This window comes from Mesoplodon bidens (genome assembly GCF_964165515.1).
Source record: "Mesoplodon bidens genome assembly, chromosome: 3".
Taxonomy (NCBI): Eukaryota; Metazoa; Chordata; class Mammalia; order Artiodactyla; family Ziphiidae; genus Mesoplodon; species Mesoplodon bidens.
The window spans coordinates 56,302,899-56,446,642 of record NC_138178.1 but is presented as its reverse complement, the minus strand read 5'-3'; the positions used below and the strand labels follow the sequence as shown (position 1 = coordinate 56,446,642).

The window sequence follows — 143,744 nt, the reverse complement described above, 5'->3', positions numbered from 1 at the left end:
CTCGGATTACTTAGAAATGGAAAGTGAGGGTTAATCGATGTCATTTGGGAGTAACACCCACCTGTCTCTGTGAGCCTCTGCTTTGGACCCTTCATGCACATCTCAGAGCCCCCTGAGGTAAGGCTCAGTATTTCTACTGGGCAGATGAGTATCTGAGGCTGGAGGTATTAAATTATTGGCCCAGGGACATCCCTGGCGATCCAATGGTTAAGACGCCATGCTTCCACTGCAGGGGGCGTGGGTTTGACCCCTGGTTGGGGAATTAAGATCCCTGCGTGCCGCGCAGCCAGAAAGAAAAGAAAAAAAATTATTGGCCCAAAGTTACCCCAACCAGGCAGTGGTAGAAGCTGGGGTATCTTAACTGGCAGTGACTTTGGAATCATTTCCCACTCATTTGTGTAAACTTAGTTGCTTGGTCTGCCCTGGACGAGGGGGAGGGGGAGGGGGAGGGGGAGGTCATTCTCTTTCAAAGGAATTTTTCTTCCTCAACAATTTGTCTGGCAAACATAAAGGCTTTCAAAATATGCGATTGGGGTGGGGGAGATAGAATGATTCCTTGGTGCACGTCCAGCTCTCATTCAGGGTTCAAGTCTCCCCTCTAAGGGGCCCTGGCCTTTGCTCCATCCTCTGGTATCAGGGAGCCCACCACCTCCAAGGTCACATCAGGGTGGCCTGGCCAAGCGCACTGGACTTGCCCTCCCCGGGGCTCCCAGACACCGTCCTAAGTGTCCTCCGGAGCCAGCGACCTCCAGCTCGTCTCTCATTTTCTGAGGCTGGTTGCCTCTCTTCTCCCAGGGAGATCACATGTGCTCACGTAATGGAGCTGTGGTTTCCACTCCAGGCTCTGAAGCCAAACTCCACGGAGTTTCAAATATCCTCAAGGCTTTGGAGGAGGAAGGCCGCCGAGCATGGCCCAGGAAGGGGCTGCATCTGATCTGCGTTACCCAGTAGCTGCCACTGCCTCGAGCTCTGTCGGGGACCAGGGCTGGATGGAGAGGGGGGCCCCACAAGAAACGGCTCAGCTCCCTGCCAGCCTCCCCTCCAGCCATCCCAGCCCTTCCCTTAGGACCACAGAGCTGAGCAGGCCCTTCCCGACGCTGAGGCCAGACGTCCCATTTCGGAGGGTGGCAGCTGAGGTCTGAGGTGGCACAGGCAGCTTCATGGTGGGACCGAGAGGGATTAAATCTGATTAAATCAAGAGTTCTTGCCACTGCCCCACGCTAGATGCTTAACAGCTGGCAAGTCCAGGGCAAGGCCTTCTCCCGGGATGGAGACATTGCCTTGCAGCCTCCGCGACTGACCCTCACGCGGCCTCAAGACAGCAAAGACAGGCAGCTACTGGCGGCCAGCCAGCGGGAAGCAGAAAGGGGCGCTAAGGATTCATGTGACTTTGATGCGAGATGAGGAAAACACCAGTGCCGCAAGATGAAGTGATTCACAGGGGCATGAGATCCCCAAGTGGAGAACAGAACAAGGGGTTCTCAAAACACATGCTTTTTGACTTGCAAAAACTCCCTCCACCCAGGCCATCTTCACAGACTGGGTTCCCGCCCACACTGCCTGAGCTCCCGGCCCAGCCTGGTCCTCCCTCCCACCGGGCGCCTGTTTCATCCCACTGGGTTTTCACAACAGTCGCATCTCATAGAGGCGGGAACTGGGGCCTCCCCTCTCTGAGCACTGACCCTCTGCTGGGATGGGGGGCCTGGCTGCTCATTCCAACTGCTTATCTCCACTTCTGAGGCTGAGCAGGGCACGCGGGGCCTCCCTCCTGGGGTGCACTGGCTCTGCTTCCTGGTGCCCCCCAGAACTTTGTCCTGGGGTTCCACCCAGGGTCCAGCTGGGTCCAGCTGGGCAAGGGGCAGAGAGCAGAATGGTGATGACCTGATTTTGTTTGTGTGCTTGTTCTTTGGCCCCTGAGAAGCCTTCAGAACAAAGTTTCATATAAATAAGAAAGAAAAGAGATGAGTTTTCTCCTACCTCCCCATCCACAGGCCAACAACCTAATGATTTAACCTTTTCTAAGTGCAAAAAATTTAAGTTGTGCTAGAAAAATGTCAATGCTTATTCTTTTTTTTTAATATAAACTTATTTATTTTATTTATTTTTGGCTGTGTTGGGTCTTCGTTGCTGCACGCAGGCTTTCTCTAGTTGTGGCGCACGGGCTTAGTTGCTCCGCGGCATGTGGGACCTTCCAGGACCAGGGCTTGAGCCCGTGTCCCCTGCATTGGCAGGTGGGTTCTTAACCACTGCACCACCAGGGAAGCCCAGTGTTTATTCTTTATCCTCACTTTCTGGCCAAAAAAAAGAAGAAAAGAAAAGAAAGAAAAGAAAGAGGAAGAGGAAGGAAGGAAGAAAGAGGAAGGAAGGAGGGAAGAAAAAACAAATGAAAACGTCCCCAGATTCATAAGTGCACAGATTAGAGAATAGGGGATCAAGAAATCTTGACATTACATGGTTCAGATAGCATCTGGGGAACACAGAATGATGTGGGTTTCCTGTTCCACCACAGAATCTTTAAGAAAATGAAGTCCTCAGGGCACATAGCCCAACCTAACATTAATTCCCTAAACCTTTGGCTGTATATTTAAAAATTTTCCCCATTACGCTTCTGAAACAAAATTAGAAATATTGAGAAAATTGGAAAAGTCAATTGCCAATATTCCTACTGTCATAAGGCAATTAAACACACATTATACACACACACGCTCCCATACACAATCATATATGTACAATTCAATATATATCTTTTTTCACTTTGCTGAAGACCAACAGACTCGCATTTAAATCCCAGCTCTGGGCATGTCACTTTAGCCTTCTGCGCCTCGGTTTCCTCATCTATAAAACAAGAAGACTGGGGGCTTCCCTGGTGGCACAGTGGTTGAGAGTCCGCCTGCCGATGCAGGGGACATGGGTTCGTGCCCTGGTCAGGGAGGATCCCACATGCCGCAGAGTGGCTGGGCCCATGAGCCATGGCCGCTGGGCCTGCGCGTACGGAGCATGTGCTCCACAACGGGAGAGGCCACAGCAGTGAGAGGCCCGTGTACCACAAAAAAACAAAACAAAACAAAAAAAAGAAGACTGGTGATCTCGTGGAGAGCACAGGAGACCCATTGGCTCACTGATGATGGCTGTTACTATTGCTGGTGTCCTGGGCTCTTCCTCCCCAGTCTCCCTCGGGAGCTCCAGTGGACCCAGAGAGCTCCCACACCTTTATTTATTCCGTATCCCCTTAGAGGGTGTGTGTGCTGTACTGGGTGACAAGGGCACAGAAATGAATGTGACCAGGGTCTGCCCTTGGTCCAGAGCTCAGTCCAGGAAAGGGGGAAGATATATAAACTCACAGGGGAGAACTTGGGTGACGAGAGTGATGGTGGCCACACAGACCGGTGCTGTGGGGCTGCACAGAAGGTGACAGAGCCACTGGTTCAGCAGAGGAGAGGGTGTGTGTGCCCGACACATGGTAGGGCACCTCCAGCAGAGGAAACAGCAAAGGCAAAGACCTGGAGGCCCCGGAGAACATGGCCCATCCTGGGATTAGCCAGTCTTCGACTCTGGCTAGAACAGCAGATGCTGATGAGAAACAAAGCTGCCAGGATTCTGAGTCTTGAATGACATTTGAAGAGGTTTGGGGTTCATCCCTGCACCAAGAAAAATGCTTTCAGCTGCAAGGAGAAGAAAACACTGATGCAACCAGCTTAGCAAATAAGAGATGTAAGCGCTCATGTGTCAAGGAGATGAGAGGTAGGGCATCCTGGCTTAGTTAACTCAGCAGCTCATCCACCTCTTCAAGAATCCCATTAATACCTGCCTCTACCCTGCCATCTTCAGTGTGTCAGATTATTCTCAGACTTGTCCCCTTATGGACCTAATGTGGCTGCCATAGTTCCAACATCACATGTAGACACCACAATGTCCAGAGATGGAAGAGAGGCCATTATATGTTCCATGGGTCTCTCTCTCTCCCTTTTACAATCAAGAATCTCCTTCCAGGGCTTCCCTGGTGGCGCAGTGGTTGAGAGTACGCCTGCCGATGCAGGGGACACGGGTTTGTGCCCCGGTCTGGGAAGATCCCACATGCCGCGGAGCGGCTAGGCCCGTGGGCCATGGCCGCTGAGCCTGCACGTCCGGAGCCTGTGCTTTGCAATGGGAGAGGCCACAACAGTGAGAGGCCCACGTACTGCAAAAAAAAAAAAAAAAATCTCCTTCCAGAATTCCCCTAACTTCCCTCCACTTCTAACAGGACAGAATGCATCCCATGCCTGTCCCTGAGGAAGCATTAGTAACCTCTCTGTGCCTCAGTTTCCTCAACTATAAAATGGAAATAATAGTTCCTACCTCATAGGGTTACTTGTGAGGATAAAATCACATATCCCCTATAAAGCCCTTACAGCAGTGCCTGACACATATTCACCAGTCAATAAATATCAGTCCCTCATCATTGCTAAATTACCATTCTTTCTAACCAAAATTTGCATTCTCCAAGTTCAGTGAGGTCCCAGGATGGAAGCAAATCTAGTAGTGTGACAACTGGGAGGACTCTTCTTCCCTCTCTGGGCCTCAGTTTCCTCATCTCCAAGGCAAGATGACTGGGCCAAGTGACCTCTGCACCCTGACCATCTCTGGGGTCCATGATCCACTCCAGCCTGTTCATCAGGCCTGGAACGCACTGTGCTTTAGCCACCCTCCAAGCCTTGGTCAGGCTGTGTCCTCAGTTTGGAACGGACTCTGATCTTTGAGACCTTCCTCAAATGCTCCATCTCAGGAACCCTTCCCACCCTGTGCCTCTGAATTCAGTTGGGCTAAGCCCGCCTCACATTGTACTCCCCCCTGCCAGGAGCTGGTGGCACCTGCTCCCTGAGGGTGGTAAGGTGACGTACCTCCAGGACTAACGGGGAGCCCAAGTTTGAGGTCTGAGTCTCCCATGACCAGCAGGGGGTGGTGCACAGATTGTGCACAGGGGCTCAGACTGTGTTCCTTCTCCCTTACTAACACCATGAGTGAGCAGGGAAAGTTTATTGAGGTCTTACCTTGAGCCAGGGAGGGTTTAAATCACTTTTCATGGGGTGTCTTATTTCATGCTTGTAACATCTACCCATGAAGTAGTTACTATTATTGTCCTCACTCTACAGATAAAGAGATTAAATGACTGGCCCAAGGTCACACAGCAGGTAAGTGATGGACCTAGGATTGTTCCCCACGTTTGTCAGGCTTCAGAGGCCCTGTTCCCTAAACAAACTTGGTCTCTTGGGAAACAGAACCAAATGCCCATCCCCCAGATATCATTCTTTTCAATTTGTTAAGGGGGGTTATGTGGCCCAGTATGTGATCTGTCTTGGTGAATGTTCCATGTGAACTTGAGAAGATTGTGTAGTCTGCTGTTGTCCGATGATGTATTCTATAAATTAGATCCGGTTGGTGCTGTTTAGTTCAACTACATCCTTACTGATTTTCTGCCTACTGGATCTGTCCATGATAGAGGGGTGTTGAAGTCTCCAAATATAATAATGGTTTTGTCTGTTGCTCCTTGCAGTTCTATCAGTTTTTGGCCTCATGTACTTTGATGTTCTCTTGTTAGGTGCATATACATTAAGGATTGTTACACTTTCTTGGAGAATTCATCCTTTTATCATTATGTGATGCTCCCTGATCACTTTTCTTGTTTTGAAGTCCGCTTTGCCTGAAATTACAGCTTTCTCTGTAATTTCAGTGTAGTGTTAGCTGTAGTGTTAACTAACTCTGTAGTGTTAGCATGGTCTATCTTTCCCTATCCCTTTACTTTTTTTATCCCTTTACTTTTCATCTGTTTATTTTTAAAGTGGGCTTCTTGTAGACAAAAGATAATTGAGTCCTGTTCTGTTATGCCTCTGATAGTCTCTGTTTTTTAACTGGTATATTTATACCATTCATATTTAAGGTAATTACTAATATAGTTGGATTAATATTTACCATGTTTATAATTGTTTTCTACTTGTTGCATTTGTTTCTTTTTTTTAATCTTCCCTTCTTCCCCTGCCTTATCTTGTTTTATATGATTCCATTTTCTCCCTGCTTTTAGCACATCAATTAAATTTCTTTAAAAATTTGTTTAGTTGTTGCCCTAGAGTTTACAATAAACATTTACAACTAATCTAAGTCCACTTTCAATAACTATATTGCTTCATGGTACCTTATAGCGGAGTATTCCCAATTTTTCTTCCCATCCCTTATAACATAGCTGGTATTCATTTCACCTATCCATATACTATAATCACCCAATACTTATGTTGCTGGTTTTTTGCTATTATTTTTGCTATTTTTACTTTGAACAGTTGTCTATTAGATCAATTAAGAATAAGAAAAATAAAAGATTTTATTTTATCTTCATTACTCCTTCTCTGATATTCTTCCTTTGCTTATGTAGATCTCAGTTTCTGACCTACATAATTTTCCTTCTCTCTGAAGAACTTCTTTTAATATACCTTGGAGGGCAGGCCGACTGGTAACAAATTCCCTCAGTTTTTGTTTGAGAAATTTTTACTTCTCTTTCACTTTTGAAGTATAATTTTCCTGGATACAGAATTCTAGGTTGATGGGGTTTTATTTTCTTTCAATACTTTAAAATCTTCACTTCATTCTCCTCTTGTTTGCATGGCTTCTGAAGAGAAGCCCGATGTATCCCTCTGTGGGTAAAGTGTATTTTTCCTCTGGCTTCTTTCAGGATTTTCTCTTTGTCTTTGGTTTTCTGCAGTTTGAACAGGATATGCTTAGGTGTAGATATTTTTATATTTTTGCCTACTTGGTATTCCCTAAGCTTCCTAGACCTATAGTTTGGTGTCTGTCATTAATTTTGGAAAATTACCAACCATTATTACTTCAAATATTTCTTCTGCTTCTTCTCTTTCTTCTCCTTCTGGTATTCCCATTATGCATATGTTACACCTTTTGTAATTGTCCCACAGTTCTTTTTGTTTTTTTCCATTCTTTTTTCTCTTTGCATTTCAGTTTGGGAAGTTTCTAATGACATATCTTCATGTTCAGTGATTCTTGCCTGGCCATGTCCAGTCTACTGATGAGCCCATTAAAGACATTCTTCATTTCAGTACAATGTTTTTGATTTCTCACATTTCCTTTCGATCTTTTCTTAGAGTTTCCATCACTTTATTTACATTCCCCATGTATTCCTGCATGTTATTTACTTTTTCCACTGGAATACTAACCAAAGTTATTTTAAATCCTCTATCTGTTTAATTCCATAAATCTTTGTGATAGCTGAGTCTGGTTCTAACACTTGCTTTGTCTCTTCAGACAGTTTTTTCTTGTCTTTTAGCATGCCATTTAATTTTTTGTTGAAAGCCAGACATGATATATCAGGTTATGGGTACTGAGGTAATGAGACTTTTAGTGTGAGGTTTTATGTTAATCTGGCTAGGAGTTGATCTGTGTTTAAGGTTTGCTGTAGCTGTAGGTATCAGAGGCTTCAGTTCCCTAGAATTGCCTTGTTTGTTTGTTTTTTCCTCCCCTGTTATCTTTGGGTTTCCCTAAGAACTCTTTCTTAGAAACAGCCTGTGTCCTGCAGCTCTTTCTGCTGTAATCCACTGTTATTATACTGAAGACCTGCTGTATTAGCAGTAAGATGTTGGGGAGGGAAAACATTCTATATTATTATTATTAAATCTCAGATTTTTAGTTGGTCTGAGTCCCTGGCCTGTGACCTTTAGAAGCATATCTTAGTCCTTATTTTTTTCTCCCCTTAAATGAGACAGTATGGCTAAAGAGGGCTGCAGTTGTTTAACTACCCTTCCTCCAGGTCAGACAAGGCTCTGGTAAAGTAGTTTCTCGGAGGGATAAGCCTTTGTTATGGAAAAAGCTCTGGGCATATTTCAAAGGTCTATTTCTCCTGCCCAAAAGAGAGGGGAGTTTTCTCTGATGTTTACCATGTGAACCTGGTAGGGTTCCTGGGGGTAAAACTCCTGAATGTATGGTAGGCCTAAGACTGGGCCTCTATTTGTTTTTTTGTTTGTTTGTTTTTGTTTTGTCTTTAATATTTATTTATTTTTATTTTTGGCTGCGTTGGGTCTTAGTTGTGGTACACGGGCCCTTCATTGCGGTGCACGGGCTTCTCTCTAGTTGTGGTGCACAGGCTAAGTAGTTGCAGCATATGGGCTCCAGAGCAAGTGGGCTCCGTAGTTGTGGCTCGCATGCTCAGTAGTTGTCGTGTGCGGGCTTAGTTGCCCCCGCAGCATATGGGATCTTAGTTCCCCAACCAGGGATCATACCCACGTCCCCTGCATTGGAAGACGGATTCTTAACCACTGGACCACCAGGGAGGTCCCCCCTATTAGGTTTTTTTTTTTTTTTTTTTTTTTTGCGTTACGCGGGCCTCTCACTGTTGTGGCCTCTCCTATTGTGGAGCACAGGCTCCGGATGTGCAGGCCCAGCGGCCATGGCTCACGGGCCTAGCCGCTCCGCGGCACGTGGGATCCTCCCGGACCGGGGCACGAACCCGCGTCCCCTGCATCGGCAGGCAGACTCTCAACCACTGCGCCACCAGGGAAGCCCCCCTCCCTATTAGTTTTTAACTTTGAAGCTAGTCCACACTCAGCTTCCAGCAGTTCATCAAAATTACTGTTTAATAATAATTAAAAAATAAAGAAAAATAAAAAAATAAAGATAATAATAATAAAATTTAAAAATAATAAAAAAATAAAGAGGGAGGGAGGAAACGTTGGGAGGTGATGGATATGTTTACGGCATAGATTGTGGTGATGTTTTCATGGATGTATATGTATATACAAACTCATCAAGTTGTATACATTAAATATGGACAGCTTTTTGTATGTCAATCATACCTCAAAAGAGCAGTTTTAAAAATTACCATTTAATGTAACCGACAAGGACTTAATCTCCAAAATATACAAACAACTGATACAACTCAACAACAAAAAACCAAACAACTCAATCAAAAAATTGGCAGAAGATCTAAATAGACATTTCTCCAGAGAAGACATACAGATGGCCAACAAACACATGAAAAGATGCTTGACATCACTAATTATTAGAGAAATGCAAATCAAAACTACAAAGAGGTATCACCTCACACCAGTCAGAATGGCCATCATCAAAAAATCTACAAACAATAAATGCTGGAGAGGGTATGGAGAAAAGGGAACCCTCCTACACTGTTGGTGGGAATGTAAGTTGGTACAGCCACTGTGGAGAACAGTATGGATGTTCCTTAAAAAACTAAAAATAGAACCACCATATGACTCAGCAATTCCACTCCTAGGGATATATCTGGAGAAAACCATAATTTGAATGGGGGCATGCATGTTGATGTTCACTGCAGCACTATTTACAATAGCCAGGACATGGAAGTAACCTAAATGTCCATCGGCAAAGGAATAGATAAAGAAGATGTGGTACATATATACAGTGGAATATTACTCAGCCATAAAAAGAATGAAATAGTGCCATTTGCAGAGACACGGATGGACCTAGAGATTGTCATGCAGAGTGAAGTAAGTCAGAAAGAGAAAAACAAATATCGTCTAATATCGCTTATATGTGGAATCTATAAGAATGGTACAGATGAACTTATTGGCAAAGCAGAAACAGAGTCACAGATGTAGAGAACAAACTTATGGTTACCAAAAGGGGAAGGGGGGTGGGATGAACTGGGAGATTGGAATTGACATATATACATTACTATGTATAAAATAGATAACTAATGAGAACCTACTGTTTAGCACAGGGAACCCTACTTAATGATCTGTGGTGACCTAAATGGGAAGGAAATCTAAAAAAGAGTGGATATATGTATACCTATAACTGATTCACTTTGCTGTAGAGCAGAAACTAATACAACATTGTAAAGCAACTATACTCCAATAAAAATTAATTTTAAAAAAAGAAAGAAAAATGGGCAGATGATCTAAATAGACATTTTCCAAAGAAGACATAGAGATGGCCAAAAAATCATGAAAAGATGCTCAATATCACTGATTATTAGAGAAATGCAAATCAAAACTACAGTGAGATACTACCTCACACCAGTCAGAAAGAGCATTATTAAAAAGTCTACAAACAATAAATGCTGGAGAGGGTGTGGAGAAAAGGGAACCCTCCTACACTGTTGGTGGGAATGTAAATTGGTACAGCCACTATGGAGAACAGTATGGAGGTTCCTTAAAAAGCTAAAAATAGAACTACCATATGATCCAGCAATCGTGCTCATGGGCATATATCTGGAGAAAACCATAATTCGAAAATATACATGCACCCCAGTGTTCACTGCAGCACTATTTACAATAACCAGGACATGGAAGCAACCTAAATGTCCATTGACAAAGGAAGGGATAAAGAAGATGTGGTACATATGTATAATGGAATATTACTCAGCCATAAAAAAGAATGAAATAGGGACTTCCCTGGTGGTGCAGTGGTTAAGAGTCTGCCTGACAATGCAGGGGACACGGGTTCGAGCCCTGGTCCGGGAAGATCCCACATGCTGCAGAGCAACTAAGCCCGTGCGCCACAACTACTGAGCCTGCGCTCCAGAGCCTGCGAGCCACAACTACTGAGCCCACGTGCCACAACTACTGAAGCCTGCGCGCCTAGAGCCCGTGCTCCACAACAAGAGAAGCCACTGCAATGAGAAGCCCACGCACCGCAACAAAGAGTAGCCCCCACTCGCCACAACTAGAGAAAAGCCCGTGCGCAGCAACGAAGACCCAAGGCAGCCATAAATAAATAAATAAATTTTTTTTAAAAAGAATGAAATAATGCCATCTGCAGCAGCATGGATGGACCTAGAGATTACCACACTAAGTAAGTCAAAGAAAAACAAATAGCAGATAATATCACTTAATGTGGAATCTAAAATATAACACAAATGAACTTATCTACAAAACAGAAACAGACTCACAGACATAGGGAACAGATTTGTGGTTGCCAAGGGGGAGGGGTTTGGGAGAGGAGTGGAGCAGAATGTTGGGGCTAGCAGATGCACACTATCCATATAGAATGGATAAACAACAAGGTCCTACTGTGTAGCACAGGAAACTACAATATATTCAATATCCTGTGATAAACCATTAAAGAAAAGAATATTAAAAAAAGCATATGTATAACTGAATCACTTTGCTGTACAGCAGAACTTAACATTGTAAATCAACTGTATTTCAATAAAATTTTAAAAATTAAAAAAACTAAAAAAAAGAATATGAAAAGGAATATATATACATATATATGTATGGATATAACTGAATCACTTTGCTATATACCAGCAACTAACACAACACTGTAAATCAACTATACTTCAATTAAAAATTTTTTTAAATTAAAAAACTTACAATTTAAGTGTTCCTAACAGTTACTAGCTTTGGTAGCTTTTGCTTTCGGAAGGCTGATCTTAGCTGTGATTCTCTGTATTCACCTGCTTCTCCAGATTTCAGAGTGGCAGTCTGCCCTGGGACCTTAATTCTCTGATGGATCTAAAAGTTGTTGACTTCCAGTTTGTTCAGCTTTTTCTTGTTGTGAGGATGGGAGGGACAACTTCCAAGCGCTTTATACGTGGGCGCTGAAACCAGAAGTCTCCCCTCCTGGGGTCTGAACAGATTTGCCAAAAGCCTGCCTTCTAGTCATGGAACAGAAGGAAGGGCAAACTGTTTTGGGGGCAGTGTGGGGGGCAAAGCCTGGAGCAGCTAACCTCACTACAGGTCCACTCAGAAGACCCTCCCTGCTCCTTGCAAGAGTGAGGTAACACCAGAGGAAACTGAGGTTCTGGGGAAAGAGTCATGAACCACATCCCCAGGACCCATCTGCCTCCTCATCCCTCTGCCAGCTCTGACCTGCTGGATCCCCCTATCTCCTTGAGGGACCAGCTTGAGCTGTAGTGGAGGTGGAAGCATGGGGTCATGTGAAGTGGGTATGGGACTGAGGTCAGGCTGGCCAGGCAAACCCATCAGGCACTAGCTCTATCCTTCACTAACTGTGACCTTGGGTTGGTCACTGCACTTCTGGGGCCTCAATCCTTTCTGTAAGCTAATAACCATACTTCCCTGGTACAACTGTGGAGAGGAGGGAAATGCCTGGCACTGAGCCTGGCATATCACAGGTATCATACAAACACATTTCCTTCTTCCCCCCCACAGGAGCCCCTGTCACCTTCAGAAGCCAATCCAGCAGCCCTGCCTTGGCACTGACACCTCACAGGTCAGCCCCACCTTTCCTCCATCCCACTCCAGCCCAAGGGCCAACCAGAGGAGGGAAAGAAGGCAGGCTGAAAGCAAGTAGCTACTGTTCATGGAGTTATTTATGTACCAGGCACTGTTCCTAGTACTTTATGTGTATTCACAGATTTAATCTGCACACACAAAATTTTATGATCTAGGAAATATTGTTACCCTATTTTACAGAAAAGAAAAATCAAGGCACTGAGAAGTTTACAACAATAATCCCAGTAAGTGGCGGAGCCTGGGTTTGAACCCAGAGTGCACATTCTAGGAAGAGAGGGGAAAGGAGTGAAGATCCTGGAACTTGAGAAGAGGGTTCATCAGAGGGAGAGTCCCTTCCAATGTATTATTGATACTTTGGCTGTGGGTTTTAAGGGCTGGAGGCTCCCTCCAGGGTCCTCAGGGGATGCCTGTGTTAACACGGGAGCCGGAGCCCCATAGGAGCTGGGCTGAGGCTGGTGCAGATCCCAGATCCTGTTATCCTGTCCCTCTATGTGGCAGGAAGAGGCTGGGGCACATGTCTGTGTGCCCCACCCCGTGCTTCTTCAACCTGAATGTGCACACAAAGCCAGAGGGATCTTGTTAAAAATGCAGATTTGGATTCAACAGGTCTGGGGCAGGATCCTAGATTCTGAATTTCTAACAGTCTCCTGGGGAAGTCTGATACTGCTGTTCCAGGGACCACATCTGAAGAAACGAGATTCTACAGGACCCTGCATCTCAGGCCCATCTTCTTTCATCATTCTTATTTCTCACACTCCACCTGCCTGATTCCCCCTGTACTCCCAGTTCTGGAGTGAGAGTTCTCCCCACCGCCACCTCTTACGAGGCAGGGCAGCCTCTGAAGGGCATTTATGAAAAAGCTACCCAGGGAAAGGTCAGCCTCGTAAACTAGTTAATCAACATGGGCCAAATGTGAGTTGGGCCCAGCATCTCCCATCACCTCTGAGGTCCCAGAACACTGGCTTCTGGCTGAAAAGCAGCACTTATGTCACCTGTAAGATGGAGAAATGATGACAACCTGACCTCACAGGGTTGATGTGGGGATTAAATGAGTTAGCACGTGGAAAGCGGTTAGCCTGGAATCTGGCACACAAGAGACACTCCTTAAGCATTACCTCTGAATTTTGTCAATAAATAACCAGCAAATGTGGGTTTGAAGTTGACTTACCGATAATGAAGTGCAGCGGTCCTCAAACTTGAGTGTGCATCAGAATCACCTGGAGGGCTTGTTAAACCACAGATCTCTGGACTCCACCCCTCAGAGTTTCTGATTTAGTAGGGCTGGGGGGCCTGAGAACCTGCATTTCTGACCAGTTCCCAGGTGATGCTGATCCAGGCGCCAATTTTGAGACCCTCTGATCTAGGGGAACTCCTGCCCCTGCCCCATGACGGGAAGCCTAAAGGCCAGGCCAGAGCTGGCAGTGCCAGGGCAGGTCACGCCGAGAGGTAGGAGCCCTCCCGGCAGCCTGAGCTCCAAGGACACCAGAGAGGGGCTCATCTGAGGCCCAAGGCCCCTCTGCAGGCCTCTCCTCCAGGCCCATTCCCTCCTGCCTGGCCCAGCGCCCCAGCCCTCAGAAGGCCCCTCCACCCGGCTTTGTTTGCATTCCTGGAGCCTGCGTCAGACAGGGCAGCGGGCATGTCTATGCGGGCAGGCCTGGCACAGTCCTGATGGCTGGCCCTGCGCTCCAGGCCTCCTGGGCAGGCGCTGCAGTGGCCACGCAGGGCTCACTTAGCAGTCCCAGTGACTCACACTTCCTCCCAGATTCCGGGAAATGCTTTCCTCCTGTTGCTGCTGCTGCTTTTTTCTTGCTTAATGAGAAGTTCTCTGCAGACTTCCATGGCAACCTCAGGATGGGGAGGCAGGGGGAGAAGGTGGATAAATCCATTCCCAAGAGGGGCCCCAAGAATTCCCATCTCTCTCTCACACTCACACTCACACACACACACACACACACACACACACACACACACTCTTGCCGGCCCTGGCCTGATCCCCCAACCCACCATGGAGCTTTGGTCCAGGAGGGCCAGCCCCAGAAATGCTTGCTTTTATTAAAAAGGAATGGCCTCACAAAGGCACGACTGTAGGAAAGGTTGTAATTTGCCCAAATAAAACTTAATTTGATCCATGAAATAGCTGTGGTTTATTGTGTAATAGATGTGCTATGTGTTTCAATTTAATAGAAGCCAATATAATAAGGGGCCAGCTGGGGCCTCCAGAGGCCAGCCTCTTTCCCACCACGCACAGTAGGGCCACACAGCCCGCCCTGATGGCGGGACCTTCCGCCGGGAGAGGATGAAGAAGGGCTGGCCACAGACTCCTGGCCCAGACCACAGAGGCCTGTGGGAGAGACAGCCCAGGGACAGACGAGTAAGAGTGCTTGAAGACAAAAAAAAAAAAAAAGGGAAAGAAATAAAAACCACCCTTTTCCCAAAGCAAGGCTGCGAGTGTGTGAGTCTGAGGAGGGGTTGTGAAGGCTGAGTTACTTTCCTGTCCCCTGCTGCAGTGGCAGGGCCCCACCAGGAGCTGTGGGAGAAAGAAGGATGGGTCTGTCACCAGGCACGTGTAGGTGACATGTCTGTCACCTGGCACGTGCATCACTCTCTGGAGATGCCTTCAGGGATGGTCCCTGGGGAGTGGGTAGCTGGCTCGGCCCCCAGAGCCTTCGTGTGCAGGGTCGGGTGAAGGGGAGGGAGAGCCGGGGGGTAACGGGCTTACCTGGGTACGATGGGGGCCCCAGAGATGATCCAGTCGGCACCCCCTGCCCCCAGCCCACCCTTGCAGCCCAGAGAGGATAACTGAGCTGCATAAGCTCAAATAGCCAGGGAGTAGCTCAGCTGGCTCTCGTTCCATAAACCCTTATGACACACTGGTGCTGGGTCCGGGATGGGGACGGGTAGGGTGGGATGCCGGGCCGGTCTTACAGATGCCAGGAATGCTGACCAACTGACAGAAACCAGTAGAGAAGGGAAAGTGGGTAGAAGTAGTGGGATCTCATATTTGTCAGCTTGGCATTGCTCTGAGCATGTCATGTGCATTATCTCATTTAATCCTCTTGACAACCCTGTACAGTAAGGTATTGGTGGCCCCATTTTTCAAATAAGGAAATTGAGGTTGGGGTGGCTTGTCCAAAATCACAGTTACCCCTGGACCCTCTGCTGCCTTCTGCAGGTGGAGACAGCATTCAGTTAGCTGCACCCCCACCACCCTAATTCCCTACTCCTTTCTGGCTCCTGGGCTCTGATCCTGGGTCCAGGTTGCTCCTGATTCATTCTCCCCGGGACTGCTTCCCTATAAAGACCTTTATCTGGCTCAGTGTGACCTTGGACAAACATCTGAACCTCAGTTTTCTCATTTGTAAAATGGGAATAATTACACATACCCCACAAACGCCGTTCTGGAGATTAAAGGAGATACCATATAAAAAGCACCTAAGCCAGGGCTTGGCGTTCAGCAGATACTCCTTAAATCCTTCTATTTCAAACAATTCTCACTGAGAATACCATATGCCAGGTAAGTTTTGGAAATTAGTTTAGGAGGGAGAACCACCTAGCTTTGAATTCCAGCTCTGCCATTTACTTGCTGAGTATCTGGACAGGTTATTTCACCTCCCCGGGTCTCAGTTTCACCATCTGTAAATTGGACACAACATTACCTGTTTCACAGGATGATGGGATAATTAAATGAGATAATAGATGGTACATAATAGATGGTGCTCAATAAATGATAGTTATTTCATCATCATCATCATTATTCTCTTCCTAGACTCTCTTCTATGGCATGGCCTCCAGCGTGTAGGAACAACAAGTATAGTGCAATGCTGTTCCATAATCTTGCTTGAGCTGTGTCCCCTTTCCCCCAAAGACTTCTTAGTCTATCTGTGAACTATTTCTGCACTGAGGCTCTGAGAACCCTCTGTATCCTGAACACACCAGAAACAAATCACACATGAATCCAATGACTGAAAGAACGGAAAGCAGTTACCCTGGAAGCATCTCCAGGACATGGTCTTCTGTTCTTCCAAGGAAATATCCTCTCTTTGCCAAACCCACTGTTGGGCTGAGAAGGGTGGGTCTGTGGGGCATCCGGAGGGATAGGAGCCTTGTTCGTCAGGGTGGGGTCTCCCAGGAACAGTAGCCAGGAGGTCTTCTCTGAAAGTCAAGTGAAAGGGGAGATGCACCCCATCACCCCTCTGGGAACTGTGGGCATGCTCCTCTCTTCCCCTCCTGCCCTGCCAGCTCCCACCTGTGCCTGCCAGATGGCAGTGAGTCCAGGAAGCCCAGTTAGAAAGCCATGCTGTGGCCTGGTCATCTAAAGCCACAGTGTGAGGCTTATATGAGACTGGAGCCCTTGAGACTGTGACTCACCCAAGGTCACAGAAGATTGTGTGCATGTGTGTGTATGTGTGTCCACATTTCCCATTATGTCTTGTCGAGTTCCCTTAATCTCAGGACCTTCCAGAGGTGCTACAGGGGTCAAGGGAGCCAGTTGAAACAGTGGAAGTACACTATACAAATGTAAGGGTCATTTATTGTCATTTAATACAGTCAAACTTCAACTAAGCAGAATACTGGCAGATAGAAATGTTTAATTAAGACTTAACACCAGGGCTTCCCTGATGGCACAGTGGTTGAGAGTCCGCCTGCCGATGCAGGGGACACGGGTTTGTGCCCCGGTCCGGGAAGATCCCACATGCCGCGGAGCGGCTGGGCCTGTGAGCCATGGCCGCTGAGCCTGCGCTTCCAGAGCCTGTGCTCCGCAACGGAAGAGGCCACAACAGTGAGAGGCCCGCGTACCGCAAAAAGAAAAAAAAAAAAGACTTAACACCAAACCCCTTTGGTTCAACATTTATAGTGGAGAGTCTTTTTTATAATTATAATTTATAATAAAGTTTAATATAATAAAGATAATGCATGCTTATTGTAGAAAATTTTAAAAATGTGAGAAAGTATTAAAAAAAAAAAGAATGCAGAAATCACCCCTAAGTCCACAACCCAGAAATATTCACTGGTTACATTTTATATACATGTATATGCATTAATATCACAATATTGATATGTATGTATATAGTCAGCACTTTATATGTGCCAGGGACCGAATTCAGTGCTTACTGTATTACTTATGTGTGTATATATGTAAATGAAGTATTTTACATATATGTAGATGTGTCACCTGCTTTTTTCCATTTGGCATTATATCATAACTTTTCCAAATAATTGAAAATATTCTAAAACATGATAATTTTTCTTTATAAAAATAACATATGGGGCTTCCCTGGCGGCGCAGTGGTTGAGAGTCCGCCTGCCGATGCAGGGGACGCGGGTTCGTGCCCCGGTCCGGGAGGATCCCACATGCCGTGGAGCGGCTGGGCCCGTGAGCCATGGCTGCTGAGCCTGCACGTCTGGAGCCTGTGCTCCGCAACGGGAGAGGCCACAACAGTGAGAGGCCCGCGTACCGCAAAAAAACAAAACAAAACAAAGAAAACATATGCTTATGGTAGGGTAAATAATTCAGAAAAATAGAAAGTGGAAAGAAAAAACTCTCCAAATGCACTTTGATCTCCCCTCCCATTTTCTCAGGCACAAGTGTCATCAACAATTAAACATGATTTTTAAAGGCTGCATAGCATTTTGTCACACAGATGTGCCATCATTTCTGTCATTCCTTATTTTTGGACAGTTAGACTGTTTTAGAAATTTTGCTGCCATAAAAAATGAGTATTTCTCAGGAAAGATCCCCAGAGGCAGAACTGCTGGAACAGAGGGCATAAACATCTTTAAGCCTTTTGATCCATATTGAGAAACTGATTTCCTGAAAACTGCCCCTGTTTGCAGGCCCTTCAGCATAGAAAGAGAACATTCATCTCACTTCATCTCACTTCATCTCAGCCCCATTGAGCACTATTTGTTTTTTATAGTCCTGCCAAGGTGATAAGTGAAAAAGAACATCTCGCAGTTTTAATTGAGGTTTTGTTTTCTAACGAGTTTAAACATATTCTTAGTCACTTACTTTTAAACATAAACATAAACTTAGTCACTGTTTTTCCTTTTGTTAATTTTCTTTTTGTGTCTGCTGCCCTTTTTTTTTCTATTGAGGTTCTTAAATTTTTTTCTTTTTGATTTGCAAGTGCTCTTTACATATGTGTTGTTATTTTAATTATATTTATGGGATTTTTGATGTACAGAAGTTTCCAATTTTAAGCACACAAATATATACATCTTTTTCTTTATTATTTCTTCCATTACTGCTGTGCTTAAAGAGACCCTTCCCATCCAGAGATCAAAATCATAAACATTTTATTCTAGCTATTTCATGGTTTCATTGTTTTCACATTTTGCAGTCTCATCCACCTGGAATTTATTCTGCTCTATAGGGTGAGGTGAAAATGGAGCTATTCACTCTCTTCCCCTCCCCCCTCCTCTATCTCCTTGTTTTCCCCAGCACCACTCGGGAAGCAAACCTTCCTTTCTAGGGGACTCTGTGAAGTGTAGCAGCCCTAGGCACTGGGCCGTCACCACCTGAAGACACCCCCAGTCCTCTAGCAATACCTTTAACGTATATACACCAGGCACCAGGGCTCTCTGTCCCCCACTGGGGACGCAGAAACCACCATAGCACCGTTACCACCCTCAAGCAGCTCACAAGTAGAGAGAAAACAGGCCAATCAACAGACAAGGACGGACATCTGGGTGCTGTGTGAGTCTCAGCAGGCAGGGTTTACCTGGGCCAGGTGAAGGGATGGCTGTTAAGGGATGGGTCCCAGAGGAACCGACAGTGAGCTGGAGCATTGAGAAGTGAACATATTAAAGGACATAAAATCACCCAACAAACAGGTGACCCAAGGGGGCCTGGGTGGGAGAAGATGATTCCCACCATCCATTTGTAACACATGTGTGTATCTCCTAATACATACATTAAACACTCATAAGGTTACTACTCTAAATGATAGGAAAGGAGTTTGACAATTAAGCACTGGAGCGGGTGAAGGGTATCTAGGAAGAGGGAACAGCATAAGCAAAGGCTTGGAGTCACAAATCAGTTTGGCCTATTTAGGGACAATTGTTGGTTCAGCCTTGGGAGCGTGAGGGGACCAAAAAGGGCCTGATACATCCCATAAGGGGCTTGGACTTTGATGGGCAGCCAATGGATGGCTTTAGGCGGAGGAATGACTTGCCAAGCTGCATTTTAGGAAGATCCATCTGGCCGCAGTGTAGAGAGGGGAACAAAAGGAGCTCCTGGAGGCCTGTGGAGGGACCCATTTTGAGGTGGCTGTGGCAATGTCACAGAAAGATTACAATGTGCCAGAGCCATGGTGGTCTGGGGCTGCCCCCTCCAGCCTGGAAGTCTGTCCTTGAACAAGTTCAGCCTGTGCACACCAGGCCTTCAATCACTATGAGATCCCACCCATGAGGGAGGATTCTGGGCCCCCTTGGCCCAGGCCCCAGACTCAGCGTGCTTGGCTTCTCTGGGGGTGAAGGTCAAGGATATAAAACCACGGAGCCCAAAGGCAACCAGAGTCTGAAGCAAGAGCAATCTCAGTCGAACCCCAGCTCTACCCCTTACCTCCCGTGAGACCTTAGGCAAAATACTGAGCTCTTCCTAGCCTCATTCTTCCATGTATGTAAAATGGGACAGCCATACCTATAAAAAGTGGTAGTGTGAGAGTCCAGTGTGAGTATTCCATTAGACTGTGTATGTAAGGTCCTTGCCTGTGGGAGAGGCTCAGTTTATGTCAGTACAACACCACTGCCCCAAAGAAGACAAGTGTTTTAAAATGAGAGCTTAGAAAAGGCCCTGCTTAACCCAAAGGAATGTCCAGGATTTCAGGCACAGGAAGGCAGGTGGCATCGCAGCCGACAAACTACAGCTTATAAAAGAACACTGGCCCAGTTTCTGTGTCTGACTAGCCCTTTCCACTCTGCGTTCTCTCCATCCCAGCCCTCTATCAAGCCCTTATTCTCTCCTAAGTCACGTCTCAGACCACATCAATGCTCCCATCAGTACCTCTAGTTTTCCAAAGCACTTTCCTGCTCGTGAGTTCATTGGTTCCTTGCAACCACACTGTCAAAGCAGGCCTTAGACCCATTTCACAGATGAAGAAACTGAGACCATCCCCATATGGGGAGGAAGTGTTAGTGAGCCCCTTGACTACCCCATGCTCCCCTAGTCTTCTTAGCCTCCCAAGCATGGTGTCCAGAGCCAGGGCACAGGCTGAGAGGCATGAAATGCTATGATCCAGGGTCTGTGAGGCACATGAAAGAATCCCAGTGCCTTGGATGAGGGAAAGCTAGTGAGCACTGGAACAAGAATCAGATAGACCCAGTAACAACCCAGCACCACCAGTTGGCTGTGTGACCTTTAGGTGATCGCTTGACCTCTCAGAGCTTTTGGTTCTCATCTATAAAGCAGGCATCATCCCACAGATGCTGAAGCACTGTCGTGGGCATGAAATGAGAGAACTGGTGGTGTATTAGTTATTTACTGCTGTGTAACAAATTGCCTTGTTTTTAGAGAGACTATCTCCCCGAACTAGTCAGTCCAACCTGTCCCGTTTGTCAAGACCACCAGTTAGATGGCATTTATCAGCCTGACCAGATGCCTGACTGATGGGAGCAGACATTCAGAGGTGCTGACAGGTGTTCTGCATGGGAGGTGCAGGAGTTGGGGCTATCTCATGCTGTTTCTTATAACTTCTTGGTTTGGGAAGGTTAAGGGAAATGGCGATCAAATTATGGTCAGAGCTATCTGGCGGCAGATGGCTAACCAAGCAGTAAATTTAAGGCATGCACATCTGTGTGGGAGGGTTGTACGGGGTGCTGTCCGTCGTGAAGAAGATCCTGATGTCCAAGGTGTTCCCTTCCCAGGTGCTGAGTTGCTGCTCTTCCTCCACTGCCAGGAAAGCTGCGTGTTCTCTCCCAGTGTCTCTACTTTCATCTTTTCCCCACTCTTCTCCTACTTGTACCCAGACCTTTCTCCCATAAGGGCCAGGTACGCGAGTGACAGGGCATTTTAATAAAATTTTACCAGAATTCCATTTGAATCCCCTTTGGTCAGACTACCAAGCATAGGTTGCATTAACTAGGCTGGCCTTTCAGGGAAAGTAAGAAGTAGCCGGCCCAGGAATGGTTAGGGCAGAATCTCGATATAACCTCCCACCCTTTTCATCCTGGTTATCACCCAGGAGGTGGCCCAGAGTGGATGATCCCTTTCTGGGGGCAGCCACAATCAAAGACCAAACTGCCTTACTCAGGTGTATGGACCAAGTGAAGGGGAGGGACATAAAGTTGGGAATGTTGACTCGACAAGACCGTCCCTATGGATGGCAGGGAGCAGGGACAGTCATGAACCCCTTGACCATCAGCCCACTGTCAAGTGCCTTCTGCAATATAGTTGCACCATTATTAAACTGTAAATGGTCCCGAAAGCTGAAAACATGACCCAGATCAGTTTCAGGTGCCACGACGTTGTGACCGGAATTGGCTGATCAGACTGGAACAGCAACACCATAACCTGAAAATGTGTCAGCAGCAGGGAGGCACCCACCCACAGCCCCAAGACAGGGTCAAAGGTCCAGGGCAGTCAATCTCCCAAAGGCAGTCAGGACCCGTGCCCACTGTGAGACAGCCAGGTCAACTTTGGGCAGCAGTCACAGGTCGGTGTGCAGTGTAGGAACATGGCATCCTTTACTTGCTCAGGCCTCTGTGGGTAGTCGTGTCTACTAGGATGATAGGTCCAGGCAGCAGTGGGGGCAGGCTGGGTAGGGCAGGCATGCCAGTCGGTCTCATCAGAGAACAGACCTTTCCCATAGGCGTCTGCAGGAGTGACCCACAAAGTTCAATCAATAGCCTCAATTTGTCGTGACAGTTTGTGACCCTATAGAGAAGTGTCTTTAATCTGCCAGCTTGTAGTATTCCAAGCAGTCGATGAAACAGCTAGGTCATTGGCTAAATCTAAGAGACAGTAAAACTACAGCAAGCTCCATCAAGAGCAGTGCTGGCTGCAGCTGTGAGAACAGTCTTGAGATCTGCCCACTGAGGCAGAGGAGCTGCAGCCGCCCAGTAGACACCATTGGGACAAACCCAACCTGCAGCGGTAAGAGCCCAGATACCAGTCCATCCTCCACCTATGGTTTCCTCTGGGAGTTTGTCTGTCTCAGGGGAATTTCCCCAAGAAGGTCAAAACTTCCTTAGAGCAGCTAGGACTCACAGACCTTTGACTGTGATCTCTGCCTGGATCTAAAGTTGGTATGACAGACTGCATGAGGGGCTGAGTCATCATTCTTCCCTAGTGAGTGTGACCTGTCCCACCCTCTTGTCTCCAAGTGAACGAGCCAAAGTTCTAAGAATCCCACTGGTTTCTCCCCATAGCAGTGGTGAATTTCCCTCCTTTCTTGGCATAAGTGCCCATCTCCCTAACTGCTGTCTGAAAGGCAAGAGTGACCTCAGCCCACACAGGAGAAATCCTAGTGGTGGTTGTTTTCAGTGGGGAGGAATGGAGGCTGAGCACTAGATTGACAAGGAAGTCCCACCACCCGGAGAGTTAGCCACGACCAGGGCAGTGTTGGTAGCTGTCTTTGAACCTCCTTCCTAGTACTCAGCCTGCAACTACCTCCGCAATTCCTCCTCATTAAAAGGCCATAAAATAGAGGGCCATCTATTGCCCACTTGGCCGTACAACTTGGTCAACCTATTTGCTAGTGATTTCCATGGACTTCCTTCAAAATCCCATTAATTGGCTTGCAAGCCCCTCCTTTTTCCTCTTTCAGAGAGCCATGTCTCTCTCAGCATCCTATTCTCATCACTGTCAAGATCTATGAAGGATCTGAGATTTTAGCCTATTTGTAAGACAATAAGTTAGCTTGCCCTGTTTCCTGGATGCTGGTGGAAGACACGAGACTCCTAGGTCAGAGACAACAGACTTTTATTACTCACAGCACCACTGGCAATGTGAGCAGTACTGGCTTTCTTGTGGTGCAAAGAGAGACAAGTGACACCTTCACACTCAGTGGGGTGCTTTATAGGAGAGGAATCCTGAGCTTAGGGAACCCAAATCTTTTATAATGGGCAGTAAAATGGTTGTGCTTTGCACAAGAGGGAGACACGATCTCTATCTTCTAAGTCTGTTGGCTATCATATATCCTTGAAGAGAGTCTAGAAGGCAGTCGGTGCCTTTGCTTGCAAGATTCTCAGAGAGACCCATGGAGAGTTGTCGCCCAACACTACAAACTTTCTCATCTGGTCCCTATGTGGTAGAGGATATCACCTGCATTTTACGTATGACAAAATCACAGCCCAGAGGAAACACATGAAAAGACCAGGTTCACAGAGACTGGAAAATGGTGGAGCCAAGATTCAAACATCCACATGCTTTCACATTTCTCCAAAGCTGGCCCTGCATCCTCAGCAGCAGCAGCTCAGGCATAAGGCTTGATGGAGAAGGTGGCAAAATCTCTTGTTCAAAGGTGATTTTCAGTGGCTCTGTGTCCCCTCTCTCCCCAGCCATGGCACATTCCAGAAGAGACTCACCTCAAAGGCCTTTGGCTTCTCCCGGTCACTTGGGAGCCCACCCCTGAAGCCTAGAAACTGTCACAGAAGGTGTTAGATGACATTGCCTGCTCCCTAGCAGGGCACCCCTGTAATCTCCAGGCTCAGAATCAGACAGAATGGGATCCCAAGTATACAAACTGACAATTCCTCAATTTAAAACCTTGTGTGGCTCAAGCTGGTTCTTCTTCCCTGTGAGTCGTGGCAGGGACACCCCTCAGCAAAGCCAGGGCCTGGCAGAGATCCTGGCTGTGGGCCCGGATGGGGCCAAGTGGCCCCAAGGGTCAGACCTCAACCCCCTGCAGCCCCAGAGTGAAGAGAGCCTAGGAGCCAGCCAAGGCCTGTCACCAAGGCGCCACTCAGCTTTCTGGGGATCTGATGTGGTTTTTTTTTTTTTTCTTTTTGCGGTATGCGGGCCTCTCACTGCTGTGGCCTCTCCCGCCGCGGAGCACAGGCTCCGGACGCGCAGGCCCAGCGGCCATGGCCCACGGGCCCAGCCGCTCCGCGGCATATGGGATCCTCCCAGACCGGGGCACGAACCCGCATCCCCTGCATCGGCAGGCGGACTCCCAACCACTGCGCCACCAGGGAGGCCCTGATGTGGTTTTTGACATGTATTGACATTATATGTTGAGCAACACAAAGCATGGGATTCTTAAAGAGTCAAAATAGTTTTCGTCAGGTCCAGGAACAGCAACCATCCTCCCTCCATGGGTGGACGAGGAAAGGGAAGAGGGAGCAGGGGTGGGAGTGGGGTCACCATTGCCAAAGGGTCTGCTTCCAATACACACACTTAGAAAGCACCGATATGCTGCCCATTTTAGACATTTAAGGAACTTGGCCAACATTCTATGGCCTATGGAGAAGATTTTTTCCCCCTTCTCTACAAAAACTTATGAATAGATGTGTTTCAGTTGAAATGTTAAGGAAAGCACATCTTAGACTGCATGCATGTACACAGTGTTGTTTATGTGTGTGTTTTTCTAGGCATTCCTAAAGCTCCATTTTGTTCACTGCTCAAAGATGAGAAATAGAAAGTGAAACTATTACAAATAAACATTTCCAATTAATTTGCTGGTTCAAACAAAACGGACCTCAAAAAGCTGGCAATAAACACGGTATTTTAAAAATTCAACAAATGCTAAATGTGACTATAAGCAGGCCCTATTCTAACTGCTTTACAAATATAAACCCATTTAATTTCATCTTCTAAACTATCCTAGGAGGTGTCCATTCTAACAAATAAGGAAACTGAGGCTCAGAGACCTTAGGTAACTTACCCAAGGTCACTTAGCTGGAGGTAGAGCTGGGCCTGGAGCCCTGGGCATTGCCTCCAAAGCTTGTGTGCTCAGCAGCCATGGAAAGTCAAGTTCAGAACTGCTGCCATTCATTAGCAGGATTGGGGGTGAGGGTGGGTAGGAACACCAGCTCTGGAACCAGAGAGATCTGGGTGGGAATCCTCCATCTGATACTTCCTAGCTCTGTGACCTTGGGCAACTTACTTAACTCCACTGAGCCTCACCTATAAAACAGAAATAAGGATTAAATGAGATGATACAAAGTGCCTAGTACATAACAAGTCCCTCAGTAAATGATAACTGTTATGATTATTGCTAAACAAAGTAAGGGTTCTGTTACTAGCAATTGTCTCAGCTCCTCTCAGCAGATCTAATAGGAAAGCCCACTCTAAATTTTGGAGTGAGCATCAGGGGCTCTCTAGAGCCCCTAGGCTCCCCCAAAAGCACTATCAAGCCATCTGGTTTAGACCTTTCATTTTTGAAGGGAAGTTAAAGCCCAGTAAGAGGGGTCTCTCCCAGCATCACTCAGCCAGGTCTCCCACGGTGCCCCTAGGGAGTCCAAGGAGGTCACATTAAAAACCACCTGTGTTCTCTACTCATCACATGAGCTCCCAGTCTCACCCGCAGAAATTCTAGGCATTTCATTTATACTGCACTAGCCTCGCTGTGACCTGCGTTGAAAACAGCAAGCCTGAGAGGTTGTTCTAGCCTTTATCCCGGGTGACAGTCAGCCTAGACTGGACACCCCCTTCCCCAGCATTCTCCACCAAACCCCCGACCAGGCCAAGGTGACACACAACTTCCCCTGGGTTATCCAGGTTGCCAGAAGTCAGCAAAGGCCTCACGATCCCGGGGTGAAGAATTGTAAAACTTTGCCTCCATATGCTTTTTATTAAAAAGCATACACAACAATGAGAATTCACTTAATGCCACAGACCTGCACACTGAAAAATGGTTAAAATGACAAATTTTATGTTATGTGTATTTTACCACAATAGCACCACCACCAACAAAAGCATAGGGAAGATGAAAAAGGTCTAGGGATGGATGGTGGTGACAGCTGTACAACAATGCAAATGTACTTAATGCCACTGAGTTGTACCCTTAAAAATGATTAAACTGGTCAATTTTATGCCATATATATATATATATATATAATTTTTTTTTACCACAATTGAAAACAAACAAAACCAAAAAATGATCTGTGCCCCTACACTTCTTGCCTCTTGACTGCTTTGCTCAGGCTGATCCTGTCTTCACAGAAGCCTTTGCAGCATCTCTGAGAAATCAGCTCTGGAAGGAGCCCCAAGTCAAGGGTTTGACCCCCATTGGCCACTGCCTTGGTGTGTGACCCTGGTCACCACCCTGACCTCTCTGAGCCTCAGTTCTACGACAGTGATGGAACTAGGTGTCCTCTAAGGGCCCTCCCAGCTTAGTGGTTCTCTGAGTCTGTGTTCTAAATCATCAAAGGAACACGCGCCCTCCCAAATCAGGAATTCTTGCTACCACATCCCCAGGAGGGTAGAATAAGACTATAGGACCTGGGGCCTGAGGCTAGGGGAGGAGATGAGGGTTCTTAGGGTCCTGTAAGGAGAAGCCAGCTGGGGTTGTCATGGAGACACATGATACTAATAAACACCCCCCCCCCGGATGACTGCTCGTTCCTTTAGAGTTTATAAAACACACCCACATCTATTACCTCCATGACCCTTTCATTCCACAAACATCCAGGGAGCCTATCCTCTGTGCCCGGCACTGGGCTGGACCAGGGCCAGGGGGGCCAAAGGGACATAAGACATCTCTGGCTCCTAGGAGACTCCCAGGGAGGAGAGAGGGGACAGCGGCGTGGGCAGATCTTGGATTGGGCAGGAGGGAGCATGGGCAGGCTCTCTGTATCCTGAGAGCACAGGCAGTCACCAGAGAGGTCACTGTCACTCGGAGGACTGACAGATTTGACAGTGACACCCACACTGTTAGATCTGGGTGCAGACCATGACTCTGGGTGAACAGTGGATTGGAGGGGGTGGGAGAGGGATGGAAGCCCACTAAGAGGCCACAGCAGCTGTCAGGGGGAGGCCCTGGCATCCCCAACGAGGGATGTCCCAGTGGGTCACTGACTCTATTCCTGCTGGGGAAACTGAGGTTCACACAGGTCAGCTGATGGCCCAAGGCAACAGTGACTTAGGAGATCTGGATTTGAGTCCTCATACCTGCTGAGACCCCAACCCAAGCTTTCTTCACCAACCTGAGCTACCTTCCAGACCCCAAGATAATACTACGGGGCACTTGCTGACAGCTTAATACTTGCCAGTTGTGAGTGCTTAACGCATTAATTCAGTTAATCCTCCTGACAATCTTAGGATGTAAACACTCTTACTGTGTTTTGTTTTTTTTTTAAGATTTTTTTTTGATGTGGACCATTTTTAAAGTCTTTATCGACTTTGTTACAATATTGCTTCTGTTTTTTATGTTTTGGTTTTTTGGCCGCAAGGCTTGTGGGTTCTTAGCTCCCTGACCAGGGATCGAACCGTACTCCCTGCTTTGCAAGGCGAAGTCTTAACCACTGGATTGCCAGGGAAGTCCCAAATACTCTTCACTGTTATTCCAATGAGGCAACTCAGGCCCAGAGAGGTTAAGTATATAACTTGCCTCAGATCACCTATCTGGTAAGTAGCAGAGTCTAGATTAGAACAGGCAGCTGCAGCCAGAGCCAGCCGGAACAATGAAGTTCCCTGAAATGAGTGTGTGGGACGGGAGCTTCCAGGACAGGTGGTGGGGGATGGGGGGAGTTCACAGAGGTGAACAGGGGTGTGTGCATGCCCTCCAGAGCACTGGGGGAATCTATGCCCAGACACAGAGGAAGCAGCCAGACCAGGAGTCTCGAGACATGGGTGTCAGGCTCAGCTCTGCCCTGTACTTGCTGTGTGACCTTGGGCTCCTCATGGTCCTCTCTGAGCCTTGGGTTTTCTCACCTGAAGCATGAACACAAGATCTCCAGGCACTCCCTCTCCCAGCTGTGCTTCCCTCACTCGTAGATCCATCCCTCCACAGCCCCTACCCCCAGACATTCCCAGAAACTAAGCAGGGAAGGGACTGGACATGGGGGTGGGCTGTGAAGCTGAGAGGAAGGAGCAATGGAGGCACTAAGGCCTCTCAAAGAACCTAGTCAATAGAAGGAAATCCATTCCCTCTCCGCCCTCACCCCAGGCCTGGGCTTGGGTTTGGGAGCAGTAAGCCCCACCCACCTCGCTTCCCAGGGCCTGCAGGGACCAGGCTCCCACGATGCTCTCCAGAGACGGGGCCTTGTTTAGAAAGTATCTTCTTTGGAGCCTGAGTCACTGGATCCCTGGGTGGTCTGGGGGAACCACAGAGTTCCTGCCAGCACCACAACCGGGAAAGGGAGAGGACAGCAGGTCCTAGCGCCACTTGTGCCCTCAGCAACTCAGCCTGTTCTGTCTGCGACTTGGGTTTCCCTGTGTGAACTGAGGGGCTAGAAGTGGAGTCTCAGACCCCCACAAAGAAAGGCAGCCACCAGGCCTTCTCCCTAACACTCGAGGCCACCCAAGGACCTTAGGGAGGTCCTCAGCCTCAGGACAGGGCAGACCTTGGAGCAAGATTGCTGCAAGGTTGAGGCCCCTGGGCCCCCAGAGTTTAGCCCTTCAGGCTCACAGACCATCCCCAAGCGGTAGGCCCACTCCAGCAAAGCCGATCATAACCAGCACATAAGAGGACACCCAGCCAACATCTGAGACAGAGGTTTGTTCCTTTCCCCCCCAGGGAGCTTGGGCAAATGACAGTATTTGTGTAAGCATCCATTCCTCCATCTGGAAAAGGAGAATGGTAGAGAACACCCCCACAGAGGTTCTTGTGAAGACAGGATGCATCAAAGTCACTTCACGAGTAGGACGGACTCCCAGTGAGTTAGTGTCAGTTGTCACTGACTTGATAACAAGACAGATACAGTGACTCCTAGCCCATCCTCACACAGCACAGCCTAGCTCTGCTCACTGCGCCCCAGGAGGACCAAGGCCTGGATAGTGGGGACAGCAGAAAGAGTAGGGCCTCCCGGGAAGCTCGGGTCTGAGGGTGGCAGAGTGGAGTGAAAGGGTCTGGGCTGGCTGGCCTGGGTATGGGGACAGAATTAGCAGGGGTGGGGAAAGAGTCCACTGGCATATAACTTTGGGAAACCAAGTGAAAGAGTATAGTCCTTGGAGAATGTGGTGGCCATGATTCCCACCTCCTGGCAGTCACACTCTTGTGTGATCCCCCCACCCCTGCCCCCCACACACTGTAGCAAGAATGGTTTGTGTGATCAACAGAATATGGCAGAAGTGATGGCAGGACGCTTTTGAGATAAGGTTGGGAAAGACAGCAGCTTCACACTTGGTCTCTCTCTTTTGGATCGGTTGCCACGTCATGAGTGGTCCAATGGAGAGGCCTACGTGGCAAGGAACTGAGGCCTCCAGCCAACAGCCACGTGAGCGAGCTTGGAAGTGGGTCCTCCAGCCCCAGTTAAGCCTCAGATGACTACAGCCCTGGCAGACAGCTTGATTGCAGCCTCACGAGACCCTGAACCAGATCCACCCAGCTAAGCTGCTCCTGCATTCCTGAACACAGAAACTGTGTGATAATAAATGTGAGTTGTTTCAAGCTGCCAAGTTTTAGGATCATTTATTATGCAGCAATAGATAACACACAGGACTTCTCAGAGCATTTAATAGGCTAATGTAAATCTCCAAGAAAGAAGATATACAATGTAACATTCCCCTTAGTTATTTGGCCAAGGCCTTCTTTTTTGAGTTTTCTCAAGAGAGGAAACTGATTTAATTGATACGGCTCTGGTTAACTTCTAACCTTGATCTGTCTCATGAGCTTGTCATTTACCCTTCCAGAACCTTAACTTTTCCCTTTTGTAGAGTAGAAAGAAACCACCTGCCTTTGTGTCAATCATGACTACAGTTCCAGATGGGCAGGTTCTGAGCTACTTGGTGGGGGGATGGGAGGGTAGCTTATCTAGGTCCTAAAAGGAGTTTCACCCTGGGGCTCAGGTGGCTTCTGTGAGGTGGTAGGTGGGTTCAAGACCCACCATCTCAGTCTTTCTTCCACAGGCCATTTCCCCAAAGTGGTGAGAATTAATGTTTTCTAGCTTGCAGACAGCTCAGATATGAGAGGCATGGACCCAAGTCTTCCCCATCCGGCTGAGAGTTCCTCTAGGCCAGAGCATGAGCCTCCCCCATCAGACTGGAAGAGCTTACCTAGGATGGATGGCCCATGTACTCTCCCTCCTCCCCCTGAATCCTGTGGACACACTACAGTCATGGGTGGGAAGGAACAACAGAACCTTCTCTGGCCTTAAGAGCAAACATATGTCCTTCCTCCCTTTTCAATGTAATTCCCTTTTTTTTTTTTTTTTTGCGGTACGTGGGCCTCTCACTGCCATGGCCTCTCCCGTTGCGGAGCACAGGCTCCGGACGCGCAGGCTCAGAGGCCATGGCTCACAGGCCCAGCCGCTCTGAGGCATGTGGGATCTCCCCGGACCGGGGCACGAACCCGCGTCCCCTGCATCGGCAGGTGGACTCCCAACCACTGTGCCACCAGGGAAGCCCCCCTCTACTCTTTAACCGGTAAAAGACTGAAATCAAGTTTCGGGATGCCTGATGGGTCAGAAACCCACAGAAGCCCTGCATGCTCCTCTTTGTTAAAAAGAAGACAGTTAAAAAAAAAAAAAAACTATAATGCGAATACTTTATTATCAATGAGTGACTGGTATTAGCTTTTTGTCTGGGCATTAATATTTCAAAAACCATACACCAAACCCAGGCTCTTCCACCTAGCTCTGCTGTATCATTTTCTTTAAAAAAACAAACAACAACAACAAAAAAAACCATAAAGAAGAGGAAGGAGGAGAAGAAAGAAAATATATCTGTATTATAAGCCAAAGTGCGTCTTTCTTGTTTTGTCCATATACACACATTGCACCATACATAAATAATTACATTGTAAAAATGACTCCATAATTACAAGTATAATATATATTTCCATATAATATATAAAACTTTATATTAAATCTAGGTAGATGATATCTGGGGGGGGTCGTCCGTGGGGGCTGTGTCTCTGGGCACGGGGCCCCCGTTGGTGGGGCGGGTGGCGGGCCGCTATCTGTGGTTGTTGAGGAGGATCTCAAGCCAGCAGGGGCAGGAGGTGATGAACTGCCGGGAGTAGCAGGGACCCCAGCCCTTGGCGAAGCTGATGCGGACGCTGTTGGGGTCGTAGGGGCCGTCGGCGGCATCGGGCTCGGGCCCGTGCTGGAGCAGGCCGGAGCGCTCGAAGTCAAACACCTTGATGGAGTAGCCAGGGGGCACCTTGCGGACCACCAGGGCGCGGCCACCGGGCGCGTCCAGCGTGGGGGAGTTGACGAAGATGGGGTGCTCGCCGCGGTTGTAGGCCCACACGCCGTCCGGCTCCTTGCTGAGCAGGATGCCGAAGCCGATCTTGCTGCGCGTGCGCCGCACCGACTCGCTGCGCTGCTCCAAGTTGAGCTGGCCCAGGCAGAAGCCGCTGCCCTGAGGTAGGTCGTAGAAGATGCTGACGGCCTGGTCATACACCGCGTAGAGGCGGCCCACCCGTGTCCGGTGCTCCCAGTAGGCCACGCTGCACCAGTGGCTCGGCTTGGTGGCATCCGGAGACATGCTGGCGTCTGCGGGGCAAGCACAGGGCACGCGGGTGTTATTCCAGGGCAGCGGAAGTGGCGCTGCCGCCTGGCCGGTGGGGTTTGAGGGGGGCCTCTGGCGCCCAACAGACATGGGGAGCACTACTGCGGGCCAGGCCGTCCTCAGATTTAACCCACAGCAGGACCTCACCTCCCACCCCACCCCCAGACACACACGAAGGCAAGCAAGGCACCTACTGTGCCAAGTGCCCGTGGGTACCCAAACACGAACCACACCCGGCTCCTGCCTGTAGAACTTTACAAGCCAGCAGGAGAGGGACACACACCCACACACCCAAGGGAGGGACTGACTGGTGAGCACCTACATTGTTCCGGGTGCTGTGCTCTGCACTCCTCACTCCGTACGTGACTCCCTGGGTCCTCCCATAACTGTGCGGAGGCCACCTTCTCACTTTACAGATGAGCGTCCAAGACTTGGCAGCCACCAGCAGCCTGCCCAAGGCCACTCAGCCGGCGAGTGGCACCACCGGGATTTGAACCCGGTCAGTCCAAGCCTCAACCTGAACAGAGCGGGGTGAAGCTATCAGAGGGCATAAACCGCCCCCCAGAGGGGACGGGACTCAGGCATAGGAAGGCGCAGTGCGGTGGGGAATGTGGCCCCCAGGATCTCTTCTGGCCCAGAATGGGAATCGCAGCTGCCCGACAGCGCCCAGCCTCAGCCTGGAGCATTACGCAGGGTCTCCCAGTAACCCCCACCCCCGGCCCCTCAAGTTGACTCTCTGGGCAGGAAGTGCAGCTTTTCACCAGAACTGTAGCCACCTCTGTGAGACAGAGAAGCACAGGGTCTCTAAGTGCAAAAGGAAATTGCTCCTCAAGGGCTCCAGTTTGCCAGCGGCTCCTCTCCGGGCCTCAGTTTCTCCATAGACGGCAAAGGGGTGGCCTGGATGATGACTGGGATCCCTCCGCACTCCAGCTTGGGGCATCTCTACATGTCTGCATGAATTTAACAATCTTCTGAGACCAGGCGTAATACCAGGTATAGGCAAGGGACCCATCTTGCAGGGCAGCCCCCTCCTCACTGCTCTCGGGTGTGGCCGGCTTCTCAGATTCTGGAGCGTTTTGACATCTGGTCTCTCCTTTGAGCTCAGGGCTCTGACAAGCAGGTGGGCACCCATGACTGCCCGGTGGGGTTATGTGTTCCCATACAGGCCCCTGGCTGGGGCTTTTGCAGAGGGAGAAGGTCTGCTGGAGGCCTGATGAGGACACACTGAGGCCCTTTATGGCTCGGCTTCTCCAAAAGAAACAGATCAAAGTCCAATCAAACCTGAGGGAGAAAGCACTGCCAACAACTTCAGTCAGGAGCCTGGGTGAGGTCAGCTCTGTCTGCCTTCAGCCCAGCCCCGCCTAGAAGCCCCAGAGCAGCCAGGTGACAGGGCTCCTGACATTCTCTTATGTGCTGGGAAGCCCACCTAGCAGGAAAACGTCCACCTGAGGGGCCTCCTGTGGGCTGCCTGCTCTGCTGTGGCCTGGGGCTGGGCACAGTCCCAAAGGGCATGCCCCTTACCCTCTGCCTGGCATTAAGATCCCAGCCATAGGTCCCCAGGCCAGCCCCTGAGGACATATCATTTTGTCTCACAGTCCCCATCCAGGCCCCTCGTGGTTCTAGCTGATGGTCGGGATGGGGGAAAGAGGCCCTGCTCCCTGCCCTCAGCTGACTTGCCCCTTAGCCAGTGGGCAGAGAGGCAGCTCTAGCCCGTGGTAGGTGACACAACTGCGGGCACTAGGCCAGCCCCAGCAGGTGGACAGCTAGGAACACCCCAAGCCATTGCCCCTTTCTCCATCAATCGATCCATCCATCCATCCAGCACTGGTCTGAGAGTTTCCAAGAGCCAGGAGAGCAGCACCATCCCAGCCTGGCCATGAAACTCCAACACCAACCTTCTCACCAAGCAACAAGAACTCCATTAGTGCACTAGGCACAGAGAGGCGGGGAAGCAAAGAAGCTATGCCTGGAGAACGTCGGGTGACAAGACAGACAACAGGCATCCCTGAGTGCCTAGCACGAGCCAGGCGCCTTCTGCACAACGGCCTTGGTTGCACCTGTTATCACCCCAGTTCACAGGTGTGGTAACTGAGGCCCAGGGAGGTGCCATAACCAGTCAAGGGCACACACTAGTGAGTGGTGGAGCCAGCATCAGTGCCAGGCCACACTCCCGAGGGGAGCTCTTCTCCATACTCCGGGCAGACACCCCCCAAAACCCATGCACCAAGCAAATGCCCCCCTTCTCGAAACCTCACCCCGTTTGTAACCATGACTGCTCTCGTGGTCTGTGAGTCCTAGAGGTGCTCACCCACAAGCCAGTGAGTCACTGCCCGCCCTAGAAACGAAAGGTCTTCATTCCCTGAAGACTCACCCAGTCCCACTGAGTGAGGGAGTACTGCCATCCCCTCTACAGATAAGCTCAGAGAGGGCCACCCTAGTCATAAAGTGGCAGCTCTATCCCAGGAGGGAGCCACTCTGCTGTAAAAGGCAAAGAAGCAGTTTAACAGTCAGGGAGTGGGGGTAATGGGATTGAGGGGGTGGGGTAACTCCTCCCTCCCAGCTCCTAAAAGGCTTTCAATTCAAGGCCAAGTGGGCCTTCCTGTCCCCCTCCTCTCAGTACCTCCCACCCCAGCCGAGCCAAATGCACCCTCAACCCTCTACCCCCATCTCATCAACACCTGTGTCCCTGGCCTTGCCCCAGTCAGCGCTCCTCGCAGGGGGATGGGACCCTGTGAGTGGGGATGAACCCCAGCCCCTCACCCCCCTGCCCCGGAGCTGCACTAGGGCCCAGCCTGCCCCATCCGTGGCGCTCAGGGACACTGTCCGGGCCAGGTCTCACTTTCCGCGGCCTCTTTTGTTGAGCAGACTGGGTAACAACTCATCAGGCCTGGGCTCCAGGCCAGGTCTTCCAAATTCCAGGGGATGGACTGCCGCCTCTGAGAAGCCCTCTCTGACCTCTCCCTCCTGTGCGCCTAGAGCCTTAAATGTGGTCCCTCCCTTGGCCTGAGCAGGTGTCTGTGCCCCTGGCTGGCCTCAACTCTCAAGGAGGAAGGGGTGGGTCTTAGTCCTTTCTGCATCTGTCCCAAGTCTGCATGTATCCCCAGGGTGCTCTTGGAACACCTGCAAGGGAAGAAGGAAGGAAATAAAATAGATCCCAAGTGTTGGCACACTGCCCTCACCCCTACCTACCCCCCACAGGAATCCTGCCCAGCAGGTGGGGCCGATGCCCTCAGGCCCAAGGGGGTGCTGGGCAAGGACTAGGGTCTCAGGTCTGATCCTGAGAGAGCAGCCTGGCAGGTGAGCCCATCACCATGCTTGGGGCCTCCCCGTCCCCACCTAGCTCTTAGGGTCTCTGGGCTCCAGAGCTGGGGGGTCCCCCAGCATCATCTCATCCAGGGAGCCCCGATGCTTTGGGCTTTCACAAACCAATACACTGTTTAATGGAGGGGTTGGGAATGTCATAAGGTTACCACGGTTTTATTTTGTCACATACAGACTTATTAAAAACCCCAAGACCATCTACTACCACTAGCACAAAAGAAAGTAATTTGATACTCACAAAACAGGTAGGACCTAAATCAGAAATTTTTAAATTAATACATTTAGATTATAAGAAATTTTCTTATTTCTTTCACCATGGGCCAATGAAAACTTAGTCCTGAGGCTGGCCTGTGGGAACCATCAATTGAGTCCAATGTCCTTGTGCCTCCAAGATGGCACCCCCGGGGGTACCGGGTGACTTGCCCAAGGACACACAGCAGTGGGTGGCAGAAGTGGGACCAGAACTAGAGACCCCAGATTCTAACCTAATGCTTGTCACATGATCCAAAAGGTTTCCTAGTGAGACAGACCTAAGCTCTCACCACTGACTGGATATGTGGCCATGAACAAGCCACTGAATGTCCCCAACCCTCAGTCTCCCCATTTGTAAAACGGACTTATTCATAACTGAGCACCTCATTTGCACAGTCCATCTTTGGATTTTCTGGCAACTCTGGCAGCAGACCAATTGGGAGCAGAAAGAAGCAGCTGTCTGTTTATCTGTCCCAGCGCTGGCCTAACCCTTCCAAGGCCAGGGCTCCTTAGGGGTGTCGCGGGTCACGACCCAGGGTCACCAGCACGGGAAGTTACAATAGGACAATGGACGGCAATGCCCTTTGCAAACAGTAAAGCACTTTACAAATGTTAAGGTTTAGCTCCCAGCCCGGTACCTGAGATGCAAAGAGATGCTCAGTAAGCGAAGGAATGAAGGGTGAAGCAATGAATAACTGAATGTGGGGGACACAGGTGAGTGCTCCTGGGGTTCTATTTACATACACACACGCGCACACACGCGCGCACGCGCACACACGCGCGCACGCGCACACACGCGCGCACGCGCACACACGCGCGCACGCGCACACACACACGTGTATTCAGATCTCATGCCGTGTGTTCAGAACAAGCTGACCCGCCCTCTGTGAGAAGGCAGGCACCCCCAAACCCAGGGTCACCTCTCCACTCCTCACAAACGCAGAGCCCCACCCGACCCACCACACCTCCGTCTGAGGCCTGGGCTGCCACTCAGGCCGCGAGGGGACACTCTCTTGCAGAAGATCTTTTGCTTCTCCTGGCTCCAGGGCTGTGGTCCTGCCATCAGCCTAATTAGGAACCAGCTCCTTAATTGCAAATAAATACCGCGGAGTCAGACCCGAGTGAACAACATCAAAGATGACCGCGCTCTGACCGAAACTCCTGCTCGCTACCCCCTGCTCAAGGCCTGGCCTAGTTCCCAGCCAGACTCTGGGTCCCAGCTGGAAGGGTTCCAGGGGGAGGGGGAGAGGAGAGGCGCGGTCTGGCGCGATGTCTGGGGCAGATCTGGTGGAGCGGCACCAGGCTGGGGGTCAGGAGGCCTGCAGCCCGGTGTCCAGCCTCCTGGCCCTCATCAGGCAGGCCATCTCCCTTCTCCTGGCCTCAGTCTTCCTTTCTGAATAATAAGCTCTACATTTCTGTGATTTCATGCATGTTCACAGCAGCTCTACTCGTAATCACCCAAACTTGGAAAGCAGCTCAGATGTCCATCAACAGGAGGATGGATGTTATGGACTAATTGTTTGTGTGTGTCCCCCTGCCCCAAATTCATGTTGGAAATCTTAACCCCCAATGTGACAGCATTAGAAGGTAGGGTCTTTGGGAAGTGATTAGGTCATGAATGGGATTAGTGCCCTTTAAAAGAGACCCCAGGGCTTCCCTGGTGGCGGCAGTGGTTGAGAGTCCGCCTGCCGATGCAGGGGACGTGGGTTCGTGCCCCGGTCCGGGAAGATCCCACATGCCGTGGAGCAGCTGGGCCCGTGAGCCATGGCCGCTGAGACTGCGCGTCCGGAGCCTGTGCTCCGCAACGGGAGAGGCCACGACAGTGAGAGGCCCGCGTACCGCAAAAAAAAAAGAGACCCCAGAGAACTCCCTCATTCCACCGTGTGAGGACATAGCAAGAATACAGCCATTTATGAACCAGGAAATGGCTCTCACTAGACACCAGATCTACTGGCCCCTTGATCTTGGACTTCCCAGACTCCAAAACTGTGAGAAATAAATATGCATTATTTAAGCCACCAATTTATGGTATCGTTATTATAGCAGCCCAAACAGACTACGATAATGGATAGACAAAAATAAGGCTCATCCATACAGTGGAATACGACTCACCAATAAAAACGAACAAACTACTGAAACACACCACAATGTGCGTGAATCTCAGATGCATCTGGCTGAGTGAAAGAAGCCAGACACAGAAGACGTGCTGTTTGTTTCCATTGATACAAAATTCTTGAGTAGATAAAACTAACCTACAATGACAGAAATCAGAACAGGGATTACTTCTGGGGAGAGGGGATGAGGGAACTTTCTTGGGTGCTGGAAATGTTTGATATCTTGATTGGTACAGTGGGAACTCAGGTGCAGACATTGTCAAAAATCATAACCTATGCACTAGAGAGCTGTGCATTTCATTGTACGTATGGTGCCTTGAAAGAATTACAACGAAGATAGTGGAAATGTGCTGCTAGGCCAGCCCTCTGTGGCCAGCCTGGAGTGGTCCCAGCAGGGCTCCCAGGTGGTCCAAGGGACAAGCCCTGTGTTTCCCGGCCGGTGGCACCCACATTCCTGCCACCAGAGGGTGGTGATGCCTGCGGCGGGCAGGAGGAGACTGGCCTGACAGTAGGTCCCCTGCACTGAAGCCGGCCCCTCCGACGGCTGGCGTTCCTTCCTCTTGGCCTCTCTGCCCAGCAAGGGTGCTTCGAGCCCAATGTGTAATTCTGTTGGGGTGCTGGGGCACCAAGGGGGCCAACTGCGTCTGGGGGAGGCGGGGAGAGCTGAAATCCCAAGCAAGCCTTTAGCTTCTTCGAATCAGCAGTTTTCTGTCAAAACAAAGGGCAGGAACGTTCCTGTGTGCTCCCCCGTGGGCCGCATGCTCCAAAAGCCTGAGCATACGCAATGCAGCTTGTTTTCCTTGTGATTCCCCCCTTTCCACTGGGCCAGACCGCCTTGGACTCACCCATCCTGGGAGGCAAACCAGAGACATGCCCAGATTAAAGTCTCCGATCCCTTAGACTCTAAGGAAGCTGGATGTGGAGGCTCAGAGCATTTGCAGGAAGCTGGACCCTGAGTCCCCCAGTCTCCAGGGCCTGGCTGGGCCGCTCATGCTCCTCCACGTTCAAAGCTTTTGCTGCTGCTTCACACCCCCTTGGGCCTTAGCAGCCTCCCTGCCTCTCCTGGGGCTGGCCCAGCCACACCTCAATGAGCGATGAAACATGGGCAGACCCCATCGAGAGCTGGGAAGGGAGACTCAGAGACTCAGAGAAGTTAAGTGACTTGCCCAGGGTCACCGAGCAAGTTGGTGGCAGAGCCGGAGAGGAGCCTAGGGCTGGCTTTTCCAATCCCCTTTGCACAGGGCCCCACTGGGGCCTCCTACCCTCCTGGAAAACTCCTTTCTTCTGTCCCATGTCATGCCTGTGGCTTTAAGTTCCCATCCAACCAGCAGCTTTTTCATCTGAGGCTCCCAGGCCTGGGAGTAATTACGTGGCCCTGCATCTGGTTAACCTAACACCCCTTTAAAAGCCTTGTTTGCCCATTAGATAAGTAGTTTTTGTTATCAAACTAAAGAGGGAAAAAGAAGTTTCCACTTAACCTTCCTTTGTCATTTTAAGCTACAGAAATGGCTTCAGGTTTTGAAACAAGTCCAGAGATACAGCATTAATTAGAAGCTCTTTTTTTTTTTCTTTGTTAAGGGAGGGGGAGACCAGTCCTTTATCCACTGGGATCCGGCAGTAAAAGCAGAGAAGGAATGTGCACAGGGCCATGTTAATGGTCAACAGCTTAGAACAAGCCTCTCCGCTGAACGCTTTCCAAAAGCAGGGCCCAGCTGACAGGAGTTTCCTCTTATTCGCTCCCACCCGCCCCTCCCCACCCCCACCTCAGCTCCAGCACCTTTGGCCCCCGGAGGAAGCCAGGCTTCCAAGAGGAAGTTCCTAATCGGTCATTACATCACGGGCGGTCTAGCCACCGCCACTGCCTGCACGGGGTCCACCTTGGGGGCTCTTTCAGCCACTGGTCTCTGGGGCCAAGGACTGTGCTTTGCCACCACTTTCCAGACAGTTGACCAGCCTCTCTGCTCTGTGTGTGTGTGCACGCGTGTTGTGTGTGGTGCAAAAGGAGAATGACAGCAAGGGGAGGAGGGAGGCCAGGAAATGCGTGATCCATGTGGCCAAAATTCATGATTCTGCAGATGCAAAAACTGAGGCCCGAAGAGGGAAGGGAACTTGCCAAGGTTACAGGGAAAATTCGCAATACAGGGGCTTCCCTGGTGGCGCAGTGGTTGAGAATCTGCCTGCTAATGCAGGGGACACGGGTTTGAGCCCTGGTCTGGGAAGATCCCACATGCCACGGAGCAACTAGACCCGTGAGCCACAACTACTGAGCCTGCGCGTCTGGAGCCTGTGCTCCACAACAAGAGAGGCCGCGATAGTGAGAGGCCCGCGCACTGCGATGAAGAGTGGCCCCCGCTTGCCACAACTAGAGAAAGCCCTCGCACAGAAACGAAGATCCAACACAGCCAAAAATAAATTAATTAATTAATTAATTAATTAAAGTACCTTTAATTTAAAAAAAAAAAGAAAAGAAAATTCGCAATACAGTGGCTAGGACCAGTTGTGTGTCTCCTGCACAGGGCCCGGAAGCAAAGCTGCCTGCATGTGAATCTCAGCTCTGCCACTCACTAGTGGTGAAATCTTGGGTAAGTGACTTCACCCCCTGGGCCTCAGTTTCCTAATCTGTAAAATGGGGATACAATCAGAGTTTACTGCCTCAGGCTGCTGGGATTAATTTCAAGTGCATTGAATAATCCCTGGTTCAAAATAAGCACTCCATAAGTAACAGCTATTATTTTTTACTAGTATTATTACCACTATCTTATCTCTATATGTTATTTGCATAAATTATTTAATAGGTTGACTCAGCCTGTACAGTTCATAAGGGTATTCATATTAGGTAATAATAATACCTGCAATGTGCCAGTGGAATTGAGAACCAAGGGGAAATAAGAGGAGGAGTACTAGTAGTAGTAGTAATAAAAACAATAAAATAAGCCAGCCAGTAGTAGTAGTAGTAGTAGTAGTAGTAGTAGTAGTAGTAGTAGTAATGATGATGATTTACCAGCCAACATTTAATGAACCTTTACCAAGTGCCAAGCAGAGCATGAAGCACTTTAAATGCAGTATCTCAACATACTGTCAATCCTCTCAGTAATTCCCATTTTAAGATGCAGCTGAGGCCTGAATGTCAGGTAGTGTGTCCACAGTCCTCAGCTAGGAAGTTGCAAAGCTGGGATTCAAGCTCACATCTACCTAGAGACAGGGGGCTTTGCATTACTCTCTCATGGTTGCAACCTATGGGCTCCAAACCTCCAGAGGCCTGCTGGGTAATGGCACAGGAACTGTGCCATAATAACCCACCCGTGTCCACTCCAAGCTGGCACGTGGAGACTCTATAAAGACTGGATGTTAAAAGTGGCCCTTGGGGGCTTCCCTGGTGGCGCAGTGGTTGGGAGTCCGCCTGCCGATGCAGGGGACACGGGTTCGTGCCCCTATCCCGGAAGATCCCACGTGCCGCGCAGCGGCTGGGCCCGCGAGCCATGCCGCGGAGCCTGTGTGTCCGGAGCCTGTGCTCCGCAACGGGAGGGGCCACAGCAATGAGAGGCCCGCGTACAGCAAAAAAAAAAAAAAAAAAAAAAAAAAAGTGGCCCTTGGATGTGGCAATGTGGGGACCCCACCACACGGTGCCCACCTTCTAGGAAGACGGGGGGTTTTCAGAAACCATGCCATATAACAGCTACCTATGGTCCCCTATGCAGCCCTGCAAACACATACACTTTTTTGGTTTTTAAGTACAGTTTCTCCCATGCACTCCCACCACCCCTCCTCAACACAACGAGCATTTTCTAAATGCACTGCAATAACGAAGGGTGACCTTGGGAAAGGGCTGCTGACCGTGGCTGAGTAACTGGAGTGTGGGAGCTGCCGGGTGCTCTGTGCTCTGCACCAAGTCCAAGAAGCAGAATCACCTCCATTCTCAGAGGACAGACCCCAGGGACAGAGGCCACACAGCAATGCAGCTCGGGAACCCTGACCGACGGCCTCGGAGCCCAGCTCCCCTCTGCCGTGCCCTTTGTGCTGCCTCAGCTGCTCCCTCTGCTCTTTTGGGGAGTCCATGGAACCCCCGCCCTGAGGGGTTTAGAGGGATGTGAGTATGAGGATAGTCAGTGGCCGCCCAGCTGAGTCGTAACTGGCCTTCTCTAGAGAGAGGCCTGTGGGGCCCAGCAGGAAGGCCTTTCTTCTGGCCTTGGCGCCCTGACCCCAGCCTGCTCGGCCCCAGGTCTCTGGTTGAACAAAGTGGCGGCCTGGGCTGAGGTGGGGAAGGTTTCCATTCATCTATCTTGTGCAGTAGTCAAAACAGATCCTGAAAAGACCAACTCCTCTTGCAGCCCTGACATAAAACAAGCTTTCACCTGGGCCCTAATACATACAGGCCTGCTCAGTCTCCTCCACAGGTAGTTTCCCTGGCACCTACCAGGACCTATGACTTCTATCAGCATCCTTCTCGCCCTGTCTCCCTGGCAAGATTGTTCCAGATTCCCTGGGCTTTTCTCCCCAGACCTCGGTGCTCTGTGGTCCAAGCTCCCTTCTTAAAAACACTCTGCAGGCAGCTCCAGCTTCTGAGAGCCACACTGAGGCCGCCATTAGATCACTCTCAATCAGAGCTGAGCATTCAGACACTACCCCAGAAACACTGGTGTGCCTGCCTGGCCTGGCCCGATACTCCTAAAGGAAAGCCCAACACCCTAAGCCAGAAAAGACAAGACCCCAAGGAGGCAGGGCAGGGGAACCACTCAGACTTCTAACAGGGAACCAAGTCCGGGTGGGAGAATTCTGGTTTCCTGTGCCCTGGAGGGAAGGACGGTGAAAAGCATCTGTCTTCGAGGGGAGGGGAGAGCCGGCGATAAGCGGCTTATAAAATCAGCCCCACATTTTCCAGAAGGAACCAGTTTCTGCAGCAAAAGTCTCTGAACTTTGCTCCCATTCCAGGTCTTCTTTTGTTTTATCACAAAGTCAGACTCTGAGTGTGTTTGTTTGTTTTCTTAGCCAGAGACCCCCTGGGATGGGAAAGCCTGGCTTTTCATATTGCCCCTGGAAAGATTCTAAAAACACACTATGCATGATAATGAAGCTGGGTACCTCAGTCCCCAGGAAAGAGAAGGTGGTTGTGAGAAGGGAAGGGGCCCCCCAATCTTCCCTGGCTGCGGGTCTGCCCTGCCGATGGCCAAACTCCTGAATTCACACAAGAACCAGGCCCCTGGCTGCTCTTCTGGGTTCCTGTCTTGGCGGAGTGTGGGTTTTCACACCTTAGGCTTCAAGTGCCAAAGTTCACTGACTCAGCCCAACCTTGACTTCCCTGTTGAAGAAAATCGGCCCTTTGGGGGTTCAGATGGGGACAGCCTGGGCATGTGTCAGAGGTGCGCTGGAGGGCGCGATCTGTGGCAGTTGGCGGTGTGCTTCAAGGAAGACCATTTGGGGGTTCTTTCCTGCCCTGCAGGCTACCAGAGCTGGGGGAATTCAGGACACCTCCATCTCTCTTTTATTTCCCAAATACAATTTGAGTTTTATTGGCTAAACTCCTGCCTTAAACTTCTACTTGGACCCAATGTAAAGCCATAAATGTAAAGTACCTTAAAACTGCCCTCAATCAGCCTGTCTCAGCAGCTCTGTGGGGCAGGAACCTGCCCTGGTGCAGAAACATCCCAGGGGGTAATCAGGGGAGGCACCCCTGCTACAGGGATCCCTTAGTTTCCTGTGCTTTGAACACCCCATTCTGTGTGTACTTTGTCCATCCCACTCTCTCTTGATCTGGAAGATTCCCTGAGACCACAGGCAGCAGAGAGGTGAACTAGTGCAGATCTTAACAGCTGGGTTACTGTGGGCAGGCGACTATGTCTCTGAGGGCCGGGACCAGCTACAGAATTTGGGGGGCCCAGTGCAAAGTGAAAATGCAGGGATCCTTGTTCAAAAAGTATTCAGAATTTCAGTGGTGAAAGCATAGCCTTAAATTGAGCTGAGGCCCCTTCTGAGCACGGGCCCTGAGTAGGGCACACACTGGACACCCATGAAGCCAGCATAATAACTCACTCAAAGGGGTCAAGGGCGGGGGGCAGGTTCATGACGGGCCTAACAACGGTAACTGGCACTTGATGAACATGAGTTTCCTCCTCCCTTCCCCAAAGTTTGTCAGACTCTTATTCAACCATCAAGACCCCGATGTCACCTCCTTTGAAAAGCCTTCCTCGGTCCCTGCATCTGAACTGCACGGCCCCTCCTCCGTGACACTCTTTGATGCCATCATCAGGAGGGTGTGTGTCTCCACCGCACCCACCTGCAAGCTGGCTGGCCTGGCATGAGGCGTCACTCATCTCTGCCCCTCCTCCCCCTGAGACGTGGCACCCTGCCACTGGACCAGGGCACTGTCAACAATGGGTGCTGAATAGAATTTCACATCCAAGAGCTGGGAGGGCACTTGGGAAATCATCGGGTTTTCCCCAGGTCTGAAAAAGATGCAGCAGCTGTACCATTCCCATTGAACAGATGACACCACTGAGGCTCAGAAGGCAGGACACTGAGCGGGGGAGGGAGAAGCAGCATCCCTACTTGCTGATCCTCATGATGCAGCCCCACCAATGGAATGCCAGATGAGCTCGCTATGTGCCACACTTGTTTCAGTGGCTCAAAAAAAAAAAAAAAAAATTGCCTAAAGCCTACAGTTGTCTGGCAATGGGGGTGGATTTAATTTCTCAGACTTGCTATGTCTATGACGGTGAATGGAACAGGGGGCATGGCTGTCAATGGAAGAGCCAAAGAATAGGATGGGGAGCTGGTTTTCTTATTTGCAAAGTTCTCAAAAATAAGCCTCATCTAACACCAGCCTGGTGTTGTTTACCAACGAGCCAGTATCATGTGACCTTTGCAAGTTAAATACACCTGCCTTATTTACATTAAAGATGCACTTTGGGATAAACACCCCCAAATTAAAGTCCCGGGGTGGGGGCATTCAAATTAAATCCTTGCATTAAATCCTTCCCTTAAAAACATCCTTTTGTAACACAAAGGTACATGATCCACACCTCTTTCGTGAACACAGGGTCCTACATACTGGATTTCCTTAAAGTGAGGGTTGCCTGGATCACATACATTTCTGGAACAAACGAGAGTGCTTTATAATAAGCAAAAAGCTAATACTGACTGGAGAGACCATTAAGCCCTAATTAAATACTAATATCTGCTGTAAAGAGCACAGTAACATGAGCTTTAAAGGTTCCCTGTAAAAATGTTGCAAGATGACCTAGGGCTTGGCAGAAGCTCACCCTTGCAAGCTGACCAGGATCCTGTCTGTGGTTGTGCTACTGCGTAAAACTGAAGCAGCTGAAGCTGCTCGGCAGCAGCCGTACCCAAGCTCCAAGCTGCCTGGAAAGGGATGGCTTGTTTGATATGGGGCTAGAGGTGCAGAGAAGGGAGCGCGCCAGGCGGTCCGTCCATCACATCAGGCCAGCGGGTGGACACAGCCCCACAGACTTGCACCCCATGCCTCAGCCCCAAGTCCAGGACCCATTTCCAAAGCAGAAGGAGGCCAAGCTTGGTTCTCACAGCCCCTGTAGCCCAAGCCAAGAAGGTGGATCTACCCCCATTGATAGTGATGGTGGAATACTGTTTCTAACTGTGGAGGGTCTTCCAATTCTCCAAGCCCATTTTAGGCTATGGAATATAAAGCTCAGACAGGTTGGGTGACTGCCCACAGGGGGTTAACGAGGAAGGAGGACCAGAGCTCATCCAGGTCTTCGGAGGCCAAAGGTGCTCCTTCCACTGTCTGCGCGGTGCCCCACCCCGGCTCATCCCCCGCCAAGCATCTTGGGAAAATGAGTCATCAGTTCAGTAACAGTTTCTCAGAGTAATTCTTTAGTCTGTGTCCAGGTAGGGCACACACTGCACGACTCAAGTCAATGCAGCAATAATGTGAGCGCAATTGTCACAACTGTCAACTGGGCTTCTGTTTGGTCTCCTATTCCCAAGGCTAACTTTTCAGCCAAGAGGGGCACAAGGCTTGTTTGCCATGATCCAATTCATAATCCTCAATTGTCTTCAAGGAAAGACAAGGGGACCAGGGAGACCTATGGGCAGAACCCAACCAATGGCAATGCCCAAGTGCCTTCTAGAACTGCCTCCCCCTCCTGAGGGCTGTTTGCAGCCACAGGGACCTGTGTGATTAGGAAGGAGTGCCTTTCCTGAATCATGGGGAAGCCTGAAGGGGCTCTTGGGGAAGGGAACTGAATAATCGTGTCTACCTTAGCAAGCAGCACACACCTGGCATGCATGGGCTCAGCAAACATTAGCAGAGCTTTGCTAAGTAATGATCCTGCCATCGCTGGGTCGCTACTAAGGCCTCGTCTCCCGTCAGCCTATGGGAATCCAACTGCTATTGGCCACTGTCTGTCCACATACCCCGTCTCATTTAACCCTGAGAACAATCCTAGGAGGTGGGTAGAATCTTACAGAGGAGGAAATGGAGGTTAAGTCCCCTGCCCAAGGTCACAAAGCCAATTAGCCAGAATTTGAACCCAGGGGAGCCAGACTCCACACCCACTCTTCCTTCCATCCCTCCTTGCAGAGTGTGACCCAAGGGGCACTTAATTTCTAGCCTATACTGGTTCCACCAGATAGTGCAGTCTCTCTCCCGGCCATCTCCTCCACTTGAGACCTGTACCTCCTCCACCACCGCGCCCCGCTCCCAGCCCCCCTGCACCTCTACTGCCTCCCTTCCCCGTGGGCACAAATGGCCCTGCAGGCCACCAGCGTCTGCTTTCCTGGAGCACATGCCCAAGTTGGGCCCACTAAGGAGGACCTGAAGTAATTCAGCTCATAAATCATGGCCATTGTGAATTTCCCTTTTAGCCACAGGCCAAGTCAAACTCTTCCTTCCCCCACTGTAGTTAACCACTCTTGGTTCACTGTATCTCTCGCGGCTGGCTCTGCCTGGCCGGGGGCCAGCGCTCAATTATTAATTAATCTGGGAGGCGCAGGTTGCATTCTTGGCCACCTAACCACTTCCTCCTCGGTCAGGAACTCACAGGCCAGGCCCTTTTAGTTACATCAAGCACCTCACAACATCCCAGCCCTATCTTGTGGCCATAGCTGCCTAAGAAAGGACGCTTAAAACCAGAGTTAAAAATAACAGGAGAGGGCCTCCCTGGTGGCGCAGTGGTTGAGAGTCCGCCTGCCGATGCAGGGGATACGGGTTCGTGCCCCGGTCTGGGAGGATCCCATATGCCGCGGAGCGGCTGGGCCCGTGAGCCATGGCCGCTGGGCCTGCGCATCCGGAGCCTGTGCTCCGCAACAGGAGAGGCCACAACAGTGAGAGGCCCGCATACCGCAAAAAGAAAAAAAAAGAAAAAAAAAAAAAATAACAGGAGAAAACCCAAACACCCAGAAGTCCCCTTTCCCAACTCCATCCCACAGTGCCAGCCCTACCTGTGTGCAAAAGCAAAGCGTGCCTCAGTTGCTCAGGTGTGAAATGGGACCACATCTCCTCCCATAACATGCAAGCCGCTGCGTGCATGTGCGCGCATGTGTGTGTGTGTAGGAAGGGGGTAGCTGGGGAGCCCTTCCCTCTGAGAATTCTCACTAGCCAGAAAGAGAGACACCAAGACTTAAAACAAGCTAAGAGGCAATCCAGAGGCTGGGCAGGGGAAGGTGCTGCTGCTGACTTCACCTGCTCGCTTTATCCTCACTGGATGAAGAAAACTGATAGGCAGCTGGGTGAGCAGAGGGCAGGAGAGGCTACAGCCGAGTTCAGGTTTGTTCAAGTGGTTCAGGCGACTTTGGGCGTGAGGAAGAGGATGGAAGTGTGAGCCTCTCTTTGTCTGGGTCAAGTCTTTGGGAGGTCTCTGCATGGACAAACACCCCAAGAAATGTGGGGATCAAACAGAGCAAGGTGACCAACCTTGGTGTGAAAGGTAGCCCCCTGTGACAGTGAGCTCCAATTATGAAATCAGATCACTTGAGATCAGTGCCGAAGCCTTGGGCCAAGTGGGACCATTAATTCCTGATTAGAAGTAATGCTGAAGGGTTGACGCCAATGCTACTAGGATGAATGTCAAAGGTAAGCTGTAAGACCGGTGAAAGACAAAAATGATAGAGGGAACATATCAGGTCATAAAAAGGGATAAACATCTGTTGTTGCTGGAAATTGCTGTCAAGTATCCTTTGGTCACCTCCTCTCCTCCATCCCCGACTGGCCCCATACACACCCCACAGTATGTCAACCTCACCCGCAGTGTCCCAGTGTGTCCTGGTCAAGCTCCGGGGACTTAATCCCTTAGGGTGTAGTCTAGGAAAGCTCTTGGAGATCTCATGCTTTCTACTCCATGACATGTCTGCTTCCGATCAGATAAAACAAATGATTTGTCCCCCAAGCCTTCCTATAACATTGACATTCTGGGGAGGAAGGGACACTTTTGGCTTCCCTTACCCTGAGCACTGAGGCTCTTGGTTAAAGCATGCAAGATAAATGATCATGCACATACATAAAGTACCATTCATTAGGACCCATAAATCCAGAGTTTGTAATAATTCCGAAAGCAGCTGGGTTGAAGTTAAAAAAAAAAAGTTTTGATAAACAAATGCAAAATATAAATAAGGTTCAGGAGAACTGTTTATCCTACTAGCACTGTATAAACAACTGGCATACCAATTACAAGTCGCTCTTATCTGTGCACTAAAGCAGATCTCTGAATGACCTCTAACGGGAAACATTATCCGGTTCGCATCACCGTCTATGGTATTCGAACATCACACAATTTGGTTTCTAGACAGTAACCTTTCCAATCAGCCACCATCCAATCTCCTGAATTGGTGAGTCCCTGAGTTGTCAGTGTTCCCTTTCTGTGCAACTGGAAAGGAGGCCACTTGGGCGACTGTACCTCCAGCACCCCCAGGTCCCTCAGCGGCCGTCCAGGAAGGAGAGGTAGCCCTTGGCTCCCGCAGGCCAACATGCCAGTTATTTCCGTGCCCATCTGAAAGAAGCAGCGTTTCCTAGGGCGTATGGCCAGGGGACCCAGCCAACTGGGGCGTTTCCACGTGAGAGAGGGTGGGGAGGGGCCCCACCCCGGGAGGGGCCCCACCCCCCACCCCATGTGGAAACCCCTCAAGCGTCAACTGCAGTAGGGGAACTCGGGATGTTTACGGCCTCCTTGGTGATGTCTAATGAGCCAGGCCCCATGTTTTCTCCCTGGGAGGAAGCGCATTTCACCTCCGGGGGCCGGCTGTGGTGGTCACTGATGTTTTCTGAGAAGCAGGCAAGGTGAGGGGACCGCAGATTCAGTGCAGGGAGTCTGGGGTGGCAGGAAGAGGCCCGGGCAAGGCCGGGAAGCCATCAAGCTGAGAGGGTGTGTTGGTCCTGGCCCGGGAGGACAGACTGTGAGGCCCCAGAGAGGCGGGCAGAGGGCCAAGCTGGAAACACCGGGGGCTGCTCCAGCTCGAGGAGATGGCCCTGCCAAGTTGGGGAGGCGGCACTGACAGGCGAAAGGCAGATTCCGGCCAGGCGGGTCCGCAAGGCCACCGAGTCAGGAGCAGCCGCCTGTGTCTCTGGGCACGTGGGGGCTGGAGCTGTGCCAAGGAGACCCAGAGCCGCCAGCCTCCCTGGGTGCCCCTGTCCCGGCGCTACCCCGGAGACCGCCTGCCTGTGGAGCCCAGAGGAAGGCAGAGCCCCTCCGAGTGGCACTGACCTCAGGTTCAGCTTCGAGGTCGGAAGATGGTCCTTCTCCCTGCACCCTCCATCTCCTAGTTCCAGAGCTGCCCAGCAGAGCCCCACTCCCACCCCGAGACCACCGCTCTGCGGCTCCTGCCCTCTGCGCATTCCAGACATCTTCTGGATCACCAAGACCCTGTGGGACCCACTGGGTGATGGAGCCCGCCTCAGAGGTGCTCCCTAGGCTAGCAGGGGCCTCTCTGCTATGCCTCTCTGCTATGCTATGACACAAGATGAGTGGGGAAGCCTCATCTTGTGTCTTGTGGGGCAGGGAAGCCAGGTGTGCTGGCGGACGCTTTTTCTCCTCTCCCTACCAATTCCTTTGCACCCGCCTCCTTGGGCTTCACATACTGCTATCAGGTAAGACCAACAAAAATATGAAGGCTGGGACCTGCCATACGCATGCATCTGCCCCCAGATGGACGGCCTGCCACAGACACCATGGGTTCTGTAGTTGACCTGCAGGTTGACCAGAAGGATCTTCACCCATATGTTTGGAATCTGGGCATCCACTTGGTTTAACCCTCTCCCTCCTCATGGCCTTTACCGTAAAACAGGCAGACCGACTCACTTACTTATAAAGACCCACTAAAGAACCACATCCTAGTAGGTCACTCACGCCCGTCTGACCATCTCTAGCTTCCCAAGGTGCCCCTCCTGACCGCTCCCACCCAGCCACGAGAGCTGCCCTGCCCAGGCCTGGAACATGGAGGGCCCCACCCTGAAACCCTGAAAGCAAATTCCCTGAGGGGAAAGAGTGGGAAGGATGTTTTCAAGAACCACTCATTGTGGGTTTGGGGTCCAGCCAAGAGAAGTGCCACGGAGAGGCATGAGCAGCATTTGCTTACGAGGTAGGGCTCCTCTCTCACGCTCACTAAATGCCTACTGTGTGTGAGGGTGCACCAACCCGGACTCCCTGGAAGAAGGAATAATCAATTCTGCAGCAAGGGGCGTGCTGGAGGCTGGAGGGAGGAGAGAATAATGGCGATGTCAAAGGAAATCAGAGAGGCTCTTGTTTCTGTAAACATCGCTCGTTCTGGTCAGTTCCAAGCTATTTAGTGGGCTACACACACGTTTTTTCCCTCAAACCAAAAGAGCCCTCCCTAAGACTCCAGTCTGAGGGGAATAAAAGAAACAGCATAAACATTCTTTGCAGCTGGCCCACAGGAGGTGCGCACTAGCCCGGGCGTGTAACTAACTGCAAGCCTGCAGAAAAAGTCCCACTCCCTGTGAGTTCTGAGGGGCATTTCCCTGCTCCCAATTCAAAATGGAACCTATCACTTGGGAAATCCACCCACCGCCCTGGTGGGTCATGTGAATGTCTGAGAGTTGAGGGTGGGGGAGGCCATACCAGTCTTGGATTGGTGGAAACTCGGAAAATTATAGGGTGCTCTGGAACATACTGTCTAACAGCAAAAGCATGCTTATTTCAAAGAGAAACTTGGAGGAAGCAGGGGTATCTAAAGGATTCTTGGGGAGCTGCTCATTGTCAGCGTTAGAACTTATTCAGCCCAACCTCCTGCCTTTACAGAAGAGGAAACTGAGGCTCAGAGAGCAGCAATCACTTGCTGGAGGTTAGGCAGCAGCAGAGCCGGGTCTCACAGCTAGCGCTCGTCTCTAAGGAATAACTTGGTTCTATCAATACCACTGGGCACAAGGAACAAATACTCCTGATGAGTCTGGCCAACATGAATTATTTTTGCAAAAGGGTCTGTTTGTTTGTTCTTGTGAGTTGCAGGGAGAGAGTCCTTCCTCGAATGGCTGTCAGAACAACTCCCCGCCTCTGCCTGAGAAGTGACCCGCCCCGGCTGGCCGGCACCACCACAGACTCTCAGGCAAAGGATGTGCGTTGCAAAAATGGGGCAAAGTTTCCTATTCTGAAGATAACATTGTAAGACACAGGAAGTCTCCGAGTAGAGCCTGAGTTTCCAGAAGGTCTTTGCACACCCATTCGCAACCACTTCCATTGTACAGGGTTCCTAGAGATTCGAGGCTGGGGGATGGGGCGGGGGGACAGTGCTGGGAAGGGGCAGCAGCTGTGACTCAGGTTAGAGTCCAGAGAGGGCTTTTCAGGCTCCCTGGGCCTCCCTGCAACGCAGACCCCTCTCCGAAGGCCGGCTTCTTCAACCGAAAAACAAAAGGGTTAAAAGAGCCAGTGTTTCCCCTGCTTTGGGCCCTTATGTCCAGATTCCCAGGCCCCGCCCCTGGACATGCTGATTCATGGGTCCTGGGTGGAGCCCAGGAATCTATGTTTTTCACAAGATTTAAGAGGCCTCTTTTCTGGCTGATATGTCACTATCCCGCGAGCAGAGGGTTCAGAAGCCTGGCACAGTAGTGAGAGCGCTGGCTTCCCCGAGGGAGGGATGACAGGGGCAGGAAGGAGACCAAACCAAATGGACTTCCTAGCATTACACGGACGTGGCGGTCCCAGCGCCAGGCCGGGACACCAGCAGGGAAGGCGACACTCTGGAGCCACCGCGGATGGCCCTGACTCAGTGCACCTGGGCGTGTCTGAGGACAGGCCCTTGGGACAGCGTGCACCTCCTCATGGGATCCAGCATCAAGGGCCTCGGCTCCAATCCCAGCTCTGCCACTTCCTAGCTGTGTATTAGGGACGAATGGCCTTAGTCTCTCTGGGCCTTGGGTTCCCCATATGTGAAATGGGATCAAGAGCAGCCAAGACAAAGACTCGGCGGACAGGGAACGACTGTGCTAGGAGCTGACATGTCCTGCCAGCTCACCATGTGCCAGGCACCTATTTCCCACAATAACCCTGGGGTATAAATATTATTAATTGCCCATTTGATGGACGAGGAGGAAACTGAGGCCTCCTGACCCATCCAAGGTCACCCACAGGTAAGGGGTGGTGCTGGGATTCACAAAGAGGCAGTCCAACCTCTGCTCCCAGGGGGCGTGCAGCAGGCAGGGAGGCGCTCTCTCCACAGAGGCCCCCTTCCACGCACAAGCACTGCCCAGAGCCCCCACAGGGCACGACGCTGGTCTCCTGTGGGGCCAGGGGACCAGGCACACCTCTGCCCTCGGAGCTCCAAGCCAGGGGAAGAGAGGACAGGACAACCAAGAACATCGTAAATGAGGGGCAGCGAGGCAAAGAAGGTCAGGCCACCAAATCCTCCTAGGGAAGGAGGATGCTGACTGGTACCCCGGAGGGGTGGAAGGGGTGGGGAGGATGGCCAGGCGCTCCAGGGCTGAGGGATGGCCTGGGCAAAGGCACACGGGCAGAAGTCAAGGTGAGAGCAGTCTCCTAAGGCCAGATGACAGAACACAGAAGGGCTCGTGGAGAAAAGAGAGTCTATAGGGGTTGGCTAGGGCTGAGCACCTGGGGTGTGCTGTGGGCATGGGTAGCCACAGGAAGGTGGTGGGCAAGGAGGGTCACGGCCTGTTTCTCCACTGTCTCATGGGCATACATCCCTACACCCCACAGACTACTAGCTCATTCAGGGTGGGGACCCCGCCTACAACTGGGTGTGATTAATACTGAGAGACAGGTGGACATTGTAAGTGGGAATTCTAGGACTACAGGAAGCACCCAATGCTGAAGATGCAGAGCTTTTTTTTTTTACCTCATCTTGATTTGTCCAGCCCGTTTACAGACAAGACAGACCACTCTGGTTTAAAAAATCCAAGGGGTGAACAGGGACCTGGCATGGTACCATGGGACAAGCACCTGTAAATACACAAATACACATACTGCAACATATTTGCAGTGTTGTTCATAAAATTCTCTGTCTACTGGATCTGTCAGCTTCTGAAAGCACTGTGTTTTAAAGTCCCATTCTCCTGGGGGTTTGTCAAATTCCCTTATTTCTATCTGTCTTTTCATTTAGAGATTTCAAAGCTATGTTGTAAGGTGTATAAAGATCCTTGATTATTATATCTCCGTGAGATATAATAATTTATCTTTGATCTATGTCAGGCGTCAGCAAACGCCAAATGTGGCCCGCCCCTTGTTCTGGGCACTACAGTTTTACTGGAACACAATCACAGGCATTGTGTTATATGTTGTCTGTGTATGCCACAACGGCAGAGTTAAGCAGTGGGACAGAGACCGAATAGCCTGCAAAGCCGAAAATATTTATCTGGCCCTTTACAGAAAAGTCTGCCAACCCTTGATCTTTGTAAAATTTGCCGCTTTGTTCCTTCTAATGCCCTTTTGTCTGGAATTATGTTACCTCATATTAATACTGCTGCACTTACTTTCTCTCTGTTTAGCACTGACTTAGTGTATCTTTCCCCACCAGTTCTCTTCAGTTTCAACCTGCCTATACGATTTTGTTTGGATGTGTCTCTCCTGAAAATCCAGCATGTAGCTGGGTTTATAAAAACAGTCTGAGAGCTTTTGTGAAGTTTACTGTCACCAGCGTTCGGACTTGCCATGATTAAAAAGTAATCTACTCTGTTCCGTTGCTGTTTTCATCCTGCTCAGCTTAAGAGTAGTTAACTGGACTTCCCTGGTGGTCCAGTGGTTAAGAATCCGCCTGCCAATGCAGGGGGCACGGGTTTGATCCCTGGTTCGGGAAGATCCCACATGCTGCGGAGCAACTAAGCCCATGCGCCACAACTACCAAGCCTGTGCTCTAGAGCCCACGGGCCACAACTACTGAGCCTACGCACAGCAACTACTGAAGCTCGCGCACTCTGGGGCCTGCATGCCACAACTACTGAGCCTGCGTGCTGTAACTACTGAAGCCCACATGCCTAGAGCCGGTGCTCCACAACAAGAGAAGCCACCACAGTGAGAAGCCCACGCACTGCAACGAAGAGTAGCCCCCGCTCGCCGTGACTAGAGAAAGCCTGTGCGCAGCAACGAGGACCCAGTGTGGCAAAAAAAAAAAAAAAAAAAAAGAGTAGTTAACTCTCAGGAGGAAAGTGGGATGGGGAAGAGAGGGAGACTTCTGCTTTACCAGTGTATTTCGAATGTTATATAAAGAGACTATAACTATATTGACTGTGTGATGACATGCTACTTTATATTTAGCAATAAAAAGGAGAGTGTTAAGGAACCAAGGGTCATGACAATAGAAGGATCCGTGTGATGAATTCTTCAGGCAACAAAAGTTCCAGATACACTTCCCTCCCACCACCTCCACCCGCAGACATACACAAAGACAACAACTTTATATAAACGGGGTCTGTATAACGTGGAGTAGGCTTCAAGGAGGGTCCCTGGCCCTCTCCGTCAGCTTAACCAGAAACCAGCCCCTCAGAGCCATGGGCAACTGCTCCTTGAGGTCACCCGGCCTGCCAAGGTGGCCGTCCCTCCCTCCCTGGCCCCAGCCCTGTCATCTCCACGTCTGCAGAGGGCCCGATCCCCAGTGCCCGGGCCCATCGCGTTCCGCCCGCCCTCGGCTCTGTTGTCCTGCCAGCACTTCCTTCGCAGCTCAGTGGCCATTCCAGCATCCAGGGCGTGTGTGCGGAATGCAGTGATGGGGAAGGCCCAGCCCAGCGCCCTCCAGCACTGAACTGCTTCCCCCGACCCCACCCCCCGACCCCATGCTCCCAGCTGGCCCCACCTCCAGAATTTCCTTTAGCCCCCTCCAGCATGCTCCAGAACACTAGAAGCAGGCGAACCCTCCAAGAGACTGGGGGCGAGGTCCTGAAAGGGGCTGGGATCAAGATGCACCAGCCCCCAACCTGGGGACTCAGGCAAAGACCCATCCTCAGGGGGCTGGACTGTACATCGGGAGCCACCAGGAGTGATGGCCCGGATTCATACTCTGCCCCTGGCAAGTCCCACGCCAGTCTGGGCCTCTGCCTGCTCTCTCCTGACTCCATGGGAGTCCCTGTCATTAAAGAAAGGGTGGCTGGAGGAGGTCCCCCATCGAAGGGAAGGGGTGTGTCCTGCTATGTCTGACCTGGATCCTGGTACCCAAAGACACCAGGTTCACTCGCATGTCACACCTCTCCTCCCGTGTCCTCCCATGGGGACCAGAGTTGGCAGTGCGTGAGGATGTTATAAAAGCATTCGCTGAACACCTGCTGGGCTTCAGGCCAGACCTTCTCACACCGACCTCCTCCATTAGATCCTGACAACAGGAGAGGAGACGAGGACTCTCACCTACACCGTACAGATGGGGAAACTGAGGCTCGGGCAGAGGAAGCAATTTACCCAGGTCACGGAAGACAGTCAAGCAGCAGAAGCCCTTCCCCACAACTCCAAGTCTCAGAACTCTTGGTGGGGTTTTTCTCCACTAGCCACAGTGCCTCAGGGAGACATGAAGCAGAACTTCCCTCCCAGCACGTGAAGGTCAAGCCCAAGGCTCCTGGGGCCGGGGGGGTGGTGGTGGTGGGTCTCTTCCTAGGGAGAAACATCAGCCAAAATAGCCACAAGGCAAGAACCCCCTGCTCCCCACTCTCACCTCTGTCCAGAGAACCCAGCTGATGCCTCAAGTCACTATGCTCCTAATTTGCTGTGTGACTTTAGGCAAGTCACTTCCCCACTCTGAGCCTCCATTCCCTCAAAACAAGGGGGTTGGACCATAAGAAACTCTGATGTCCCTTCAGTCCAATTCCATCCATTACTAAACCTGATTGAGCCTCCTCTGGAAGAATCTGCTGTGTATGGGACCCCTCCCCTTTGTGGGTATGTGGGATGGAGGGGAGGGCAAACAGAGCAATGGAAAACAAATATTTTCGAGGATGGGAGTAAACACCACTGCTGGCATGGCAGCGCCGGTGGAGTTGCTGAACTAGAATCCTGAAACCGTTAAAAATAGGAAAAGAAACGGTACAGTTCACATATTTTGCAAAGCTAAGTTAAATCAACATCTGCAAAAAATATCCCCGTTAAACGGAATAGCAGGATTTCATTAAGTAAATTGCAAGTTGGCAAAAATTCTGAAAGAAAGGGGAAAAGCCACGGGCTGGCCTGTAATTTAAACCTTATTTTAACTGTGACAGCATGACTGCAAAGGGCTCCATTTCCAAACGAAAGGAAAAAAATAAAATAAAGCCTAAAAAAAAAAATTTTTTTTTTTTTGGAAAAAAGGGCCTCCTGCACGCCCAGGCATGCCCCTCCCCCTAGCTTCCAAGGACCCACAATATTTTCAGTAATTATAACATTACCTAGTTTTCCCATGGATATAACAAATGAGGGACAGAGAGAAGGGGGAGGTGTGGGGAAGAGGGAGGAAAAAGTGAGCACACAGACAAAGTCACCATTGTCACCTCTAATTAGGTTTTTTTTTTACCAAAATGGCTTGAAGCACAGAACTCTGGGAATCTTTTCCTTCCTCCAGGAGGCCTTTCTGTTTAACCCCACTGTGGGTTCCCCTGGCTGGAAGCCCCATGCAGAGGTGGGGGCCAAGCCCAGCCCTGCCCAGGGAGGGGGAGATTACCACCCGGACCCCACTGTGATGGCCCTGCCACTCACCCAGCCCCTCACCTTGGGCAGACTCCTCCTGCCCCGAGCCTCAGTTCCTCATCCCTAAAATGGGGTGGTAACAGCAGCTGCCCTGCCCAGGCTAGTGCTGGGAGATCAGTGGTGAGCACCTTGTAAGCCACAGAGAACCCACAAAGCCCAGGGACATGCTATGGGCTCTTCCACCTGGAGCCCAGGTAGGGCCATTTCTACAGGTAAGCAGAAGGCTGCAGTGGCAATTTCATGGCCCTGGGGCATCATCCAAGGATGACCTTAGCATAATAATATTCTCATCACAAGAGACTTGAACCAGAAGAAATCATCTACTTGGTTCTTAACATTTGTTTTCTTATTTAGCAATGGAATACCCACTGCCCTTTTCCCCCCATATAGAATCTTACTGTTAATCCCAGGATCTAAAATAGTAAAGGTACAGCTACTCCATTCCTCATGCTTTGGAGCAGTACCTGAAAAAGTTTGAAAAGCACAGATCCAAGCTGTCTCCTCTCCTCTCCTGGTACAAAGAGGGGAACTGAGGCTCAGCAACAGTCAGTGACCATGGTTTGTTATTTCACGGAGGGTGGGGCCTCTGGGAAGTGTGGCCTTGCAGCCATGCTGACGAGGCCTATGAATCCATGAGGGCATGCTTGGGACCTTCCTGTGAGCAAACAAATTTCTGACAGCTTCACAGTCTGGTTGTGACTCCTCAACATGAAGGTCACCCTCAGAGCTGGGCTATGACCTCCACAGTCCTAAGGAGTTTTTGAAGAGTAAGGACAACACTGGAACCAACAGAGACAGCCCCTTTCTGAATACGTTTGATTGGCTGCCAGAGCTTCCAGAAAATCCAAAGACAGACTGAATGAATATGCAGTCCTTATAGGCCCAGAGAGGGAAAGGGACTTGCCTAAGGTCACACAGCAGGCAAACAGCAGAGGTGGGACTCGGGACAAGAACAAAGCAGCCTATCCCTAGCTCCAAGTGAAGTCTTACCTCTTTGATGAGGTGAGACACACTGCACCCCCAAACCACAGAGCTCCCCCTTCCCTCCCCCAGCTCCTCACTGCTTCTCTGAAGGCAGCTATAAGGCTCATCTTGTCCTTTGCGCCCTCTTGTCTTAAATGGATTTTTTTTTTTTAAAGAGATCATTTTTTTAACATGAGTTTTTTTTAATTGAAGTATAGTTGATTTACAGTGTTTCAGGTGTACAGCAAAGTGACTCATATATACACACATACTCGTTTTCAGATTCTTTTCCATTATAGGTTATTACAAGATATTGAATACACTTCCCTAATGCTATACATTAGGTCGTCGTTGTTTATCTGTTTTACATATAGTAGTATGTATCTGTTAATCCCAAATTCCCAATTTATCCCTCTCCACCCCTTCACCTTTGGTAACCATAAATTGAGTCTACTGCTATTCTGTAAAAAAGTGCATTTGTATCATTAAATGGACTTTTAACCCCTGCGCTGTTACCTTAAGTTCACATGTGCCTTTTCTCTAAGCCTCAGTGAACCCACCTATAAAATGGGGATTATAATGAACTATACTCCTCCTACACCCAATGATTATAAGGATTATGGGAGACACTCTATTAAAATGCCCAACTCTGTGCTGAACAGCTAGTAGGCACTTACTCTGCACAACCCTATAATGCCTAGCACAAAAGGTACCTACCTGGTAACATCATCACTGACGGACAGAAAATAAAACGGGCACATGCATTTACTGATCTCATACCAAGTACCACCGGTTGTACTTCACACGAGGGTTTGGGTGAACTGTGTGTGTGTGTGTGTGTGTGCGCCAGTGGAAGATAGGGAAGAAGTGAGTATGAACCCCTGCATATTGCAAACTGCAGCCACATCTCTCAGCAGTGCAATGAGCCAACTCCCCAGGCAGCGTCACCTGGAGCCGGGCTGACCTTTTTGCAAGTGTGAGTTTGAGTGCGACCCCTGCCTTGATTTAAAGAGAGCACAAGCAAGGGGCTTCCCTGGTGGCGCAGTGGTTGAGAATCCGTCTGCCGATGCAGGGGACACGGGTTCGTGCCCCGGTCCGGGAAGATCCCACATGCCGCGGAGCGGCTGGGCCCGTGAGCCATGGCTGCTGAGCCTGAGCGTCCGGAGCCTGTGCTCCGCAACGGGAGAGGCCACAGCAGTGAGAGGCCCGCGTACCACAAAAAAAAAAAAAAAAAAAGAGCACAAGCAAGAGGCCACTGTGTAAGAGTGACTGAGCGAGTCTGGAGAACACAAGAGTCAGATGCAGAGAGAGGAAGGATGAGAAATGCCCCCTTGTCTCCCAGGACCAGATAACAATATCGCCCATTCATGGAGCACTTCCTACATGCCTGTTATTAACTCAGGCCCCTGAGGTAGGGCTCCCATTATCCCCACTCTTACAGAGGAGGACAAATGAGCCCATGACCACCCACGGTGAGCGTGGTGGGGCTGACATTTGACCCCAGAGCTTCAATCCCCAAGCACCCTACATGCTGCCTTTCAGGCCCTCTGATGGTGAAGGCAGGCAGTGCCACGAAGCTGGGTGAGGAAATGGAGCCTCAGCATCACCTGGCTGGGGCTCTTTCCCTCAGCAAGACACGTCCCCACAATTCTCCAAAAGACTAAGGAAACCCTTGCAGCAAGAGGAGAAAAGAATTCTAAGTTTCCTTCTCAAGTTTATAAGGCTCTCTGGGGTGGGGGGCCTGAGTGGTGTCAGGCGAGGAACACATACTGGATCCCATTAGCCATCCTATCATGGCGGAGGGCTGCAGGGTCCACCACAGTCACTCCCCACCAGGGATCACCAGGAGGTCTGGCCCAGCCCCTAATGCAGTGTGACTTTGAGCAAGTCACTTCCCTTCTCAGAGCCTCGGCTACCCCATCTACAAAAGGAAATCTTGAGCTGAGTGACCCCTGATGTTTCACACCCATGAGGAAGGATCCTTAAAAAAGGCCACCCAGGGGCTTCCCTGGCGGTGCAGTGGTTGAGAGTCCGCCTGCCAATGCAGGGGACACGGGTTCGTGCCCCGGTCCGGGAGGATCCCACATGCCGTGGAGCGGCTGGGCCCACGAGCCATGGCCGCTGAGCCTGCGCGTCTGGAGCCTGTGCTCCACAACGGGAGAGGCCACAACAGTGAGAGGCCCGCGTACCGCAAAAAAAAAAAAAAAAAAGACCACCCAGAGAGCTGGGAGTGGGGCAGGCATGTGGAGGCCACCATGGCCATACTTGCTTGCCCCTGATGGAAGTCGGAGGCCTCCTGAGGGAGCTGAGGCAGGAGGAGGGCAGAAGTGGAGAGATGGTGCCCGAGGGGCAGTGTTGAGGGGTCTGGGAGCAGAGAGGAACCCTGGGGGCTCCTTGGAGACGCCTGACTCACAGAAGGCCCAACTGTGCCCAGATCCCGCAGCTGGGATGATACATGGGCAGGCTGGGGGATGAAACTGCTGGCACTGAGGTGGGCACTGGCATCGCCACTCCCAGCCTGGGCACATTGTCTTACAGGACCACTCAGCCTCAGCACCTTTTGCAGATCTCAGATCCTGAAAGTGATGGGAAACTCTGATTGGGCCTCGGGGCCTTTGTGGCAGTGACATGGGAGGCTTCAGAGAGGTGGAAGGAAGACGAGGGGCTTTAAAACCTGCTTCACGTGGCCCCAAATAAGCTACCTCCCCTCTCTGTCACCCAATGACCTCATCTGCCAAATGAAAATAATTAAACCACCTTCCCAGGGCGGCCTGCTGTGAGAACTCAACAAGACAATCCATGTAAAGCTCAGTGCATGTGGCACATGTTTGGCAAATGCTACTGTCATCCCCCTGCGCCTTCTCCCTGGAATGTCCCTCACTGTCCCCTGCCAGGGCTAAAGGTCACCTCCACCACGAAGCCTTCCAAAACTTGCCTAGGCAACCCCCATTGGGATCCCAGAGCGATCTGTTCCCATCTTTATAAAAAAGATTTCTGTATGTAATTTTTAAATTAGGTGTCTGCTTCCATCAAACTGTGAGCCTTAAGGGAAGAGGCTAGAGCTGGCAGGGTGATGTGACCATCTAGCCAAGTGAAAGAAGTCAAAGCGCAGAGGTGATGTGACTCCCTGTAGTGATACAGCAAGCCAAGCCAGAGGTGGCCTTGAAGCCCAGCCTTCCGGGCACCAGCCCGGGGCTCTCTCCCAGAAGCCCTCCGCCCCAAAATGTCTATGGTCTGTCAGAAGGCAGGGAGGGCACCTCACAGTCAAGACTTCCGACACTGCCCCTGGCCGTCCTGACCCACTAAAATCTGTGTATGGCTGAAAGATCACTGCCCTGGGGATCTCAAGACCCCAGTAAGCTTCCCAAGCCTCAGTTACTGCAGCTTGAAAATGGGCAATGCCTGTTTGCCCCTCAATGGATTTCCTAAGGAGCAAGTGAAAAGCTGGGTTGTAAGCTGCATTTTTTAAAAGGCACTATTAAATGTAAGGGATATTTATTATGTTTATAAGCAACTATAATAAAACATACCTTACATAGCAGCTTCCTATGGAAGGAGTAGGAAGAAAGCATGCTAGCCATCTGGGACCTGGCTGCAGTCTGGTCGTCAAGAAGTCACTGACTCGGGGAAGTCACTGGTGTCTCTGGGACCGTTTCCTCTTCCCAACAAAACAAAGGTTTGGGCTGGCTGACAGCCAAAGCCCCTGTAGCACTAATAACTTGCTCTATGCCCAGCACGATCAAGGCGCTGAGGATGCAGCATGCACAAATCAGGGGCTCGAGTCCCAGGGAGCCTTGAATATCCTGATGCCAAGACCTGCTCGAGACAGGTGATGACAGCCAGAGCACGTGCCCGGCCTATCTCCTCCCCGCTCCCAGGCTGGCTTTGTGATTTGCTTTGACCTCGACACACACCTGTCATGTCAGGAAAACAGTGTGGTCCAGGGGGCTCAGAAGTCCTGGGTTCGGTCTTAATTCTTATGAGCCTCAGTTTCCTACTGTGAAAGAGGCAGTGACAGAACCCTTCCCGCCGACCACCGCACAGCGTGTTGGAAGGGCTGCACAAAGGCACGTGCTAACAGCCTGTGAAGGATGCGAGTGGGAGTGACCTTTTCTTGAGTATCTCTGTGCCAGGCAGCAGGCTGAGCACTGTACTTGGCTACCATTTAAGGCTCACGGTAAGTGGGCAAGGTGGGTTCAGTGGCTTCCCCAAGGCCATAGGGTACCGACTGGCCCTGCCTTCTGATTCTGCAGTAAGATGGTCTGAGCCCTCTATGCAGAGCTACAATCACCACCATCACCCGATCACCACCATCCTCCTCTGACCCCCCCCCCACCCCGCAGAACAGAACTCAACAAGGTGCAGAGTACTTTCACCCAGAGAACCTCAAACACAGGGCCTGTTTCAGCGCTTCCTCCCCAAAGGGCAGGGGGGCTTGTCGGGCTCGCCTTTGCTGAGAACAAACTTCGGCCAAGGGCGGGGTCTCGGGGCCACCGGTGGCCTGACCCATGGAGGGTGTCCAACCAACACTGCTGGTGTTCTGCCCACGTCCCCTCAGCCTGCACCAGTTCAGGGCATGGCCCAGCTTCTAAATGCCAGCACCAGCTCTTGTCCCAGGATGTGCCCGAGAGGTTGCTGGGGCCTTACTCTGCTTGAGAGCTGGAAGCACCAGGAATGAACACCCAAGGAGTGGTGGATTGGTGCCCCAGCTCCCTCTCCCCTCGGCTGGGATAACTCTGAGGTGAGCTCCATATTGTTTCCCAAAGTCCCTGGCAGGATTCTGCTCCTACCCACAGAGGTAACTGGCTTCATACAACGCTCCCTGCCCTGGCCTCCCCACCCCCTGTCCCTTCTCCACACTCCACTGCTGTTTCCTGGGTCAACCCCCTGCCCCAATAAACTGTGCAATTGAACTTCTGTCTCAGGGTCTGCTCTGGGAACCCCCAAACTGAGAAAACCTTGCCTTGGCCCCAAACAAATCGTAGCTACAGTAGCTGTTCCCAGGCCCAAGTTCCTAGAGAGACGGGAAGTTCTGTGGGAACCAGAGTTGGGTCTCCTCTGCTTTGTGCCCCTACAGGAGGCCCCAGGATGAGCTGAGCTGCCGGGAGGTGCCCATAAATAGAGCGAAATGAACATGAGATGGCTCATTCACTGGGTCATCACATGGAACACTCGTCCTTGTCCAGCGAAGGCCCCAGTCTAGCTGGGAAATAAGACAAAACAGTTTGTGAAGCTGTTCACACAAAAAGAAGAGTGTGATACCAGGAGGTTTCCTAGGTGTCTAGATAAAGGTCACGAGTCTTACTGAGAGCTGACTTACCCAAGGTCACGTGGCTCTTCTGTCTTGGTGTGAAAACAGATTACAAGCTCCTCAAGGGCAGGGTTGAGAGAAGCCCTCTGTCTCCCCGCCACGGCAGCTCAGAGCGTGCCCTGGACGAGGTAGGGAATCAGTAAAGGGCCACTGGTTAATCTTTACGGAAAGACCAGGCGCCCTGGCCGCAGTGAACACTTGAGGAAGTACCTGTATGTGTGTCCCATGTGTACACACTAACCTCGGATGACAGCACCCAGCCAAGTCTGGAAGATGTGCTGCAGACCCATGGTTTCCCCTCACTCTCTTGGACGCCAAACCCAATCTGTCAGCAGGCCCTAGCCGGTTCTGCTGTCCCAGCATCTCAGAACCACTGTCCACACACAGACTGGACTCCAGGACTCGGCCTGGGGCCAGGCCTCCTGTGGCAGGTATCAGCCCAGCCCACCTCCCACCATTAAAATCGTGAAGTCTCTAGACCCAGGAGGATTGAGTGAGGCAGCGTTCAGCAGGCCTGGTCTCAAGACGTGCCCAGTGGTCACTGCGTCCCTGCCCTCTGATTTCCTAGAACTGGAAGGGCCCTCAGGAGCTTCTGTTCCAGGAATTTTTTTTTTTTTTTTTTTTTTTTTTTGCGGTACGCGGGCCTCTCACTGTTGTGGCCTCTCCCGTTGCAGAGCACGGGCTCCGGACGCGCAGGCTCAGCGGCCATGGCTCACGGGCCCAGCCACTCCGCGGCATGTGGGATCTTCCCGGACCGGGGCATGAACCCGTGTCCCCTGCATCGGCAGGCAGACTCTCAACCACTGCGCCACCAGGGAAGCCCCTATTCCAGGAATTTTTAACCAGGAAGGCACGAAGTGAGCAGCTAGGGAGCCCGCTGAATCAGACTGGCCATCAGGCACGTGTGCTGTGACAAAGATCTCCAATCAGAGGCTCTAATTCAAGCCCCTCATTAAACAGAGGGGAAACTGAGTCTCCGGGAGGGGCGGTGACTGACCCAGGGCTCCAAAGCTAAGACCAAATCCCCGCAAGTAAAGCTTTTGGAAAAGCACATCCCACACAGGCCTCTCCCTATAGCTTTGCAAGGAAGCTCCTGTCCTGTCTCCTTTTCCCGATGATGATCTCGGGCAAGAGTGAGTTAGGGCACAGCAGGGAAGCGGAAAAACCTGGGGAGGGGGTGGGAGCGTGACCCCTCCCCCAAGGAGCCTTGCCATCTAATGAAGCAAAGAGAAAGATTCAGGTGGCAGTTCAAACGCTTGCGTTTTAAAGATGAAAGTATGTGATTCAATTAAATGTTTAAGTAGTGTTTTCTCATACTAAATCACTGAATCGTTGGTGCATTCCTTGAATTTCTCAGGGCACTGTTCATTTTTATTTATTGTTGTAACCCAATGCCCTTAGCTGCGTGAATGGTGCTATTCGAAGGAAACTTGTTTTGCAACGGGGAAAGTTGTCCCAGGTCTCTTAAAAGGTTCATTATGTGCCTGGTAACTCCGTTCTATTAATAATCCCGGACTATATAGGCAGGGCTTACTTTCCATTTAGCATTATAGTTTCCATAATTCTGTAAACAGCTCCTCCACACAAACCTTTTTGATATTCAATTCCTCCCTGTTTTTTTTTCCCTAACCACTCTTCTCTCTCGGCCTACTCCTTATGAAAAGAAAAAAAAAAAGAAAAAGATGGAAAGAAAGAAATCACCAAGCACACATACTTTTTCAATTAGGCCATGCTTGGTGCCAAAATATATGGATCCCACTAATAGCCATAAGTAATCTTAAGGTCTTTTCCCCAAATATTTTGATTATTTTACAAATCCCCCAAGGAATGTGCTCTTAGGGTGATTTATGGAGCCCAGGCAGGATTCATGATTCGGGCAGGGGGCAGCTGGCTGCAGCGGGGCAAGTTAGGATATGGGGGCAGCTGTGTATGCCCCCTCCCCAACACCGCCTTGTGGGAGGGGAGAGGTGGGGGAACCAAGGGGCTCTCAGGGGGAAACTTTAGGCCATCTCTGCAGGGGTGAAAAGGGTGAGTTGGTGGCTCCTACACAGCACAGGTGGCTGCGGTCTGCCCTCTGAGGAAATAAATGGTGGCTGGAGCAGAAGTAGCCTCCACAGACATCCCCCACGTCTGATGATCCCCAGGTCACCTCTGTTTGCCGTGCATTCTCAGGTGGGGTGTTTTGTTCAACCTCTATCAAATTTACGCTGCTCACTTTTCAACTTTCACTAAGTATACATGACTACGGGGGAAACCATGGTGGCAAGGGAAAGCTAATCTGGAATTAAGATCTACTGTATCTGTGAATAATCTTCAGGTGAAGAAGCCATGCTGGTGGACAGATGAGGAGGTACCATTGGCCCAGTGGGCTCTGTCAACGGGGGCATCTCCAGCCCCTGACCATGAAACCTCTCTATTCCCAAGGGACAGCCAAGAGGATGGGGCCAGGGACCCTCAAAGACCAGCTGGGATGGGCAGGCTGGGTTCCCCACGGGGGCGCTGAGGAGTCTGGCCAGAACTTCCCACTGACCAAAGGGGCCCAAATCAAGGACGAGCTTGTTAGCAGGAGCAGATGAGGCTCTCAAGTGAAGGGCAGGTATGGTGGCAAGGGTCAGGCCTTGGCAGCCAGAGACGCAGGGCCCATCCACATCCCGACAGCAAACTGTGCAACTCCTGCCAAGCCTCAGTCTCCCCACCTGCCAAGTGGAGCTAAGAAGCTCTGTCTTCCTGGCTGGATCCTCTCGTGCAAGATCTACTGGATCAGTTGGGTTGTTCTTTGTAAGTGGAAAATCAGGCCAGAAGGAATTTTGTATTAGGTCTGTTATACAAATAACTGACATAATAAACATCCAACTGCACAGCATTCTCCTAAAGTAGCTTAAATACCCCTTTCCCTTCCTTACGCGTTAAAACAAAATTAACCCTACAGAGCCAATGTCTTTGCATTCTGAGATCATCCTCCCAACTCTGGAGAATTCAGTTCTTCACACTGAAGTCTGACTCCAATGTCCCATGAAGGCACACTGGGGGGGCTTGCTGGATTCACTAGCGGGTCATCGTAACCGTTCACATCTGGAAGTGAGCCCTCTCTGCACTGCCTCCGTCAGCTACCGTCAAACTGAACCTCGTCCTTGACTGGCCACCTGAGCAGTTTAATTATCACGCCCACCAAGGGCATGAAATCAGCCACAGCCAGAAGTGGCCGAGCCTCAGTTTGACAAAACTCAAGACATAAAAGCCTGGCAGTCGCTGTCTCAGCCTCCCACACAGCCAGAGGGTGTCCCCAAATGACGCTTTCCCTGAACGAGCGGATGACTTTTCATAAGCAGGTACGCGCAGATCCCAACCCCCAGCCACCCACCGCCAACACCAGGAACCCCCCACCCCAGCACAAGTCCAGAGAGGAACTTGGAGCCTCTGTGTCAGCAGCAGGAACAATAGGCTGAAGTCAGGGTCCTTGAGGATGTGGAACAAAGAGCTGGCTCGCCGGAAAGGGAGACCTTTAACTTCCAGAAATCACACACGTCCCATCCCACACGTCCCGCGACCAGGAGAGAGCCCCAGGGTCACATGGCCTTTGGAAGATCCCAGGTTTGTTGGGGCCAGAAAACCCCCAGGCTTGCAAACACATAATAGGACAAGAGTCATCACAGTTGCACAGCTGCTGGGGTACCTGTCTCTCTGCATGTGCCCTGAAACCTTCACCTGTCTGAGGCCCCAGAGGGTGTGGGTAGAGGCTGGCGAGACCAGTGCCAGCCTGCCCTATCTCCCCCCACCTCCAGCACCTCCAGCTGATTCACCGGGAGCCTCGGCCTCTTATCAGGGCCCGCCAGCCAGGCACCAGCACACATCCCCACTGGCTGCACCTTCCGCCTGGAGCACGCCTTTGTCTCTGGCTCCAAACTGGCTGCAGGAAGTGGGGCGCAAGGGAGGGGCAGGGGTGCCACAAGGCCCCGGAGGCACTGCAAGGGGCCTCCCCACCTGATGTCACATGATCCTCACCTAGAGACAGAGAAGCAGAGGTGGAAAAGAACTCAAGAGACCATCCACTCACGCTGTGTATGAGCAAGCTGAGGTCCAGAGAGGGAATGAGACTTGTCCAATGGCACACAGCAAGCTGGAGGCAGAGGCTGGGCTGGAGTCCCAGCTTTCCCAGCCTGACTCTCTGTCTTGTGCTAGGCCGCTGACAGGCCGTGTGCCCTGAGCAAGGGGCTTCGCTTTTCCTAGTGTCCTCACTAACAAAATGGATTCAGCACTCAGACCTTGAAGATTCAAGTCCAAGATGGGAAAGTGTTTTGCCAAAACAAAAGTGCCTTCCTGGAGTAGGAAGCCCTTCTCTTAGCCTGAGTAAAGGGGAAGCTTAGGGAAAGGAGTGGAGGGGAACAGAACAGGAGGGAAAAGGGAGTCACCAAAATCTATTTTATTGCAGGGGCCCAGGAAGGGAGATGAGAGGTGGGGAAGGGGTGGGGGAGTCAAGTTGAGGGGCAGAGGGCATGCCAGCCTGGGTGCTGCAAGAGGGGCCTCCCGGGTCAGTGGTGGGGCTGGACGGCCTGGGGCTGGAGCTCCGGACTTGAAAAGCAGGATGTTTGGCTGGGGCCTCTCCTCTCCAAATAAACAATCCACAACCTTATTCAAAACAGAGGGGCACACTGGGGAAGGGCCTGGTCACCTTATTTCCATATCCCCTCCCTCCAGGGGAGTGCCACCAGCTACCTCGAGGGCCCTCAGACCGGTGGGGTGGGAGGCAGCGGCAGGGACCAGGGTTGGGCAGCAGCTGCCATCCATCCAGAGGTCACCTGGGGACCCCCCATCTTGCTGGACGTGTGGGGCAAGAGTCTTGCCAACTAACACCCTCCTTGCCCCCATCCTGACCACGGGCACCCAGATTCCTGGCCTGAGAGCCAGAAGGGGGCCCCGAGAACAAAGTCTAGTCCCTCAAGAAACTGAGGCTCAGTCAGTGAGGCAATTGCCCCAGTCACACAGGATCGGGGGCATGAAACTGGCACCCAGACTCCCTGTCCGGCACTTTCCAGCACCTACGAGAGGGGTGGGGGATGGATGGCTCATCCGTTTTCTTGTGGAGATCTGGACCAATCCTCCACCATGTTCTTGGATTCGCCTGTCCCCTGGAGCCTTGGTTCACCCAGCCGGTGTTCATAGAGAAGGGACATGGTTCTAGGCTCGGGGTGTAGCCAGCTGTGAACAAGACTCAAACCCTACTTCAAAGAGCTCATATCAGCTTCCGCTGGTAACAAGCTGCTTTTTGTTATTCAACAAACATTCACCGTAGGTCTAGTCCACGTGAGCCCCAAACCAGACGCCAAGGGTGGCCAAGGCACTGTGGCCCTGCCCTTAGCCTGAACTTGTCACACGTCCCGCGCTCACGCTCCTGTGGCCTTTCAGGTAGTCATCATCTTCCCCATCCAGGTGGATGGGAAGCCACCTGAGACATGGACCAGGTCTTGGCTCTTTCCTCTGCTCCCAAATGGCCTGGCCAGAGGCAGGCCACAGAGCATCCACTCAAAAACTGGGAGTGGACTATTTACCAAATGCCTCCCTTCCTCTGGCAGGAAGTCGCTCCCAGCACGGTGGTTTTTTTTTTTTTTCCAACTCTTTCTGGGCTCGTGGTTTGGAAATAGCAAAGGGTTGTGAGTTACAAGATCCGGGCCCTCTCCTCCACCGCTGCTGGGAGAGAAAACGGATACAGCCTTTCCGGAGAGCACTCTGACCTTAAATGTGCATGGCCTTTGACCTAGCAGTCCCACTTCTAGGAATTTATCCTAAGGAAATACCCAGTGATGCGCACAAAGACGTATGTACAAGGATGCTTACCAGGAGGCAATGTTCCTGAATTTAAAAAAACAATCACTGCAACAACCTAAATGCCCGGGCCCCGGGAGATTGGTAAGTAAATATGGCACATCCATGAAATGGAATGCTAAGCAGACATTAAAAAGCACACTGAATATGTGGTGAATTAAGCAACTGTTCTCAATATTGCTAAGAGCAAAACCGAGCACTACAAACAGCTATATATACTTTTAATAACTCCCTTCTTTTCGTTTGGCAGTATGTATATCTATATATTCAGCAGATTTCTACTTCCCATTTTTTGCTTAGACAGAGGATGACATGAAAAATAATATTCCAAGCTAGTTAGATAATAATAATAATTTCCTTTCAGCGTGGTAGATTTAAGGGTAATTTGTTTTTCTTAGTGCTTTTCTTGTTTTCTAAAGGTTCTGCATTAATCATGTATTACTTTAAAAAAGGAAGAAAGAGGAAATGCTATTGGGGTGGGGCTTGGGCCATCTAATGTCTGTAGGAGCCTCCTTTGCTCATCTAACAAGGACATCAGTGACATTGATAGCTAGAAAGACAATACCTGCACAGGTGTCGTACATCCTCCCCATTCCACACTCACAAAAGCCCTTTCAGGTAGATACCCACTTTACAGATGCAGAAACTGACTCCATGCCAGCCCAGAGGCCTCTGCTCACCAAGCCCCACCGCCAGCCATCCCAAGAGAACGCAGCCCACGTCAACCTTGTGGGATTGGCTGGGAGTGGAGGGGGTTGGGTGGGAAGCTGGGAAAAACCTGAGCCACCACAGAGCCACCAACGCTTCTAAGAAAGCAAACTCTCAGCTGCCACAGTCTCACTGCACACTGCAGGGGACTCGCAGAATCCCATAGGAATAGGCCCTGCAGGGTCTCTGGCTGGTGGGTGCATCCATCCACCCGCTCAGCCTTCTCTGGGCAGCTGCCACAGCCAAGGCAGGAGTGACTCATGGAAGGGCAGGGCATGGTTATGTCCCGATGTGGAAACTGAGGCCCACAGAAGGAAAAGTCACACTGTCAGGGTGTGGACTACCACATGCTGACCGTGGAGGGGCAGCTGCTCTGGAATGCAGGACTTCCAAGTGTGGGGGCTCCAGGGAAAAGAATTTCAGCGCTGAGGACTCAGGCAAGAACTCAGTAAACGCACCCACCCAAGGCCAGAAGCAGAGCCAGGTCTCAGGCCAGAGAGCCGAGTGGGCAGCCCAGAGGAAAGGCCATGTCCACCGACCCACTGGACTTCCTTAAGTAAGGCTGGGGCTCCGGAAGGGGCACCAACGGTGGACAGGGTCAGAAATGCCAGGTGCGACCTGAGAACCACCAGCTGCATCAAGGAGGGGGCAAAGAGCCCACCAGTCACTCCTTCCCCCGGGGGAACGGTCAACCAGCAAGAGCATCATGGCCGAGTCCCATTCTTGGGACTACCAATTACTGCCCAAAGGGCTGGCTGGACACCCCGTGGGGCGCTGAGACCACAGACACTGGGGCTGCAGAGGACCCTGTGCAGGATCCTTTCCTGTCTGACTGTCCCATACAGAGTTCACAAGGCAAAGGCATCTACCATCTCCCCACCTGGACCCAAAGGAACCAGAAGGCCAGAGGAGATGGAGATTTTTTAAATTTATTTTTGTTATTTTTTAAATACGAATTATTTCCAGCCGGAAGGCAGAGGGGTGAGGGCCACTGGAGGCCTCCGGCCGCTGGCACCCAGCCAGCCTTGTAAATGTCTGGCAGCTGGAGGGAGACTCAGCTCATTGCTATCAAAATGAGCTCGTTACTGCTAATTTCCCTGGCTCACCAACGGATATATCCAGTGTGTTCCTGAATCTTCAAAGACGTTTCCTAAGCCACCCTCAGGGGATCTGCCAAGAGTCATGGAGTGTAGGCGGAATTTCAGGGTGGCCTCAGTTTCCCCAACCAAAGTGTGGGCAGAAGAAAAGGGAACAAATGTAGTTCATTCAACTGTAGCCGAGTCAACCACAGTCGAGGTCAACCATTCCCCACTGGGCTGCTCACTCCTGCGGGTTAGTGGGGAGATGGCAGGACAGTACAACCTCAAGGTGTCACTCAAAACAACCCCACCACTTATCAAGCACCCAGCAGGCCCCCGGACAATACCAGGCACCTGGCGTATGTGATCTCTTTTCATTTACACAACAGCAAGGCAAACAGGACCTTATTACCACTCGCATTTACAGATGAAGAAACGAAGACTCAGAGAGGTTTAGGAACTTGCCCCAAAGTACACAGCTAGTGAATACTAAGGCCTCCTCTAAAGCCAGTACTTTGCGAAGCAAGCAAGAAAAGAGACCAAGGAACTTCCCTGGTGGTCCAGTGGTTAAAACTCTGCGCTTCCACTGCAGGGGGCACGGGTTCGATCCCTGGTCAGGGAACTAAGATCCCACATGCTGTGCGGTGCATCCAAAAAAAAAGAGGGCAGACGTGGCAGGGGCGATGGCCACCCTGTAAGCACACACAATCTAGGCAGGATGTGCAAAGTATCCTCCTTCCTGGGAGTTGACGGAGGAGGGCAAACACCCATTTGTCACCCCAAGCTGGGGTGGCCTGAGAAGGCTTCCAAGAAGGTGACCTGGGAGAGCCACACTATTCATGCTCAGGGCTGCCGAAGCTCAAAGGAAGGGGTGGTCAGCACCACCCACTCGGAGTGTCCACCTCCCTGGGCCAGGCTCAGGCAGGGAGCAACACAACCCAGAGGAGCGGTGGGTAAGAAGCAAGAGCCCTCCACACGCATGGGGTTCATCTTCCCACCTGGGAGGCCAGGTGTCCAGCTTACGATCGAGTGAATCAGCCCTGGGAGATCCATAGGCTGGAAGAGAAGGCAGTCATCAAAAACAATGTTTACGAAAAGTGTTAACTAGGCAGGGAAATATTTACTAATGCTGAGGGGGGAAAGGCAGGATACAAAGTTGTATTTTTTTTAACAGAAAAACAATTTAAACAGAATAAGCCAAAATGTTCCCAGTGGTTATCTCTGGCGGGGGAGGATTACCTCTTTGCGCTCTTCTATGCTTTCCACATTTTCCATTAATGAGCCATATGCTTCTTTGAAAAACAAAAGCAAATGGGTGTGTTTTAAGTGAACCCAAACAACACCACTGCTGACCCCCAACCTCCTGTCCCCCATCCCTCTGTGCAGAGAATGAGGGAGCTGCTCTGGGAGACAGACAGGCCTGGCTGAGGCTCTCTCCTCCTGGAGGCCCTGGGTGTGAGAATCCGCGCCCTGGGAAGATGGATACATAATGCCGCACGTTCTCCGGCCACCTCTAGTGTCCAGAAGGCTGCCAGGTTGAGCAATCCACACCTGGGTCCTGTGTGCAGCTAGGCGAGGGCCTTGGCCCCCCTCACAGGTGATACAGGACCAAGAGAGAGATGCCTGCGAGTGCAATGCATGGACTCAAAGATGCTGCATGAATAGTCCCAGCGTGCACTGTCCACGAACTTCCTCAAAAAGTGGGTGCCCCACAAGCTGCTGAAGTGCCTGGGCTACTCCTTCTACATTTCAGCCCCTCCATCTGAACCTGTTCTCTGGTCCCAAATGGAGCCAGCACCCTCACCCCACCCTACCCCTTGGAGGGGAAAATGGCAGAACTGCTCCCTGGAGAAAGCAGGGTTGTTCACAAACATTTCGAAGCCTTGGGCGCGCGCGCGTGTGTGCGTGTGTGTGCGCGCGCGCACGCAACACTGGAAAAGTGGTTCTAAGATGACATTGGGTAAGAAGGGCAGAAAGGAAAATATTCTCTTCTTTGCCGCTGCACCGAGACGGCGTGAAAATATACCCGGGAGACAAGACACTGAAGGACAGAGGGGAAATGGAGCATGGCAATTGTGTGAGGGTGATTTTTTTTTTCTATTTCTGAACTTCCTGGATTATCGTGAGGCTCGTTTTCATGCACTGCCACCCCCAAATTTCATGGGTATGACATGAACAGATATATTTATGAGTGACATGAACAGATATAGTTATGAGTGGTCCATATGCACCATCACCCAGTTTCCCATTCGGAGCCTGAGACCAGCAATGTCCGCCCTGCCACACACGTTCATCCGTGCCCTCACCACTCTCTTTTGCCCACCTCCCTTGGATCCTTGGTCCTATCTGTCCCACAAGAAAGAGAGCTCCCTAAGGGCCAGTGGCTGTTTTATTTATATGTGTCCCCAGCCAGTGATGTGAAAATAGCCTCTCAGTGTGTATTTTCAACAGAATTTAACACAAGGCTTTAAAAAGCCATTCTCCTTTTGCGAGACAAAGGGATGGGGATGGTAGCATAACAATGTGAATGTATTTGATGCCACTGAACGGGACACTTAAAAATGGTTAAAATGGTAAATTTTCTATTCTGTGTATTTTGCAACAATTTCTTTTTTTAAACCATTCTTTTAATGCCAAAAGCAAGTGCCTTAGGGATCCCTCTCCTAAGTGGGGTCCTGGCTCCCCGTCCACCTCCCCAGCTCCTTAGCCCCCTTCGGGGCCACAGCCCATCTCAAAAGTGGGGAGGCTGCGCCCCTCACTTCCGTGTTTATCCAGAGTGGAGTTCTGGGAAGCGAAGGCTCAGCCCAGGCTGGCTGGGGCCTGGCTCCAAGGCTCCAGGTTTGCCATAGGGGCCTTTTTCCACCTACCCAGGTCCAGAGCTGGCACTGCGCAACTTCCTGGCTCGCTTGCATTTTTTTTTTTTCCTCCTTCAAGTCATTTAAACCTGTTTACCTTTGGGCTACGTGGGGCCCAGGCTCCAGACAAACAAACTTAGGTACCAGCCAAGAGGAAGGGCAGGAAAGGGGGACCCTCCAAGGGGACAACGGGGTAAGGAAGAAAGTTGGAACCCCATTCCCTCTACAAAATCCTTCCTTCTCCCTTCAATTCAATACCCATTGACCAAGTTCCTCCCCATGCCAGGCACTACCCTTGGACATGGAGAAGCACCGAGCTAGCAGTGAAAGGGACCAGAAGACCCCTCATTCGTCCCTGCTGAGACGTGAACTGCTATCACTGTGTCTGTGCCATGAGTCGATGAAGGATGGGATGACCAGTTCTGCCATGGTGGCCAAGGCAGGCTCCAGAGAGGAAGTGACATGAGTTGGACCTTTGCAAGGAATCGGAGGAGTTGGCCAGGTGGACAAAAAACAGCCTGGCAGTGCCTTCCAAGCGGAGGGAGCAGCGAAGGCTTGGGGGCTGTGAAAGTGTGCTGGTAGTTTGGGGTAGGGCTTGTGTGCCAGGCTGAACTTCCGCCTGCAGGTGGCAGGGAGCCGTGGGAGGATGCTGAATTGGGGAGGTGATGAATGGGGGCCCAGACTCCCTGCCTCACCCCAGCACATTCCTGGGCCCCAGCCAGGGCAGGGACCCTGGGTACTTTCCAGGTACCAGACCAAGGTTCCCTCTGGGTCTCGGGTATTCCTTTCTGCATTCGTGAATAATGAAAGCGGTGCGGCCGAGGCATCAATATTTTTCAAAGCTGTCCTGATTGATTCTAACTGGGCTCTGCTGTCAGGCAAGACCTTTTTGAGGCCCTAGCACGATACTGCCTCCAAAAATCTTTTGTTAGTGCTGTACCCGTCCGGGATGAAAAATGTTAAGCTTTGGTGTCTGCCCCACTTGAGTATGAATCTTAGCTCCACCACTTACAAGATATGTGCCTAGGTAGGTGAAATAACAATACAAGGTGCCCACTTAAAATCTGAGTATCAGATAAACCACGAATAACTTTTAGTATAAGTATGTCCCAAATCAACTCCTCCATCTGCACCAGGGAAATAACCCAGGTGAAAGAAAGTGGTGATATGCTGAGCATAAACCCAGCACTCGCTGGGTGAAAATTACCCTTTTCTTCCTTTCTTCTCAGAACCTTGTCTCAGTAGAGATTCTTTTCCCATTATGAAAAATTTCAAGCATACAACAAAAGTAGAAAGAATAGTAACAATAAACTCCTATATACCCATGGAGTGGATGATGTTACATGCCCCTCCCAGGTCCCCTTTGTCCCCAGCTACTGGGAGGTTTGGGCTGCTAATGGTTCACAGGTGCCCCTTACTGAGAGAATTGTCCTAGTCAGGCGATTATAGTCCCCCCTCCCAGTGTGTGTGTGTGTGTGCGTGTGCGCACACCCACCCACAGCCAATACGTAACTGACACGGAAACAAAAGGCTGACCCCTTGCCTCAAGGTGTGACCAACTCTGGGGTGCAGTTCCCACTCCAGAGCTCCCCGTGGACTAGGCTGAGGCTGGACTCCAGCTAAGCCCACATCCTTGCTGCCCCATCCTGCTTCCCTCACTCCCTTCTCCCGAGAATAAGGCCCCCCCCATAAGCTGCATGTGTCCAAATCCCCATCTCAGGCTCTGTTTCTCAGAGCCCCCCAACCTAAGCTAACTCTCACTCAGATTCAACAACTATTAAGTTGCTACATTTAGCCCCTTTTACTTATTTGCTTGTTTGTTTTGGCTAAAGTAACTCCTATCATTTCCCCCTACATCCTTCATTATGCATCTCTAAAAAAATGTGAGCAGTTAAGGTTCTGACTTCCTTCCCTGATTTCCCTCCCAAAGGGGAAGGCCCTTGTGGGGGAGTCATAACTCCCAGCAGTGCCAAGGGACAGAGACCAGAGGCCAACCAGGCGGGCACCAGGCCATCTACTCTGGCTCCAGCCCAGCCCTGGACTATGGCGTGGATTTGGTGGCCAGCAGACCACGGTCATCCCAGGTTCCACCTCTTTTGTGTGGATCAAGAGCTCTGGGACAGTGTCCCAGCATCCTCTTGGGGATGCTGCCAGGGTTTAAGCATCTCTGTGTTCTTAAAGAAGGGGATGGCATGGAAAGGCCAACCCAGCCATGGCTATCTGCTGGCCAAAGCCCCTACCTCCCCTTCTACCTGGACCCTGGGCGGTCCCACCAACCAGGAGGCACAGCAGCAAGGGTCCAACTCTGCCATGCCAAGGAGTCTGCTATGCAGGAGGCAGCATGGATGGGGGGAAAGGCACACCAGGGTTTGTTTTTTTTTTAACTGTGGTAAAATACACATAATAAAAGTTAACCATTTTAACCATTCTTAAACATACAATTCAGTGGCATTAAGAACACTCACAATGCTGTGTAGCCAACACCACTATCTAGTTCTAGATCTTCTCCATCACCCCAAAGGAAACCTTGTGCCCATTAGCAGCCCCTCGCCTCACACCAGCTTCTGAGTTCAGAGAAAACTTGGGTTCAAGTCACAGCTCCTTCACTCGCTCCCTGTGTGACCCTGGCAGGTAAGTTCTGAAACCTCTCTGAGCCTCAGTTTCTTCATCTGTAAAAATGGGATGAGGGGCTTCCCTGGTGGCGCAGTGGTTGAGAATCTGCCTGCCAATGCAGGAAACATGGGTTCGAGCCCTGGTCTGGGAAGATCCCACATGCCGCGGAGCAACTAGGCCCGTGAGCCACAACTACTGAGCCTACGCGTCTGGAGCCTGTGCTCCGCAACAAGGGAGGCCGCGACAGTGAGAGGCCCCCGCACAGCGATGAAGAGTGGCCTCCACTTGCCGCAACTAGAGAGAGCCCTCGCACAGAAACGAAGACCCAACACAGCCATTAATTAATTAAAAAAAAAAAAAGGGACGAGAACTCAAGGGAGGTGCCATGAAAATCAAAGCTGATGGGGATAAGGTGCTGAGCTGCTCCCAGCACTGTTACAGCCAGGCCCGGCTAGGGCCTCTATGGCCAAGGATGCTCTTCCCCTCCATTGTCCTCTCCTCCCTGCTTGTACCCTTTAGGTTCCTGGGCTGTGTGCAGTGATGAAGGGAAGGAGGCTGCTTTCCTCTCCCAGAGGCAGGGCAACTGGAACGAGTACTCACAGGCTCCAGTGTTTTCCCTTCGCCATGCCCGGACCCGGTTCCAAACCAAAGAGTTACAAAGGCCTTTAAATTGCACACTCAGGGCGAGGTCAGCCAAAACCCGCATTTCCAAGCACCGTGCTTTTAAACGTTGAAAACAGCCAAACGTGAACTGGCCCCTTCTGAGGGTCACAGCTCCCAGCGGCCTCTTGGCGGCTGGCACTGATAGCTGCCTCGCCAGCCTCTCCTTCCTTCCCGAAGGTGGAGTCACCTTCCCGTCACCACACTGGGCTGTCTTTCCCTGTCCAAATCAGGGATGAGGGCCTGGGTCTGGGAAGAGGAGACCTGTCCTCTCATCAGCTACTGGGCAACCCCAGGCAAGTCCCCTGCCCCCTCCGTTCTGCGAAATCAGGAGAGGGTTCCCTGAGGTAAGGACTCAGCTCTCTTGCCAAGCTCCCACCCTGTGGTTTCTGTGAACAGCAGGCTCAAAGCTGGAAAGGATCTCACCAGGTCATCCGATCCAGCTGTCTCCACTGCCTTCCATTTTACAGACAGGAAGCTGACACCCGAAGTCTGAGGCAACTCGCCCAAAACGTCACATCTGTCTTGGTAGGATAAATTCACACTTGACTACCTCAGTTCCCTGAGGAACTGTCATGGGGGCAGAGGTGATGTTGCTGAGAGTCCAGGAGAAAAAAATTCTCCACTTTGCAACTCTTCCTCTGAAACATGGCACCAAACACCAAAGCCATTCAAATCTTATGCATACCAGGTCAATATATAAAAGTTAATTGTATTTCTAGATACTAGTAATGAATAACTGGAAAATGTTTTACAATTTATAACAGTACCAAGAAACGTGAACTACGTTGGTATAAATTTAACAATCAGTGCATGATCCGTATTCCGAAAACTACAAAACACCAATGAGACAAATCAAATACCCAAATACGTGGAGAGATATACCCTATTCATTGACTGGAAGACAATATTTTCAAGATGTCAATTCTGCCCAAACTGATCTATAGATTCAATGCAATCCCAATCAAAATCCCAGCAGGATTTTGTAGAAATCAACAGCTGATTCTAAAATTAATATGGAAATGCAAATGCTTGGAATAGCCAAAACAACTCTAAAAAAAGAATGAAGCTGGAGGACTCATGCTACACAATTTCAAAACTTACTATGAAGCTACAATAGTTAAGACAGTGCAGTATTGGTAAAAGGACAGACAATAAAACAGAACAGGGTCCAGAAAGAGAACACACATAAATGATCGATTGGTTTTTGACAAAGGGGCCAACATAATTTGGGTAAAGAGAAAGGGTAGTCTTTTCAACAAATGTTACTAGAATAATTGTACCTCCACAGGTGAAAAAAAAAAAAAAAGGAAAGAAAAAAGAAACTAGGCCCTTATCCCACACCTTGAACAAAAATTAACTCAACATGGACTATAAACCTAAATGTAAAACCAAAAACTATACAACTTTTAGAAGAAAACATAGAAGAAAATCTTTGTTACCTTAGGTCTGGCAGGTTCTTCATATGGCACAAAAACATGAAAAGAAACAAATGACTGACTGGACTTCAGCAAAAATAAAAACTTCTCTTCTTCAAAAGACTCCATTATGAAAAGGAAAAGACAAGCCACAGACTGGGAGAAAACATTTACAAAACACATATCTTTTAAAGGATTTATAACCAATATATAAAGAACTCTCAAAACTCAATATAAAAGCAATCAACCCAATATAAAAAATGTGCAAAGATCTGAACAGATACTTCACGACAGATACAGATGGCAAATAAGCACATGAAAAGAAGTTCAACATCACTAGTCATTAGGAAAATGTGAATTAAAACCACAATGAGATACCACTACACATCTATTAGAATAACCCAAAAACAAACTGACCATACCAAGGGCTGGTGAGGATGTGGAGTGACTGGAACTCTCATACGCTGCTGGTGAGATGGCTAAATGGTACAAACTTTGGAAAACAGTTTGGCAATTTTTTATAAAGTTAAACATACCTTCAGCCCTACACCCAATAATCCCACTCCTGTATTTACTCAAGTGAATTGAAAACTTATGTTCACACAAAAACCTGAACACAAATGTTTATAGCCAAAAACACCGGAAATAACCCAAACATCCATCCATGCGACACCATGAATGAATCTCAAAGCATTATTCTGAGTTAAAGAAAAAGATACAAAAGGCTACTTGCTACATGATTACATTTGTAGGATGTTCTGGAAAAGGCAAAACTAGAGAGAGAGAAAACACATGGGTGGGTGCCAGCAGCTGGCTAATGGGGTAAGGGCTGACCACAGAGGGGCACCAAGGAACTTTTGGTGGGTGATGGAAATGTTCTGTATCTTGATTATGTAATAATGTTACATAACTGTCAAAATTCACAGGACAGTCCGCTTTCAAACAGTTTTACTATATGTAGACGGTATCTTAAAAAACCAAACCAAACAAACCGCATGCAGTCTCACGAGGGTTCATCTTGTTTCTCCAACCAGTCAGATAAACGTGAAGGTAATTCTGGCCCAGAGAGGTAAAGTAATTGTCCAAGGACACAAGCTCTGCAGTCAGGTGGATGTGTGTTCAGACCTCATCTCGGCCACTTATTAGCTTGTTGCCCCTGGGCAAATTGCTTCTCTCATCTGAGCCTCAGTTTTCTCATCTGAAAAATGAGGGCAAGTAATAACAGAACCTACCTTATTGGGACTGAATGAGCTTAAGGAATAAAAACACACGTTTTTGCAGTACTCAAATTTTAGCCATTATTATTACTTCTCCTACTGCTATTGTTATTATTATTGTCAAAGAGCAAGGACTGGGTTGCAGGGAACGACTTCAATCCACATCCTCCTGCATGAGGCGTGTGATGTCAGGCACCAGGGCCACCAGTTTCCCTAAGGGGCAGAGGCAGGCCCAGGCCCTGCCCAGAAGGCATTCAGTCTGGCTGGGGACAGCAGACAGACTCAGTGCAAAATCAACCCACAGCAAGAGGGTGGTGTACAGATGCAAACTACTGGAAGTTCAGAAAAGAGAGAAGCCACTCTGGACTACGTAATCCCTGAAGGCTTCCTGGAAAAGGAAGGATTTTACTGAGCCTTCAAGGACAAACCAGATATAATTAAATCAAAGTAGAGGTACCATCGCCATCGGGAAGGGGAAGAACCAGAAAATCCCTCTACCCCTAACTTCTCCCCCATCCATCCCTGGCAAAAGGCATTTCCTCCCAAGGACCAGCCCTGAGCCAAGGGGAGGTACCGGCATGACAGCAGAAAGTCCGGGTATCATGCGTCAGCCGGGCACCCACATGTGTCCTCACATCTGGGCCAAAGGGTCTGATGAAGGGCTGCTCTGGGATGCTGGGCTTTTACTTTATCCCCACTTTTTTCCAGGGACCTGAATTTGGGTTTGTCTGGGGAGTGTTTGCTTTAGCCCAAGTGTTTTTCCCGCAGCCCAGGTCCGCTCCTTCCCTGCCCCTCCTTGCCTGCGCGCAGTCTGGAGCTCTGGGCCACGGGCGCCTTTGATGCGCGCCCCTCTCCAGACTTCAATGTCGCTGTGTGCACGGCCCCTTTAATAAGTTATTTCCGTGGAAAACCCTGGTAACTCGGTCATGAATCAAGCCTATAAACACCTCCAACCCATCAAAGCACCCAAGTAAGGGAGGGGGCGGGTAGGGGAGGAAAATCTCTTACAGTAACTCACACACTGCTCCCTCAGAAAGGCCCGGCTGCCTGGCTGTCAGGGGCCCTGCAGTGGCCAAGCCAGCCCACTGAAAAAGCGACATGTCCCCCAACTCTCCAGCCCAGGGATCCAAAGCCCCCAAGGACACTGCCTGTCTGTGTGTCCCCGGACGAGGCGAAAGTCCCAACCCAGCGCCCACAAGATTTACAGCCAGGAGAGGCAGACCTGACCGGCTGCTCCCGGGGTACAGGAATGTAATGTTTTGGCTACTGGTGAAAGGCCCAGTTTATTGGAAACACACTTCTTTTCCAATGTTTGGTTTCCTTTCACTCTTTTCTCCTTTTTGTTTTCCCAGAGTGCAGTGCCCAGGGTCTTCAGAAAGGATATGGACCTAGAATCCTGCCTGGGGGGAAGCGGGGAGGTGGGGAATGGGACCTGAAGTCAGATGTCTGAGTGGTGGGCTGAGCACCACCTCCATATGGGCAGATGCCTGGACATGGAGTGGGGAGACCCCAGGTCTGGACCAGGCTCTGCCACCTGGGAGCTGTGGGGCCCAGGACCAGCACTGTGCCTCTCTGGTCTCATCTGTAAAATGGGTGGGATGAACCAAAACCCCCTTAAAAGGGTTTCTGACTGTCATAGTCTTGGACAAGAGTCTGGTAAAGCATGGAATAAAGCTGACCACATGTTTGATGGAGAGCCCAGCAATGCCACTTCCAGGTATATACCCAAGAGAAGCATCTCCTTATGTCCACAGAAAGGCTTGTCCAAGAATATTTCTTAGTAACATCACCAGTAGGAGCCAGAAACTGGGAACTGCCCAAGTGCCCCTCAGGAGTAAAATGGATACATTAGCCTAGGAGAACCATGGTTGTGCCCACAGAGTATTACCCGGCAATGAATGCGTGATCACAGATGTTCACGATAGTGCAGGTGAGCCTCACAAACATCCTGCTATGTTGAAGAGCCCACAGGACTGGTGGTTGTCAAAGGTGGGGGTGGGGAAGAGTGGATGAAGCGGGGCAAAAGGTCCAAACTTCCAGCTATAAGATAAGCAAGTCCTGGAGATGTAATGTACAGCCTGGTGACTGCAGTTAACATTACAGTATTACGTATTTGCAAGTTCCTAAGAGTAATCTTAGAAGTTCTCATCACGAGAAAAAAAACATTTGTCACTATGTGAGGTGATGGATGGTAACTAAATTTATATGGTAATCATTTCACAATATATACACACACATATATCAAATCATTACCTTGTACACCTAAAACTAATACAATGCTATATGCCAATTATATCTCAATAAAAAAAAGAAAACAGAAAAAGGAAGAGCCCTCAGGGTATGCTTCTGTTTACACCAACTCCAGAAAGAGGAAAACTAGTCAACAGGGTTCCAAGTCAAGGTAGAGCCATGCAAACCTATTCTCTGAAGCACCTAGCAATCAAAAGTATTTCTGGGATGTACAGCCGTGGCCCACCATAGAGAAAAGTGTGGCCTTCCTTGAAGTGGCATTCAAGGCCTTCCCCTTGGGCCTCACTTCTTACTGCCCTGCCAGGATTGCTCCCCTTCCCAGAGCAAGCATCATCACATGGCCTTGCCTTTGCCCAGCATGTCCCTGGGCCTGGGGTGCCCTTTCCCCCTCCTGGTGACACACTCCCTGCCTCCTGACCCAGCCCCCCTCCCAGCATGCCCTGCAGCCACCCTGGAAAGCAGCTGTCTCCCAGCCCCACACTATGCACTTAGGAAACAGCATTTTCCCTGCCTCTCTAGGAAGTGTTTTTTTCCCCCAATCTTCCCAGTTAGATTCTAAGTTTCTTGGGAAGGACCTTCCTTGGGTATCCGCTTCACACAATCCTATCCCTCATGCTAATACGTGGTTACCAATTCACTTAATTACCACTTACAGAAAATTAAATGTGCCTCAGCTACCTTGCTACCTTTGGTACATATGGGATCTCCATGGCATCCATGAGGTGCTACCCAGCCCACTTGTCAGAAGTGGAGTGAGGCAAGGCTGCAAAAGGGAGGCTGAGTGATTTTTTTTAAATTAATTAATTTATTTTTGACTGTGTTGGGTCTTCGTTGCTGCGCACGGCTTTCTCTAGTTGTGGCGAGCAGGGGCTACTCTTCGTTGCGGTGTGCGGGCTTCTCATTGTGGTGGCTTCTCTTGTTGTGGAGCACAGACTCTAGGCATGCAGTCTTCAGTAGCTGTGGCGTGCGGGCTCAGTAGCTGTGGCACACGGGTCAGTAGTTGTGGCGCACGGGCTTAGTTGCTCCGCGGCACGTGGGATCTTCCCGGACCAGGGCTCGAACCTGTGTTCCCTGCATTGGCAGGTGGATTCTTAATCACCGAGCCACCAGGAAGCCCGAGGCTAAGTGATTTAAATCACAGGTCTGTCTGGCTCCAAGGCCTGGGCTTTTCACCCTTGCCCTCTTGAGTTCACGAGCATCCCCTTGTCATTCATATTCCTCACTCCACATCCTACTCCAAGGTCTAGAAACAGACCTGGGCAGGGCTAAGTGGCTTATTTTATTTTTTTTGCAAAGCTGTTCAGACCCAAGGGAGGCATCAGGGCAAGGAGAGGGACTCAGGGCTCAGGTGGGGCTGTCCCCTGCTTTCGTGAGCAACCACAGAGAGCCCACTTTCCTGCACAAGATGAAAACGGCAATCTTCTCATGGAGGCACTGGTCAGACGCTTGCCTTTAGCTGAGTGTCTCTGAGCATCACTTTAACCACCTCCCAGACTCAGTTTTCTTCCCTGAAAACTGGAGGTCACAACTCCCACTTCACCAGGCTGGGCTGAGTAGGTACCTGGTGACTTTCAGAGGGAGGGTCAGACGTGACCTCACTGGTGCTCTCCCACCACTAACCCCCAGAACACGAGTGGTAGCTGATGGGCCTAGAGCCGGGCAGCCAACAAACAGATCCAGCTGCTTTAAGATGTCGGGCACGCCCATCCCAGAAGTGATCAAGTTAAGGCTCCTGTCTTGAGGGGAAGATGGCCCAGATGCTCTAGATCCCTTCTAGGTCCATTTGGATCTGCGTTCTTAGCCATGGTTGCACATTAGAATCACCTGGGGAATTTTTAAAACCCTGATGCCCAGTCTCTCCCCAACCATTTCTAGAGTGGGGCCTGAGCTTTTTAAAAACTCTTCAGGGCACTCTAACATGCAAAGAGGGTTGAAAACCAATGAGTGAGGCCAACTGACCCATTTTACAGATAAAGAAGCCGAGTGGAAGCAAGTTGAGACCACCAAGAGATGTGGGACAGAGCCAGGACTGGGACCCGGGTCTCCTGGGCCCCCGGGCCAGCTGTGTCACTAACTTTCAACTCAGAGGAAGCCCCCAGGGCTCTGTCTGGCTTTGCCCTGTGAGGAAGAGGGCAGGGAGCTAAGACACAGCTGGACAGCCAGGTTGGAGGAGACGGGGTCTGTCTCCCCAAGCACCTGGACCCTCTCCTGCCCTTCTCAGCTCCTCTCCCAGGTCAAACAGCAGCAGAGGTCCCAGAAACAAGGCTCTCCCCAGACCAAATAGGGTCTCCTTGGACTTGAGACAGACAACATAAGCCGAGGGTCCAGGGATGTGGAGAAGCCATAGCCACTCTGTGAAATCTGTTCCATTTTGTTTTAAACTCTTTGGGGGGTGGGGGGCCTTCTGTGAATCACAAAACAATCCCAGCATCTACCACATGCCAGGCCCTGAGCTGGGTGCTAGGTGGGGATGACCCAGGCCCTGCCCTCACAGCCAAGCCCGACAAACCCCATTCCCAACGTCTGCCCTCTGAGAGCAGCCTTGTCTTGGAAACACCATCGCCTCTTTTGCTGTAACCCTGCGGGTAGCTCTGGGAGTGACCCTGCACATCCCTCGGCTCAGCAGGGCAGAACCTGACCAGAGCAGATGTGCAGTTTGCGGAAGACCACACAGCTGCTGAGCGGAAGGCTGGGACCTAACACGGGGCTGGGGAGCGTGTCCCCTCAGTGCCGGACGTAAGGCGGTGGACAGGAGGGCTGGGGGATGTGGGTAGAATGTGGTGAGGGGGACACAGTCTGGGACTTACTGGGCACACACACCCTGACATGAACAGCCTGCTGGGTGCCCCATTTCACCCCAAGAGGCTGGAGCCAGAGAAGCTGCACTCTGCCCCCATCCCTCTCCCAACACACCCCGTCTGCCCCAGCAAAGCCTCCTCCCGCCAACTTCGCTGCTTCCCCAGGCTGCTCAGGAGCCATGCAGCTCCCAGCTCTGCCCCTTTCCTTCCCGATTTCAGGCTGTGTGACTGTGTGACGGGAGCCCACCTCTCCACCTTCTCCCCCGACCTGGCACAGAAGGCCTGGCAGCCCAGCTCCTCCCTGCTCTGTCCAGAGCTGGTGCTACCCTGGACGACTCAGATTAAAACGGCTTCCAGGCTCCTATCTCTGAGTTTCCCCCTCTCCTTTTAAAGATCAATTAAAGCCTCGGCGATGATTCACCTTTGCAGTCTGGGACAGTGCCTTTGATGTCTGCTCCAGACATGAGACCTCTGTTTTTCCAGAGACTTCTACCACGGGGTGAGGGTAGCATCCCTCCCTCGGGCCAGGGCGGCCCCTGCTTTGCAGAGGTGCCAGCCCCCCAGGCCTTACCCTCTCAGGCTGGGGGTGCCAGGCCCTGACTGGGGGAGGGGGGGTGGAGGGAGGAGGGGAGGGCCTAAGGGAAGGGCCCGTGAACACCAGGAATTCTTTCCACAAAGGACAACTGGAAAAGCGATGCATCTCCGCTTCCCTTGGCAGCCAAGGGCCACGGAGGGAGAATGTTTAATATAAAAACATCTGACAAAGTACCTTCGGGATATATTTTCTGCATCAAAGAAGGAGCTCTTGGCAACAGGTGCTCTACCCTGACAAGGAAACTTTCGAGCGCAGTTCCCAATTGTTACAGACACCCAGGGAAAGCGTGCCAGTGGGGACAGGAGGAGGGCGAGCCATGGGGCCCGGCAGACAGATGGTTGTGATTAGGCTGGATGCAACCAAGTGCATTTTCTGGAATTTCAGGTCTCCTCAGAAAACCTGCCGGTTCCCCCGGTGATGTAGGCCACCCGAGGCAGAGTGAGGGGTAGGGGCCATCTGCCTCCAGCTCAGAGGCACACAGCCCTGGACGGGCACAGGGCTCCCCCCTCAGCCCAGCAGCCTCCACTCAGAAGCCCATCCACCCACCATCTCACTGATTTACTCATGTATTCATCCAGCAACCATCCGACGAGCAGAGTCTCTCTAGGACCCGGTGACAGTTGTTCATGCCGAATCTCGGGTACCCAGGAACACAAAAGCCCCGGAAGAGCAAGAACCATTGGGGTACTGTATCTTCCAGGGGGCAGAGAGAGTACCTCGCCAGACCCTGGGGAACCCAACAGGGGCCAGACTGCCTGGGTCTGATCCCAGTTTCACTGCTTTCTAGCTGGGAGACCTTAGGAAGTTACTTAAACTCTCTGAGCCACAGTTACTTCTCCTTTGATTTGGCTAATAAAATTGGCTACTTCATAGAGGTGTTGGGAGGATTCATAAATCTGATTATTAAATGTGTTATGATCTGTCTTTATTTTTATGTGTTCTCTCTCTTTTCTAGATTTCTTTGTCCCAGGCAAAAATCCATTCATTCATTCATTTATCCCACGTTGACCTCCGGCTATTGGCTAGGCCCTGTGCTGGATGCTAGGCGAGGTCCAGAGCCCCTTCAGTACCAAGTATATCCCAGAGGTCCTCTGGGCCCAGTACCCACTACCTCTCGGTTCCAGTCCATTCCTCCAGATTTAGGACATCATCTCTGGATTCATCTTACCCTATTCCCCATCTCTCACGTATTAACCTTCTAGCCACAAATAAACTCACAACACACAGTGCTATTTGCATACCTCTCTGCTTCTGCACAAGCTATTCATTCCTTCTATCTGACAGGCCATCTATATCCTGTTGGCCTCCTGGTGAACTCCTACTCATCCTACAAAACCCAACTCAGAATCACTTTCTCCTTGAAGCTTTCCCTGAACACCTCATTCCCACCCCAACAGAGTCCCCTGCTCTTGTTTCTGTGCTGGTGCTAAGGCTTGCCCACATCTCCAGAGCACTCAGCAAAATCATTCACCATTCTTTGCTTGTTGTCTACCTCTCCCTCCTAGACTATCAGCTCCTAAAGGGGAAGGTCCTGGCTTTCTTCACTTTGTAGCAGCTGCACTGGCATGCAGCAGGCTCTTAATACATGCTCAGTACACTGACTTGTCACCCCAAAGCCTACGGTCAGAAAACACACCAGCCCTGGGATCCTTTGTCAGGGACCCCAGAGGATGCAAAAGCTGTGTGATCTCTGGTGAATCAGTCGCCTTCTCTGGGCCTTGGATTTGTCATGGGTTAAGTGTACCCTCACTCTAGTCCCCAAGTTTTCATACTCTGGGACCAGGGCTGCCGGGGTAGGGGGCAGTACACCAACCCACCTCCCTCTGCATGGCCTTGTCCCAGGCTGTAGTTTGGCTTCGAGACAATGATGAGAAGCTAAGATGCTGCAGGCCAGAAGCCCCAGCTCTCTGTACAACCCCTCAAGGCCTAGGAGCTCGTACCCTCCGCCTGGAACACATAAGCATCAAGGGGCCCCTGAGATCAGTGGCCCAATGGCCCCAATGTACAGCTGAGCAAACTGAGACTAGGGAGTGAGGCGCTTACCTGAGGTCACACCATAGGGTAAAGGGCAAGGCCAAGCCTGGAACCCACGTAGGTGCACTGCTCACCACCCTACGTGCTTCTTGGCAAAACAAGTTGGCCAGGCCTCCTCCACAAATGCCTGGTCCTCTGTCATTCCTGCCCTTGACTCCCTCACCACCTCTCCTCCAGCTCCAAACAACCAGCCCAGGAAGAACAGGTCCCCCTGTGAGATACATGGGAGGTTTTAGGGAGGGAAGAAGGTTTTTTTTTTTCTTTTGTTGACCAAAGCTACAACAAAAACAAAAACACACGGCAGAGATATGATGCAAGGAACCAGAGGTGAGTGTGCCCTCTCCCCACCCCCGCCCCAAGAGGAGGCAAGGAGTCTGGGGCTATTTCGGAATTGGAAATGGTAAGCTGGTCCCAAGAGCCCAGTGTTAGTCCTGCAACCCATCCACAAATTTCCAAGCTGAAGCCTGACCCAGTGGGCAGGCAGAGCAGGAGTGGGCCACACCCAAGGCCACTTCCTAACCCATGGGGACCTACCTAGGTTCAAGGCGAGTAGCGTCAGGGCACCATCTGCCCCAAACTCCAGGTAAAACGTCCTTCCTGCTCTCCAAAGCCAGATGGAACCCTCTTTTCAGCTAAAACTCAATCCCCCGGCCCTCCCACTCTCTCTTCTAAACCACTCACTCAACACGTGACACCCCTAGACCCACAGGCTCTGAGCACTGTCACATGTTGGGACTGAGCACAGTCATCTGACAGCAACGTTATCCGGGACCTGCCTGTCACCCAGGTGCGATCAGTTGGTAAAAATTCACCAAGCTGGACACTTGTGTACTCTGTATATTATAGCAGAAAGTTTTTGTTTTTAAATATTACCCAGGCCTTGGCCTCCTCATGCCTCATCTCCCACTAATGTCAGGTACTTTGCTTCCCAACCCCTCTACCCTCCTTTGGTTTCTCAATATCAGGCTGTTTTCACACTTCCAGGCCTCTGCACTTGATATTCCTTCTACCTGGACCACATCTCCCACCCCCCAAACCTTGCCTCTTTGGTAGATTCCTATTCATTCTATAATACCCAACTTGGATATCACCTCCTCCAGGGAGTCTTCCTGGGTCACCTCCCCACCATACCAAGAGTCAATCACTAAGCCCTTCTTTCTCTTTACTGCCTCTTATTCTACTTCTCATTATTACTATTTGTGTCTTCACCTGTCTGTGAGTACCTTGAGGGCAGAGATGATGTAATTTTTATCTCTGTGCTTCCAGCCCAAGCACAGTGCCTGGCACACCATAACGGCCACACCTACCACATGTGTGCCAAGCCTTGGCTGATTCACTTGGCATCATCTCATTTCACCCTCACCATAAGGTGACACGTTATTTTCATCCTCATTTTACAGGTGAGAAAACCAAGGGTGGGAGTGGTTAAGCAGCTGCCCCAAAGCGCCACAACTAGGAAATGGCAGAGGCGGGACTTGAACCCAGGGCCCAATGGTGCGCAGCCCATGCTCTTCAGCCCACCTTGCTAGAGAGGCTCAGCACACACTGACGGAGCTGAATTGAGGACCTCGGAGAATGAGGGAGCTCTAGGGTCGTTCTGGACCAGGGTCTCTGAGGCGAGCAAGCTTGGGCCCTAGAACCGGGAAGCAGCAGGAAATGATACTGCGCTAACTCACTCCTCTCCTGGCTTCTGTGAGCACTGACACACATCAGACAGCACACAGTTCCACAAAGGGGAACCTCCTCAGGGACCACTGAGAGGAAAAGTGGCAGGTGGGTGGGCAGCATGGACCCATCTAGGTTATGGCCTGGCTCCACCTCCTATGCTTGCTGGGCGGCCCTCAGCGGCTCTCCTAACCTCTCTGAGCCTCTGTTCCCAAACTCTGCCAATCTACAGAATGCACGAATCCTGGAGAATGATCTGTGCCCTTGAGGAGCTTAGCGTTTGGCTGGTGGAGGAAAGATACCTACATCCAGCTGAGCCCCCAACTCTCCACACTGTCCTGAGTAGCTCCTTTTCTTCCTGGGCCTTCTCTTCAAAGTGAGGGGCTCGCCCTCACTCACACTCTAAAGAAACCAGCATGCTCTAAGGACTGAGATACTGGTACACACAACCAAAGTCAGACAAAGGGACTGTCTGGTCCCCATGACAGGCAGCTTGCACCACGTCTTGCATACAGTGGGTGCTTAATAAAGCATTTGAATGATTATCCAATAGGCACTAGAATAGGATACTAGAGGGGAGATACTGGTTCCTACAGAAGTCCGCCCAGTGCTCCACGCTCCAGCCCCACAGCACTGGAGTCAGGCAGGCCTGGCTTCTAAATGCAGCCCATCACCTCGGGCCCTGGTCAACTCCCAGAGCTCACTCAGCACCCAGCACTGAGCCTGGCCTAGCTCCTCCTACCTCATCCAGGGCAAAAAGCTCCTTGTGTCACGCTTATTCTGTTCCTCTAGCCTGGAGCCAAGAGAACCCAGCCCTCAGAGAGGTTGTTCCCATGTGGCCCTTGATCCTGCAATTTCTTTGAATTATCGCATATCCTGCCTTTAATTTGCCAAGAAGAGTTGCCCACCAGCCACTCACACCTTAGTATGAATTTAACCAGCTAATCTTGCTTTCCTCCGCAAACTAAATCGAAATAAAGGGAATGGGGGGTGGGGGTGGAGATGTTGCAGAGAGGAAGAGGATGCCCCTTAGACAGTCAAGGGGCAGCAGTTAGGCCAGGAAACCAGAGTGTCGAGGACCTGAAGTGAAGGCACCCCAAAAAGGGACTTCTAGGCTTTCAATTTTTCCAAATCCCACTGAAGACTCCAGGTGTAAGGGTCTTTACTTAGTGGAAGCTCCATGTTCTGGCCCCCTACTGGGTGACCTTGGTGAAGTCACTTGCCCCCCTGAGCTTCAGTTTTCATGTCTGTTTAGTGGGGATCACATATCGACATTTGGAGCCGACGTAGAGGTCAGATGAGAGGGTGTCAAGCATTCAGCAGAAGGCTGAAACAAGACAGTCTCCTGTCCTGCTGCCCTCCACCCTGCCCACCGATGCATCCTCAACTGCCCTGGCTGTGACTAAGCCTCAAAATCCCCCCATTTCCCCTACAGTGGCCTCAGCAACAGGACGGGAAAGTGAAACAGAGACCTTGGCGCTGGATAAAAATAGCCAGCCTCAGGTCGGGTGCTGGGATTGTCATTGTGCAAAACAAATAAGGGCAGCCTCCGTCCCAGAGCTGCAGACACCCTGCTCCAGCAACCCCCCTCCCAAGACGCTGAGAGAGGCCAGGCTCTCAGGGACAGCGCTGCCCACCCCCGCAGGATGCAGGGAGACAGAGGGGGCTGCGGGTGGTCTCCGGGTGGTCAGCAAGGTTCACCCGGTGGGGACACGGAGAAGCACAGAGCCCTGTGCCTCCTGCCAGGCCCCAGCCCTGTCCCTAGTACTTCAATCAGGACAGGCTGTCCCTGGCCTCCTTTTGATCACTCCACCTTGCCAGGTGTGGCTCAGGGAGGAGGATGGGGATCCTCGCTGTGGAAGGCTGCGCAGTCACACCGTTCAGTCTCCCACCCCAAGCCTGCCGCTTACAGTTTGGGAATTTGGGCAGCTGGCCTGGCCATGAGCCTCGGTTTCCTCACCTCTGAAACAGGGGGAATCAAATGTGTCTCACTGGGTTGTGATAAGGAGTCAGCGAGATGAAGAATGACCAGCAGTCAGCAAAGTGCTTAGTAGTGAATGTCAACGTTAAATAAATAAATGTCAGCATCAGCATCCTCACGATCTGTCCTTGAGCATCAAACGCCTGGTCTGTCCCAATGCATTCTACCTGACTGTGCTCCTCACCTTTCTGACCTCACCTCCTGCCCTGCCTCCCATCTCTGCAGGATGAGTCTTGCTTCACCATCCACTGAGACAGCTCTGGGCCTTCTTCTCACCCTGCAGGGCCTCCCTCCCTGGGCCTGTCCTCCAAGGTGACAGCCACACACAGCCCCAGCTCTACATGCATCCAGGAGGCAGGGGCAGGGCCAAGCCATAGGTCCTGGGATCCCCACGGCACAAGTAAGCTAGAAAAGCTGAACTGTGAGTCCGCAGGGTGGGAGGAGACCCACGCCATCCCTGGGAGGGGCCTGGATGACTACAATGGGGAATGCCTACCAAGACCACCTGCAACCCAGACCAATCAACCCCCAAAAGGAAATCCCAAACTTCCTCCCCAGTTCCTTCAGTCCCTTAGAATCCCAAGGCAATGGATGCCAGATTTTCTCATGAGAGCCATGCAATCCTCATCCACGGTAAAGAGCATCACATCAGGGCCTTCTCACCAGTCAGTATCACCCAGATAGCTGGGTGGGAATCCCAAACACAGGCCCACTGGGCCCCAAAGGCAGCCCAACCTAATGGCCTCAGGGTCTCCGGAGACCTTCCAGCCTCCAGAGGGTGCTCTCTCCTGGGAACCGGATGTAGGGAGGGGCCTCCTGCAGGTGCTCTGGGGTCTGCTCTTTCCAGCCTGTGTCACACACCAGGCCAGCTCTGGGATGACAGAGATCAAAAGAGATCACATCTGAGAACATACCATGAACCTGTAAGGCACCTCCACACACAGCAGTTTCCGCCATTAACAATGAGGGGAAGGGATGATGAAAAACTACCCATCTGTCTATACAACCAACACCAGCGCAATCCATCTAAATTAAATACGCTCTGGCGGTTGGCAGGGACATGGAATCATGCATTCAGAAATACTTTTAAGCCTCTTGCTTCAAAATTATATGTGGCTTCCAACCACACAGGCACAGAGGAAGAAGAATGGATTAAAACGTCCACTTCTTGTGTTCATCTGGTTAGGTCTTTCAGGGAAAGACATTTTAACAAGTAGGGCCAAAAGGCAGGGATGAAAACAAAGTGGGCCAATGAGAGGGGCCACCAGAGACCAGAAGGCAAGTGGGACCCAAAAGACCTAGACCCCAGTACCAGCTGCGCCATAAGCTCTACTGTACCCCTGGGCAAGTCACCTCCTGCTCTGGTTTCTAGTTTCTCTATCTTCGAAACAGACATACCCTTGTGATCTCCCACGGCTGTGATGGAACATGGAACGGATGGGGAAGGGCTCTGGACACGGGGACTGGACAGGCAGCCCTGAGCAGCCAACACTGGGACACCCGTAGAGTCGTGGGGAGAGTACAGCAGGAATGACAGAGCTTCATGCGAAGTAAGTTCACTGGAGGTACATCCAGCCCTTGCAGAGAAGTGGGGGACAGAACAGTGGTCAGAAGCACAGTGACATGGTGGCAAATGGCTCTGTTCCTACGTGATCCTGGGCAAGTCATTTTACTGCTGTTCTGAGATGATGATTCTAAAGGGGCCCGAGTATAGGATGTGGCCCAAAGTAAACACTCAATAGATAGCTACAATGACTGTTGTTGCCATTATGACAGGGTGTGGGGTCCAGGGAGGACAGCTCAGATGCAGGCAAACAGAGGCCTTCTCAAAGAGATCCAGCCATGCCTGCTGGGGAAGCATCTCTCGCCCGAGGGGCTGTCACCCAACGCAGCACAGAGCCAGGCCACAAGCCCCAGCTGTCCTCACAGCACACCCTACCCGCCCGTCATGCTCAAAAAAGGCCCCACAGACCTCGGCACTTGAGCCCCTCCTGGCCCTCGAAGCCCCCGGGTCACCACCACCATGTCATTTCTCAAGGAAAGCTTGATTTAGGTATTCCCCAGAATGTGAGGGTCCCTATGGCCAAGTCTTAAACGTGGGAAGTAGGGGAGGCTCCAAATCAGGGTTCTCTCTGCTTTCTAGCCCAGCACCCAGTGCTCAGGGAGAGACACGGAAAGCAGCAGCCTCTGGAAAACTCCTCGCTTGCTAGATTCTCCCCCATGACCATTCTACCCATTCCATTTCCCCCTCTTCTGACCCTGCGCATCGGTCCTTCCCCAGAGCAGGGACAGTAGGAGAAACCCAAGAAGACAAATGTAAACAAACATGTCCATTTTGCTGTCTCTCAGCAGCCTGGGGAGAGGATCCCTTGCAAAATCAGGATGGAGAACTGGGCTGGGTTTTTATCATGTCCACAAGAGAAAACTGGTCAGGACATGGATTGCCAGGCACCTGAAAAGTTCTCATCCTTAGGCCTCATTCATACAGATTGTTCTTAACCCCAAGAACACCTGTGATGAAGACCCTGGCAGTCTTCTCCTCGAGGGGTGGGAGGCCCAGGGATAAGAAAAGGAGGGGGGACATCAACAAGACCTCCGTCAGGCCCCTGCCACTGGTCCCCCTCCTATAAAGTTCAACACAATGGCAACATGCAGGGAAGAAAGAAATGCCAACCTGAGAATTCACCCGGAGCCGTGATGAGGGAGTTGGTGGCCTCCGTTTCAGTGTAAGACAATGTGGAATCAGATAGATCTACAGGAGGAAAGAGAAAGAGAACTTAAGTTGGCTATGGGGTGTTCCTCTCTTCTTTCTCAAGGCAGCATGACCCTCACAACTTTCTTCCGCCACTCCCCGTCCCACGATCGCATGAGACCAGGCCAGCCAACCCTGGAACTCTTCTGGAAAATGCTGACTGCTGCAGCCCTGGCACCTGAAAAAGTTTCAATTGCTCTGGCCACAGAAATAACCCAAGTTCAGGGGACCGAGCAAGTAGTAACTTGGAGCCTTCTTGGGTAAGGTTAAATTAAGCCCCTAAACAATTCATAGCTGCTGTACTTAATTACAACCATTAAAATTCTTGAAGTTGTTCCTTCTTGCTTCCTTCCTTCCTTCCTTCCTCCCTCTGGAGCTGGGGAAACTGTTTTAACAAGTTACCAGCCATCCTCACTCTGTCCCGCTTACACCCCTCTAATTAAGGGCTCAAGCATTTGCTCCCAGATTAACTTTTTTCTCTCTCCCCTCCCCCACCCTCACATCCAAACCCACTCCCAGAGCAACTTTCAATGTCTAGACTATTTTTTTTCTTTTCTTATTTTTTTTTGAAAGGCGTTCATTGTTGTTTAAATAGTTTTAAGTACCTCACATGGTGTGCGCTGTTTGTTTTCCCCTGTCTGCAGTGCACTTAGATGGGGAAGGGAAATTCTTTTGCACGTTTTCTCTTGAACGCTGAGCTATTAGCGGGACAAGCGGATGCCTTGGGGGGGCAGGCCGACTTGGAAAGTTCTTCCTGGGCCTCTGCCACTGCTACCAGCAACGGGGTGTTGTCCCCGTTAAGGGACACGTCTGTCCAGGAGTTGGAAGGCATGTTCTTTCTGGGAGGCTTGTAGTATCTTTCATCTTCTCACCCAGCACAACCCAGATGTGGCTCGGCTGGTCCCACCTGGCTTAGGAGAGTCACTCCAAGCTGGGGAATCCTGGCACAAAAACCGTTAGCCTAGGCCCTAGCTAGCTAGAATTCCATTCGATCCTGTAGGAATTTTTTCTTTCTACCACGTGGCTTGGGGAGCGGGAAGATGAAACGTTAAACAATTTGGCCTTTTTCTTTCTTTTTTTTTTTTTTTTTTCTTTCTCGTTTCCCACTTGCCAGATGCTGACTGGGTGTTCTGGGTTTTATTTTGTTTTTTTGGTTTCATGTGATCACAGTGGCTTAGAAGTGAACTGACTTTTTGTTTATGAAAAACTAACAATGCAAGGAAAAGAAAATAATACAAAAAATAACTCGGACTATTTATCGGGGCCTGAAAAAATTATCTGCTGGTCAAATATGTTTGGAGGAAAATAGGGACAGATGGAAAATCTCTTTAAAAGAAGATAATAACCTCAATGCCTAAGTGGGAACCTCTTTGCTTTTCAGACCTAATCTTCCCAAAGTGTTCAGGCCCCAAGTCTTGCTGCCACTATTGTTCGAAGTAGCAACACCCCAGGCTGAACCCTGTTTCTTAGTGAACCGCTGTAGAGCCAACACAGACAGCTTTATGAACGTTCCAGGAGTGGGGGTGATGGGTGTTTTCTATCCTTCGCACCTATAAGTCCCTGCCATGCACTCTCCAAACGTTCACATCTAGTGCTTCTAGTGAGGCCCTACGAGGCTGCTGTAGAAAAAGAACACTCCCAACCTTGGTCACTGCTCGAGCCCCAAGGAGGAACCCCATCTGGAAGCTGGAGCCCCAGGTTCGAGTCCCACCTCCACTCTTACTCAGCAAAATCAGGGGTCACCAGCTTTGCCTGCAAAGGGCCCCGTAGTGAATATTTTCAGCTTTGTGAGCCCTACAATCTCCATTGCAACTATCCACCTCTGCTGCTGTCCTGAGGAAGTGGCCACAGACAGTACAGCTGGGTTCCAGAAGCACTTTGTTATGGACTCTGAAATTTGCATTTCATATAGTTTTCACATGTCACAACAGACATGCTTCTGCTTTCGGTGGTTTTTTTTTTTTCTTAACCATTTTAAAAAGTAAAAACCATTCTTAGCTCAAGAGCCACACAAAAACAAATGGTGGGCTGTCATTTTCGGACCCTTGAGCTGTATGACCACCAGCAAGTGTCACTTCCTCTTTCTCCGTCGCAGTTGTCCCATTTGTAAAATAACCGGGACACCTGCTGATTTCCAAATGGTCACTTTGCCCCACTGGATGGAGTCCTGATTTTTGTGGCTTTATCACCGGCTGACCCACGATTCCTTGGGGCAATGATCCTTGACATTCAAGCTCAAGTGCTACATTTACTAAGAATGTTTGAGGGTTTTCCTTTTCCTCTACTAGAATGAGGGATCTTCTAAGCGACTAGTGCAATTATGTTAACTTAAAAAATGCTGGGCTTCCCTGGTGGCGCAGTGGTTGAGAGTTCACCTGCCGATGCAGGGGACACGGGTCCGTGCCCGGGTCCGGGAAGATCCCACATGCCGCGGAGCGGCTGGGCCCGTGAGCCATGGCTGCTGAGCCTGCGCGTCCGGAGCCTGTGCTCCGCAACAGGAGAGGCCACAACAGTGAGAGGCCCGCGTACCACAAAAAAAAAAAAAAAAAAAAAAAAAAAGGCTGAGATGGGCCTGGGAGGGAAGGATGGGGAACCGCGGAGCTGAACAGGGGCTGCTCTGGGTTTCCGCCTCAGCCCCACTGCTCATCAGCTGGGCGGTTCTCCTTGTCTACCAAGTGACAGGGTCCCACCAGATGACTGCTCCAGTTCCCCAGAGAACTAAATGAAGCTCCTCCATCCACGGTATGACCGTACTTCAGAAAAAACGAGGAAGTTGCCGCCGTTAAGCCACTGACTCATACACCGTCATGGGACAGCCTCTGTCCTCTTAGACTGAGAAGGACAAACTCCTGAAGGGACCCGGTGGGCACTCCTGTCTCCACAGGGGGACCTGGAAGGAAGACTGGACTGGATGCCTCAGAGTTTATGACACTTAGAAGTGACCTCCCAGATGATGCTGACACACGCTACCGGGAAGAGGCCTTTACCAAAAACAAAACAAAACCCACTTTTTGTGGTCACTGGTGGAATGTGTTAGCATCAGTGCCACGCCGTCTGACTTTTAAAGCTCGAGTCCCACGGTCACAAAGTCACTCTCCCGGTACTATTCAGGCCATACTCACCCCACCACTGGGATTCTCCACTGGAGGAACCAGGAGGGCCAGGAAATGAGCCATTTCTACTTTTAAAACCACATGGATCTACCCCAGCGTACGGGCTGCTCATCTAGCCCCAAGGCTTTACAGAAAACACATTCTACCTCTGAATGGGCCCTGCCAACAAAGACACTACCACTGAGGGGTACCCTCCATGCCAGGGGCTTGGTGTACCAAGACACTTGCTTTCTAAACATTCCAGCTGTTGTTTCTGCCCAGGTGAACTTCTTGGCTTAAAAGACCGGGGGCGGGGGCGGGGGGGAACATACAGCTCGTCTCAACAGTGATCGTGCTCAGCCTATGTGTCATAGTGCTAATTAATACACACCAAAGGAGAACCACGTAAGGCTGGGAGGGACGGAGAGGAAAAGAGACAGAAACATCAACCCACCAGCATCAACAAGATGTTGAAGCTGAAACCCATTCGTCTCCCACAGGCCCATGGTTAAAGGTCACAGAGAGGTTAATGATGAGCGAGGAATTTCAAGATGTAAATAGCCCGCTGCAAAGGCACTGCAAAGGCTGGGTCGGCTCTGGCCCAACTGGGGGTGTGTTTGTAAAACTTCACCCACCACATTTCAAAGGCAACCAGGCTGGTGATCCCTCCCTCCCCTCCTTCTCTGGCCCTTCAGCACTGAGGCAGGGCCCTGTGGGAGCCTGGGAAGGAGGCACCTCCTCAAAGGTCAGAAGGAGGACACACTTACCCAGTGGCTTGTACTCGTCGCGAGGAGACAGCCGAGAGTAGGGGGGTGGTGGTGATTCTGGAAGACAGGAGACAACGTGTCACTGCTGGGATGGGAGAGTTCACACATGGGGGTCCTACATGCTTTTGATTATTGGTTTCCTCAAATAATAAACCCAGCTCCCAGGAACCCAGCACCTCTGCTGCCCCAGTCCCCTGGAACAGCACTGCCCAACAGGGAAAGCCACAAACTTGGGGTACAGACCTGGGCTCAATCCCTGCTCTGTCATCTTTGGCTGTGTGACCTCAGGCAAGTTACCTCACCTCTCTGAGCCTGTTTCCTCGGCTCTAAAATGGGGACAATAATCATAGAGACCTCCCAGGTTTGCCAGGAGGGCAAAAGGAAATAATGTATGTAAAGTGCTCAGGACAGCTCTTGGTACTGCAGAAAATACCTCCACAAACAGTAACTATTATTATTATAATGAGAGAAACAGGGGTACAGGGAAAGTCAAAGCTAAGGTGGCCTGTTAAAATACAGGATGCTCGGTTAAAGCTCAATTTTGGATATACATGGCATAAACTTTTAGCATAAGTATGTCCCTTGCAATATCTGGGACATACTTATACTAAAATATTATGTGTTATTTATCTGAAATTCAAATTTAACAGGGCATTCTGTAATCTTCTTTGCTAAGTTTGGCAACTCTAGTCAGAACTGACTGACTGTAGAGGCCCACATAGACATAGGAGATCCCTTTCAAACAAACTACATTAGAGCAAATGACCTTCAGGGCAAGGAGGAGGACATGATTGGTTGGAACCCAGGAAGCCAAATCCAGCTCCCTGGATGGGAGACCTTAAACCAGTCACTGCCAGCTCTTGGCCTCAGTCTCCCCCTCTGTAAAGAGAAGGAGTGGAACACACAATCTCCGTGGCCTTCCAGCTCAGACCCTCTGTGATTCTTTATTGTCTATGGTATTTTTCTTTGGGTTTCCTTTCATTTGCCTAAAATACTTGTCCTTAAAAACATATACTTTGTCTTCAGAAGAATTCCTTAGGCCTCTTGCTTTCTGGGAAGTAACAATTTGCTTAACTAAGTAACAATTTGCACGAATGAAATGACCCTTCATTTTCCTTAAAAGAAACTAAAGACCATCAAATCGCAAACTAAAACAAACTCTCAGTGGTAGTAAAGTGGTAATAACTATTATTAGGCAGGTATCAGGAATGACACAAGGGGTAATAAGTGTTTTTCACAATTATAATAAGGCACAATTAGTCGCAGGAGCAGGCAGCTTCACCTCTTCCCCACCCCGGCTTTTCCAGCTAGAAATGAGTTCAACAAAGTGAAGGCGCTGGAGTCTAAAAACAGGGAATCTTTTGTGGACTGGAGTTAGGGAGAAGGAAAATGAATCATGGATTAGCCACTGGGAGCGAAGCAAACATTTGCTGAATGTGTACCCTCTGCCTCTCTCTGTGCTGGGACCTTTCCATTTCATTCACTGTATTTTATTCTTTTGGACCTTAGGTACAGAGTGGTTAATCATGCTCATTGGGTGCCTATTTTCATTTCCTCCTTTCTTAAAAATAAGTAAGATGACCAGTATCATTCCCATTTCACAGATGAGAAGACTGACTTGCCCACTGTTCCCCAGCCAATCATGGTGGAGCTGGGATTTGAGCCCAGGCCTGACTCTGCTCTACACCCCAATGAGACAGGCAGTCAAGAGGAACCCTATCTTCTACCCCTTCATCCCAGCTGGGTCTGGTACATCATATGCACAGAAAGTGTTCAGTAAACAGATGTGGACAAAGACAATGGTGACAAGGATAATGGTAAAGTTGGGGGCATCAGTGGACAAAAGTGTGGAGAAAGAGGACCTATGGGGCCAAAAGGGTGACCCAAAGGAGACCTCAAATAAGACTCAAGGAGGGGGGCTATTTGCCTTCAGTAGGAGCCCCCTTATCCACCAGTCTTGGAGGGGCTAGAGACCAGACTCTCAGGACAAGAGGCGAAATACAGGTAGGGCTAGCGCTCTACAGGGAAAGAGAATTGAAGCCAGTGCTCCCACTGTACAGAGGAGAAGACTGAGGCCTGAAGAGTAGAAGTGACTCCTTGAGGGCCAGACAGGGAGCTGGTGTAGAGGCAGAACCGGAGGCTAGGTATCCTGACCCCCAGCCTCATGTCCTTTCCACTACCCCACTAACTTATCAGAAGGTCTGCAACTCCTGTGTCCGGGTTCCTCTTGCAAACATCTAATTGGCTGAGGCCCAGGCCATACATAGTAGGGAGCTCTGAACATCTGCCCCCAGATCTGTCCCCCAAAGTGAAACCTGGCAGCAATGGGCTGCGGAAGCTGGAGTCAAGCCACTGTAATCAACCCCAGCATCTCTGCCTGGGGCTGCTTACCTGGGGCCTGTAAAGGGTTGGCGGGGGGAGCTCATGAAGATCCCCCTCACAGGAGCTGCCTGGGCCTTGAGTGACACCCACCACCCATGCCCACACCTGGGCTGGGGGCTCTAATGCATGAGTGAGACAGAAAGCATATCTACAGACTTGGGACATCAGACACACCAGCCAGTGAGGAACTGCAAAGCCTTCAGGAGGGACTTTACCAGCACCCACACCCCGCTTCGTTCCAGCAAAACGATCTGCACAGAGATTGGAGGCACATCACCAACTTCCATCCTAGGCAAGTAAAAAAGAGACTGCACCCCGAGACACGGAGATTTAGAATGTCAGAGGTCCCCCCCAACTCAATTTCTTATTTTAACTGATGGGGCAAGTGGGGTTGAGGCAGGTAAAGGGCCCACCCAAGACCACACAGGGAGGCAGGAGATGTTATTCTACTTCAGCTGAACAAAGGGGGAGGCCAGTTCAGGACCAACATCAAGTTACTTTTTTAAAAAAACAACAGAGTTATCATTCACATACCCTAAGATCTACTCTTTTAAAATATACAATGCAGTGGTTCTTAGTACATTCAGAGTTGTGAGACCAATACCACCAACTAATTTCAGAACATTTTCATCACCCCAAAAGGAACCCTGCCCCATTCACAGTCAGTCCCTATTCCCCCAACTCCCAAACCTCAGGCAACCACAAATCTACTGTCTATCCTCATGGGTTTGCCTATTCTGGACGTTTCACACAAATGGATTCCTACAACAGAAGGCCTTTTGTGTCTGGCTTCTTTCAACTTAGCATACTGGTTTCCAGGCTCTTCCATGCTGTCACTTTTATCGTACTTCATTCTTGTTTATGGCTGAATGATATTCCACTGGGTGGCTATATCACACATTTTGTTTATCCATCTGTCAGCTAATGGACATTCAGACCGTTTCCACCTTTTGGCTCTCAGGAATAACGCTGCTATGAACAATACTGAGGAACCCTTAACTGGCACCTCGGCCTCACTCCAACACATCCACCCTCCCTCCACAGATCTGGGAGGATGGAGCCCCAGGACATGAACTCAGGTAGGACAAAAGGTCAGAAGAGAAAGCGTAGGCTGCCTCCAGGCCCTCTGTCACCACACTCCCGTCTTAGAAGCTATCTTAGTACTTAGAAAAGTTGTGTTGATTTCTAAATAATAACTTACGTGCTCTAAACTTTAAGGGGAGAACTCTTAGAGCCTGCAGGCCCCTCAGAAAGAAATGATCATAGGCGGGCGGGAGGGAGGGAGGGAAAGAGAGATCAGAAACTCCAGCCCCCCCAGACAGCCAGCCTCAGGCATCAACTTCAGGAATCTCCTCCAACTTCCTTCATAAGTGAGAGCAGTCAGCCAGGGGCCGAGTGTACCAGAAGGCTAGCGCTCTCAGCCCAATGCAGCTCAGCTTAGCTCAGCAGAGACGAGGCTCTGGTTAGCCCCCAGGGGGTACTTAGCCTTTCGGGATCTAGACCCTAATTCTAAAGCCAGAAGAGTTCACAGCCTCTCCCACTGCCTGGTAACCTTTCAGTTGAAGACATTACCTTCCACCCCTATCTGTACAGCCTAGCATCTTGCTTAGGAAAGGTCCATGCGCCTCCCTGTGCCTCCCAGCTTTCACCCTCCCAAGGGGTGCCCTCCTGGGTGCCTGTCCCCTCCAGCCCCAGGACCTGAAGGCTCAACCCCAAGCCCCAGGGTGGGAGACGCAGAAGAGAAGCTCCTGGTGCTTTAAGGCAGGCAGAGCCTAATTGCCCAGATTCCCCCGGCAGCCAGATAAACAGCGCGGCAGGCTGGCGCCAGCAAGAGGCAAACTGCACATTATCACCCCTTCCTCACCTCCAAGGAGGAGCTCGGAGGAGCAGGGCGGGCAGGGCCGAGGGGCCGCCAGAGGGGCCGCCAGAGGGGCGGGGCGGGGGCTTGGAAGCCCAACTTGAAATTGATCTCATTTCAAAGGGATAATGCCAGGCCAAATAAAAGGAAAACTTTCTAGCCCATTCTAATTCCTATAGTCCTGGCCTGGGAACCCTGTGTTTTCCTAGGCGGCCTCCTCCAGTCGTTTAGAAGTTCTCTCTCGCTCTCTCTCTTTCCCTGGCGCAATTTGGATAATAGTAATTTACTGAATATAATTACAGAAAAAAAAAAAGTGGTGAAGCAAAGAGCAGGAGATTTATTCCAAAGTTAATGGATACTTTCGGGAGAAAGGAGCTCTATAAACACAAGTTAGAACTGTGATTAAAGTATTTCTCCACATTTCCGTCCACATAGGCACCAAGCTCAGCGAACTGGCTTTTCCAGGGACAGAAAGATACACCAGAGGGAGGGAAAGCTAGGGCCTGACTCCCACGGGAGCGGGAAGCCCAGGGCAGAGCTGGGCACACAGGACCCCACTTTCTGAGACAAGCATGGGGCAGAAGGCAGGCCTGTGTCACCTGGAATCCTCCCAGCAGACCCTCAGAGATTCTGTTCACCACTCCCTCGCTTTACAGATGAGAAAAGAGGCCCAAAGAGGGGAATTGGCCCCAATGCCCCAAAGCAAGTTGAAAGATGGAGCAGGGTTTGCTCTGAACAGCAGGGGGCCGCACTGCCCAGAAAGGGGCCGTCTCACTAGGGATCCCTGTGGGGGTCAGGGGGGCACTGGGGGGCCGGTGGGTGTCCCTCAGTTGGCCCACTGGGTGTTCCAGCGTACTCTCTGTGGGTGTACCTGCCCCAGTGCCCCAGCCCTCTCCCCCAGAGCCCGGGAAGGAGCAGTCTCCTTATCAGGACGCGCACGGCTGAGCTCCAGCTATGCACCCGCCCAGCTCCAGGAGCCAGGCTGGCGGCCAGGAGGCGGCGGTGGGGTGGACAGCAAAGGGCTCCCCCAGTCCTCAGTCCTGGCGGCCCAAGCCATCAGGCAGGGGATGGAGCAAGAGGATCAGCCTGGTGCCTACCGGAAACTCTTCCCAGACCACCAGTCCTCCCTACGGCCCCCGGCGTGGCTTGAACGGGCTGTGGGGGGCGGGGCTTGGGCTAACGAAGTAGCAGGAGAACAGGCTCAGTCCCTGCAACAGCGCCTCCTTCTGGGAGGAGAAGAGGAGTCAAGTGCCAATGCTTAGTCTGGAATTTGAGGTGGAGAACGTTTCTAGAGCCGCCCCCACTGACCCACAGAGAGACCGAGAGGTTACTCCTCAAAGGTCAACTTGTCGATACCGGCAGGGCAGAGCCTAGGACCAGGTCTATGGGTCAGAACCATTCCACTGCAATTTGCCCATCAACTTAAAACTGCTCAAGGCCACCAAACTCAAACCAAGACCCAAGCTGACTTACCCAAGGAGTACGGGCAGGGTGGGTCCTGACTGTCTCCAGTTTTCTTCACCCCACCCCTTCCCACCCTCACACCTGAGCCTGCCTGGTACCCTGACTCCCAGCGGGCCCTCTCCTCCTCCCCGACACCCACCTCCCCTTACCCATCCATCCTCCAAGGCCCCGCTCCAGGTTAGAGCTCTGAGGCTCCTAGAGGTGCTCCTGTTACATGCACACCCCACAGTGCTCTGAGAGTTCAGACCCTCTGGCCTGGCCCTGCTTCCCCCATCTCTGTCCCAACTCTCCCCCCGCCGCAACCCGAAGATTCTGTTTCTTAAGGGCATGGATCCTACTCATATTTCCACTCTCCCCACTACAGCACCCAGCATGCTGCCTGGCACAGAGTAAGTGCTCAACAAATATTCGCTAGCAGACTGATGTGGTGAGAGAGAAAATGCCCAGTGGGGCCTTCTAGAAGAGCAGAGGGGCCCCCACCAATTCTCTCCCCCTGAAAACGGGACCAGGGACAGGGCAACCACAAACAGGGCCCTCCTCCTCAGAGGCAGGGAGGAGCCAGGGTGGAAGAGGGGAGAAGGGAAAGCTGTCAGAAAAGGAACAAGGAGCACAGAAAGCCCGCAGAGGGCCACAGGCCAGCGACTGCCCAAAGCCCCTGAGAATCAGGCCTGGAGTTGACCATGCGGGGCGCAGGGCAGCCAGATCAATGCTGCCTCTCCCCACCCCAGCCCCCATCAGTGCTCTCTCTTCAGGAACCACCACTGAGGCACCGTCCTTCCCGTCCTTCCCCTCCAGCCACCACCCCAGACACCAACAAGACACCTGGGACAAATCCAGGCTTCTAGCCCCACCCTCCCCTTCCACACTGGGAGTCAGGAGACCTGTGTGATCTGACCTTCTTAAATACCCCCAGGCTGGGTGCTGCCTCTCTCCAGAGGAGCCAGGCCGGAGGAACTCAGAACCTGCCCAGACCCAACAGTCTATAACCCTCTGAGAGTCCCATCCCTGCAGAAGCCCCAGTACCACCTAAGATGCATACACCCAGAAGATGCTGCAGGCTAAAAATGTGTGATCCCTGCCGTGCAAGGGAAGGGGGCGGTGGGGGTGTGTGTGTGAGGATGCAAGCTTCTGGCCTGCCTGGAGTCTCCTTCTGTCCTCACCTCTGCTACAGCACCCAGGGCCTGCTCAGGTAAGCAGGACTGGGTAGATGGTGTGTGCAGAAAAATCCCAAGAGGACAAAGAAGGGGGGCAGTTCTCAAAAGTACTAAAATATCCAGCTTCCTTCCCTACCTAGACACCTCCAGGACCCTCGGCTCTCTAGAAAAGCTGGGCATAGGATTGAGAATGATGATGACAGAAGGTCCTGGCATTTGACACCCAAGGGATGCTGGCAACAATCAAGAGGCAAAAGGGCAAGAGGGTGATCTCCACTCTGAGAAGGGTTACCCCGCAAAAGCTTTGCTCCAAACTATAGACAGGAACAAGTGGGACAGTCTACAAACACTTTGGACTCTAGTCATGAATTGCCTACACCCAATTTCACGACATATATCTACCTGGATAAGACAAAGCATAATATACCGTAGGTATAGGCATATGCACACAAATGCTACAGGCCGGGGCACGGACTGGGGGTAAATGGGCTTGGGGTGGGGGGGTGGCACTCAAGTCTTTGGCCTTTCCTAGACCTGCCCTCCTCTTCCACCGTCTGGAAAGCTGGAGCCTGCCTCAGGTCCCTGAAGCTGCACAGAGAAAACTCCAACGCGCACCCTTCTCAGTTTGCCAGAGCCTTAAGATGAAGTTGCCGTGTGCGCCCACATCCCCACTCCCCGGCTCTCCTGCCAGCGTGAGGCGCCTCCACTGGGAGCTCCCACGCTCCAGGGGCACCCGGGGCTCCGCCCGCCCGCCAGAGGTGTCAAGGAGAGACAGGAGGCCGCGGAAGGGGGCGGGAGGTGAACCCCGAGGGCCCGCCGGGCGCGGCGCGCTCACCTGGCCCGCAGAGCCGGCTGAAGTGGTAGGGGTTGCAGCACACGGTGGGGCCGTCGGCGGCGGCGGCGAAGCTGTGGCAGCCGCACAGGGGCTTGAGCTCCACGGCGTGCTGCAGGTCGGGCCAGCGGAAGAGGCGGCCGAGCAGCAGCTGCGGCGGCGCGGGCTGGCCGCCCAGGCGGAGGTCGGCGCGCGGCACCAGCACGCAGCCGCCCGGCACGCCGCCGCGGGACTCCACCGCCTCCAGCAGCGTGTCCAGCGAGCGCTCCTTGAGCCGCTTCAGCAGCGAGTACGTGACCGTCTTGAGCTCCTGCTCGAGCAGCAGCAGCCGCGAGCGGGCTTCGCGACTCCGCCCGCCGCCCGTCGGCTCCAGGGCCGCCCCGGCCAGGGGGTCGCCGGCGTCCCGGGGCGCGCCGGCGGCGTCCCGCTCCGAGAAGAGACAGCAGGTCACCGTCTCGCAGTCACTTTCGGGCAGCCAGCCCCGGCCTCCCGGCTCCGCCACGTCCAGCGGGGAGCCCCCAGAGCCGGCCCCCGGCTCCGACATGGGCCTCGGGGGGCCCCCTGCGCGCCGGCGCCTCCCAGCGCCCTGGGCGCCTCGCTGTCCCACCGCGTCCCGGGGCCGCCTCAGGGCTACCGGGCGGACTTCGGGGCGGCCGCAGCCTCCGCCTTCTCGTGCCCGCGGGGCCGGCTCAGCTCGGCTGCCCACGCTCCCATCCTCGTCGCCGCCGCCGCCGCCGCCGCCGCCGCTGCCTTCCTCCCGGTCGGGGACCACACGACTTCGCCAAAGTCGCCGCACCAGCCCCGAGCGTTTGGACCTGAACATACGATATCCTTTGGCGCCGGGGGTGGGGGGGAGGCGGTCTCCGGTTACCGGGGGTCCGTTTCCTCAGCGAGGCGCCGGCTGCGCGGGCCGCAGCCCCACATGAAGCTCTGCCGCCGGGCGCCGTGCAGACCGCGCACAGCCTGTCGTCGAAGGGGCGCCGCAGGGCTGCAACATGAGGGAGCTCGCCAGGGCGGGACGGCGGGGAACGCGCGCACGCCGAGCCGCAGTCCGCGCTCGGCCCGCGACTACATGGACCCCGGCGCCCGGGCAGCTCAGCAACTCCAGCCCCGGCTCTTTAGAGGGACTGCAGACTGCGCGCCGCCAGCAAGACCCCGCATGGGCCGGAGAGCCTTCAAAAGTTATGGGGCTGGTCCATGAGCACAAAGCGCTCGCGCCGAACCCCCCAAATGTGTCTGGGAAGCCCTGCCTTTAAAACCCAAGCACTTCACTACATGGGCTTTTCCTGCAGGATCCGAAAGGCAGGCTTGTTGATACCCTCGGCTTCCTTCTTACTCCCTGCAGAAAGATAAAAAGAAAAAGAAAAAAAGGAAAGAAAGAAAAAGAAACCCCAAACAAAACCAAAATCCCTGGAATTGCATGCACGAAAAGCCAACTCCGTCTCAGGTCCCAGGCGCTAGATGCACTTGGAGCGAATTTCTCCTGAACGCGGGTGTCAACACATGAGTGGAAACTGTAAAAATCCCAAAGAGCTGCTGGGAATCCTTAATTAAAAATGCAATCCACCGAGGCAGAGGTCGTAGCCCGCCCCACGCTGCGCTCGGACGCCCCGGAGGCTGCGGCTGCAGAGGTCGCCCCCCTCCCCCCTCCACAAAAAGTGCCTCCCGGTGGCCCCGTGGTCCCGGCGAGGTCTGGCGAGGCAGCGCCCGGCGGCTCTTTTCTCTCGGCTCGTCTCCCTCGCTCGCTCCCCCGCTCGGCTCTCTCTTTTTTGTTCTCCTCAAACGCACACTGAGGGCCCCCGGAGGAGCGCCGCGGAGTCATTGGCTGCCTCCCATCATATGCCAGTCTAGACACTTTGGCGGCTCCGCGGCGCTGATTGTTGCGCAAACAAGGTTTCAAGTTTCTTAACTCTTAAAGGAGAACACGTCCCATTGCAGGGCCCGAGGCTCCGAGGGGCCGGCTCCCGGGGCGGGCCGAGCCCCGGCCCCCGCCCCACGCTTGCCCCAGCCCCCCCGCCCCGGGCCTGACAGCGCCCACGGCCTGCTCTCTGGCTCGCGTGCGCCGCGGGCACGGATGCGAGCGCGCGCTCGCACACACACACACACACACGCGGTTACACAAACCACGGGCGGGCTGCTCGAGGGCTCGGCGGACTCACTAAGACTAGGACGCAAACGGGGCGCTTTGCCTCTCCCTGGCTTGTGCACAAACTTACAAACACACATTGCACTTTAGAATTGGTACAAACCCCCATCCCAGGGAAGGCTAATAAAAATGGGTGTGCGTGTATGCTTTCCTGGCTTGCGTCTCTTGGGAGCAGGGGGCGGCTGATTTGTTGGAGTAGCGGGAGCTAGCGTGATAGCACGAGGTTTCCACACCCCCTGCGCAAAGTCAGGGGTTGGCCGCCGGGCCAACCGGGGGGCGTGGAATGCCTCGCGCAGCGGGACTCTAGGCTTACTCGAGGTAGGGGAGTTTCAGAGGGTGGGGTAGAGGCGGGGAAGGTCTTCTCTCGGGCCCCTCTCGGTCGCCAAGTCTCTTTACCTCGGAGCTAGGCGGGCCGCCAGCCGTCCCGGGGTTGGGCGACTCCTCCACCCCCTTCCCTTCCCCAGTTTATTCTCTGCACCACGGAGAGGGATGTGGGTAGGGCTCGTGATTTCCCCAGCGACGTTTCACCATGGCAATGGGGGTGGGTTGGGGGGCCGGGTCCCGCCTGATCCGGGGCGAGCTGGTGGGAGCGCGGCGGCAGCAGCGAGCCGCCCGGCGAAGTAAGGGTTAAGGCCGCTCTTGCCCCTGGAGCCGGCGCGGCGGGGTACCTCCTCGGGCGCTCTTGCTAGTCCGAGGGTGGCAAAAGTTCAAGCTTGTAAAGTCAGGATTGGCCCCGCGCGGAGGGAAAAAAGGCCTGGTCCCCCCTCCTACCCCGGGCGCGGCGCCGATTGGCCGGGCCACTGAGCGGGCACCGCCCTCTCCCCGGCGCTTGGTGGCCCCGCCCCCGGCGTGGTGTCCCGCCCCTTTCCGGGCAAGAACTAGACCCGCACTGAATGAAAGAAATTCCGCTACTCTCATTGGCCCAGGGCTGGACGCCATTCCCCCCCCGCCCGGGCCGAGGGGTTGCAGGCGCGCGGGTCTCCCTCGGGAGTTCCCACGTGTGGGACTGGCCTTGTGAGCGTGCTGCGGTGCTAGTCCCCGGGCGGGCCCGAGTTGTGTGTGCGCTGGGGGAAGGCCGGTGTTTGCAGGAAGGACTTAGAACCCTTTGCTGAGCTTTACCTGGAGCCAGGTACCGTTCGCTCCGCTCCCTCTGGGAGAGGCGGTTACTCTCGCGAATGGTGGGCCGGACTTAGAAGCTTCCCATCCTTCATCCCCTTCTTCTTTGGCCCAATCAAAATAGATGTCTTGGCCTCCGTTTGAAAAACGGAGATGATGATGCCTGCCCTGCGTTCTTCACAGAAACATGAGGATCCTAGGAGACAGTGCCTTTTAAGTGCACAAATCGTAAGCAAACAGGGTGAATTTTCACAAGTGAACAAAACACCTGTGTAAGCAACACCTAGAGGACAACGGATCTTGTGGCCCCTTTTCAGTCACCTCTGACCCCTGGGGAAATGAATGCGTCTTAAAATGCAAGGAGAAACTTAATGTGATGTAAAGTGTTTTCTTTCATCAGGGTATCTGCTGGTTTGGCTGTGGATTACAATAGCTTGTGCTTACTATGGGCAAGGCCATGTTCCAAGCAAGCATTACAAGCAAGCATTACAAAGATTTTAGTCATTCTCACAACAATCCTATTAGTACTATTACCTCCATTTCACAGATGAGGAAACTGAGGAACAGGAACTTACTTATTTAATTTGCCACTGAAATGAAGATAGTCTTGAAACTGCTAAGATACTAAAACCAGAGAGGCATAAACCAGTATGTGCTCTCACCCCAACAGCTAGAAAGTGGTGTGGGTCTGTGTTGCCAGAGCACACCCTTCAGGACAGTGCTTTCCAAAATGTGGTCCATTGGACCTGCTGAATCAAAGTGTTGTGGGGTGAGGCCCCAGACTCCATATAACAACACTTTGAGGGTAGGCATGGTTATTCACCACTACTTTACATTAAAGGACACTGAGGCACAAAGACCTTAAGTAACTTGCACAAGCTTGTAGTTAGTGGCAGAGGTTGGATTTGAACCCAGCCAATTTGGCTGGGGGAAGAGGTATGTGTGTGTGAGGGGAAGCAAAAGGAAAAGGATAGCAGGTGGATGGATTACCCCTCAGGGCTTCCACAAATGCTCAGCACCCCTGGATGCAAATCTGTGAACTGTGACTCCTTCCCCCTCCATTCCCCCATACCTCCCTAAGGTACCAGGGCATCCCTTTCTGCAGGGTTCCTGGTGCAGCACCCTGAGGGATGTCAGGCCTGTGCTTGGGGCCTCAGGCTGAGGAGAGACTGAAGTAGGAACCTTCCTGAGGAGGGCTGCCTTCTTCCCTGGGCAGTAATTTGGACAAAGTTTGCCTTCTGCTCCTGCTCACCCAGAGATGTGGCATTGAGGGTGGGGTGCCATTAGGTGCCAGCTGGATGACACCTGAAGAGCATGGAAACCAGAGTCTAGTACGCCTGAGTTCAGTACTGACCCTACTTAACCTCCCTCGCCTCTATAAGCCTCGGGGTTCTCATCTGTAAAATGGGAATAGGAATCATGCTACAGGTGGTTACCAAAGTTAAATGACATGAGGTCCCGGAGTCATCCCTCATTCCAGGAAGACCAAGTCTCAATGGAGATAGTATCACGAAGAGAAGGATGGTGACAGTCCCACTCTCCTTGGATTCCAGGGCCCATCCAGCCTAGCGCCTGCCTGTGTTGTGACCACTAGAGGGTGTGTGTGGCAGTGCCCAGAGGGCAGGGCCTCAGAGCTTCAGCCTAGGGCACCCTCCTAAACTGCCCCTCTGGAGAACAAGCTCAAATTCCCTGAGGGTGCAGGAAAGGAGAAAGGTAGGGTCCCAGCTGCTGCTCCTCAGGTCTCTGCAGCCAGGTTATTCACAAAGTAACTCACAAAGAAATAACTCTAACCCCTGAGATTTAAATCTGCCCCCTCCCCATTATTCTAATATTCCCCAAAGTACCTTGTGTTTTCTCACAGTTCATAAACCCATGCAACCCCGTGTCCATTCTCCTCTGCCTCTGGAATGTAAGCCCCACGTGGTTAGAGATGGTGAAACTGTCAGGCACAGGCCACCCACAGACCCACTGAGCGAGTCAGAAACAGGCCATTTGATGCCACTCTGTCTGTACCATCAAAGAAGCTAATTCACACAAGACAGCACCTGCCCCATTTCTTCTCCCCAGTCCCTAGCATAACACCTGTCACATAGCAGGCACTTAATATTTGTGACATGATTGGACTAAAACCCCTCACTTCACCAAGCTCCATGCTCATCATCATCCCATACCAAACACTTATATGCACTATCTCATCAAATCCCCCCAACAGCATAATGAGGAAGTTCTTATTCTTAAAAAATCCCTTTTTTTAGAGAAGGAAACAGAGAGGTTAAGTAATTTGTCTTTGGTCACACAGCCAACAAGTGGCAGAGATGGGACTTTAACCCCGGGCTGCTTGAGTTGAACGTTCATCTTCTGAATATCTGGCCCTAGAAAAGAAAACATGGTCTTTTGCCCTTGGGATGTTTCCACATTAGCTGGGAATTCACAAGGCATGAAACAGCAGAAATAATACAAGGCAGAACTTGCTTCTTGGTGGTGGGAAGAGGCAGGCTCTAGGGGCCACTGCTTATGAACAGAGGCTTTACAGAGGGAGTCTGGGCCACCTCTTGCTATGGTGAGATGAACTGGCAGGGAGACTGACTCATCCTAGCCCACTTCACAGAAAACTAATGGATAAACCATTATCCCTTATTAACTCTCAGGAGAAAAACTATAGGCCCAACTGGCTAAGTGGTATTGTCTGCCCCTTTAGAAAGTAAATCTAATTGGCCAACATGGTCCCAAATGGGGGAGCTGGGGTACCCTTTGGTGGTAGACAACCCTTCTGAGACTTTGATGAATGCTTTGGACCCTTTCTCTCTTGAAAAATGCACATGTGCACGAATGGAACTTTGAATTCACCCACATGACATGTACTCATCGAGCTCCTACTGGGTGCCAAGCCATGTTCTAGGTGCTAGGGATCCTGCAGTAATCAAAACACAAAAATTCCCGAACTCAAGGAGTCTAGTGGGAGGACAGACAGACCATAAGCAAAATAATCAGGTATCCAGCATCTTGGAAGATAAAGATGCCAAGGTTAGAAATGGAACAGAGAAGAGGAGACAGAAATGCCAGGAGAGGGTAGATGTGGTTCAGAAAAAGTGGTCAGGGAATGCTTCTCTGGGAAGGTGACATTTGAGCAAGGTCTTGATGGTGAAGGGAACCTCTCTGACACTATCTGGGGGAAGAATGTTCCAGGCTCAGAGAACAGCAAGTGCAAGGGTCCTGAGGTGGTAGCGTGCTTGGCATGTCCCAGGACCATCAAAGAGGTGATGAGATGGGAGAAATACTAGGGGGAGGGGGCGTGCAGATTATAGGGTCACACAGGCCATTGGTGGGTCTTTGGCTTGTTCTCTGAGCTGGGAGGCCCTGGAGGTCCTGAGAGCGGGAGGGACATATCTGCCTTCTGTTTTAACTGGCTCCCCCTAGTTGCCATATGGAAAACAGACTGTAGGGGCAGGGCGGGGAGCAGGGTCTGGTGGGAGACTGTTGCAGTGGCCCAGGAGCGGCCATGCTGGCGTGGGGAGAAGAGGTCAGATCCTGGACATATTGAAGATAGAACCAGCATGACTAGCATTACATATTTGAGAGTGCGAAAGAACATCTGAACAGTGTAGACATGTTATTGACGCTTATTTGCTTAATTTTTAAAATCAGTTCACCACTTTTATTTAGCCTTGTCATAACCAGTAATAGCCATGGAGTCACAGATGTGCTAGTTATATTTATCACTTTTAAATAAATACATAAAATAGGAAGTTTTTCTGTGTATCGCCTGAAATTATCCTAATATCCACCTGGATACATGCAATATTGGGAACACCAGTTTAACCAATACCTACCCTCACCCACTTTTAGGCTTTTTTGTTTGTTTGCTTTTTCCTACACTCTCTCAGAGACAAGGATTTTTCCTGGTCCTGTCTATAATTATGGGCCGTATTACCATAGCCCCTATGAATCAAATGCCGATTTTTACTATTGCCACTCCAGGCAGCCTGTGCTTGGGTAGCACAGAGTAATGGTTCTTAACCATCACTTTATTGAACCAAACAGACCTTTGGTGCAAATCCTGTTCAGCTACCTCTTAGCTGTGTGACCTTGGGCAACTTCCTTAATTTCCTACAACAACCCCCAATAGGGGCCTATTATTATTCCCAGGTTATGGGGAGCCTGAGACTTAACTGGTAATAATAATATTGGGAGACTGTTCTGAAGATTCAAATGCTTAGCCCAGTGTCTGGCACCTAATAAGTGCTCAGTAAATGGGAGCTATTATTGGTGAAATAAGCAAGGAGTTAGTTGTTACCAGGTTAAGCCACTCAAACAACAACCAACTATTTAACCTCAGGGAGACTCAGTTTCCTCATCAATAAAATGGACCTGCTTGGGGACTTGCCTGGCGGTCCGGTGGTTAAGACTCTGCGCTTCCAGTGCAGGGGGTATGAGTTCAATCCCTGGCTTGGGAACTAAGATCCCACATGCTGCACAGCCAAAGTTTTTAAAATAAATAAATAATTTAAAAATTAAAAATAAAAAAGGACCTGCTCGACCCTGGTGGAAGTTAAATGAGTAAGGTCCTGGCACACTGTAGGACTCAGCAGCTCCAGAGAATCGAGAGAAACTTCCCTTCTCAATGCTATTGGTCACACCCCTTGGGCTGCACTTAACCCTCCACTATCTAAATAGCCTAAATAGCTCAAAGCAGAATAGGGCAGGGAGGGGGGCCAGGGCAGATTCTAGAACCAGGAAAGGAGGGTGATTTGCCCAAGATCACAGTGCCGCTTGGAGGGAGCCGGAAGTTGATCTGAGGTTTTCCAGCTCCCAGGGCTCTTTGCCTCTTATCCCAGTGCTTAAGGCTTCTCAGCCCAACTGCGCAGTGTACACAATACAGGAGGTAAAAGGGCAGCCTTGGGGTCAGACTGCCTAGTCTTAATCCTGGCTCTGCTGCTTCTAGGGTGGCCTCTGTCACTTTACCTTTAACTCCTCTCTGAGTTTCAGTTTCCCCGTCTGTAAAATGGGTTTAATAACAATAGTACGTACCTCAAAGGGTCATTGTATTGATTGAGATCATATATGCAAAGCATTTAGAGCTGCTACTGTTATTCTGCTCCTTGTGGATGTCATAGGAGAGGGCAACGCCCTGCACATTATCAGGTTTCAGAAATACCAGGTGAATGAATGAACAGAGGCGTGAAAGAGTGAAGTGCAGCAAGTCTTCTGGTTGTTAAGAGGGCCGAAGGCAGTTACACAGAGACCAGGGTGAGGACTGTAGCTTTGCTGCAGTGAAACTGGATTGCCTGCATCCATCCTTCTCAAACTGGGCAGACCCCTCGAAATCAAAGGATTTTTCTGGAGGGCTAATTTGACTCAAAGATGTTAGAAAAACTTACTTAAAAAAAAAACATTATTTATTTATTTATTTATTTTTGGCTGCGTTGGGTCTTCGTTGCTGCGTGCGGGCTTTCTCTAGTTGCGGCGAGTGGGGGCTACTCTTCGTTGCGGTGCACGGGCTTCTCATTGCAGTGGCTTCTCTTTGTTGCAGAGCACAGGCCCTAGAGCACATGGGCTTCAGTAGTTGTGGCACACGGGCTCAGTTGCTCCGCAGCGTGTGGGATCTTCCCGTGTCCCCTGCATTGGCAGGCGGATTCTTTTTTTTTTTTTTTTTTTGCGGTACGCGGGCCTCTGTTGTGGCCTCTCCCGTTTCGGAGCACAGGATCCGGACGCGCAGACTCAGCAGCCATGGCTCACAGGCCCAGCCACTCCGCAGCATGTGGGATCTTCGTGGACCGGGGCACGAACCCGTGTCCCCTGCATCGGCAGGCGGATTCTCAACCACTGCGCCACCAGGGAAGCCCAGCAGGCGGATTCTTAACCACTGTGCCACCAGGGAAGTCCCGAGAAACTTACTTTATATTATATTTGTAATACATCCCATTTTAATGTTAAAGCTAACCTAGATATATCAGGGAATAGTATGCAAAATGGAGGCTTTTTTTTTTTTTTTTTTGCGGTACGTGGGCCTCTCACTTTTGTGGCCTCTCCCGTTGCGGAGCACAGCCTCCGGACGCGCAGGCTCAGCGGCCATGGCTCACGGGCCCAGCCACTCCGCGGCATGGGGGATCTTCCCGGACTGGGGCACGAACCCACGTCCCCTGCAACGGCAGGCGGACTCTCAACCACTGTGCCACCAGGGAAGCCCGGAGGCATTTTTTTGAACACAGATGAGAGGCTTCTAAAGAATGTCACAGTCATTGTGAGCAGCATCAGATCATGAGCCCAGACCTGAGCCCCGGCCTGAGCCCAGGCCTCCTGGAGGAAGCTCACAACCCTCAGCCTTCAGGGGAATACAGGAGCCCTCACTTCAGAGACAATGCCAGGGAATATGGCTCAGTTTGGTTCTTGGCTATAATTCAACTGCCTGTTTCTACACTTGCTATGGGCTAAAGGCTTTTAGTGCAGGGAGCCTGTCCTTCAGGGACTGGGAGTTTACTGGAAGAAACATTGGCATTCAATCATTCTTCCACACCACAGCCAGAGAGAGGCTTCTAGCATTTCTCTCACCATGAGGCTACCAGATTGAGAACCCTTCAATGGAGCCCCATGACCAACAGATTAAAGGGTCACTTCCCAGCCCTGTTAGGTGCAGGTTCCATCTCATTTCCCCTCCCACCACATGGACCCTGAACAAGAAAAGGCCTGCTCCCCAGAACACCCCCAAAGTTCCCCTGTGATACCTGGCCTTTGCACATGCTGGTTCACTACCTTCAGTGCCCTTCCTTCTTTTCTTCCCAGCAAACATTTTTTTCCTCTCTCCTGAGTGACAGGCTCATGGCTGTCTTCCTTGCACTGCCCTGGCATCTTAACAGCACTCCTTCCCAGGGCTGCAAGTGATCCGTCCCAATCTGAGAGCCCCCGAAGAGCAAAGCCTGAGTGCTCCTCACCTCTGTACCCCTAGCCCAGCACCCAGGAGGTGGTCCAGAAATTGTTTGGGGAGGAGGGATTTAATTTAGATAAATATGGCCACATTGGCCTCCCCATGGAGGTTGTACCAACTTCCCCTCCCTGCACAATGCCCACATCTCTTGACGCTGTGATTCCATTCTAAACAGACATACAGATGTGCTTGCACATAGTGAAAAAAGTATATATACAGTTACTTAATGCACAACTGGAGGAGTGGGGAGTTATGCTCCATAAGGTTACTTTATAACAGAGATTGGAAACAAACTTATCAATAGAGGATCTAGTTAAATCAATTATGGTATATCATCCAGCTGTTGAAAAAGAATGAGGCAGCCCTCAGTATGAAAAGATCAAAATATTAAGTGACTAAAAACAACTCAGTGAAAAAATGGGCAGAAGACCTAAATACACATTTCTCCAAAGAAGACATCCAGATGGCCAACAGGCACACGAAAAGATGCTCAACGTCGCAAATTATTAGAGAAATGCACATTAAAACCACAAAGAGGCTATCATCAAATGGCCATCATCAAAAAATCTACAAATAATAAATGCTGCAGAGGGTCTGGAGAAAAGGGAGCCCTCCTACACTGTTGGTGGGAATGTAAATTGGTACAGACACTATGGAGGACAGTATGGAGGTTCCTTAAAAAACTATAAATAGAACTACCATATGATCCAACAATCCCACTCCTGGGCATATATTTGGAAAAGATGAAAACTCTAATTCAAAAAGATACATGCACCCCAATGTTCATAGCAGCACTATTTACGATAGCCAAGACATGGGAACAACCCAAGTGCCCATCAACAGATGACTGGTTTAAGATGTGATGTATTTATACACACACACACACACACACACACACACACACACACACACACAATGGAATATTACTCAGCCATAAAAAAGAAAGAAATATTGCCATTTATATCAACATGTATAGACCTAGAGAATATCATACTAAGTGCGGTCAGACAGAGAAAGACAAATTTTATATGATATCACTTATATGTGGAGTCTAAAAAATAACACAAATGAATCTATATACAAAACAGAAACAGACTCACAGACATAGAAAACAAACATGGTTACCAAAGGGGAAAGGGAGAGGAGAGGGATAAATTAGGAGTATGGGATTAACAGATACAAACTACTGTACATAAAATAGATAAGCAACAGGATTTACTGTATAGCACAGGGAACTATCAATATATTAAATATCTTATAATAAAGGGAAATAATCTCAAAAACATATATATATGTTATATATATATAAAACTGGAAAAAACAACCTTAAGTGACTAACAACGTGTACAGTGTGCTACAATTTGGGTAAATGTTTAAAAAAACATATATGCTTGTATATGCATAAAATGTCTTTGGAAAGATACATGGTAAGCTGGGAAAGTTGGTTGTCTCTGGGGTGGTGGGAGTGACAGGGAAGCTGGAAACTGGGTAAGAGGGAGATTAACTTTTCAACACATACCTGTTTGGAGTTTTGTTTGCTTGTTTGTTTTCAGCCATTCTATTAGATAGGTAATGCTTGCACATGGCACAAACTAAACAGGACCAAAGGTTCAGCACAAAAGAAACCTCCCTCTCTCCCCTGCCTTCAGCCTTCTTCAGTACCTTCTGAATTTCTGCACCATGGGCTGAATTACCCATTCAATTAAATTGGACAATTAAATCCAATATTTTAAAATAAGAAATATATTATTAAAATAGTAATTTTTTGTTGAAGGAAAAAAATCCACAAAAGAATAGTTGATTGAAGCATTAAATAGATGAAACAGTTCAATAACCTGCAAAGCAGGACATAACTAAGTGACGGATAAAATGACAAAAATAAGAGATAGAAGGGACTTCCCTGGTGGCGCAGTGGTTGGGAGTCCGCCTGCCAATGTAGGGGACACAGGTTCGAGCCCTGGTCCGAGAGGATCCCACATGCTGCGGAGCAGCTAAGCCCGTGCGCCACAACTACTGAGCCTGCACTCTAGAGCTCGTGAGCCACAACTACTGAGCCCACGTGCTGCAACTACAAAAGCCCACGTGCCTAGAGCCCATGCTCCGCAACAAGAGAAGCCACCGCAATGAGAAGCCCGAGCACTGCAATGAAGAGGAGCCCCCACTCGCCACAACTAGAGAAAGCCCACGTGCAGCAACCAAGACCCAACGCAGCCAAAAAGAATAAGAAGAAGAGATAGAATTAAGAACTGGCCACACTGGGAAAAAGCATGCTGTCTTGTCCTGCTTTTGGTTTCCTGTGTGTACATCGTCTCTTCCCAGCCAGACCAGGACACACCTGTTGCTCGTTTACTTCCCAGAGCTCTCAGCATGCAGAGGTGTGTAATAAACATTTCTTGCCTCAATCCCCACTAGCACTGGCTGTGCTCTGGGAAGGGCTGGGGGACACAATGGTCAGTGCCTTCCAGGGCCCAGGACTGTGTGCAGGGCTGCATTGCGAATTCCATAGTCCCTAGACACTTGTCTTCATGGGTCCCTTCTTCCATTAAAAAAAATATTAAATAATATATTTTACAAGTATATTGGCATAAAGACAAGTGTAATCCAGGCTGGATTCATTGTTGTATGTTTATCATTATTATTTCTTTTCTTCTGATTTCAAACAAAATGAAAATTAAAGCATTTTGTAGGCCCCCTAAAATTACCGTGGGCCCTAGACACTGTGTCTGCTGTGCCTAATGGATAAATGGGCCCCAGGCCTGTGCCCTGGGCATGGCTGGTGCTCAGTAAAAAGGCAGTGCTTCTAGGAGAAGCCTGGCCAGGGAAATGCATGTGAACTTTGGAGCCCTAAAGGCCTGGGTGTGATCCCAGCTCCAGCACTTACCCACTGAGGCTCTGAAGGCAATCACTAAGGCTTCCTGAGTTCCGTTTCCCTCCCTCCTGCTAAAATGCAGTGTTGCCATGAGGATTGGAAATAACATTAGATGCTTAATAAATGCCCAATATTATTAGTTGATTTGTCCCCGGGATGGAGCGGGTGCTGTGAAGGTGGACCAGGGACATGGCTGGCGTGGATGCCACCAACCCCAGCCAGGAGTCCTGGCCCCTTCAGAAGAAAAGGCAGAAGGAAGGCAGTGGGACGAGGTGCAGCCACCTGGCCTTATATATACTCTTAGTATATATGTACTCTTAGTATAAGTCTGGAGCAGATAAAGAAAGATTAAAATTCAGAGCCAGGCCTCTGCTCAGGTATTTTCGGCCTTGACTGTGCATTAGAATCACCTGGGAGCTTAAAAAAATACTAAATCTCAATCCCTACCCCAGATCAATTAAATCAGAATATCTGATGTGGGGCTGGGTATTTTTTTTTTAAGCATCCCCAGGTGATTCTAATCCAGAGCAGGGCTGAGCATCCCCGTGGCCATTTCTGCGGAATGAAGGAGTGAGCTGGGGAATGATCTGTCCCGTCCCGCAGACGACTTCTCACCCTGACAACATCTAAGGCCATGAACTCTTAGTGGTTGCCAGAGGTGGATTGAAAGTAGGGTAAAATTCACTTGTAGGAGGTCCTTCCAAGGCCCCTCACCCAACAGAGTGTTCTTTTTCTCTGGGACAGCCTCCCAAATCGCCTAGCTTCAGGCTGCACCAGCCTGGATCCACCCCTGTGGATGCCACTCTCGGCCCAGAACCTTGCTGGGTACTGAGACGAAGGGAGCAGAGTGTGCCCCCATCTGACAGGGGGATAACACAGAAGACAGGGCACCTACCCCAGCAAGCACTGAGTGCATTTCTCCAAGGGTGGGCTGCAGACCTCCTCCACCTGAAGACCTGAGTGCTGTTCATCTGCCATCCTGGGCCACCCAAGACCCACTGAATCAGCATCTCTGGGTTAGGCCAGAGGCTGCATTTTTCACATTCTCTAGAGGGGATTCTCATGCACAGGAACGCTTCTGAGTTAAGAGAGGACCTATATTCCATATCTTGATTTGGGAGAGGGTTACACAGTGCACACATAGGTAAAAAATCACCAAGTTTGGGCTTTCCTGGTGGCGCAGTGGTTGAGAGTCCGCCTGCCGATGCAGGGGACACGGGTTCGTGCCCCGGTCCAGGAAGATCCCACATGCCGCGGAGCGGCTGGGCCCATGAGCCGTGGCAGCTGAGCCTGTGCGTCCGGAGCCTGTGCTCCGCAACGAGAGAGGCCACAACAGTGAGAGGCCCGCATACAACAACAACAACAACAAATCACCAAGTTTTACACTTAAGATGTGTACTTTATGTGCCCAACTCAAGAACAAAAACAAAAGAGAACTAACCTACCATGTGCCTGGAGCTTTAGGAAGAAAAATCAGGGGAGGCTGCCTGGAAGAGGGCCTCTTTGAGGTAGGCCTAGACAGGGAGAAGAACAGGGAACAGGGCAGAGGGAGTTGGGAGGCCCACTGGGGAAGAGACTCTTGTAGCCACAGCAGTGGGGGAGGCAGGTAGGAATGGGAAAAGGGTTGTTTCTGAGGCCTTTTCAGGCAGCTGCCTCATCCCCACCCAGCAACAGGGTGTCCTTAGAGGCCCACAGGCTGCTGTGGTCAGCATAGGTAGCCCATGTAAACTCCCAACTTGCCTCCAAGTGCATCCAGGTCTTTCTCCCCAACAAGACGGCATTGTTTGGGGTTCCAATGGAGGGCAAGGAAAACAGAGAGCCCAACTGTCCCTGTCATAATGGTATATAATTTATAATAATGTCAGCTATTAAAGGATTTTTAGTAATTAACTGACAGTGGTGTGCTATTTCACTGCATTTTTGCCTGTCATAATGATCTTGAACTTTGCAAGACGGTTTTGAACTTGCTCAAAATAAGTCCTGAATACAAAGAAGGGCAAGATCATTCCAAATAAGGGGTAAGAGACATTGGACAAAATGGGGCTGTTCTCTCCCCAGGAAGAGGGGTGAGCTGTACAGAACCAGGAAGATCTCAGGCCCACTGTCTTCCCAGGGAGCTATACAACCAGTAAAACGCCTGCCAGGCCACAGTGGTGAGTAAAGCAAGTCAGCTGTTTCAAAAGAGTGTATTAAGTTGCATTTTTTACAATATACCTTGTTTGCATGATACACAGCTAAGAATATTTTCCTCTTCCCCAGAGAAATGTGCTTCCACTCTCATTTTTCTTGAAGCGCATGGTTCTCTTGGTGTATTTTTTACTCTTTTGATTTTTAAGAGAGACATAGTATAGGAAATATTTCTTTCTCCTCTTAATTCCACTAAGAAAAATAAAAAAGTCAACACAAGCCCAGTGATAATTCACATGGAGTGCTGGAGAGGCATCAGGGAGTGGTGGGGTCTGTGGGAAACTCATGAGCTCAGGCCCAGTGTGAGTGAGGCATCTGCTACTCCACTCCAGACAATCAGGACTGCAGGCCCCTGGCAGAGGCTGTTAAGTGCCAATGGCAACCTTGATTCTTCCCCTTTCTCTTTAACAGCAGAAAGATGATTTAATTTTAGCTGGGCAAATTTTATCCTGGGGAAAAAGGCCACTTTGGCTTGAGCATAGTCACATGACTATGTCTATCCTCCCTTGCTCTTGGTATAGCCATGTGACTATCTAGACAATAAGTTGTAAGTAGAAGCTTTGTGCAGGAATTCTGGGAAGGCTGCATAAAGAGAGCTGACTCCCTTTTTGCCTTCAACTTTTCCTTCTCTGGCCTAGAGTGTGAATGTGATGGCTGGAGCCCTGGAAGCCACCATGGGCCACGAAGCAACCTTTGCAAATGAGAGCTATACACTGAAAACAACAGAGCCAAGAGAGAAGCCTAAGCCCCTGATGGCTTTTTGAACCTATCTACCCAGTCCTGGGCTGCCTACTTACCTCCTGGCTCCTTTTTTTTTTTTTTTTTTTTTGCGGTATGCGGGCCTCTCACTGTTGTGGCCTCTCCTGTTGCGGAGCACAGGCTCCGGACGCACAGGCTCAGCAGCCACGGCTCACGGGCCCAGCCGCTCCGCCGCATGTGGGATCTTCCCGGACCGGGGCACGAACCCGTGTCCCCTGCATCGGCAGGCGGACTCTTAACCACTGCGCCACCAGGGAAGCCCCCTGGCTCCTTTTATATGAGAAAGAAACATGTATCTTATTTAAGCTACTGTTATTTTGACATTTTCTGTTATAATCTGCCCAACTTAATCCTAATTAATACACCTGGGCTCACTGTCACCAGATAGTTCAACCTTTCAAATTTAGCCAGATTATACAGATTTGTATATGGCATAGATTGATGTCATACCTGTTGGAAACCTTATAAAATTATTTAAAATACTGAACAGGCTAAACAAATCATGTCTGAGCTGCATTCAGCCCAAGCCCTGCTCTGGCCTATACCATTGATGGTAGGTATTAACATGGAGCTTCCTACACAGCTGGATGGTTGAGTGACTTTGAAGAACAGACCACCCTGATAACTCACCATGTAGTACCTAAACATGGTTGTTGTAAAGCCACTGGAATTTGGGGGATGTTTGTTACCACAGCATTATTTAGCTTATCCTGACTGATCTGCCATCTGCACCATAGATATTGATCAGTGGAATTTTACGAAGCCCTCCTTCAACCTTTTTTCTCTGTGGCTGAAATTTCCCCATTTTTTTAGCCCTCTTACTCATTCTTTTTCTTTCATTTATTCTTTCATTCATTCATACATTTATACATCAAACACTGGGGGTGGGGTGGGGGGATGCCCTCTATGTGGCAAGTCAAGTCACTGCTATCTGGGAGCTCACATTCTTCCTTTGATTGCGTTGCTCCTCTTGCCAATATCCCTTTGGACCCTTCCCAACCTCCCTCACACACAATCCAGAGGTGGAAAGGGATAGGAAGGGAGAGAGATGAAGTCCTTTGAGGGCAGCCTCTCAGGTCTAGGATTTGCATTAGTGTTTTCTGTTTTCCTTTTATCTAATTCAAACCTTAACACATCCAGTGAGAAAACCAAGTCTCAGAGAGGTTAATTAACTTGCCCAAAGTCACACAGTTAGAAAGCAGCAGACCTAGACCTGAAGCCAGTTCTGACAACCTGCAAGGCCTATGCCATCCAGCTACCCTATACCACCTGCCTCCATGGAAGTCTCTCTACTGTGGTCATTGCTACCACCAGGAGCCATCTGTAGCTACAGGGCAGCATAGCAGATAACAGCCCATTCCCCACTTCTGACTCTTTCTTTCATCACAGACTGAAAAGCATTTGAGGGCTTCCCTAGTGGCGCAGTGGTTAAGAATCCGCCTGCCAATGTAGGGGACACAGGTTTGAGCCCTGGTCCAGGAAGATCCCACATGCCACAGAGCAACTAAGCCTGTGCACCACAACTACTGAGCCTGCACTCTAGAGCCTGCAAGCCACAACTACTGAGCCCATGTGCCACAACTACTGAAGCCCACACCTAAAGCCCGTGCTCCACAACAAGAGAAGACACCGCAATGAGAAGCCTGTGCACCACAACAAAGAGTAGCCCCTGCTTGCCACAACTAGAGAAAGCCTGTGCGCAGCAATGAAGACCCAATGCAGCCAAAAATAAATAAATAAATAAATAAGATTTATTTAACAAAAAAAGAAAAGCATTTGAAACTCTATTGAATCTGATGCACACAGTATAAGCCTGTGGTCAGCAGAGGAAAACAGGAGGGTTTGGCCTGCAGTCTGTGGGAGCCAAGAATGCTTGCACACAGGCTTGGAGATAGTAGATGGCAGCTGTGTCTATTAGGAAGCCTTGGGCTGCAAGTAACTGGAAAGCCAACTAAAAGTGGTTCAAACAATAAGAATCCTTATTATTTCATTAAAAAAAAAAAACAGAGATAGAACAGATTCTCACAGCAGCTCTGCAATGTCATCAAGGACCCACTTCTTTCCATCTCTTTTCTCTTCTACCCTCTGTAGGTCAGTTTTGCCTTCAACTGGTTTCCCTCACAGTTGCAAGATAGCTGCTGCAGTTCCAGGCATCATGTCAGACACAGTGAGAAACAGCTCTCTTCTTGTCTTCTTCCTAAAAGTAAGGAACCTTTCTCCAGAAATTCCCTAGCAGATTCCCCTCAAATTTCATTTGCCAGAACGGAGTCACTGATTGACTTAAAGTAGAGAAATTTCATTTGCTATACTTCAACAAATTTTTTTTAAAAAGAAAGAAATTTCAACTGATAGGTGGCTGGATATCTTCCATTCATCCTTCCCCTTCTCCACCTGCTCTGTGTCCTGGGAGGTTGATGTGTCTGGGCTGCATCGACAGGCAACCTTGCTCTCTGACTTCAGGTTGGACCCAGCCAATAATGGACACCAGAAAGTGCTCCCAGAACAGGAAGAGGGAGTAGTCAGGGTATTTAATCCCCTGTGTCCTCCTTTCTCGGTCATCTGCATCTTCTACCAAAGCCCACAGCTCCTGCAATGCAGCCCTCTCCATACCACACACTCTCCTGGTTCTGGTTCCTGCTCCCTCCCTTGGGGTCTTCTCAGTCCTAGGGGGTGATAACAGCTCCCCACCATTGCTAGCCTCAGGCTACTTCACTACTCCTCTCACAATACCAAACCCTTCATGCACCTTTGTAAATAGTCCTTTATCCATCTCTCTTGATTGCCCAGTCTGAATGTGCTATCCTCTACCTTTCCCTAGAGCTGATGATACACTGGGCTGGGGATAAATCTCCCTTTGCAGTATTGAATCACTGTCTCTGGGCCTCTTACCAGAAGGTCTTTTTAGCACTTGACCCTCTGTTCATTCCAAAAAGAATGCATCTCCTTACCCCCCATGCTGACTTCCCCATCTCTGTCAATAGCACCACCAACCATTCAGTCACCCAGGATCAAAACCTGGGTGTTGACTCCCACTTTCCCATTGCCCAGCCCCCAACCTAATCCAGAACAGGTTCCGTTGATTCTACCTCTGCTGTCTCCCAATCCTCACCCCTACCCAATTTCAGGCCTATCGCTGCTCATCTGCTCACTGACAGCAGCCTCCTAATGACCCCCTGCCTCCGATTCATGCCATTCCCTGCTGCCACAGGAAACTTCCTTAACCACAGCTCTGATCGTCTTAATCTTCTGCTCAGAAACCTGCTCCTGTTGCCTGCAAATTAACATCAAATCCCTCCTCATTCAGGCCCCTACCCAGCTTCTCAGCCTCAGTTCCTACTACATCCATAACCCACTGGCAATACAGGTTACATCAGTCAGCTATTGCTGGGTAAAAAAAAAAAAAAAATCACCCCAAGACTCAGTAGCTTAAAACAACAATGTCTATTATTGCTAACAAGTCTAAGGTCAGCAGAACTTCTGCTGATCGGGACCAGGGTCGGCTGATCTTGGCTTGGCTCACTCACATGTCTGCAAGCAGCAAACAGGTTGGCTGGGGGCTAGCTGATCTGGGACAGCCTCGCTCACATGCCTGGTGGTTGTATGGCTGTTGGCTGGGTGAAAGGAGGTGACTGGGCCTGATGTCACTCAATCCAGCAGACCAGCCTAGTGGTATATTAGTTATCTGTTGCGGCATAACAAATTACACAGCTAAAACCAACAAACCTTTATTTTCTCAGTTTCTGTGGGTCAGGAATCCAAGTGCCACTTAGCTGGGTGTCTTTGACCCAGGGCCTCTCACAAGGCTACAGGCAAGGTATCAACTAGGACTTCAGTCATCTCAAGGCTCAAATAGGGGAGGATCTGCTTCTCAGCTCACTCACGTGACTTTGGCTGGTCTCGGGTCCTCGCTGGCTATTGACCAGAGACATCATATCTATGCCGTGTGGGCTCCTCCACAGGGCACTCACAGCATGGTGACTGGATTCCCTCAAAGCAAGCCAGCAGGAGAGTAAGAAAAGGAGAGCAAGATGGAAGTCACACAGTCTTTTCATAACCTAATAGCAGAAGTGCCAACCCGTCTCTTTTGCTGTATTCTACTCATTAGAAGCAAGGCACTAGGCCCAGCCAACACTGTGGGATTACACAGGGCATTAATCCCGGGAGGTGGAGATTCTTGGGAGCCATTTTAGGGGCTGCCTGTCACACCTGGGCTTGGTCATAAACTGGTGGCAGGGTTCCAAGGACAGCAAGGTGAGTCCAGAAGTGTGCAAGGCTTCTTGAGGCCCAGGCTTGGAACCTGCATATGTTTCATCAAAGCAAGTCATAAGGCCAAGCGCAGACTCAAGGGATGGAGAAGTATACTCCATCTCTTGATGGGGAGAGCTGCCTAGTTACACTTCCAAGGGGATATGGGCTAGGATGGAGAATTGTGTCTGTTTTTGCAAAGAACCACACAGGTTTTCCCACTGAACACAAAAATGCCTTGTGCTTTCTAGCCTAAAGGCCACTGGGTGTACAGTTTCCTCTTCCTGTGTGTCCTAGCCCCACCTCTGCCTATTACATCCTGCCAGTCTTCAAGGACCAACTCACATCCTGTATCAGTTTCCTTTTGCTGCTATAACAAATTACGACAAACTTAGTGGCTTAAAACAACTCAAATTTTATTACCTTATAGTTCAAGACGTCTGAACCAGAACGGGTGTCACTGGGCTAAAATCAGAGCACTGGCAGGGCTGCATACCTTCTGGAAGCTCTAAGGGAGAATCCATTTTCTTGCCTTTTCCAGCTTCTAGAGGCAGCCCACATTCCTTGGTTCATGGCCCCTTCATCCATCTTCAAAGCCAAGAATGGCTGGTGGAGTCTTTGTCACTCACATCACTCTGACAATGACTCTCTCTCCCTCCTTCCTCCACTTATAAGGACTCTTGCGATGACATTGGCCCTACTGTGATAATCCAGGATAATCTCCCCATCTCAAGGTCAGCTGATTAGCAACCTTAATTCCACCAGCAACCTGAATTCCCCTGTGTCACGTAACCTAACACAGTCACAGGTTGCAGGGATTAGGACATGGACATCTTTGGTCCGGGGGAGGGGGAGCATTATTCTGTCTACCACTCCCTCTCCCACCTCCAGGAGCAATAATGGCAGCAGTATTTATTGAGCACTTACCATGTACCTGTCAGTGCACCCACCGCTTCTTTTCCTGAACAATCTCATCCACTCTTTACAACCCTATAAGGAAGGTTCTATTAGTGGTCTCATTTTACAGACTCGAAGAAGTTAAGCAATTCCACAAGTCTACCCAGCAAGTAAGGGCTGGATACTGGAATTTGAACTCAAGTCTGTCCAACTCTGAAGCCAGAGTCCCAACCATATATGCGTCCTATGAAGCCACCCAATCCCCTCCTCTGTGTTCCCATAGCTGAGTGGTCGGGCCTCTCTTTTTAAATTATACTCCGCTAAAGTTTCAACTTTGGGCAGGCCACCTCCCCACCTCAGCTGTCACAGTAATAAGAGTAGTTATTTAACGAAAATCTACCATGTCTCAGACCCTTCACATACAACATCTGTGACACCCACTGCTAAGGCCGGTCCTGTTTCCACTTTCCACAGAAGGAAGCTGAGACTCAGAGAAGCGAGGGTCAGCCTCAGGGGTCATTAATGTCTGTTCTGGAAGTTGAACACAGGCCTAATTCCAAAGCCAGTTCCTGCCTCAGCCAGGCCACCTTTGCAGTTGTAAACGCCTGCTGCCTTTGTAAGCAGGGTAGAGATATATACATATCATTAGCTGGCTTTAAGCTGGCAGTGTAGTCCAGTGGTTAAATTGGAGATGCTGGAGTCATACTGCTGTGGTTCCCAGCCCTCCCACTTTCTGCCTGTGTGACTTATGCAAGTCACTTAACCTGTGTCTGCCTCAATTTCCTCATCTGTAAAATGTATAATGATAGTACCTACCTCATAAGGGCTGTTGTGAAGATTAAATGAGTTAACATATCTCAAGTGCTTTTGAGAGTCACTGCCATACAGCAAGCGCTATGTAAGTGGTGGCTTTTACTGTGGGGTGATCTGATCAGCTGAGGGTCATGCAGAGCCCCTGCCCCGATGTCTGGTCATGTCATTGGCCCTCTGCTCCAGTCTTGTTAGGCATCTTTCTTCTGTGAAACTTTATGACCCCAAACTACCTAAATGGAAGGTTATCTGGAAGACCAAAAAAGATAAATGTTGAGAAAATACTTTATAAACTGTAGAGAGAAATGCCCATGTTGGCTATCATTGACCTTTATGAAGTGCTTAACAATCAGACCAGGAAACCATAGACCCACCGGAAGACCCAGTGTCAGCCTTCTCAGCGTGGGCCCCAGGGGAACAGAGGGCCGGCAGCTGTCATATGTCCTCCTCCCTCCCATCTCCACACCCCATCCCGCCCTCATCCATCCTGGGGCTGTAGGAATGCGATGGTATCTCAGCAAACAGACAGTCTGTTCCCAGAGGAGATGGGGCCGCCCCCAGGAGGCCCCACTCTCCCAGCCACTGTAAACACAAGGGTCTGTCCTCTTTATCAGCTTGGCTCAGCAGCAGCGGAGACAGTCTGCCCGCTGGAGAGTCACTGCGCAGCGATAAGCCGCCGGGCCCCTTGTTGGCTGCCCTCCTGGGGCTGCAGCCGAGCTGTGCCAGAATAGGAATCTTGGGGCTGTCCTGGCTTGGGGCCTAAACACCTCGTCCAGGGCTGGGGGCTAAGGATGGGGGGCTGGATGCCTGTGCTCTGAGGATGTTAGCCCCTCAGAGGAAGGAAGCAAAGGCCCAGAGTTGCCAAGGGGCCAGGGCACACAGTCTGCAAAGCCCCCAGGAGCTCCAAGACTGCTGACTCTGTTAATTACATTGCTTTGCAAGATATCTTTATCCTCCTCCTCCCTCATCACTGTCATCTTTACAGACCATACATATTGATGGTAGTTTTCCCCATGTTTTCCAATCCACACTCCAGTCAAAGAATTAATGCACATGAAGCACTTAGCACTGGGCTTGGTAAGGGCTCAGAGAAAGTCACCTTGCATAGGCACAGTGTAGTAGCGTTCTTGTGGTTCAGGCAACCCCCGGTCCCTTAAAATAATAACAGCTAATTTTTTTTTTGCAGTACGTGGGCCTCTCACTGTCGTGGCCTTTCCCGTTGAGGAGCACAGCCTCCAGACGCGCAGGCTCAGTGGTCATGGCTCACGGGCCCAGCTGCTTCGTGGCATGTGGGATCTTCCTGGACCGGGGCACGAACCCGTGTCCCCTGCATCAGCAGGCAGACTCTCAACCACTGCGCCACCAGGGAAGCCCATAACAGCTAATTTTATCCGGGACAGTCATACCCATTATTACTCAGTTTCTCCACTGACTGGATGTGGGGAATACTGGTATGAACATCATTCCCATATGACAAAGGAGGGAACTGAAGGGCCCAGAGAGGCAAAGTGATTTGCCTAAGCTGCACAGTCAGGACATGGCACAGCTGGGACCAGCCCCAAGCCCAGTCCAAGGAGTCAAGGTAGAATCCTGGGAGCCCCAGGGGCTGGGGGCTGGGGGCTAAGGCTGCTCTCACTGAGTCTACAATCCAGCCACCACCATCACCATCACAGGAACTTCTGCTGCCTTCTCCCTTCTAAAGGCACCCCCTGCACCCCGACAGGTACCCTCTCCTAGCCAAGGGACCTCCAGGTGGCCTTTGATTCTCATGAATGGGTCCACCATCACCTTCCCCACAAACCAGCTGGGCCCTCGAACCTCCCCTCCCCCACATCAACAGGCTCTGATTCTCAGGGTGACAGAGGAAAGGGATGGACACTGAGCTGGAAGTTGGGACATACAGAATGGCCCCCCATGGGCTTCCCTGGTGGCGCAGTGGTTGAGAGTCCTCCTGCCGATGCAGGGGACACGGGTTCGTGCCCTGGTCTGGGAGGATCCCACATGTCGCGTGGAGTGGCTGGGCCCGTGAGCCATGGCCGCTGGGCCTGCGCGTCCAGAGCCTGTGCTCCGCAACGGGAGAGGCCACAGCAGTGAGAGGCCCATGTATGGCAAAAAAAAAAAAAAAACACACACACAATACCAGAATGGCTCCCCAGATGTCTCAAGTTTCCTCCAGGCCATGTCTTCTCCCTGTGCCCGCCGGAGTGTCCCGCCTCCACCACCGACATGTCCACCAGATCCCACATCACAAGGTGGCCCTTTAGTCCACTGCTATAGCCTCAGACATCCGGCTACTGCCCCAGGCAAGGCCATGGCCCCTCTGCCACCTCCCCCAAACACCCAGCCTATCACCACCTTACTCACGGATACTTACTGAGTGTCTTCTCTGCACCAAGTACTCTTCCAGGCACTGGGGGGACAGCAGTGAACAAAACAGACAGGGTCCCTTCCCTCACAGAGCTTTCACTCTAATGAAGGAAGCGAGGGAAACAGACAGTTAAACAAAACAAATGAGTAAACTATAGGGCATTTTAAGTAAGTTTTATTATAGATAACTTTACTATCATTGAAAATAAGGGCTTTGGTTAAAGAAAAAAAGAGATGGGTTTGGGGAGTGTGGGGTGGAGTTGCTGTTTAAATGGGGTGGTCATGTAGGCCCCCTTGAGAAGGTGACATTTGCTCAAAAAGTTGAAGGAGGTAAGGGGGTCGACCTTAAGGATTCCGAGGAAGAGCATTCCAAGCAAAGGGAACAGCCAGGGTGAAGGCCCCTGTTTGAATTCATGTTGCCTTTTCTGTGCACCCACATTTTTCATCCCTTTATTTGGCCCTGAGCAGAGTTCAGGAGCATCAGAAGAAGTTGTTCACTTGGCCACCTGTCCTGCTGTACCAGGAGCTCCTTGGGGCAGGGACCCTGTAACGGTCAAGTTCACAGTTACCTCAGACCCCACCCTGATATGTCCAGACACACACACACACCCAGACCCAGACCCTCATGCCCAGACATACACACCCGAATTTGTATACAGAGATCCACACACTATGCCAATAGAGAAGGCCTCAGTGATTGTCTATTGAGATGAAATGAGTGAAGAGGAAATCATAATTAAGTACACCCAGCCCCATCTAGTTTACAACGGTCTCCCTTGTGCCTACTCTTTGAGCTTGAGAACTGGGTGGTTAAATAAAGTGAGGCTCAGAGAGACCAAGGTGAACGGGCTTCTCACTGGTATTTGCAATACTGGAACCCAGCTCTTCTGATTACCATCTAATATGTTTTCATTAAAAAAACAAAAAACAGGGCTTCCCTGGTGGCGCAGTGGTTGAGAGTCCGCCTGCCGATGCAGGGGAAACGGGTTCGTGCCCCGGTCCGGGAAGATCCCACATGCCGCGGAGCAGCTGGGCCCGTGAGCCATGGCCGCTGAGCCTGCGCATACGGAGCCTGTGCTCTGCAACGGGAGGGGCCACAACAGTGAGAGGCCCGCGTACAGCAAAAACAAAAAACAAAAAACAAAAAACAAAAAAATAGGTCAGATGTGAACATAGTACAAAATTCAAAATGTCCATAGAGGCAAGTGTCCCTCTTCTCCCTGCCATGCCCACACCCCCGCTTGGCACACAGCTTCCTCCCTATAGAGTCAGAGTGCACTTACCAATTTACTTCCAAGGGAGACTTCGGCTCTCCTCTCTCTGTGAAGAGAATCTGCTTTGCACATACATCTGACATTATGAAAACAGGCCAGGAGTCCCCACTCTGGAAGCATCTCCTCTTTGCTCCTAGAACTTAGGTTGTCTGGAGCCAGGCTTGGCATCCACTTGGTTTCCCCAAACCCACAAGCCTCTTGGATCCATGACATGGTCACTGAATAGTTCACATCTTCGTCCCTGGGGATGATCCACTCATCATGAGGAACGCTTTGTCTGCAGAGAGAGGAAACAGGGACTGAGGGAGAAGAGGGAAGGAGTAGGAAGGGGCTTGGGAGGGGGAAGTTGGGCACTGCAGGAAATCACACTGTGCTGCAGTTTCTTTAAAACTAGGCCCCCATTTAAGGACCTCTGGATTCTTCCCCAGAGGTTTCAAAGCTGATGGACCGTAAGTTCCCCATGAAAAGCATGGGGCTGGAGTCACTGGATGACCACCCCAACCGAACCCTAGCACAGTGCCCCAAACACGCTCAACTACACCTGTGGTGTCTAGTGCATGCCTTGCCTTTACTAGGAGCAGATGAAAATGCATCAGCCGTGGGCCTGCTGCTAGGAGCTTATGGCCTAGGGGAGACACACACATACATCCCAGTGGGACAGTGCTCAGCGAGCCTTGGGGGACCAAAGGATGCTGCTTCTCCTGGAATGAGTGAAGGAGAGAGAAGAAGGAATACACAGGAACCCCAGCAGAGGGGCCGACATATACAAAGATCAGGGACACTTAAGAAATGCTAAGGGGAATTCTGGTTTTGGGTGGCAGAGTTCAAACAGGAAGGGTCAGTGGGGGCGGGTCAGAAGCAAAGGGCCTGGATGTCAAGCGGATGTGTTTGATTTTATTTTCTTAAGTGGAGGTTTTCAAGCAGGGTTATGGCAGGATCTGACTTGTGTATTATCTGGATCTCTCACAAACTGTGAGCAGTGTAGAGGATGGGGTGGAGGCTTCCAGGGCATGGGATATGAAGGTATGATTAAAGTTGAGCAGAGAAAATGTATTTATAATGCTTTATTTCTTAAATAGGGTGATGGAGACACTGTTTCTACTTTTTTATATGTCTGAAATAGTTCATAATGAAAAGGAAATTTTAAATAAAAAAGTGAATTAAAAAAGTCAGTGAATAAGCTCCAAGAGGGTGCAGATAACAACAGCTAATAATGAAGCTTGTTATGCTCTTAATAAGAGTGCTTAATAGGCACAATTTCCAGGACTTTCTAAGTATACAGTCATTTAACCCTCACAACCCTAGGAGGTGGGTATTTTACTCCCCAGTTACAGATGAGGATAGGGAAATATAAAGAAGCTGAGTATCTTGTCCAAAGTCACCCAGTCAGTAGGATGGAAAGCAGCAATTCAGGGATCCATCACACTCTTCACCAAGGCTTGTATTACCACATGGCTCCTGGTCACTACCACATCCCCAGCACCTGGCACCTGGTCTGTAGTAAATTTTCGTTGAATGCATGCAGCCCAGAGAGGTTCAGCAAGTTGCCTTAGACCACACAGCAGAGCCCTTCAAGATTATGCCCCCATGGGGAGCCCGGTTGTCCGGCTTCCGGCCCAGCGCTCCTTCCCCGACCTGGCCTTTCTCCCTCTCCTGTTCCTCCTCGCAGTCTCCAGCCCCAGCCATCCTGGGTCAGTATACCGGCGGCAGCCTAAGCCTGACTCCGCCAGACCAGCGGAGCGGGAGCCGTATAGGACGAAGCTGCGGGGAGGCGGGGCCAGCAGTGGGCGGGGCTACGTGGGGGCAGGACCTGGGTGGGCGGGGTTAGGAGGGCTGTGCCGACGCCGGGCAGGGGCAGAACAGTCCTGAGCAGACAGGAAAGCGCGGTCTTCTTATTCTGTCGGCAGTGCCTAGCTGTCACTTGCTCGCTCTAAGAGACCCCATTATGTGGAGCCTGTCTTCCAACCCCAAATGGCTGTGCTCTCTCAAGGTTCTAGGCCGGGTGGACCGGGAGGAGGTACCCAAGGAACCTTTAGGTGCAGAGCGCTGGGTGCCATGGAAATGGAGGGCCAACTGGGGAGCCATGGCAGGCTTCTGAGCAGTAAGGGGGTCGACAGACTTGAACCTGGACGATGACCGGCCGTGGAGGGACGGCAGGAAGATGCCTCAGCCTACCCATACCCCTGCCTTCATAACTCCATCCCTTGCCACACTTCCCTTGTTTACTCCTGACCTTCTTGCTCTTCTTGGAATATTACAAGCCCTTTCCCACCTCACGGCCTTTACCCTTGCTGTTCTCTTTGCTGGAAAAGTAGAAGGAGAAGAAGCAAACACTTGCAGCCCTTACTAACGTGCCAGGCACTTTCTAGGCACTTCACATGTATTAACTCATTTAATCCTCTCCACAACCCTATAGGTAGATACTATTCTTATCCCTATTGTGCAGGTGAGCAAACTGAGGCATAGAGAGAAGTGGCTTGTTCAAGGCCTCATGGTAGTGGCAGAGCTAGGACATGAAACTCTGGGATTCAACTCTTATTCCATTCGAATGGTTTGCCTGTCCCTTCACCATCCAGTATAAAAAAGCTTTCTGTGCAAACCTCCCACCAATGCTTACCCTCTGTGGTTTTCATCATGGCATTTGTGTCCCCTTGACATTCTGCATTTCTTTCTTGGTCTCTGTTATCTGAGTTGTCCATCAGATTGTGAGGTCTGCTGTGTGAAGGCAGGACTTTGTCTCATTCACAGCTGTAACCCTCACTCCCAGCACAGTGCCTGGGACATAGAGGAATTCATTAAAGGTTTGTTGAATGACTGAAGGAACAGGAGTGTGGATGTGAGATGGAGAAACTCAGTTCAAGCCTCCATGGACCTCTATTCTTTCCTGAACCCCCGATCCCAAGAGAAAGGATCCCTCCTTCCTGCTTTGTGTTCCCCATCCCATCCTTGCACTTGTTAGCTCACACAAGTGTGTCTTCCCACTGGATTGTTCACCACCTAAAGACAGCAACTATGTCATAGTCATCTGAACAAAAATAATACTAATAATAACTCGCGTTTTCTTTTTTTTTTGGTTGCACCGGGTCTTAGTTGTGGCAGGCGGGCTCCTTAGTTGTGGCATGCATGTGGGATCTAGTTTCCTGACCAGGGATCCAACCCAGGCCCCCTGCATTAGGAGGGCAGAGTCCTATCCACTGCGCTACAAGGAAAGTCCCAATAACTCACATTTTTTTGAGCTTTTATTAGGTGTCAGGCACTGTTCTAAGCATTTTACTTGTGTGTACTCATTTAATCTTTCTAATAATCTTATAAGGCATGTACCACTCTCCCCATTTTACAGATAAGGAAACTGAAGCAGCAGAAGGTTACGTGTCTTGCCCACAGTCACACACTTAGTAAAAGGCAAATTCAGGATTTGGATTCAGGTCCTCCAGACTCCAAAGCCAGTGCTCTTTTCCCCATGCAGCAGCTGGCAGGCCTGCTCCCCACTAGGCCCTGAGTAGAACTCTGGCCTCCCCATGGGCTGGCCAGAAATCTCTTCCCAATTACCCACAGGCCTACAGGGCCTCAGAGTGAGCACACGGAGCACTAGTGAACTTGAAGCCTGGCATATGGAGCCCGTGCCTCTGAATCCGCTGGGGTTTCCAGTACAGGGGAGAGAACTGGCAGGGCAGGAGCTTCTGGGATATACTAGTTTCCTGTTGCTGCCATGACAAATTGCTGCAAACTTAGTGGCTTTAAATAACACAAATTATTATCTTACAGTAGGTCAGGAGTCTGACACGGGTCTCTAAAATCAAGGTGTTCCTTCTGGGCACACTGGGGGAGAAGTCACTTCCATACCTTTCCTAGCTTCTAGAGGCCTCCTGTATTCCTTGGTTGATGTCCTCTTCCTCCATCTTCAAAGCCAGCAACAGCAGACCCAGTCCTCCTGGCATTGCACCACCCTGGCTCTGCTTCCTTCTTCGCATCTCTTTCTCTGACTCTCTTCTGCCTCCCTCCTCCCCTTGTAAGGACTCTTGTGACGACACTGGGCCCATCCAGATAATTGAGAATAATCTTCCCATCTTAAAGTTAGCTGCTAGTAACCATAATTCCATCTGCAACCTTAATTCCCCATTTCCTTGTAACCCAACAAATTAATAGGTCCTGGGGATCAGGACATGGACATTTTGTGAGAGAGGGGGTTTTATTCTGCCTACCTCACAGGTGTTTCTCAGATTGTTCCTCAAAATTTCTCATCCCTGAAGCCCGTGCACCGCAACGAAGAGCAGCCCCCGCTCGCCGCAACTAGAGAAAAGCCCACCCGCAGCAATGAAGACCCAACGCAGCCAAATAAATAAATAAACAAATAATTAACAAAACAAAACAAAACATGTTGTAAACCGATGTGCTCTCATGGCTTTCTTTTTCCATTTATAAAGCACAGACAGGGTAGAAAAAAAAAAAAACTTCTCATCCCTAAATATCTGTAAAATTATTGGAGCAGCCCCCAAAGTCTGCACAGCAGAACAGCCTGAGCCCCAGTTCCTTCAAAGTCTCCAGTGATGGGGCGGGGGGCGTGGGCCTCCCTCAGAGAAGCCCCTCACAACCCACAAAGAGGAGACACATGGGGGTCAGCTGACGGCTTGCTAGTGGACCACGTGACAGGAAGAGAGCCGCCCCTCAGAGCATTTCCACCTGTTATCAATCGCTCACTAATCCCCAGTGGGAGGCCATGAAGAGATTCACATCCCCATTTTAAAGTGCAGGAAAGTGAGGCTTGAAAATTAAGGTGGCTGGCCCAGCATCTCACATGCAACCTACATGCACATGCTCTGAGTCTGTGCTCATTCTCCTGCAACCTTGCTTCTCACAGTGGGGTATCTGCCTCATCCAGGTGGCCACAGTTCTGGAAATCAGATAAATATGACCCTTCTCCCCCACTATAATGCTTTGTTGAGCATAAGTTACCTAAAATATGCCTTCTTTATTAAAATAGCACAAATATTATTAGGTAAAATCAATAAAATAAAATAAATAAAATTAAGGAAAAGCCATTTGAATTATTTTTAAAAAGATAGACCAAGAGAGACTGCAGGGTTTGCATGGGTCAAGTCTGCCAAATCTTGGTGTTCGCTTTTCGGCTCCCCAGTCTTGAGGGGTATTTCAGAGAAGCAAGGTGCTACATGTGCCAACACAACACTGCTTGCACATATATGTACACACACACACACACACACACACATATTGCCACCCTCCCAAGAGACACGGAAAAGTCTGTGGTCCACTGCAGCCAACTGGATTCTTCCTTTCCAATATGGATGCTTTTTATTTCTTTTTCTTGCGTGACAACACTAGCTAGAACCTCTAGTACAATAGTGAATAGAAATGGCGACAGCAGACAGCCTCATCCTGACTTAGGGATCTTAGGGAGAAAGCATTCAGTCTTTCACTATTAAGATATTAGCTGTGGGGGCTTCCCTGGTGGCGCAGTGGTTGAGAATCTGCCTGCTAATGCAGGGGACACGGGTTCGAGCCCTGGTCTGGGAGGATCCCACATGCCGTGGAGCAACTAAGCCCGTGAGCCACAACTACTGAGCCTGCGCATCTGGAGCCTGTGCTCTGCAACAAGAGAGGCCGCGATAGTGAGAGGCCCACACACTGCGATGAAGAGTGGCCCCCGCTTGCCACAACTAGAGAAAGCCCTTGCACAGAAATGAAGACCCAACACAGCCCAAAATAAATAAATAAATAAATTTTAAAAAGGAAAAAAAAAAAGATATTAGCTGTGGATTTTTCATAGATGCCCTTTATCAGGATGAGAAGTTCCCATCTATTCCTAATTTATTTAGAGTTTTTATCAGGAGTGGATGTCGGATTTTGTCAAATGCTTTTTCTGCACTTATTAAAATGATCACAGGATTTTTTACTTTTAGTCTGTTAATATGGTGAATTACATTGATTTCTTAATAGTACACCAACGTTGCATTCCTGGGATTAAACTGCCCTTGATATAATGTATTATCATTTCCATATATTGATACATTCAATTGCTAAAATTTTGCTATTAATTTTTACATCTATGTTCATGAGGAATATTGGTCTGTAGTGTTTTTTTTCTTGTAATGTCTTGGGTTTTTGTAAGACAGTAATACTGGCCTAATAGAATGGGTTAGGAAGTAAGCCCTCCTCTTCAGTTTCCTAGGAGACTTTGTGTATAATTATATGCTTTCTTCCTTAAATGTCTGGTAGAATTCATCAGTGAAGCCACCTGGGCCTAGAGTTTTCTTTGTGAGAAGGTTTTTCACTACAAATTCAATGTCTTTAATACATACTGGGCTATTAAGATTATCTATTTTTTCTTGAATGAGTTTTGGAAGTTTGTGTCTCTCAAAAAAATTTGGCCATTTCATCTAAGTTGTCAAGTGTATTGTCACATATTGTACATAACATTCCCTTATTATCCTTTTAATATCTGTAGAATTTGTGATGCTCATTTCTAGTACTGATCATTTTTAATCTATTGTTTTTCTGTTTATTTCATTGGTTTTTGTTCCAATCCTTATTATTTTCCTTCTTCTACTTTGAGTTTCATTTGTTCTTCTCTTCTAGTTCTTTAAGGTAAACACTGAGGTAATAGATTGAGGGCATTTTCTTCCTAATAGAGGCATTTTAGTGCTATAAAATTTCCTCTGTATACTGCCTTAGATACATCCCACAAATTTGGATATGTTGTGTTTTCATTTACGTTCAGTTCAAAATACTTTTTAATTTCCCTTTGCTTTCTTCTTTGACCCATGGTTCATTTAGAAGTATGTTACTTAGTTTCTAATAATTGGATTTTCCAGAGATCTTTCTGTTGTTGATTTCTAATTACAGTTAACCCTTGAACAATGCAGGGGTAAGGGGTGACAATCCTCTACATAGTCAAAAATCTACATGTAACTATACAGTCAGCTCTCTGTATCCACAATTCTGCATCCACAGATTCAACCGACCACAGATCATGTAGTACTTTAGCATTTACAATTGAAAAACATCCATTTATAAGTGGACTTGCACAATTCAAATCCCTGCGGTCCAAGGGTCAACTGTACTTCCACTGTGATCAGAGAACATACTTGGTATGACTTGAGTCATTTTAAATTCATTGAGTCTTGTTTAATGGCTAAGAGTGTGGTGTGTCTGGATAAATGTCCTGTATGTACTTGAAACGAATGTGTGTTCTGCAGTTGTTGGATATATTGCTTTAGAAATTTCAATTAGGTCAAGTTAGTTGGTAGTGCTGTTAAAAACTTCTGTATCATTCTATATCACTGATTTTCTGTCAACTTGTTCTATGAATTATTGAAAGGAGTGTTGGCATCTGTCTATAACTGTGGATTTGTCTTTATCTTCTTGCAGTTCTACTATTTCCTTCATGTATTTTGAAATGTGGTTATTAGATGCCTAAACATTTAAGACTGTTATGTTACTGTGATGAATTGACCTCTTTATCATTATGAAGTGAACTTCCTTATCCCTGGTATTTGTTTTGCTCTGATATCTACTTTGTTTGATATTAACATAGCCACTTCAGTTTTCTTTGGATTAGAATTAGCATGGTGTGTGTGTGTGTGTGTGTGTGTGTGTGTGTGTGTGTTTTGGCCACACAGCATGTGGGATCTTAGTTCCCCAACCAGGGATCAAACCCATGCTCTTGCAGTGGAAGCGCAGAGTCTTAACCACTGGACCGCAAGGGAAGTCCCAGTATATATTTTTCTATCCTTTTACTTTTTTTAAAAAAAAATATTTATTTATGTATTTATTTATTTGGTTGGGCTGGTCTTAGTTGCAGCAGGCAGGCTCCTTAGTTGCAGCTCACAGGCAGGCTTCTTAGTTGTGGCTTGTCAGCTCCTTAGTTGTGGCATGCAAACTCTTAGTTGCAGCATGCATGTGGGATCTAGTTCCCTGATTAGGGATTGAAACCGGGCCCCCTGCATTGGGAGTGCAGAGTCTTAACCACTGCACCACCAGGGAAGTTTCTACCCTTTTACTTTTAAGCTATTTTTTTCTTTATATTTAAAGTGGGTTTCTTGTAGGCAGCAGATGGTTGGGTCTTGCTCTTTCTTTTCTTATTTTTAAAAAATTTAAACAGTGATATTTTATGTTAAAATTAAATAATAAAAGTAGTTGGGGTAACAAACATAGTTTAGGTGGGTCTTTCTCTTTTATCCAATCTCTAGTTTTATTTGAGGTGTTCACATTTAATCACATTCAATGTGACTATTGATAGGGTTGTGTTTAAACCTGTCATTTTGCTATTTGTTTTCTAATTGTCCCAACTCTTACTTCTTCCCCTTTTTCCCCTTTTCTGTTTGTTTGCTTTTTTTTTTTTTGTATTAACTAAGTAGTTTTTTATGGTTCTATTTTATCTCCTTTGCTAGCTTATTAGATGTAACTCTTTCTGTGCGACGTTTCAGTGGTTTCTTTGGTGTACCTCTTATTTATTACAGTCTACCTTCAAATAATACTGTACCACTTTAGAGTACACAAATCTTATAATAGTATAATTACATTTGTCCAAGCCTTTGTGCTATTGTTGTCAGATATTTTGTTTAAATTTGTTACAAATTCAACAATACGTTGTAATTATTTTTCCTCTTAATATTCAATTATATTTTAAATATATTAAGCAGTAATAATTGTAGTTACCATTTACAGTGTTCTTTATCCTTTGTGTAGATCTAGGTATCCGTCAGGCATCATTTTCCGTCTCTTGAAAAATTCTTGTAGGACAGATATAACTGGTGATGAATTCTTTTTACTTTTATATGTCATAAAAAGTCTTTCCTTCATTTTTATTTTTGAAAGATGTTTCTGCTGGGTAGAGTTTTTTTTCTTTTTTCTTTTGATACTTTGAGGATGCTCCTCTGTTTTCTATCTTGCACCATTCATAATTTAATATCTGCTGTAATCCTTAGCTTTGTTTCTCTGTATGTAATATGTCTTTTTTTCCTCTGGCTGCTTATAAATTTTTCCCTAATCACTGGTTTTAAGCAATTTGATTCTGATGTGCTTTGGTTCAGTTTTCTCTATGTTTCTTTTGCTGGACTTTCTTGAACTTCTTGGATCTCTAGGTTTAGAGTTTTCATCATATTTGGAAATTTTTCAGACTTTTTTTTTTTTGCAGTACACGAGCCTCTCACTGTTGTGGCCTCTCCCGTTGTGGAGCACAGGCTCCGGACACACAGACTCAGCGGCCATGGCTCACGGGCCCAGCCGCTCCACGACATGTGGGATCTTCCTGGACCGGGGCACGAACCCATGTCCCCTGCATTGGCAGGCGGACTCTCAACCACTGCGCCACCAGGGAGGCCCTCAGACATTATTTTTAAAAATCAGTTATCAGTCTCCTTCTCTATTCTCCTTCAGAAATTTCAGTTGCATGTATATCTGGCTACTTGAAATCACCCCCACGGTTCACTGATGCTCCATTTATTGTTCTTAATTCTTCTTTTGTGTGTGTGTGTGTGTTTTTTTTTTTTTTTTTTGCGGTATGCAGGCCCCTCACTGTTGCGGCCTCTCCCGTTGTGGAGCACAGGCTCCGGACGCGCAGGCCCAGCGGCCATGGCTCACAGGCCCAGCTGCTCCACGGCATGTGGGATCTTCCCGGACCAGGGCATGAACCCGTGTCCCCTGCATCGGCAGGCGGCCTCTCAACCACTGCGCCACCAGGGAAGCCCGTTCTTAATTCTTTTTCTTGCTGTGTTTCATTTTGGATAGTTTCCTTAACTATGTCTTCAAATTCACTATTCTTCTATAACATCCATCTAATCTATCCTTAATCTTACGCAGTACTTTTCTCATCTCACACATTGTGGTTTTCATCTTTAGAAATTTGATTTGGATTTTTTTTGTCCTATATGTCTCTAATTAACATGTTCAATCGTTAGCTTCTTGAACTTATGGTATACCAGTATAATACCTGTTTTTACATGCTTTCTTCATTATGCATTAATGACCCTCTCTTTGTTTTTGTTTTTTTGTGGTTTTGTTTTGTTTGGGGTTTTTTTTGTTTGTTTCATTGGTTTTTTTGCCACACTGTGCAGCATGCAGGATCTTAGATCATGCATGGATCAAACCCGTGCCCCCTGCATTGGGAGTGTGCAGTCTTAACCACTGGACTTCCAGGGAAGTCCCGTGACCCTCTCTTCGTTGTGTGTTGGATTTTCCTTCTTTGTATGCCTGGTAATTTTGATGAGATGCTAAGCATTGTGACTTTTACCTTTTGGGGTAAAATCCTTTTGTATTTCTAAAATTATTCTTGAGGTTAGTTCTGGGACATGGTTAAGTTACTTGGAAAGTTACTTGTGGCATGAGGGCTTAGTTGCCCCACGGCATGTGGGATCTTAGTTCCCCGGCCAAGGATCAAACCCATGTCCCCTGCATTGGAAGGTGGATTCTTTACCACTGGACCACCAGGGAAGTCCCTGGTAAAAGTCTGAATAGTTTTTAGGTTTTGATTTTAAGCTTCATTAGGCAGGACAGAAGTAGCATTTAGTCCAGGGTTAAGTGTCCCCACTACTGAGATGACACCTTCCACAGCACTCTAACTGATGTCCGGTTATGGGCATCTCATGATCTTTTATACTCTGGATTTTGGAAACAGGCACTATTCTGAGCCCTGTAGAGCTCCAGGTACTGCTCTCTCTAACCTTTTGGGGTTCTTTTCTGGCCTTGGGTAGCTTTCTCACACTGAATACTACAGGGAACTCTGACTTCTCTCCCTATGTAGCTTTCTCCTCTCTAGTATTTTTCCCTGTGAATTCTAGCTACCTTGGCTTTTTTGGACTCTCAGCTCCATCTTCTCAAGATGACTTCTGGGCTCTACATGAGTCACTCTCCCTTTGCTGTGGATGGAAATGCTCTCCAGGAAGTAAGCTAGGGCAATCATAGCTCATCTCATTTGTTTTCCATCACTGTTCTCTATTGCCTTATATCCAACATCTTGAGAGTCATTGTTTTCTATACTTTGTCTGGTTTTTCGGTTGTTTCAGATGGCAGGGTAAATTCAGTTCCTGGATTTTTTTTTTTTAAGTGAAAGTGTCAATAACTGGAATTTAAAATTGAAAACAGAAACAGTACTACTTAAAATAGCGTTTAAGGGAATTCCCTGGCAGTCCAGTGGTTAGGACTCTTTGCTCTCACTGCTGAGGGCCCAGGTTCAATCCCTAGTTGGGGAACTAACGATAAAATCCCACAAGCTGTGCAGCGCGGCCAAGAAAGAAAGAAAGAAATATAAATAAAATAAAATAGTGTTTAAACATTCTCTGACATAAATCATGCCAATGTTTTCTTGGGTCAGTCTCCCAAGGCAACAGAAATAAAAACAAAAATAAACAAATAGGACCTAATCAAACTTACAAGCTTTTGCACAGCAAAGGAAACCATAAAAAAATGAAAAGACAACCTATGGAATGGGAGAAAATATTTGCAAATGATGAGACAGACAAGGGCTTAATCTCCAAAATATCCAAACAGCTCATACAACTTAACAACAAAAAAAACAAAAAACCCAATCGAAAAATGGTCAGAAGACCTAAATAGACATTTCTCCAAAGAAGACATACAGATGGACAGCAGGCACATGAAAAGAGGCTCAACATCACTAACTATTAGAGAAATACAAATCAAAACTACAATGAGGTGTCACCTCACGCCAGTCAGAATGGCCATCATTAAAAAGTCTACAAATAACAAATGCTGGAGAGGGTGTGGAGAAAAGGGAACCCTCCTACATTGTTGGTGGGAATGTAAGTTGGTGCAGCCACTGTGGAAAACAGTATGGAGGTTCCTCAGAAAACTAAAAATAGAATTACCATATGATCCAGCAATCCCACTCCTGGGCACACACCTGGACAAAACTATAATTCAAAAAGATACGTGCACCCCAATGTTCATAGCAGCATTATTCACAATAGCCAAGATATGGAAACAACCGAAACGTCCATCAACTGATGAATGGATAAAGAAGTTGTGGTACATATATACAATGGAATACTACTCAGCCATAAAAAAGAACAAAATAATGGCATTTGCAGCAACATGGATGCAACTAGAAGCTATCATACTAAGTGAAGTAAGTCAGAAAGAGAAAGACAAATACCATATGACATTACTTATATGTGGAATCTAAAATATGGTACAAATGAACCTATCTACAAAACAGAAACAGACTCACAGACAGAGAACAGACTTGTGGTTGTCAAGGGGGAAGGGAGTAGGGGAGGGAAGGACTGGGAGTTTGGGATTAGCAGATGTAAACTATTATATACATAGGATGGATAAACAACAAGGTCCTACTGTATAGCACAGGGAACTATATTCAGTATCCTGAGATAAACCCTAATGGAAAGAATATAAAAAAAAGAACGTCTGTATGTGTGTAACTGAGTTGCTTTGCTGTAGGGCAGAGACTGGCACAACACTATAAATCAATTAAACTTCAATTAAAAAAATTTTTAATTAAACATAAAACAGCATTTAAAAATATGAAATACAGATAAATCTGACAAAATCTGTGCAAGATCCGTAGAGTGAAAAATGCAAAACATTGCTAAGAGGAAATTAAAGCATATATAAACAAATGGAGAGCTATACCATCTTCATGTATCAGAAGACTCAACATTTCTAAGATGTCAATTCTATCCAAATTGACATATATTCAATGCAATCCCAATCAAAATTCTAGCAGGCAATTTTTTGTTGAAATTGACAAGCTGATTCTAAAATTCATACGGAAATGCAAAGGATCTAAAATAGCCAAGACAATTTTGAAAAAGAAAACAAAGTTGGAGGATTTACACTGCCTTCCCGCAAGACTTATTGCACAGTAATCAATACAGTGTAGCATTGCCCTCAAGATAGAGATCAATGAAACAGAATAGAATCCAGAAATAGACCTCATGTAAACAATCAACTGATCTTTTGACAAATGTTCCAAGATAATTCAATGGGGAAACAAGAGTCTTTTCAACAAATGGTACCAGAATAAATGGATATCTATATGCCAAAATAAAAACAGAACTTTAATCCATACCTTGCACCATATATAAAAACTAACTCAAAATGGATCATGGACCTAAATGTAAAACTTAATACTATAAAACTTTAGAAGAAAACATACGAGAAAATCTTTGCGACCTTAGATTAGGCATAGATTTCTTAGATACTCATTAAAAACACAATTGATACAAGAAAAAATGATAAGTGGAACTTCATCAATGTAAGAACTTCTGCTCTTTGAAAGGCACTGGTAAGAGAATGAAAAGATAAGCCACAGTCTGGGAGAAAACACTTGCAAATCAGATATTTGATAAAAGACTTATAC

The 143,744-nt window shown here is 50.0% G+C and overlaps 1 protein-coding gene across 2 annotated transcripts; it reads right to left on the bottom strand.

The window, feature by feature from the left end:
- Positions 1-30,788: 30,788 nt before the first annotated feature.
- Positions 30,789-105,761, bottom strand: SMAD6 (SMAD family member 6). Of its 2 annotated transcripts, XM_081229898.1 has the most exons (4): positions 104,802-105,761; positions 97,109-97,165; positions 93,172-93,249; positions 30,789-31,754 (listed from the first exon to the last, which is right to left on the bottom strand). In XM_081229898.1, the coding sequence occupies exons 1-4, from the start codon at positions 105,619-105,621 to the stop codon at positions 31,213-31,215; spliced, it is 1,497 nt and encodes a 498-aa protein (XP_081086024.1). In that variant the 5' UTR covers positions 105,622-105,761; the 3' UTR covers positions 30,789-31,212. The 2 variants fall into 2 exon arrangements, with proteins under 2 accessions (XP_081086024.1, XP_081086025.1); XM_081229899.1 differs by lacking the exon at positions 93,172-93,249.
- Between the last annotated feature and the right edge of the window lie 37,983 nt (positions 105,762-143,744).

Excerpts from the sequence above, each read along its gene's own strand:
- SMAD6 (XM_081229898.1), bottom strand. The coding sequence starts at position 105,621 with ATGTTCAGGTCCAAACGCTCGGGGCTGGTGCGGCGACTTTGGCGAAGT. Across the intron at positions 93,250-97,108 it reads CGACGAGTACAAGCCACTGG|ATCTATCTGATTCCACATTG; the intron begins GTAAGTGTGTCC and ends TTCCTCCTGTAG. Across the intron at positions 31,755-93,171 it reads GGCTCCGGGTGAATTCTCAG|ACGCCAGCATGTCTCCGGAT; the intron begins GTTGGCATTTCT and ends CTTGCCCCGCAG.